Genomic DNA, 144,179 nt, shown 5'->3' on the forward strand with positions numbered 1-144,179 from the left:
GTGAAACATGGTCGCTTACTCTGAGGAAAGAACATAGACTGAAAGTATTTGAGAACAGGATCCTGAGAAGAATATTCGGACCTAAGAGGAACGAGAATGGGGGATGGCGGAAGCTTCATAACGAGGAACTACATAGTTTATACGGTTTACCCAACATTGTTAGGGTCGTCAAGTCTAGGAGGCTTATGTGGGCAGGTCATGTAGCTAGAATGGAAGAAAGTAGAAACGCTTTCAAAGTCCTGACTGGTAGACCCATAGGAAAACGACCATTAGGAAGACCTAGGCGCAGATGGGAGGATAATATTAAGATGGATCTGCCAGAGATAGGAATACAAAGTAGAAACTGGATGCAATTAGCTAAGGATAGAAGTCAGTGGAGAGCTTTTGTGAACGCGGCACTGAACCTCCGGGTTCCATAGGCCATAGAGTTAGTTAGTTTTAATTCATTTCGAAATTCATTAAAATCACATTTGATGAAATCCCAGCGACTGGTCTCTGGCACTTACGACTTGTACGGTTTTATGTAACAACTTAGCCAAGTCCAACAATATCGATACTTTTTATTGCATATGTCACTTGTTTATTTTCTGATTTATTCTTTTACTTGTATTTTTTTTAGTTTTTTTTTTTTTTTTTTTGTTCCTTTTGATGTGTAATGTTTAATATTGTATTCTTTTGACACAATATCTCTTATTAGCAAATGGCCCTGCGTACACGCACTGTTCAGAAGGCTGAACTTGAGCGCGAGTCCAAATTTAACTCAATCGCGATTTAGATTGTCAGAGGTATATCGGTTTAGGTTGAATATACCATCACTTTATCAACTAAGTCGTCTTAAATTTTTCTCCAATCCCAAAAAGCGGGTGGTTTTTCGTGATTAAGATATGTTTAAGCGGGGGATGAATATACAACCTGAAAATCGGGTTGTACCCGCTAAAATCGAAGAGAAAAAAGAAAAGAAAATCTAGATCGCAATAGAGAATTTTACTATTGATTTCTTGCCACTCCGGTAAATGTGAATGTTGTGGTTTTGCGTGTGTTGACTGGTTTCTCATCGCAAATCTCAGACACCTGCAATAGTTTATACGTGAAGGAAACACCGATCATGTTTTATTCTGTATCTTTTTACTTCGCAATAACGATAGCTGTGCCTCTTTGAGAGAAATTGCAACTTTCTTTTTCTTTTCTATTCTGCCAATTGTAAAAGTATACTCAACAAGAATTTCCCCATACTTTAAGACATTTAAAAAAATATATCTTCTTTCCCCTCTGCAAATTTTAAACATTTTTTCCTACACCGAGGGAATTTTCCCCCATCTGGCAACTGTGAGCCGTGTTGTCTGGTCGTTACTTGATATGAGTGCTGTCGAATTTTTGTGACTTTTGCAGTTTTCGGTTTCTGAGAAAACCGAAACCGCAAAAGCTGTTTTCAAAACCGACATTTCGGTTTTATAAAATTTCACTTTTTCAAAAACCGGTTTCCGGTTTTTTCAAAAACCGATTTTGACAGTACTAAATGGTACTATCTACCCAACTCCCAGTAATAATTATAATATCAGTCATTTTGATTTATTACATAATCTAGTTCATCGAGCTTTGTCAATAGGGACCTGACAATGGTATGAGCTATTGCATTTACGTGATGAAAATTTTGTCTTTTATTTTTCGATACCCGTAATCACCATGGCTGCTGTAATCACCTGTAACATTTTTTGCGTTGCGTAGCGAACCTCTAATTTTACGATGACCTACATGTAATGACGCCCATAGTACCGTAAAGATTTTATAGGCCCAGTTCGGGAAAAAGTTTGGTATCCCAAGCTGGCAACAATGCTAGAGTTTCTGGGCAAGAGGTCTAAAACAAGGACTTTTAGGAGGTTCGACAGTGGCCGTTACGGCGAGTGCCTCGTGTGTTGTGGAGCTCAGTGAGTACGAGAGTGGAGTGGGATTTCCTATACATCTACACAACACTTACATCTTCTTTTACATTTAAACGTACATACATCCCCTTCTTATTTATACTCTTTCTTTCTTCATTTTACACTTTCCTCTAACTTTTTGCCCTGTTCAACTTGACTTTCAGCCCTCTTTCACTGTCTGAACTTCTTTCCCGATTTTGACCTTTTCCTGACTTTAACCTTTTTCTCGATTGTGTCCTTTCTTCCCAATTATGTCCTGTACTTTATTCAATTTTCTTCCTGAATCACAAATCCTCCGTGTGAAGTACATATAAGACAATTTGGCATTTTAGCACACACGACTTTAATGCTGGTGCATCTACCTATTTTACCGATTATGGTCTCAAGACAAGACTTTCTGTGAGAGATATTTACCCTTGCACTTGTGAAAATATTTTGTAAGATCGAGAAATATTTGTAATTTATTATAAACATTAATTAGGATAAAATGAGCGATTCTGCTAGTAGTAATAATGCGTTAGATATTTTAGAATTTCTTGAACTAGTAGGGAAGCTGAAGGTAAGCATTTATTATGAAAGTACATAGGCCTATATAATGAAATACCAGTATTCAGAAAAAATTACGTATTGTACATATTACGTGCAAGTTTAATTTGCGAATAGAATTAGATGCCTTGCAACAATCTTATACAGCAAGCGAAATCCAAAGCTCGCCAGTTTTTATACATAGGAAAGCATGGATTAAGTTGTCAGTTCGGTTAGTTCTGCTTCGGAAGTATGACAAAAACTATAGTGTAAAAAACAGTAACCTGTGCTATGTGGCCACTAAAAAGCACGAATGCTATGTAACAGTGAGGGACAAGGGAAAGATGAGAACCCGCGTGATAGCGCAAGGATGCGTCAGAAGGGAGCAGGCGCGCCAGCGAGGGTATGTATGCGCGTGAACTAGGGTAGTAAAAACTGGTGATTTTGGCAATGGTACGAATTTCAATACCACTTATTATGGTTTCAAACTAGAACTCTTGGTAACTCTTTACCTTGGGCAAGACAGTGATATCTTGTTACTGTTAGTATTATTTACAGATTCCTTGCTGTTCCTTTTTCACATTGATATTTTCTTACTAATGTCGTTGCTGTTCCTGATTTGCATGCCGAGCGACTGTTATTGAGTGAAGGCGGGTTAGAGCCCCACAGGGCACGTTGTTTTCTGTCCTTCGTTCTTGGGAGCTGTAACTAACTGCGGAAACCGGTTCAGATGAATCGGTTATTGTCACTGCCTATCTAAAGTAAAGACTTGTCGAACTCTTCACTTGTAAACAGTACACTGTTTCTTTCATACAATTTAAACAACTGACGATCTCGACATAAACGCCATTTTCACATTGCCTTTCCCGTCACTAAATCGTAGGAAGTGTATCTCTCTACCAAATAATCCCTTCCGCTTCCACATACAGCGCCGCGTACAACATGAAAAACACATTTTCTTAACATCAACTATTCTCCTCACCTGACTTTCACCCACTCTTCCTCACAAACCAAATTGCTCCCGCCAAGTGAACTTTGTGGTGGACAAACACTGTGTGCGTGGGTTTTCTCGGGGTTCTTCCGTTTCCTCCCACTTTCTTCATTACACCATTTCGTTCATCTCCCATCATCACCGTCTCCTGTAGCCTAGCCGGTATAGTCGTGAGACGTAAAAAAAATTCTCTAATTCACCCAGTAAATCTCCAAAAATTGGTCCGGCGATACAACACTTAACCCCTGGCGTTTATTTATTCTGGTGCTCAAATAGCTGTAGGTGTTACGGAAAGGGGTCAGAATCAAAAGAACCGAACCAAATTTACTTATTCCTTAACACACCTATACTCGCGTGGATGAAAATTTGACATTATATACAGGTGGCCCGCTTCTAAAACATTATTCATAGATTAAAAGTGTTAAATCGTTAGAATACCGCGATTTTTAAGGCATTTGATTTCTGACGAGAAATGTGCAATAGTAGTTGTGCACTCATAAAGTAAACGTATAAGTAGATAGAATAAAAGTTATTTGCTACAAATAATTTGAAGTCAGTAAATTTCAAACAGCGATACAGTGTGCTTTGTTAAGGATCGAACGGATATCTAGTTTTATTATGCTAGTCATTAACCGTACGCAAACCGTAATAGTCCATATATGCTGACCTGCTACACGCATTTTCACATTAGATCGTTCTAAGCATTCATACAACATGAGTAAACCAATGTCTTTTTACTGAGTGACTGTGATGGTTGAATAGAGGAAATTGTGTGCCTCGCAAGGTAAAGGCTGCGTAACATAGTGATTAGCACAGTTGCACAATAAGCCAGAGTCTCAGCATAGTTACATGTTACCACTCTTTAAACTGCATTAAATTTGCACTTATAGATTAGTATTAGAAATTAAATTTCTGGGCTTTTGGCAGTTATGTCTATGTTAGTCCCTCTCATATGAGGAATGACGAGGTTAAGTTCCAAAGTTGGTCGTCCGTTTGTAGCAAAAGTTTGAAAATTTACCAGGGAAAAACGAATAAACTTCTAGTTTGTGTGCTTCATAATGGGAGCGAAAGTTATGTTTATTTTTCTTTATAAACGGTTATGAACATGGAACCGTTCGGCAAGCGAAGGGGACTATGTCGCGCAAGGTTACCGTGTGGTTGGATTGTGGGAAAGTGACGAGTATTTGTATTGTGAACATAGCTGCAGGTGTACAGAGACGCTCCAGTTGGTATCCTTACGCAGCGACGAGAAATTACACTCTATTAGTTCTAACAAAACAGGTCCGAACTTCCCTAACCCTAAGTAAGCCAGAAGCTACAATGCCCTACTCTATTATACTTTGTTAAAGCGATTCTAAAAATAGACGACTTTTTAAATTTTCTTCGGAAGAAATGCCGGAATGACGTTCCTGGATGATCATGCTGCCCAAAGGAATTAGGGAGGAAGAAAGGAAGCGGCCTAGGACCATTGTGTTAGTTACTATCTAGCATTTGCTTGGTGTGAATGAGGAATACCTTACATGGGATGGCTGGCCTTGAAAGAGCTCTTACACTCTTCCGACTGAATGTCCCCACCGGGAATCGAACCCTAGACCACTCGCACTTATAGGGAATATTTTTTTATTGTCTGCTTTGTCCATTTTTCGTATAATTAAAAGATGATTTCTTTTATGTTTCTCCTTCATTTGAAAGAAAATCTTTAAAGCGTACAGTTGCCAAATTTGTCCCTACAACTTGCCAGACCTCATCGTAACCTCTATTTCCGTACAGTTCCAGTTTGGATAAACATACTCCATTTGTGATATATTTACTTCTTTTATGAGAAATCTCACTTTTACTACCATAGAAAGTTTTTCTCAAGGAAGAAGTTGTATTACTGGGTGCAGATTCACTTTAGGAAAACTTTCCAGGTATGATATAAATACATTGTGGTGACTTATGCCACAAAAACTACAGTGCAAAAACACTAACTAACTTGTGCTAAAACTAACTAAAACACTAACTGAAAAATGACAGCAGACCTAGTCAGAACAGAAGCGGAGCAGGAGGGATAGCACGGTGATACGTCATTAGGGAACAAGCCCGTTAGCGACAGTGGATACACGTGCGAGGATATTGGAATAATGCTTCACATGGCATAAAAGTACATGCCTTGCGTGTGCCACAGCTTTGCAACACCTCGTACATTGCATTTACGAAGCAATTCACATCATAATGTCTTTATTATGGAGTATTATATGGTAAAGAACACACTTTCCATTTCGTATTTATCTCTCAGTATATATGTGAGATGTAAGTTCCCGATATATTTCGATTATCTTCCAGAACAGTACTCTTCCAAATTAACATAACGCATTTCTTTTCATAGATTTCACTAATGTGTGTTTACCTAAACTGGGGCAGTACCTGTACTTCTTTGTAGTAATTATTCTTAAACCAAAAGCTTTATTTTTGACAACCTTATTTGTAGAAAGTTACACTACCGAACTAGAGTGCTACGTACATTTCTGGATATGTCTTCTCGTTGTAGACAGTGGTCAGGTTTCGATTTCTCGGTTCCAGGTAACAAAACGAAAACGAAGTTCGAAGAAAGAAAGATGGATAGAAAATAAGACTTTATAACCAATGTTAAACAACATTTGTACGTAAAATATTCTAAATCTTCAATGATTTTAAAATTCGTTACAAATGTATGTTTTCCAAAAGTCAATGTTAGTATGCCTATGGTTACCAAAGTATGGAATGTAAAATGGAGTTCTGCTATTAGACATTGAAGTTTCGAAAAATATATTTATCTGGACGTCAGGACTTTAAAAGAGCAGTTTTTGGTGAGTGAAATGTGTAATCACTTGACATTCAAGTTTAACATAAAATCTGTAAAATTTTCTTTCTCTATATTCTGAAAATATATTGTTACGCAATAAATATCAAAATAAGTGTTACTCCGTTAATCAGTTTTTGTTAACTTATGTAAGCGGGAATTTTTCTTGGACTTTTTGAACTATATCTGTTTCATACTGCTTTTTCTTTTGTGCGAGAAAGGAAAAACTTCATAGTTATAGGTGAGATTGAGAATCAGTGATTAGTCAAACTCTAAGGAGTTGATGTTTAGAAAAACGATCAATAAAACAGTAAATATCAACCATAAGGGGGCTGGCTTTTTAAATAATTTCGTTCCATTTGTTATTATCCAAGGATCTTTTCTGTGTTAAGTTCTGGTTGTTTGAGAAGAATGAACATTAGAAAACAACCATTTTTTATTTATTTATTTTTTTTTTTTAACTTTTACTTTACTTGGCGCACTATTCTTGCGATCAATTTCCATTGTGTATTTGTCATATCATTTACATCTCTTATAAGTTGTTCAAGGCTTTTACAAATCTGGGGATTCTGTGATCCAAATACGCAAAAGGACTTCAAACTACCATTGACACTCTTGCTATGCAGTTGGATTATAAGTTTTTATTATTATTTTTTACATGCAGATGAAAATTTAGAGAAAGGTTTAAATCCCGTATGTTTATTAAGAGATGCTTAGTTTGTAGACATCTATAGTAGAAAAATGATTCTTATAACTTAAATTTCGACTTTATTGTGAAAATAAGCACCCCGGACAAAATGTTATAAAGTGGGCATTCTAGGTGCCTTGTGAAAAGTAACCTGGCATAGCAATGTGCTTGTAGATGACGCGAATGTGAGTATTGTCTTCTTTGTGACAGTTTGCGGCTAGTAAGACGTGCGTGCTGATGCGGTATAATTTCATTACAGGTTGCACGATGAGCCGAAGAAGGGCTGTAACCAAGTGACAAAAGAGAGGGAGCCATTATCTACGGGGCGTGAACATGGGCATACCCTGTGGGAGGTGACGCAGTTCATTGAAGTGTTCGAATTCACGGTCAGTACTAGTACTGTCCATGCAGAGTGAAGGACGTCTGGCAGAAACCAATCCTCTGGTAACAACAGTGGCAGAAAACTCATAATTTCCGAACGCGACCGTAGATCTGCGGAGATTAGCGACCTCTAAATGATTATAAGCCTTGCAGGACTCAGTCGTCAAGTCTTTGAGCGAACCCTGCGCCGAGAACTGCATGATGCAGGCATATTGAGTTGTGAAGGCAGGGTATGTTCCAGGCTGACTGTCATACAGAAGGAAAATCGCCTGTCGTAGGTGGGGGAAACCACCACTCAATTGGAGACCAGTGGCGACGTATCCTGTGATCAGAAGAATCCTGGTTCTGCCTCTATTCCAATAACGACCGTTCCAGGGTGATGCGGTGGGCCGGAGAAGCCTACAAATCTGAGTGTGTGCAAAGAGCTGTACAGAAGGGGAGTGGTAGTGTCATATTGTATTGCGCAGTTCGAGTGCTGGTGTGGGTCCCTTGATTGAGGTGTCCAACCAAATGAAGGTTGTGGATTACGTGTCCGTTCTGGATAATAAGGTATTGTCATTTGCCCAGTTTCTGCTAGATGGTCACATCCCAGAGTCTCAATATCAAGACGACAAATGCACCAAGCCAACATTGTCGGGAATTGTTTGCTGAACATGAGGTGGACATCCCGCATCGCACCTAGCCCGCGAATTCGCGTGATAACTTATCGAGAAAATTTGGAACATGGAACGGGCCTTGGAAAAGAGACATCAGCATTCCCACACGTCGACCGCTCTGCGAGGGCAGTTGTTCCAGGAATTGGCCAAACTGGAATTAAACGTCATCTTCTCTCGCATTGACAGCATGCCATTAACGCCTTATTGATCAATAAAGTATGCACTTCGTAATTTTTCGTCCGGGGTGCTTAATTTCTGATTTATTTTAGTATACATACATCATACATCATCTAGATACTACCCATATTATCATCATTAATTCCCGGTTTCAATATCCTGTTTGATTTGGGTGTGTACGAGGCCTCTCTAACGATTCTTTCACTTCATTCTTCATCCTGGAAATTTCTGATCTTATTCCCTTTCGTCGCACATCATTTTCCACTTTGCGTCACGTCCATATGTAGAAATCACACAGGTAACCGCTCTTCTTTCATTGTTCGTACTTTCTGCTGTTTTTCGAGCTTTCTATTGATTGAGCGAATTTCTGATTACTCCATTCTTATTCAATTTCGTCTCTCTTGGAAGTCGCCACTCTGTTTTCGTTATCTCTTTGCGCAGCGAACGCTTTGAAGTGCATGTCATATGATAACAATCTTCTTCAACTCGTATCGTTTGTGGATTCAAAATGTAGATTTGTGTTTGCCCTTTTTAACCACCACTAATAATACAAGCATCAACATTTTAAATTTTTATTATGGGTCGTATATACAAAAAGAAAGTACGAAGTTAAATAGCAGTTTGTATCTGTTGTTTGTGTTCTTGTAACAGTTATGCAAATATTACTTCAGAATAGATAAATCTAAAAATCAAGGAAAAATATAGATTTTTGTGTAGAAAATAATAATAATAATAATAAACTTTTCCATTTGGCTCATTTGTTGAAGTAAACTGGCAATTCAAATGTGAGAGTTCAATGAAACAAACTGACGACAAAATATGCTCCAGTGTGCCGTAACATACACACACTGTTCTTAGCATTTTCTTTCAGGAATCCTTTTCCCGGATCGAAGTATTAACACATGGTGAAATTAGGATAGTAACTTTTGATATTAGGTAACATATGTTTTATTAGTGACAGACCCTGATAGCATTCTACCACAGATTCAGAGGAGCAACTTTTTATTTTGCATTTTCAGGTACTAACTTATATTCATCTAAAATTTCTAAGAAAATTATATTTAACCCTGCATGATGCATACCGGACTTAAACCCCGAATAGGCAACATGATTATCGCCCGTTAAGAATAATCCTAATAAAACAGGAGATGTATATTGTTTGTAAAATAGAATTTTCTTCAAGTAACATAGGAGTGCAGGCTGTCAAAAGTTATTCTATCTGTAGCGGCCGCGGTGGCTCAGTGGTAGAGCGTTCACCTCTGGTGCTTGGGGTCCCGGGTTCGATCCCAGCCCCCGCCAAGTGAAGACAAACACCGTGTGCGTGGATTTTCTCGGGGTTCTCCCGTTTTCTCCCACTTTCTACATTCCACCATTTTATTCATTACTCATCATCACCGTTTCCTTTAGCCTAATCGGCATAACCGTGGGACGTAAAACGCAAAGATTTTTTTTATTTTATTTTATTTTTTTTTTTTTAAATTTTATCTGTATAGGTGTATCACATGTACCTAAGTTTCAGACGTGTTTTGAGAAGTAGAACCTTGTATCTGATCTTTTTAAATCAAGTGATACTCAAGTCAAACTGTAGTGGTGCTGGCATTCAGCATTATGCTCTGTTTACAGCGTTATTTTTATATTATCATCATTATTCCGTCGATATGTATTAACTTGATGTTGTTTTATAAAATTTATTCAGTAGCAATTTTGTGATTAGTTTACATGTTTGGTTATACAGTGTTATTAACCAAGTCTCTATTTAAAATCTACAGTCATTCTTCATTAGAGTACTATCTTATTATAGTACTCGCGCCGAGTCGTGAAGCTTGAGCTCTAAACCAATCATTGCTTGAGCTCTGATACATCAGAAAACTTCCGTATAATTCGTGGAGCCGCTTCCCGAGCGCACACTTGAGGAAGCATCAAACAGCTGAAATTCGCCAACAATGTTGCCAAACTTTGAAGACGGTGTAAAGGAGTATTTAAAAAAATACCAACAATAACAGTGCACAACAATAACCATAGTAACAATTATTCTAAAACGGTAACAAATATACGAATTGTAACAATAAGAATATAATGCAGCAAAAAACAATTAACAAAAGGGGAACTTGGCGCCAATCCGACAACACTGTACTCTCGGGAGATGTTTTCCGTGTAGCGCGAGAGACGACACTGACAAAATGTGATGGGTGGGGGTTGACGATCGGAACACACGCTTGCGTTCTATTGGGTGGTGAAATCGGTAGATCTAGGTCAAGCATCACGACTCGGCGCGAATACTATAGATTCCCCGGGTCAGTGAAAATGTTGGTCTGGCACTTGGAAGTAAAGGAGAAAGATAAACATTATTTTTCTAGATTATTGTACTTGTAACAGAAGAGATTATGGAATACTATGATTCCGTAATCTTGTACAGAAAAGAATTGAGATATATTATGTTCTATCGATGAATTGACGGTTGAATACTTTTCATGTTAGCGTTCTACACACAACAATAAATTCTTATAAATTTATAGAAAGCCAACGTGCAGATTTGTGTGTTCTTCTAATGATGTAAATAATTAAATGTATTAACTCTATCATTCGGAAAAAAAAGAAAAGAAAGAGAAGAACATAGTTATAAAGAAAAGTTATAAAGAAAAACGGATATGAAAAAGGGTAATCGGTGGCACAGAAAAATTATATCAGCACATGGAAAATCATCTCATGATTTGCATGAAAGGTGGATTTTATTTCCGATATGGGTAGACAAAAAATCAAAGAAATGTCTTGGGAAATTTCAGTAAATTCAATAAATTTATTCAGACAGCTTAAAGAGCAGGTTGTGGTGGCAAAATAGGTCAAGTTTCCACTCACGTACCTAGTGCATAGTACTGAATAACACCAACACAAGCACTAGCAGCAGTTGTAACAAAGGTGACTGCCTCTCATTGGTCTTGAGTGCTCTCGCTGTGTTTTGGTGAATCAAAGTCCGCAACAATTGTGCAACGGTATTTTTATACCGAGTATGAGAAAGATTCTCCCAAGAGGCCTGCCATTTATGAGTAGGATAAGTGTTTTATTGAAACCTATAGGTATTGAGGAAGACAAGAAGTACTCAGGGCGTCTCCGTGTGTTTTACGATGCAGAAAAAGTGAAGCGAAGCTTTGTTACCAGTCTTACAAAATTAACTCTGCATTTTTCTAGGGGGGTAAAAATCTTGATCTATTTTGCTAGGAAATAAGACCATAAACAGCACTGTAAGTAGTCTGAATAACTTCAGACACTTTAATAACACACTCAGGAATTCTAATTATCATTCTATTCACAGGTTTATGCAATTCCTGAATATCACTTATGCTTCCGAGCGTTCGTCTCTCCCCTGTAGTCTTGGTCATAGAATACAACAGGAGAAGGAAAATTAAAAGGAACATATTACCAGAGTAGAGCAGTGCAGGAGACAATTTCTCAAAACCAAAAATCACGCGTCAGTGCGGCTTGCAACATGGCGAGCTTCATTTGCTAATTTGGTTAGGTGTTCTCATCATTTGGCGCGTGATTTTTGGTTTCGACAAAGTGTTACCTGCACTGCTCTACCCTAATAAGTCCGTTCCTTTTATCTTTCCTGATATTTTTATTTATTCTTCTCCTGTTGTCCTCCGTGAACAGGAAAAGTAGAGCTTGGAAATACAAGTGGTATTTAGGAATTGTATAAGCTTGTAGTAAAACGACAGTGAATAAATTTAAACAAATTTATAAAGTTGTAAAGTCGTTTTTGAAGCACTTTTTACAAGTTATGCTAGGTCTTAAAATCGCTATAAATACAGAAAAGTACTTACAGATTACAGAACTACTTCGTAAATGAATATTTGAAATTCAGTAATGTATAAAATAAAGTGAGTGCGACAATTCTGATCTTAGTACGACAAAGAGAAATATAAGATTTAAAATTCCTCTTTGTGATCACCTGAATTGTTGAAGATTTCAATTAAGGAAACATTTGAAAGTTGAAACGAATTAGATCTCACATCATATACTAATGAACCCACTAGAGTGTGCATTGTTTTCCACTATTTCTTTTAATACTTCATAACTACCTTTACACACGTAGCTTCCGACACTTGACAGGAATAGTCAAGCACTTAAGAAAGGTGAGAAATACGCTGTGGACTGCACCAGGCTTTAGTTCCCACTATCTCTTAGAGAATTCAGCTATGGCAGATACCAGTCCTACTGCTACTAGGTAGTTCCTTGTCTTTGTGTAGAATACACTTATCCTTTTGTCAAATACGGTTTCTAGGTGATGTAAAGAAGTGTTTGGTTTCGTCCTAATATCCTTGCTAACAATGGAACAAAAGCACTATGCATATTGCAATGTTCTGTAGATAGAGTCAAAATAATGTACGCGGGAATTTAACTCTACCTTTTTACTATAAAATAAGTCTCATATAAATTATTGTACCAAGTATTTAAGAGTTTTACTCTCAGTTTTTGGTCACTAAAAATGCTCTCAGATCAAGATCGTGCTTATGTTGGTTTTTCGTCGGTTTCTTAATGATTTGCACCCGCTGGACACAAGTATGGCAGTTATTTTATCGTAATGTCAAAATTTGTAATGATATAAGCATATAAGATTTTACTGCCACAGTAACATATTATACAATTGTACCTTATAGAACATTGAACTACAAACATAACACATACATTTTGGACGTCAACTTTCTGGACAACAAAAATCTGTTAACAATACATAAATACCAAAATATGTGAATGTTACATTTGTTATAAAAATATACAAAAGTACTTGAGATTGGAGGAAAGTGTTCATCAAGTACTGGAATTCCGTAATCAAAAGTGAAGGGTAGTGGTTCTTTTTCTTTTGTGGAAAACGTTCACTTCGTCACGGACTAACCCACAAATATAATCGCCCATCATTGCTAAGTCCCACCTTCCTTGGCATGCTTTCCAATACCTCAATGTCCTTATGGAAACGTTCCCCGTGCTCTTCTTTAACATCTTCTAAATTCCCCCTAAAGAAGTCCAAGTGTGAATGAAGCATATGTAATTTTAAAAACATTCTACATCCCAATGTTCGATATTGATCAAAGAGTGTCTTAACGTGGTGATCCAACGATTCGCTTCGGTTATGCACAAGAAATCCCATCACCAACGTATGAAAGGCCTCCCAAGCGTTTCTTTCCAACACGCCATTTTTTGTTTAAGTGTAGCACTATTAAGCATGACACGAATCTGAGGCTCTGTGATAATGCAAGCCAGAACTTTTTCCTCTGAAAAAGCTGTAAACATTTGTTTGATACATGGGAGGGCAGGTGATTTGCGATTCAGAGCTTTCACAAATTGTTCTGTTAATCCCAGCTTAATATGTAATGTTGGCATGAGAATCTTCTCCCTAGGCACTAATGCTTCATTTATCACATTATGTGTTCCTGGGATAAGCTCCGTTCTTTTGGGCCAAACGGTTTGATCATAGTTCTGGTTAGTTGCCCAACTGTCCCACAGACGTAGAAAGGAGGTATATTTAGTATATCAACTTTGCAACCCAAGAAGAAAAACAATAATTTTGAAATCCCCACACACGTCGCATTGATGTTCCTCATATTTAATTTTCTCCAACATCAGCTTCACACTTGAATAACTTTTTCATGTGGATGGAATGTGCAACAGGGATTGAAGGATACTGGTTTCCGTCGTGCAAAATAATAGCCTTCAGAATAGTACTCGAACTGTCCATGAACAGTCGCAATTCGTTTGGTTCATATTGAAAGCCCTAAAAATGACCACCGATATATGTACAGTAGTACAATGAATTCTCAATAGCAAAATAAACGGAAAAACGTTGGTGTCTGCTTCTGTACTTAGATATTTTGCAGGAAGGAAGTAGAAACTTTCACTCTTTGAGTCGTGATGCTAGCAATTCGGACTGTTTTTTTCGATAAATGTAGATCTCTAATCAGATCATAGTTCTTTTTGGTTCAGTAAATGAGGTTTCTCACTATCTTCCAAAACAAACGAACTATCTGAACTGTCGGAATGAGGTGCTTCTTCACTGAAAACCGTTTCGGGCGGAGGTGAGGGAATAGAAGATTCACTATGCGGAACAGGTGATCGGGAGGATAGTATGTTTGGGTATTCTAGCTGACGTCTGTTCTTGCCTTTCTTGTAGTGCGTCAAGTCAATCATGCAAAAATAACAATCATCATGATGGTTGGTAGGTTCTCTCCACACTCGCGGAATGGCATGGCAAACGGCATGCTTTTTCTATTCCCACGCAGCCAATGTTCCAACGTCGACCTGAAATTACCACAAGACACATGTGGGGTCCATTACTTGTCAAGATCTCGAACCGCCATTCCGAAGTAAGCTTTATATTCTGCACAAAATTTTGTTCTAGGCACTATCCCATGTTAAACCTGTTTCGGACCAATATAGTATCCACACACATAACAAAAGGAATCCACACGTAGTTTGCACTTCCGACCCAACGACATGTTGCTTAAATACATTAACTATACACTGACATTTAACTACATGCACGTACTCTCAGATAGACTTATACGATAATATAAAATAACTGTGGAAAATGTGCAAGCAGCACTTTGCGACCATTTCATTACTACCAGAATTGGCTACAGCTTAATTACTGCTTAGACTCTATTTAATCAATTTACAATCCTGCTATGAATCTTTAGAATCTATATTCTCTGTTTGCTACTCCGAACAATTTATCTTTAATAACAAATGCACAACCACCTAGCGAGCATCGAAATAAATGCACGAAAATTGCTCTGCATAAACCAGTATGGTTGAAAAATAAAACATGCTTATATCACTGAAAATATTGACACTACATAAAAATAAGTGCCGGATTCGCGTTCAGGAGGTCAAAATACATAAAAATTCATCAAGAAATAATAATAAGCAAAATTTTGTTTACCAGTGTTATGAACGATTCCCTCCGACATACAATGTTGCCTTCAGGTAAAAAGGATGTTTATCTCTGCCCACTGTGGCCTCAGACGGGATAAGTTATACTCCGTAGCTCATAGCAACCTCGGGAGTAGGTATTAAAGGACATCTCTGTAACCCATGGCGGCTTCGGGAGAAGGGTTTTGTATGTGAATGATCAGCATTGGCACTGGTAACTTCTTGACTCCGTCGTTCGTTTTTATAGCCGTCCTTTTGGAGGGAGAATCTTCGTAGCGCTTGTCTAATTTCTTTGTGGTTTTCCGTATCCTCTTCGTTTCTTTCTGAAAAGTGCATTTTTCTTCTGTCGTCTGCCATTGTTTGATTATAATCATAAAAACACATATTTGTAGTAAAAACATCTGGCTTATTGTACGGTGGGTGTGCGAATCCTTGCAATATTTAATACACTACTTAAAACAGTTATTCCCAATTGGCCCATTGATGACGTAGGAGCACGCATTTACATTCGGAGAAATAACAGAAGGAAGAGGTGGAGCAAAGAGGGAGACGAGATGGGGGACTAGGAATAAATAAGTGTTGGCAGTGTACGAATAGTCATGGATCCACGAATAGCATATCTGCAAAATTGATGATTTTATTTGCCTGTCACCACTGTCTCCTATCAACGCCACCTGTTCCTGTCTGCTCCTTTTTCCCTGCATCCGCTTTGCTGAGAATGAGAGCTGCAAATAGTGACACCAAAGAGTATCCAATTGTGAATGACTGAGCTAAATCATTAACAGTAAAATGAGTTTTTGAAAAGCTAAATATTGTTGGAGATAATTAGTTGATGTACGTAGAAAGTGTTGTTGGAAACAGGACATACTGTTTGTAGGAAGTTTCATTCTGTGACAGTTTTTTTTTTTTGGGGGGGGGGGAGGTTGGAAGAATTGAATAATGTAGGATTGGAGAAAGGTGTACCCACATTATGTTTCCTATGGATCTTAGTTGTCAGAGATTGATGTGACTTGAGTGTTTTGGATCTAGTTGTACCATTGTGGTCAGAGGTTCTGAGGTGAGAAGCGTAAATAATAATATGATCAAAAATTTCATTGTTGTCCTTGAGCATACAGTGTTTTGTGGTAAGGATTACTTTTCTATACTATAGTCATTGGTTAACCCAAACTTGTAGAAGGAAGATTATCTTTTTTTTTTATTATTATTATTAGTTTTCAACATTAATAAATTAAAGAAAGCTTTTAAAGAAGTAACCTAAACTTTAGTGTCGTTGTCTCAGCCCCTCTTCCAAAAAAGAAGAGCCTCCATTGTATAGTGTTTATAAAGTAAATAAGGGGTGCAAAGAGTCGTATACTTTAATGACTAAAATTTGCGTTTCTAAATTTATGGGTTACAAGCATCGGCCCTTTCAAAACACTTTAAGATTTAATACTTCAAATTCGTACGGTTAAGGTTATTAAAAATAAGAATTCTAAAATTGATAGTTAGGTATTCGAGTTGGTATCTATTAATCCCGTAAAAGCACAAAATATTTTGGATCAGGATTCAAACATAATGAACGAAATACAACTTCCATTTCTCCATAACTTCAGTACTTAAAATGAAGAAATAAATCGTCGTACGGGAGTGTCATAAAGTGATTCTTTAAATTTTAGAAAAAGAACTGAACGGGAAAAAATAATTAAAACATTTTAACCAGTTAAGAACTAAAACTTACATGAAAATAGTAAAACTTATACGAGAAAATTATATTTTAACCAGCTGCATCTGGATTGGGGGAGGATAATGGAGATTAAATCCATTAAGTTAATTTAAAAGTTTGGGAGCATGTCAGGAGAATTTGGAATTGAAGCGAATGGACGCTACATTTATCATTATGCAGCATATGATTGTTAGGTGGAAAACAATGATTTCTGAGACGCTTGATATGTGTCTGTTGTTGTATAGGATGCATCAGAAACAACTGACGGTTTTTGAAATTAAATAAAATAATGATAGAACAATATGTATATTTGCTACATGTACATATACATTTATATACTCATGAAGAAGGCATTGACAGCACATTACTTAGTTGTCACCATCCCCTTCAGTGCATTAGTGTAGTCTTGACGGGAAAGACAACAGAACTCGCTGTAACTTGTCGTTTGAAATCTCCCGAATTAATGTACGTATCCGCATTTTCAACTGGTCGGTAGTTGCTAAACGTGTTTCATACACTTGACTTTTCAGAAAACCCCACAAAAAATAATCAGGTGCCAATAAAAAGGTGAGCGGGCGGAGCAAAGCTCGAAATAACCCTTCTCGAAGATATTTCTCTAAGGACGTTCATTGACATATGTGCGGTATGCACTGTTGCGCAAGCATGGCAATCTATCTCAGGTTGCAGAAATGTTTGCAAAATGACAGTGTAATGAACAGAATCAACAATTACAGATGTTCATTTTCAAAGAAGCAGGAGCCATTAATGCAGTCGTTTGAAATTGCGTATTACACTATCACTTTGTGCTATGCAGAGGTCGTTATTGCATCTTTTACTGGTTATTGCCAGCCCACATGCGAAATTTCTGTTTCTTAACATGCTCCGACAAGTGAAAGTACTCCTTGTCGGACATGAATAGATTGTCCAGGCGGGGTGTCTATCTGTCAGGAAAGCCACGAAAGTCTCGGAATCAGAAAATGGTCATGAAAGTCAAGAAATTTAGCTTTTGTTTTTTTTATCTGTACAAATATAAGTATAGACTGAAAAATTTTGTTTTGTAAAACGTCAAAATTCATCACCAAAAATGCCTGTGGTCAGTTTTTGACGCTACCAAATTGCAAAGAAAGCACGCTTTTATCGTGTGCATGAAAATTCGGCCTAATTCGCACCCAAATTCGCTCTCGAGAATGTTACAAATTGTATGGTTTGGTAAAGAAAAGGTCACGAAATTTCATTTTGGAATTTTAATAGACACCCTGCCAGTGTGTTCTGATAAGCACTTAGCAATTCCAGGAACTCGTTACAAAACTATATAGCCTTTCTATTTTGTCTTGTGCACTAAATTGCTGGATGTTAAACGATGGGTGTTAATCTTTAAAAACTGTGCCAGACTTTTTTAAAACTGGAATGTTCAAATGTTGCGAAACTAGTAAGGTAGATGGTAGCCATAATTTCTATACGAAGTTTTCGAGTAGAAATTAAATTATAGATATACTTATTACTAGTTGTTAGCTAAAGAAAACGTTTGTTTAAAAATTTAAAACAAAAAAAAAAAAAAAAAAAAAAAAAAAACATAATAAAACTTGCTGTAGAAACTGTAGTAGTTGATCGTCGACGTAAACACTCTTAATTAATGAATTAACTATATGAGCAGGTAAGTTAAGTGAAATACGTTTAAGGTTATAACTAAATTTTGTACAGATCTGACAGAAATTATTGACGATTCGTAGCATTAAAATGAAATGATGGAAGCACAGTATACATTGACACTTGGTATTAAATGATTATTAACACTGTTAAACCAATCTCAAGCATGTAGTTTCTTGCTCAGTAAATGCTGTTTAAAATAGTTTTATAGTTCAGTTTCGTTAAGCTAAACTACTATACTCCTAAGCATATATTTCAGGTTATTTTCTTTAAAATTATATTATTTATGTAAACGATTTCTTATTATAGGGTTTGCTGTAATATCACTTTTTGTCTTGTAGCACATCAAACGAACAGGATGGGTGCTGCGAGGCGTTCAAGATCCCGAGTGCATTGCTGGTCATATGTATAGAATGGGTATTCTTGCTTTTCTACTAGACGGCGATAAGACTTTGAATAGAACCCGGTAAGAATATTATTACGTTCTTTACGGTTTCCACGCTTATATTGAGTTTGCCGTATACAGTGTAGCATTAAAAAGTAGCTCTATTCCAATCAGTATACAATATGTACAGGACATATGAGTTTTTTTCAGTGAGTGTTTAAAGTGGGCATTTACATAAGGACATATTTGTGTGCGGAGTAACATATTTCACATGATGGCTTGCAATTCCGCCTGAAAAATGCTGCGCACTTTTAGTGTGATATTGTCCTTCAATTGCCGTGAGGTACGGAGATTATTTGCATACATCTTTCTTTTCAGGTTTTCCCGAAATATCAAAATTCTATCTGGATAGGTCCGAAGATCTAGGCTGTATTTCTCAGTCCATATCATGTGCAGTACCTTTTCTACAACTTACATGAAATGTACATTTTACATACTTATCAGGCCAGGGGCTAGTTTTCATGCTGCACTCCTTAAAAAGAATAAATGGTATCTAACAGTTTTTTTTTAAATAAATATAATTTAATTCAGTGCAAGTGTATATATATATATACTAGTTGAATATACCCATGCTTCGCATGGGGACTGTATTTGAAAGTCAACGCCTGTGGGAGCATCACCATTGATCTCAGCGACCGCGAAAACTATGGATTTGATACTAATATCGGTCATTTTGGGCTATTTTTTACATGTCTCGGTATCCCCCACCCCCGCTGACTCCTGGCCCGCATAAATATGTAACTAGATTTGCAAGTCATCGCTAATGGAAGTGTCACCATTGATTTCAGTGACTGCGAAAACTATGGAATTGACACTAATATCGGTCATTTTGGATTACTTTTATGTCTCGGTATCTCAACTCCTTCCTGCCCCCCCCCCCCCCCCTGTGACCCCCGGCCCGGAGCCGAATAGTGTAAATTTGGAAGTTAATGCGATCGGAGTTTCACCATTGATTTCAACGACCGCGAAAACTATGAATTCGACACTAATATCGGTCATTTTCTACTACTTTTACATGTCCCGGTAAACGCTCCCCTGAGACCCCCCGGTTCGAATTTTGACAAAACGTTTAACTCTGGTCTGGAGCCTGGACCAAGGTATTCGTGCCTAAAATTTGGTAACTCTCGGTCAATTTGTCTGGTTCCCAAGCCGGTTCCGGTAAACGCCCCCTTGAGACCCCCTGGTTGGAAATTTGAAAAAAAGGGCTTCGTCAGGAGGGAAAATTTGAAAGAAAGGGTTGTCAAAGCAGGAGGGGACAGTGACAACATTGGACATTCAATGCTTCGGAGGGAAGGCGGAAGTGTTAGGAACCGGCAGCTCCACGTTTCTTTGTGTTCGGAATAACGGGGGATGATACGTATTTCGTCACGGTATATTTCACGTTTTCTTCACTTATAAGCGTGAAAGAAAAGATCGCACCATGTGTTTTCCTGAGTATGAGAAACCGTGTTACTGACGATCCTTAACACTTCCGACATCACGCCAAAGGATTCCGTGTTCACTGCCTACTTTGGACCAATCATAAAGTCAGAACATATCTCAAAATTTGGTTGATGTTATGTCTGGGAATTTTACCCTGCAGGGAATACTCTGTACACCCATTGAACATTAATGAAAGATGCATTTTTTCATTGCGTATGCGTGACTTCCTTTATGCTAATAAGGACAACCATCCACAGTTTCTCGAATTCGAAATAGGGCCTCTTGAAATTTGGCTTTTTCGCGATTTTGAACAGCCCTAGCTCTGAAACTATGCACTTTTCGCCATAGGTCCATATGAACTTTTCTTGATGATGTGAGAAATCACCTCTTAAAGTTTGTCGGTATAAAGGTAACCAAGAAAGTTCTGTCGCTTTTTGTAGATGCCTGTGTTCAATTGGCCCTCGCACCGTCATTTGAATGCGAATGGAGATAAGGCGAAGGTCAGTTGTTGGTGTGGTATATCCAGCATACTATCTGGTTGTGGCAGTTCAGTTACACCATGAACTTGCGTAAAAGCAGAGTGAACATGGGACTTCCAGAGAGCGTCATAAGGGCGTGTTTGTTGTACGAGTTCAAACTGGGGTCAAACGCCATTGCAGCGGGGCGGAAGATATGCCAGACCTTTCGTGAGGGTGTCGTGATTACGCAGACAGTGCAGCGGTTGTTTAACAAGTTTAAGGACGGTCACGAAACACTCGAAGACGCACCATGTGCCGGAAGATCAACGTGTACAGAATGAAGATATTCAGGCAGCAATTGAGACGAACAGTGACCAGACAGGTGAGGAACTGGCATTAAAATTCAGGTGAGTGAAGAAACCATTCGGCAGCACCTCCATCAACTTCGGAAGCACTACAAGTCTGGTCGATGGATTTGACTCCGGACCAGAAGGCAACGCAAGCAGACACCTGTGTCTCGTCTGAGGAAGGAGCCATTTCCAGACAGGGTGTTGACATGTGTTGATAAGTGGGTCCTGTACGAAGCTCCACGGCGCCTTCAGCATTGGTTAGCATCCCGTTAACCCTTTTTCAAAACAGCCGAAACCAGCACTGCACCAGAAGAAGGTCCTCCTGTGTGTTTGGTGGACTGCTCGCGGCATCGTGCATCGGGAACTGCTACCAGTTGGTCAGAGCATCAGTGCAACTGTTTACTGTCAGCAGTTAAGCCATGTTCAAGAAAAACTCAAATCTCTAGAGCCAGTACTTCTGAATCGCAAAGGGGTCCTCTTGTTACAGGACAACGCTAAGATCCACGGGATTAGGATGACCCGGGACACCATTCTACGCCTTGGATGGAAAACACTATTGCATCCGCCATACTCCCCGGGCATTCCACCGTCCGATTATTACCTGTTCCATTCCTTGGACAATCATCTTAGAGGACACCAGTTCAAATCCCTAGTAGAGGTGCAAAATGCACTTGATACCTTCACTTCACTTCCGGCCCACCAAGTTCTACAGCGATGGAATCCATGGCCTTCCAGAACGTTGGCAGAAGGTTGTCGATGCTGATGGGTACTATTTTTGATCTTCCAGGTACGTCTGAGGTAACATATCGATGTTTGAAGGTAGTGAGTAATAAAGCGACAGAACTTTCTTGGTTACCTTTATATCTATATATTTCAGTTTGTCGTAATGAGTTATTTAATCGATGTTGAAAAGTACATGAATGTTTTCCTTCTTGTGTGTTTCAATTTTCGTTGATTTAATTGTTTACCTTACACTGATTCAATCCCTTTCTTTAGATGAAAATGGTGTATTTTAAAATTTCACTTATACATAGCTAATTAAAGTTGACTTCTTTCTTTGATTTAGATCAAAATTAAATTTAAATCATTTAAAATGCAAGTAAAAATATACAGTATTTTTGATCATTTTGTGATATAAATGCATGTAAGTTGGAACAACCCCTCAAACAAAAGTCAGATAGTTGATTTCGCACATCATCCTTTTGTTTAACAATGAGAGACCTATATGTCAGACGTTCTGTCAAGTATTCTCAAAATCCTTTTCACAAACTTCTATGTTCCTAAGAAGGAGGTGGGAAAGCACATATCATCCTGTCCGCGAACCGCTTCCTGCTCTTAACTGTATGTAATATTCTTTCACACTATATTCACTATGTTCCTACATTTTTTTTACCTTTTTATTATTATTATTTTATTATTATTATTATTATTATTATTATTATTATTATTATTATTATTATTATTATTATTATTATTATTATTATTATTATAGTGTATTCTCCCTTTAATTTAGCACACTTGGTTCACTTTGCTTTAAGTGATTGAATGCTTTCGGAATAGAGGGAAACATTGTGGTTGTCGAAAAACACCGTTACGGCTTTCTTGACTCCATTATCATCAGGAAATCTTCCACGTTACAATTTTTTCATGTACCTAAACGGAAAGTAGTCACTTGAACGCAGGCCTAGACTATAAGATATGTAGTTGAGCTCTATGAAGTCACAGTTCTTGATTGTAGTCTGTGATCTGCATGAGTTGTGACTCAAATATTTATAATCAAATATTTGCGTCACAAGCAAATAATGCTTTCTTTTAGATCATTTTGTCATGTTTCATAAAATTCGAAACCAGCCGTCTTCTTTATGTATATATTCCACATAATTTTCACGGAAATATTTGTAATTCAATAAATCAGACTTTATATTCGATTATTTTATTTAGCGTTTCAAACGCACTAACTGTGTTTCACAGGTTAAAATGTTTTTGTACGATTTGTAGTGCGATTTTATTTTATTTATTTATTTTATTTTACTGTTTTAATTATGGAGACTGATTTCTCACAACTGTTAACAACGCAACTCATCGATGTAACTTAGTGTTCAGAGAGAAAATATAGTACATTGCAGTTTTACCTTTTGTCTAGCCAACATTCCAATCTTATGATTAAGGACAATTTACTTTTAGCATCAGTCAACATCGACTCAATCATATCGCAGCTTCAATCGATCGTGATATACTAATGTGAGGAACAGAAGCTACAGTGAACTAATGAAAACAGAACTCCAAGTGCTTGTGAATTTTATAAATATATGCTGTAAGTATTTTTGAGCGTATATGAAAGAACGACCGACTCTTAAGAGATACAATCTTCATTAGAATAGTAAAAGGCAACCAAGTTTTGTGTAATATACTTGGCTGCTTGGGTTTGAGTGTAGTGTCTTTTTCAATACCGAAATTATATGAGAACGATGTGCGGCTTAACATAAAATCCGAACTACGTAATCTCCCACTGGGAATTGTAGTATACTATTTTTCGTGTGTGTTTTGCGTGTTGAAATTGTTTATTAATGAAACTGTCCCAGTCTCCAATCAAAATTATTCTGCGTTACTATATGAAACAAATATATTTGCTTTCAGACAATGCAAAACACGCTTAGGAACTCTATCATTCTACTTATAGATTTCTGTAATTCCTGAATTTTCATCAAACTTCCATGCTGTCGATTCTCTACTGGAGTCGTGGCCACGAAGGTTAAAGACGGAAAGGAAAAGAATAGAAACGTCAAGGAATATAGTGAATTGATGTTTCCAACCTTGTCCTCTTGTTCTCATATTTGCGTATTTCCACTTTTGTTAATGGTATGTCGACTTCCGTGACCAAAGCTCCAGGGAAGAGTTGAAAGCTTGGAAGTTTAAAAAATTCAAAAATTACAGAAATTTATAAATAGAATGATAGTTAGAATTCCTGAGCGTGATTTTGTATTGTCTGAAGTCGGAAATCTCTAAGAAATCTGGCAACCCTACCCTTAAAGTAGGATCCGAACCACTACTCGATTTGCACCCGAGAAAAGTGATCTTCTGTTGAATTCAATTCAGTTGAATTCTGGACTTGAACGCGTGACCTCTTGATTACAAAGCCGAAGAATCTGCTAAAGAAGAATCTTCTTACAAGGCCGAACTAAGGACATCTAATAGAAACACGTTGTACTGATCTTGCAACTTGTGAATATTTTAAGAGCCACTTCAAGAAAGAAAAAAAAAACCGCACTAGAGAAATCAGTATACAGATTTATGCATGTTATTGAAATTAATTGGCAATTTCAAATGACTTAAAAAGTATAGTAAATCTGATTTAGTCCAAGTTAGTTCACTGAGTCAGAAATACGAGGACTTAGTTCAATTTGCATGTAAGAAAAGAAAATAATAAAGATACGAATCATTAGAGTTTACTCTGGCTCTCAACCACTCATATATATAGATATGTAGAAAATACTTTTGGTTTTATCAAAGCATTGACATTCATGTTTACTGAGTTTCTAATGTATGAGGAAAGATCTTCTGGATGGCTTGAATACGAGGAAATTTCACCATGAATTTCGCACGATTTATCATTTTTGCTCTTAAATGCGTTTGTTCATTTATTTTGGTTTAAACTAATTAATTTCTTTAAAAAAAATCACCTAGTTTAAACCAGGCAACTCTGATTTTATTTGTTACATTGTTATAATTTTATAGTTTAACAATCAGTTATTGTTACCAATTACAGTTTGATTCAAATTTATATAATTAACCGTTTTCTTAAATATCATTATTGTTTTCGTTTTCTTCATTTTTCTTTATGGTAATATAATATTCCAAACTTATTATTAATTTCAAACCTTCCTCTCTGTTCAATGTATTATAGCGGAATTTTATTTCTATTGCTTCTCGTAATAACGTTTTATACCTATAAGTGGATCTACGTATAACCAATTTATTTCAAACAAAATCTACATTTTTCTTCTGGTTTATATGTTCCTCACATATACTCTTAATTGTACCTACCGTTTGTCTAATGTGTGTTAGGCCACATTCACGTGAGATTAAGTAAATATCGGTTGTCGAATCATTCTTGATTTTTCACAGAGCGTAGCACTTGGCAACATTGATTATGTGATTGATTGGTTGGTTAGATTGTAGCTGAGCGTCCCTTTCATTACCGAAACTTTTAACAGGTTAAGTGCCACCTATATTGCAACAAAAACATCTATAGCCAAAATATGTTTGCTTAATTTTTGCTTTCTATGTGTCTTTCTAAATAATAACTTATTTATTTTAGGTAATTCTGTAGTATCGGTACTATGTAATATTGATTCTTTCTTGTGGTGACACGTTGGTCTCACGTGGCCCCAGATAGACCGTGGTCCGGAGTAGGCTTAGTGACCACGTGATACCAACATGTCACCACACAAATTTTAGCCGATTGTGCCCAGACGTTGAACTCGGTTTCTCGTACTACCAGGTCGACTACTATACACTGCAATAGGTTTTAATGTAAAAAGTGAAATCAGTGAGTCACAACAGGACATAAGCTAACAAGAAGTTGGGTGAGACCAACGTGGTCTCACGTGGCACTTAACGTGTTAAAAGATGTAGATCTACAGTTTAAGATGGAATGTGAACCACTGTAATGCGTACAGATTTTAAGACTAGGAATAGAACCCGGAACCTTACGTCATCTGATTTTGCAAAATTTCGTCCTTTTCATGCTGCTAAATGCGCACCACTACTTTTCTCATATTGGTTCCTAAGTTGTAAAAGATGTGTGCGTATAATATAGATAAATATATACATAACGAATAAGTATGTACTCTGTATATTTCATAACTTTCACAAAGATATCTGTAATTAAATAAGTTAATTTTTTGGTGTTCCATTCCTGTTTTATTTATTTTATTTTAACTTACGTTTCAGACACAATAACTGCGTTCATCGGGAGAATTTTATTAATGTAATTGTTATACAATTATTATAATATTACTTAATTGTTACAATTCTACATTTCAAAATAATTCAAATATTCTTATAATTCACGGTTTTATACAAATCTATAACTAGCCTTTGGCCCCCCAGACCCCTACGTTTGCTCAGCCTACGGCCTCGCACCTCTTAAGAGCCGGCGGGAGTCAAGTGACCTTGACAAATCGAAGATATCGCAGTGCAAAGTGTTTCCTTATTTTGGCAACAGATGGGGTTGTCGCTGAAATGCCGTCAAAGCAAATGCACCCGTCCTTTTCCTTCGTTTTCCCCTGCATGTGGTCAAAGTTGGACAGCGTAGGAGGGGGATGGTTACGGCTGTAAATGGGACAGAAGAGTGAAATTCTTTTCTTTTGGCTAAAAGAGAAACAGAACTGAAGAAACAAATAAATAAGAGGGACCAACATGATATCAGCCGTCAGCTCCCTGTCAGAGAGCCACTCAAATATCTACAACGGTCACAAACATACCATAGAGAACTAAAGCACTTGTCGCCTGTCTCTTTCTCAAAGGATTCTACCTATGGTAAATAACAGAATAGTGCGGGAAGAATCTGATATAAAATGAAGAACCATGCCAATATTAAAAAAAAAAAAAAAAAAAAACACGGGAGAGTCGATATTCTAATTTATTTAGAGCCTTCGTGGTTTTTTTTAAAAAAAACTTGGAATTGAAAGGCAGAAAACCCAGACAAAGATTTGAAATGTATTGACAATGTGAATCATTTTTTTAGTGGAATCCATTTCCTTATTTTCTTTTCAAAATATGACCACCAGATTTACCCTCTCTCTCGCCTTCACATTCGAATGGTCCTGGGTTCGATACCAGTTGCTGACCATCCTGAGTTTTTCCTATTATAACAGGAAAAAGCCGCAATGTTACATTCAGCCTTGGGGGCCGGCTTAGAAGAACAGGAGGGAGCACATGCCCTGCTTGATGTTGGTTTTTATTGGGGGAAATAGACCACTTCATTAACAATAGAATTAAAAGATGTGTCACTCATGTCCAAAATTATTGTCGCATGTCTATAAATATGTTATTGTAGGAATATAATTTGATAACGAATTCACCCGGTATTTCTTATAATGTTAGTATGCGTACAATCGGCAAAGACATGTATGTGGCAAATTTCATGTCAAAAGAGCAGTAAATAAGAACAATAAAACTAAAACAAAACTTTCGTGTCCATTTAGCAACATTTTATTTTACTCATTCTAATCTTCGTATTTATAATTACTGTATTTTCCTATGAAATTTACCACATATATTTCCCGATTGTACACATAGTATCAGTATTAAAAGTCTCCTGCAACATCATTATTACATGATATTTTTACAAGAAGACAGTTATAGAAATGCGACAATCATTTTGGACATGAGTGTACAAGGATGTAACAGGTGTTTGTTTCAAACATTAAATAAGTGTTCGTATAAATTGAACTTATTTACTGACGTCATAGAACTAAGAACTGTTGCAGAGCGATGTAAGTCCGGTGACAATACAATATTCCATTCTTACTTTCATACTTTGCAATATATCTATTTATTTTAAAAGCAAATTTTAATATGTTTTTATTTTCAACTTCCTTATCGTAAAATAAATACTAGCCTTTAACCAGCCCTGGTATCCCTGGTTGCATATCACTTTAGGATTTGGAAAAGGTATCCAACGAATTAAAAAAAATGATAAGACATCTTTTAAAGACATTCTTTTGTTAATAAATTCCCACTAAAAAGTTAAAAATAATTTTGTTTATGCAAGACTAAATAAAAAGAATGGAGTGCGTCATTTTAAGAATTTATAAAGTAACTGTAAGCCTATATGAGAGCGCATCCCTTTTTTTTAGTCACGCATAAACATTTTTTTTTTAAACTTTTAAGTGCGACTTGATTAATGAAAGAATATCTTTAAAATGTTTATTATTATCATTTTTTTATTATTGTTAATGTTTGCGTCCTTGGCATAGGGTGTTTATTTTGGTAAGGTACCGTATGGTACGTTTCTATACTACTAGGGTATATTAAAATTTAGTTTCCTATGCGTTACTACATACATTAAAAAACATTTTTTTAAAAGAATTACTACCGAATATTACTACCGCTCCACTAATAAGAGGGAGACAGATTGAGGATACCAAACACCCCTACCGTTGATTGAGAAATATTTAGGTGTCGACACTGATGAGCAACATCTACATATGAATTTGAATGTTTTATGGGCTTTAGACAATTGATTCAGACCGGGAAACATGGGGGACAGAATGTTGGAAGCAAGTAGTCCAGTCCCTAGTTTGAATACCTGGAATGAGTAAGGACTCTTCCCCCCTTGGTAAAACCTGCCGAAATTGGAAGCAATATCAAAGAAGCACTGCTTCGAAAAAAGAGGGAGCAAACATGCATAAATAGTCAGAGTCGGATTTAGGTTTAGTGGGGCCCCAAGCTGTTGAAGGTAATGGGGTCCTTTATGTGTCCAGATGAACATACGCACCCTACATACAGCAATGAAGAAACTAGAGATAATTTAGGAAGCAGACTGGTAGAAGGAGCCCTATTAATTACACGAACGTAGGCTACACAGCAGGAAGCACTGTTGCTACGTATATTTAAATTTTACTTTATTTTTTTAAATTTTCTTATATTTTAGAAATCCAATTTTTCTTTAGATTTTGGGGCCCCCAAGAGAGCGGGGCCCTAAGCTATAACTCGTTACGCTTACACGTAACTCCGGCACTGTAAATAGTATACATATACAGGCGCGGATTCAAGGGTGGCTATAGAGGCTATAGCCCCCCCCTGACGCTCAGATATACACTGGATAAAATGGGCTTCAATCCTGTTTACTCTGGATAAAGAGGCAAACTATGGTTTACCTCCTCCCTTGATCATATCCTGGATCCGCCACTATATATATATATATATATATATATATATATATATATATATATATATATATATATATATATATGTACATGTATGTATGTATATAAATGTGTGTGTCTAGTATGTTGTACGATGGAAGCTGATGAAAGAGCTTTATACCATATTATTCTTGATTTTTTGACAGGTAAACAAAGAATATTTCGGGAATTAATCTATCCTAAAGATCATAATAATGTATCTTATTTTTCCTCTTGCATGTATATTCTTAGCCTGCAGGAAGTTTTCATTTCTTTCTTGGAATAGATAAACGAAGACTTTGGTTCGGCTTCTCCTTCACAAATTTTTGTCGAAAGGTTGACTTTATCGCTACAAACACAAATTACTTCTTCTCACAGAAACCATCTACAAACACACTGTACTGCTGAAACAGAAACCATCAACCTAAGAGGTCATAAATTTTGCCATTCCTCGTGTTTGAAGTTCCCGTTCTTTACAATGATTTCCTTCCTCCCGCCCCTGTTAAGAAGTTCAAAGTAGATTTTCAAAAGGACTGGCTCCCGCTGAGAAGGAAAGGGGGATGAGGAATGACTATAGTGCCATCTAGCAGTTAGACGGCCAAGTACGTGAACACGAAAAAATCTGATTTCTGATTTCTGTAGATTCAATTATGAAGGATATAATTTCTCATCGATTGTGAAATGGATGTCTTTGGAAACAGCGAAAAAATAGTACAGTAGCGCACAAATACAAAGATTGTACTCCATTCTCAAAAAAGTCCGGAGTTTTTAGCTCTTTTCCTTACTGTAAAAAAACAGAAGACTTTTCCGTCTGATTTTGATCATTTTCTTATGGGAATTTTGATTATAATTATCTGTATTTATAAGAAGAAAATATCACGCACAGCGTTCAAATTGCACCTTTAAAATGAGATGCATCATATTTAGTGCGCTACTGAGACATTTTTGCGAAAGAACGAAATGAAACCGTGATTTGCCTAAAAAATGGTTGAGATCCCATGTTAAATTGAACACCAATATTCCGGCCGCTGTGACGCACTCCTTCTCCCTCTTAAATCACAATTCTACCAAATTTCAAGTTTCTTTTCTAGTTCAACTATCTAAAAGATAAGATTTTGTATCTCAAGAAAACTCGCATTTAAATAACATGTGAATTTTTCATCCCTCTTTACACCCCTTAAAGCTAAAAATATTCACTTTTGGCAATTTTCCTGTGGGTTAGTTCCAGAAGGCTACAATAATGACAAATTTCGTCATTCTAATCCTGCTGGAAGCGCCTAGACATTAAAATATTAGATTATTGGTCCGAAAGAAAGGCCCATTTAAATAACATGGGGAATTTCTTCATCACCTCTTTAGATCTCTAAAAATTAAAAATATTTACTTTTGGCAATTTCCCTGTCGGTTAGTCCTGGAAAGCTACAATCATGCCAGATTTCAACTTTCCACGTCAACCGGAAATACCCCTTTATTTTACGTCAATTCATGTAGTTTTATATATATCCGAACTATATCATTAAATTGTATTATATTCGCGCAAAGGAGCTTTCTAGTAACTGTATCTCATTTGACAATACTCCAGAAGTGCTCAATAGGTCTGAACTGGAATCTGGAATACTGAACAACCTGCACAACGTAAGGGATCTGATTATGCTCCAGAAACTGGATGATACTGTGCACATAATGTGATAATTCCTTGCCGAGTCAAAATAAAGTACGGTTTGTAACTTTTAGACTATCTAACCGTGACAATAGAACTTTCCCCAAACACTGACACCCATTCATTTCATTCTTCAGAGTTCCGTCGGTGACAAACGTAGGAGACAGTTTCCCATCCTGTGCCATAACATTTCAGACAGTCGTCTTTTTGGAAATGTAGATTTCGGTTTTATCATTGTTTCTATAGGAGTTTCTACGCCTGATAAAATGGAAACATATTCATTGGCATTCATCTCTGAGGCATCCCATTCAACCTTTGTTTTACAATCAATGATGAAGAAAAAGTTATCTCTCGACGGTATGACTTGTTTATACATTTTTCTACAAATCATCTTCGCCTTCTCAATGTCCTCTTTCCGTATCCTCGCATTCTTTTGTCTTTTACGAGACTGGTTTACGGCTGTTTTCAAGTTTCCCATCACAGAAGCATGCGAAATTTTCAGTTTTCGCATTGACAAGATTGATTGTTTCACAAATATCTTGTTTTCTTTCCGCTTACATGCTATGGGCCTTGGCCTTAATTGGTGTTGTATTGGACATCACTGGTTTCCTGAACATGGTTAAAGGCTCGATAGATCCCTCTCTTGACCTTGCTTTTTGAAGTGAGACACTATCACTGCACGTTATAATTGTGGACCTGGAAAAACTGGCAATCGCACTTCTGTATCTTTCGCTTTTGGCATGTTGCTCACATGCGCCACACTTCGGTAGACAAACGATGATTGTCTACTGCACCCTAAGATAACAGGGGATATGCACTTCTAGCTCCCGTACCGTACCCAGTGGTGCCAAATCCAAGTTTATGAGAATAAACCTGAATCCTGTCTTATAGAAGAGACATGTTCTAGATATGTTCCAGCTTAGTCTGAAGTAAGTCAAAATCATTCGTGGAAACACGTGACATAGTGAAAGCTCTTTCATGGCTATATGGTTAGCGTACGCATGTTTGGCGCTAAAGAACCGGGTTTGATTCCCGGTGGGAGCTCGTGTGGTCTGGATCTCAAGTTAAACTATATTCAGTCTCATATACCCTCGGCGCTGAGTGGAACGCTAAACTTCAAATCAATCAACTAACTTCACAAATCGACAAGAAGTTTTAGAAGTATTAGAACTAAAAATCTTAAGTTAAATATGAATAGAGGCAATCTTGATAAGAATTGGGATTTCGTGTCGTAAATAGTTCCACTCATAAGCTTAGGTTCTATTCAGGCCGGTAGTTACGGGGGCCTAGGGCGGGCTCAGCCCCCCTAAATTTTTTGCAGCCCCCCTTACTAAAATCATAGTTCGAATTAACGGGGAATGCCGGGGAAATTCCCCTTCGGTAAAAATTTATGTCCGGCTCGTATCACAGAAGTAACATAAATTTTCGCCTTCTACATTTACAGCAACAATACATAAGCATCCCCCTCTCGTTCGAAAGTTTAATTCGAACACTGACTGAAATGTTGGAAGAAATTGTATTTCCAAATGTATTCAAATTTACTTTTATTATCCTCATTTAAAGTATTGACCTATTTATGCGCTACGCTTCTTTGAATTGCGAATATTTATTTGAGGGTGAGTCTGTTTATATATAGGCCCTATATATATATATATATATATATATATATATATATATATATATATATATATATATATATTATATATATATATAATGCTCCATGTGCAAACGACCTTCGCTGCAGGAGAAAAATAATTTATGGTTATTCTATCGGCAAACATGTATTTGTATTCAGAAACAACATACTTTTACCTTAATCTGCGGACGAAGAGTTTACTTCTTCCTGTTCTTTTTGGGATTTGCAACTGAAAACATCCTTTTGCTGTGAGTCATTGGCTTTCGGTAAATATGCGAGAGATTGAAAAGACAGCATCCCTCAACAGGGGGTCGCAACTGCTTCGCTCTAATAATCACACAGGTGTATGGGTTTGTTTTATGTATATTGGACATGGAGAGAGAGAGGAGTGGGGGATTTTGACTACGTTTTATGTCACGTGATAACGGAGTAAGAAAAGTTTCCTTTTCTGAATTGTATTTACTCTTGTTGTGTTGTGAGTTGAACATGGTTGTAATTGAAAGTTGGTCGATGCTGGTTTCTGAAGATGCACCGAAGTTCACTTGAAGAATGAGAATTGTAGTGTAGCAGCAACTTGACTATTTGTTAAATAACTTAGAATAATATATCTTTAAACTAAAGATAAGTTCGATTCACTTAATCTTTATCGGGGGTAAATAATCAGATACTTATATTAAAATAATTTAATAATTGTTGCCAATTTTTGGTGCCAGAATCAAATGTTCAAGCAGATCATTAGACGTAAGCCTAATCATGCAAAGTTACTATTTTGTAAATGAATACCTTGCAATCTTCTGGTATGTAAACAAAAATGCAGCGGACTAAACGGAGGTAGTAGTTGCACTTATAGGAAAAACAGAATGTTCAATTAAAAATTGAACCTTATTAGATGATCATATGTATAATGCTTTATAAATTTGAAATTTCACCTTTGACTTAAAACAGGGTGCGTTGGGGAGTTTAGCGTCTCTCTTCAGCAGGGAGGCTATAAAGAAACGGGACCTATAGCTTAAAGTAACATCCAAATCACTATCGGTTTGAATCCGAGGACTCCCAGTACGGTTTGAACCCGAAACCAGACGTGCCGAAGGCGAGCGCTGTACCCATGAGGCTACGGGGTAGCCCACAAAAGTAACAATTTGTTAATGTAGTTTCATTTTGAAGAAGAGATATCTTCAATAGAAATAAGTAAATAGCTCTTTAAATAATTAGTTTTTAACTTAAACATTTTAGTACCTACGGGAGCAACTGATCTCGAATTCTTATTCTTACAATGTAAAGAAGAATTTCATGTATACTTTGATATGAATTGTACTATACAAAGAAAATTTAATGAACTGTTACTTCTCTTATCAATTTCGTTTCGAGAAAGAAGGTAACTGCGCTAGAACAGGGAACTTTTTTGGAGTTATTTCTTATTTGAATGCTCGAGTACCAGATCATAACAGATTATTTTTACTTAAACATGACTTTAGTAGCAATCATCCTAAATGATTGTTGATAGTATGTTCCAAAGAGTCTAGAACAGTGGTTCTCAAACTGGAGTCCGCGGACCACAGGGGTCCGCGTGACCTGGCTACGGGGTCCACGACGTCTAAAAATTGAAATGTGTTGTGATAAAATGGAACTCACAGCTGTTATGCAAAAAGTATTTTTTCAGTTACTAAAAAGAAAGCAATTAGAAATTATACGTTTGTAAATTTGAATATTTTCTTTACTAAATTTCTGCCCTGAAGCCGGTCAACCTTTATATAGAACTACTTCAGGTGAGAGGAATTCCTTCTTTGTTAGGGCATTTTTTCAAAAGGAGCTGTACATTAACTGCACCGTGCCGATCTTGTTTTGCTGAGTTACAAGGACATCACCAGAAACCTCGATCTGGACACAATTGTTTTAAGATTGGCAGCATCCAAAACAAGGAGACTTATACTGTGATAGTGTTGTTAGTGATTGTTCAAATGTACAACTTGTTTCTATTATAGTGTGCCAACATGAGGAATGTATATATGCGTGTTGTGTTTGTGTTTCCTAATCTTATGAAATTTATAAATTTGTAGATAGCAAGAACCCATAAACATATCATTATTTCTTTCGAACATCACCATAAAAAAAGATCAAAAAATGTATAGAAGTACAAGTGTAAAATAAAGCGCGTGATATTTAAAGAAATATAAAGTTTCATATCTAAGGAGATGTAAATAATAATACAGGTAAAATGTTAATTTCACTTTTCCAATTTGCATATATTTGTTTAGGCCACATGTATTTCAAAATATTGATTTAAGATTCTGAGACCCTTCTCTGTAGAATCTCTTTGAAGATAGTATTAAATCTCATTACTCTCTAGATGTTTTCAAGTTTCACAAATATTTTTTCAGTCATCAAAAATTAAAAAACGTATTTCCTGTACTAATTCTTTGAAAATTTTAATGATTGGTTCGTTCGGCCAACTATTTTTTTTTTTTTGACATTTTTTTTTTTTTTTTTTTTTTTTTTTATTTCCTTGAAGATGAGAAAACTGAAGAAATATTTTGTTGCCATAACAAATAAAATAAAAAGGAGACACACAGTATTCTAGCTTTCAGGTACAGTTGTACTAACGCTATAGGGGAAAATTTTAATAATAGTTCCTTCACGCTGTACTTTTAGTTTTAAGAGCATAAGAAATTATTCATCATCACACACAGAGACAGACATTTTATAAAATATTTGTATAATGTCTGTGTCTCTCTCTGTGTGTGCCCACCCTAATTTACATTTAGCCCCCCCTAAATTTGGAGGGTGGCTACGGGCCTGGTTCTATTAATGTTAATCCTACCTAACATTCCTTTTTTATGTTTAAAGGTGCTACATAGGAATAATCTGTTCTTAGCATGTGGGAATTAGCAGTATTTATGAAGACTTTGTAACATTTGTTCTTTGTAATATTAACCCATTTGGGACCAAATTATTATTTTTGTGATTTCTTTCACTTTAAGAAGTCAATTTAGTTTATTATTGCGTAAGTATCACAAAAATATAACATTTTGATTTTTCCTGCGCATCAGATGTGACTTCTAATAAATAGGACGCTGGTCCTTTCTGATATACTAGAGAGGACATATATTTAACTAATTGCATTCTATTGTTTTAGTGAAGTAATTCAAATTTTTATCGCTAAGTGCCTCAAGGCATAGAGTGATAACAGCCGGTCTATCAAAGCATGAAGTTTTCCTTCCTATATATATATATATATATATATAATATGTGTGTGTGTGTGGGGTGTGTGTGTGTGTGTGTGTGTGTGTGTGTGTGTGTGTGTGTGTGTGTGTGTGTGTGTGTGTGCGTGCGTTTTCAATTAACGTTTATTTACGGAAATTACACAAAATACGATATATGGTACATAACTAAACAGAACATACAAATACCAGTATTTAGAACACCCAACTGTTATGTTTGAAGTACAGATAATTGCTATTTTGTAATTTCGTTCTACCTGTGCTAGTTTGTTGCACATGTTTAACTTTGATTCAAGGTTTATTTTTCTTTGCCTTCCTTGTATTTCACGAAACACTTTCAAACACAATGTGACATTACACTTTTCAAAGTGCGATGATGGTTTTGAAGTGCATTCATTATCATGGCATCTTGACGTCTTCCTTTCCATAATGAAGTAATCCCTTAGAGCGAAGCGTATATCATTGAATACATTTGAACAGGTGACTACCAAGTTTGATATATTTGACAGAAATGTTGCTCCTAAATGTCAGAAGATCCACATTGGATTGAGTTGGTTTCGTAAACGTAATCATGAATGTACGATCATTACGTTAATAATTCGTGTAAATATCACCCGATACCACTTCTTGCCTCTTATATCAATTCTAATTTTTTGATCCAGCAAATCGATATGGTCGACACCTCCCGTGTAGTTATTGTAGGATATTATAACGTGAGGATGCTCAATTCTAATATGTTCATCATGTATTCGGCTCCATCTCTTCGTTCGCGAAACAGGATGTACGCTTTTAAAATTTGAGCCAATTACAACACGTCGATTGTCATGCCATTTGGCAATGAGAACTTACCTCCTAGTCGAATCTGTATTCATGTGAACTTCATATATATTTACTCAACTCTTTTGAATCAGTGAATGGATGTTCTGAGACACACGATTGCTTTGCAGAATACGGGTTGTTCTGAATTCCAATTCACGAAGATGAATTAGCAGATCTCTACTTGCGAAGAAATTCTCAAATATAGAACAAGACTTTTCGGATCATCTGGTATATTGAGAACCACTCTGGAGTCTAAAGAAAAATATTCTCTATCATTATGTATATTGTCTCTAGCACTCTCCTTTATCTTCATATCATTTCCATAGCAGAGATCAAACTTCTATAACAAGTTTTATAATCACACATAAGAAAATGATTCTTTATCTCCGCACCATATCGACCTGTTTGTCTCCATTGTGTCACTGTTGAAAATACAATAGAATATCTCTGTAGGTGATTTGTTTACAACATTTCTCTTTCAGTTCGCTCAAGTTTCTGTCAGTTTGTACACCAACTTGAGTAAGCTTTGTATATGATGCGTCCATTTCTCTCCAAATTTGAACATTATTATAGAGCAATTTTCTTTCTCTTCCACTTACTTCTCTACTGTAACTATACTAAAGCTTAGATATAAATTGCATTCAATTGGAAAAAGCAAAAAATTGATGTTGTCAAGCGTTGAACAATGAATGATAAGCGTAAGAACTCGAAAAAATCAAGGGCGTTGGTCTATCTGTACATTCCCTTTTATTACTTGGTAATATATTGCTTTGGACCAGCGTCCTATTTATATGACACTAATGTTTCAACATCTATAGCACTGAAAGTTATAATAAAACTAAAATAATTTTCCTATAGTAGTCTGATTGGCGTATACCTATTGCTACCTAATACATATAAACCAAATGCATTGTTTCCATTAAAAACAAAAAAATTACGTTACTCAAATCATACCCAAATAAAGTAACTTACAGGGGTAAATTTAAGCGGGTTTTTTTTTTTTTTTTTTTTTTTTTTTTTTTTTTTTTTTTTTTTTTTTTTAAGGGAAAGGAAAGTATATCAAAAAATTACAGTGCATTAGGACAGATCTCCAATTGCTCCCTGTAATAAGCAAAACTCGAAAACCTTATTCTTCTTTGTTATAAAAAATAAAATATCAAGTGTCCTAAAAAATAGGACGCTGGCTCCAAATGAGTTAAGTTAGTTTGGTTATATTGTGCGAAATGCTTTAAAAATATGTTAGCGTAATGTTGCATTTTGTGTTTTAACAATTGTATGTTTGTATGAGTAGTTCGCCATGACCATAGTACTGCAAATTATAAATACTTTAAAATATAAAGTAATACTTTCGAGAAAGTGGATATTTTCGAATATCTTGGATCAAGATTAACTGACCGAAACCATATCCACGAACAAATTAAATGTCAACTAAAAGCAGGTGTTCATGTTATTATTCAGTCCAAGCTCTTCTGTCTTCGCGAATTCTATCGAAGAATGTAAAGGTTAAAGTATATAAAACGATAGTTATGTCTGTTGTGCACTATGATTGTGAACCTGCTTACTTTAAGAGAAAAACGCAGATAGAAAATATTGGAGAATAAAGTCCTGAGGCGATTATTCGGACGCAAGAGGGATGGGAATGGGAATAGCGGAAACTTCATAATTTATGCCTTTTAGCAAACATTGTTAGCGTCGTCAAGTCCAAGAGGCTCAAGTGGATAGATCGTGTATCCAAAATGGAAGAAAGTAGGAATGCTTTCAAAAGTTTAACTGGAAACCCAATCAGAAAAAGATCATTAGAAAGATCTAGGTGCAGATGGGAGGGTAATATTACGGTGGATTTCGCAGAATAGGAATACAAAGTAAAACCTGGATCTAGTTGGCTAAGTGCAGAAGTTAATGGAGAGTTTTTGTGAATGCGGCATTGATCCTCCGAGTTCTATAGGTTATAGAGTTGCTTACTGTGAGTAGTAAAAATAGGTTTAGCTAGCCCGCTAGTTTTCAATAGAATGACTTACGTTACTGTAGTGTTAGACAAGGACGAGTTAAAATGTGAGTTCTTCCATATCTGCGTTTACCTTAAATATTATGACTGGCAAGAGAAGTAAAGTCCTGAATTTTAAGTTTTCCAGTAGTTTACGGCTTTGGAGTAGTCAGTCCATTCCCCAAACCTACTCCAATGAATCTTTACCTCTTCGTAAGGCTTCCATAATTCTAATTATATAATAGGTCAACACTTGCCAGAAGTGAGTCACAGAAAGTAGATTAATCCTCTCAGTTGAGTATCGATGACGAATGACAGCAGGATTTTTTATTTTTATTTATTTATTTATTTTAATATCACACGAATGATATTGTTTTTGAGGGAAACCGAACATATGGAATCTTAAACAATTCCTGGGGAACATATTATGTAAATACAAGACGTCATGGATCTTTGGGGACATAAATCTAGATTTTGGTGTGTGGTGAGATTAGACATCCGAAATAATGTATCATCGCAGTAGATAATTGATGCAGAATTTTGCAGAAATACGAAATGATAGATAAAGGATGACGCTGACACTTCAACTGAGTAGTCTTTAAGCCGATTTCTTTAAAAGTGAATAGCTCGAAAGAATCAAGTTCATTGTATCTCGCAGAGAATTAAGAAAAGAGTTGTTTTGACTTCGTAACTTTCAAACCAAAAACAAGCATAACGTTAAAGGGTGAGAATTGTTTCTGTGAAAGTGACATGTTACTGTTAATACTCAAAATAGTACTGTTTGTATAAAACCAGACTATTTTGGATAATGAGTATCTGTCCTCACTTTTAAATTAAGCAGTGGCCGTTGTTACAGTAATGTAATCAGTGTGCAAATTGAATATTTTTCCTAGGGGATGAATTTCATAGAGTAAGTGTATGTATAAGATGTTTCAGCTAGGCTAGTAGCCAGAAATTAAACTACGTGACGTGAGAGTACAAGGTAAAAGGTAGTTCGAATACAGCGCATCTAGGGAGAAGAGTGACCTTGAAATGATTGCTGTAACTTTTCCACCTCCACTCCCCTTAGAGCCTGTTTAGCTTTTTCCTGGCAAAAAGAAACTGTTTTCCACATAAATAGGTAAATAATTCAATAAACAAAAGTGTGTGATTCTTTACTACTACTACTGCTACTGCTACTACTACTACTACTACTACTACTACTATAATAATAATAATAATAATAATAATAATAATAATAATAATAATAATAATAATAATAACACTACCACCACCACCAAAAAATAAGACGTACTTCTTGTGTCTGTCTCCATGACTATTCAAAAACATTCTATAGGGGAAATCACACTAAGACAATATGTGTGCTATCATGGTAGATATTTGTTGTATCGTTTTTTGATTGTACTAAAAACTGAAATTATTAGTTTAGTGTTTCATGATTATGTCCCGTGGACTAACGGGGACAAACGATAAATGCAAATAAATGATTACGTGAGAATTTTGTGGAATGAGAATGCGGCAGTACCCGAGAAACTCACGGACACTATGTTGTCCAACTTAAGCTCACTTGACCGGGTAACGAATCAGTACCCCTTGCACCAGAGGTGAGCGTTCTGCCACTGAACCACCGTGCTTCCTTGATTGTTCGAGAATCTATCATATTTCTATATTTACTGCAGTCATTCTTAATTTTGTAATTCTGGAGTGGCTTCCTAAATATGTATACATAATTATCCAAAGTTATGATTAAAATGAAAAAAGAAATTCATAATGTGAGGGTAAAAATGCTCCGACAATGACGTCCATGACGTGGGAGATAAATACTTTATTCTCTTGGTCCAATACGTTACATATTTTTGTAACCGTTTATCATTATTACGAACCTTCCATTCGTTAGTTAGTTAATTCTCGATATCATTTAACCGAACACATTCTCAATATCACTTAACCAAACATGGATGAATTTCCACTCCACTTTCAGTCGAGTCTTTCCCGTTGTCCCTTGCAACCAAGGTGACGTTACAGCCACGACAGCACTCAAAGCCACATGCGCATGAAACCACCTTGTAGTTTTTTCACTATGCCCGGAGTTATGTAATTAGCCCCTTTGTGCTATACCTACGATCGAGCTCAATTTGAATCAACAGTATTTTTTACAGTACTACTTTTCACACATATGTATTGAAAGTATCTCCAGGGGAAATCTGGAATCACTACTGACCCCAATAACCGAGATCCAGCGAGTTTATCTGTATAAAGTGCCTTTGTCTTTCAAGACAAGTGTTCACATTTGCAGAGTTCCTACAAATTGCAAAATCAGGGAAAATTAATATAGTAAGGGGGTCACAAGAACAAGTCAAAATATTTCTGCAAAGCAAAGTTCCTGAGACGAGATCAGTAGAAACTCTGAAGAATCCAGCAAGTTATTTTTATTATAATATAAAAATTGAGTTTCTGCATAAATGATAGTTGTTGAATAACCAGCTCTTCCAGCAAAGATTTCAAACACGAAGACCAGGGTATCATGCTAAAATTTGTTACAAGACCTCGTGATTCGATGTATAAAATCACACGTAGAAAAGATCAGACGTAAAATCAGACGATGTAGAAAATCTGAGTGTTAATATGACGAAGCGGAAAAATTTCATTGCTAGCAGAAATTCTTAAGATGAATTTGCAGCCAGACATTTTCTAGAGGAAAAAGCACAAGTCATCTGGAGTACAAAACTGTAAGAGGTCTGTCTTCATTATATCTTCATGTGAGATAGTATGTATCCTTATAAGACTCAAAAGAATTTTGTTTGGCGTAGACAGGCCTCATACTTGTCACAACACTGGTGGTAAATTTGTTGATAACTTGAACTGTGTTTCTTCAGTCTAGACACTGTAAAATTTCAGGCGTATGGCTAAGTAAAATTACAGCAAGTTTCTTCGCAGGAAGATTTTAAACGTTAATGTAAGCTAGTAATTTTGTTGGGTTATTCTTGCGGTAAAATTCAACAGTTGAAGTTAAAATATACCACCTGAAAAGACAGGTACTGCAGAAAGATATATTCATAATGAAGTGAAAAAAGATGGAGGTATTGAAAATGTGAAGATCAAGTTTTATGTGAAATATTGCAGGAAAGACTACTAAGAGTGCAACAACAGAAAGTACAAAGCAATCAGCTCGTCAAGAAATAGAGGAAAGGCGAAAGGTTGAGACATAATTGAAAGAGCTTCTACACCGAGAGCAACATAGAATACAACTGAAAATGGAAAATGATGATAAAAGAGGTTGCCATTAATATAGAAGTTATCAAGAGCAAATCATGATGTGTACAAATAATGATTTGATGAGAAGCTGATGAGGAAACAGAAAGACAACTGAATTCTGGGGTTAATGAACAGCAGAATATAAACTTCCGGTAAGAACTAGCACTGGCGGATCCACGTGGGGGGTGGAGGGGGCGACCGCCCCCCCCCCCCAAAGGTGTTTTTTTTAATTTCAGCATTTACTGTTGAGAAATACAAAGATGGTCTTTTCCCGACCGATCCAATCTGTGTGACAAGCCTAGCAGAGTCTAATCAAAATGTGTGGTACTTAATAGTACTTAATATAGACATATTTGAATTGTGAATACTTCTGTCCCTAGTTCCTTGAAGCGGTCACCATTAACCCCAAAGTAGCGAGAATATAATTCATTCGACGGAAGAACAGCTGTAGGGAGGAGAGTAAGACAGCTAACTCTTTGAACTAAAAATGTATATTTTAAAATTGTGTTTTAGAAAAAGAAATGAAAATGGAATTCGGGTTCCGAAACTTCAATTACCTTTATCTTGAATAAACAGAATCAGAGTCTTCAGCGCTCCTTACCGAAAAGCTCTTTGAGTCTGAAACTTTTTAGTTGGTTAATTGATTGATATGTATTTTTGTCGTTTGTCAAAAACGATGCTTTAGAGAACTAAAACCAGAGTCTGAACTCGAATCTGAACCATTGTAGTGCGTTTGATGCATACTTACCGGGAATCAAACCACAGAACCACATGCATGAAAGATCAAAGGTAGCTTTGCTAGCTACTAGATCAACAAAGAGAGCAGTGTCTCTTGGAGTTCAACACAGAAACTTTAGGAAGGCATCAGGGATTCATTGTGACTTTTAATGGCATTTCATCTTTTCTTGGGAAATAACACAAGCTGTTATTGTAATTCATATATAAAAGACGAAGTCCTGAGTGAATAACTAATCTTCGCACAGGCCAAACCGCTTGAGCAAGAAACTTGAAATTCGGACAGTAGAAAAGATTTGTGACGTAGGGTATCACTAAGAAAGGATTTTTTTTTTTTTTTTTTTTTTTTTTTTTTGGAAATTCGAAGAAAGGAAGGGGCGATGGGGTGGAAATTATTTTAATAAGGTGGCCATCTCTCCGAATCCCTTAAGGTTAGAGACTTGAAATTTGATATTTGGATTTCTCATTTAAAATTATTTGACACGTGTTTCAACGTTTTTTGATAATTTATTAAAATGAGGGAAAAAGAGGTGGAAAGAAAAGAGACGGGAATTACAATTATTATAATATGATATCAATATCTAAGAATCTTTGAAGGTTAGAAACATGGAATTTGCCAGGAACAAGAAAGGACGTAGATTTGATTTTGTGCTGTACTTTTTACAGAGATGGACTGCAAGGTGACTAAGACCGTTCTGTGGGTTTCCGCTCGTCATGGTTTTTGAGCATAATCATTTTCAACTCGTGGGTACTCCCCGAAAGTCATGAGTTTGAGTCTACAGTTGAACTCCTTGGATTTATCTGAATCGTAAACAAAATCAAGAAAGGTGAACGAACTCAAAAAAAGGTTTTAAATTTGCTTTTCTAAATTTTTAAATGAAACAAAAGGGCACAACTACAATCGTAAACAAATGTGTATGTTGTGCCAAGACGGGTAAAGGAGACGTGGATCTACTGATTATAATGGAATCAGAACCACATTTTTTCGTTTAACTGTAATCCCACCGAGAATCGAATCCAGGACCACGCGCACCAAAGGTAAGCATGTTAGCCATTAGGCCAAAAGGGGTTCATATTATATCTGAGATGAAAGAAGACCAAGTTATACGTACTTTATTCTCCACTGTAATTTCGTTTAACGGTGAAATTTTTCAATATTAAATTTTAATTTGCATTTTTGAAATATCTGATATTGTCAAATAATATCACCAGTCGGTATGTAAAAGAAGCATGGTTTGTGCGCAGTAATGAAAGGAAATATCATTTTGGATTTACATTTCTGATCTTTCGTTCATTTTATTGTAGGCTTTGCTAATCTTCCAGAGGATTTCATTTTTATTTATTTATTTTATTTTATTTTTATTTTTTTTATTTTTATTTTTTATTTATTTTTATTTTTATTTTTTTTTTTTTACTATTTATGCATTATAATGGCTTATATTGTGATTCCATTTAATTTTAATTCATGTAAAATGTATACACATTTCGTACTAGATTGACAAAATTTCTGTTGAGTTTTTTTAAGAGAACACTTAGTATTGATATTTTTGTTATTACAATATTTGGAGTATTTTATTGAATAAATTATGCACTTTCCTTCGTAGTAACTAGTAATTTATATGGTTAAGGACTACTGTAATATATTTATATAGGATTTATATTCACAATTCATTTCTTTATATGTTACTGCTGTAGTTTGACTTCAAACCATCGCTCTGGGTTCCTGTTAGTGGTTCAATAATAAAAAAATGAAATTAAATTTTTGAGTTTTACGTCCCACGGTTATGTCTGTTAGGCTAAAGGAAACTGTGATGATGAGAAATGAATGAAATGGTGGAATGAAGAAAGTGGGAGGAAACGGGAGAACCCCGAGAAAACCCACGCTCACGGTGTTTGTCCACTACAAAGTTCACTTGGCGGGAGCAGGGTTTGAACCCGAGACCCCTAGCACCAAAGGTGAACGCTCTACCACTGAGCCACCGCGGCCCCAGTAGTTCAATAGTGTTAAAATGCAGTGATGATTAGTATTATGCATTAGAAAGTGTATCCATTTCATCCTCCTGTACTTGATCTGTGCTCTTGAGTGAGCAGGCTAGTTCTTTAAAGGGAGAAACCATAACATTTTAATTTCGGAGAAAAAATACGAAAATCATGTTCGGGCAATCGCCAAGGGGAATATTCACGGTGCCACTAATACATCCTTGGAGTTCAGTTTGAATATTATATTTTTTTCTTTTAAATTTTCAATCTGCTGAATTATATCCTGATATAAATAGAAATGAATACAATATGTAAAAATTGCTTCCCTATTTTTTGGCCCACTTGGAACACTGTGTACTATATACTACTGATCATCACTTTGTAATTAATTATTGTATTATTTTTAAGCTACCAAGAAATGCATAGAAATATCATAAAGTCTTTTGTAATTTGTTAACATTTTGTATTATTCTTTGTGCATGTATACCGTTAGCTATTTTTGCGTAGACCGGTCCTTTTTTTTTTCAACTATTGTCCCGTAATTGTTATTCAAAATATAAATTATTAGAGCAAATTTGTACACTCTTTCGTTAAAATGAATGCCATCGTTAATATTGTATTTTGTTTTGTACAAGTACTGTGCAAGACAGCGCATCTGATATATGGCGGAGACTATCTGTGAAGTGAATCATGACACCGCCACGCCTCCAAAACGGAAGTGCATATTTAATTTAAATCTACGGAAAGAATACACTTTCATTTTTAAAATATTGCAAATTCGGATCCCAAATGAAATCTGGGAATCAGGTTAACTCCCCCCCCCCCCTTCAGCCCCGGATTCATTAGCGTCCCATTCTTGCAAACTAAAATTATGGTCACCTTGATTCTACACTCATCTTCCAGGAAGCGAACCGCTCCCTCCAAACGATCCTTCTGGATCCGCTAGTGAGAACTAGAAATGAGTGAAGCTATTATAATTTCAAAAAACATAAATTAAAAAGACAACGAAATAAAAGTAAAAGACAAATCATTGAAATTAGCTAAAATTTTAAAGTACTTGTATTAAGAATTGACGACGAATAGTTGAATGGAAGAAAAAGAAAAAATACTAGGTGAAAAACTTCGCCAAGGTGTGAAATATATAATATAATATGTTTCACACGTGTCACATTACTAATAATTTTGTCATCGGTTGATATGATCGGAGCATACTTACGAAAGGCTGGAATATAATAGTACTCATAGTAATCTACGCTGCAGAATCCTGGATAATGAAGGTAGATAATAGAGCAGAAAGTAAACACGGAAAACTCTTAAAGCATTCCCAGAAAAACAATTTCACACACGGAACGAATCACCACAAATACCTCAACCGAAAAAGTAATTAAAATTATTAACTAAATAAATAAAAATAAAATAAAATGCTGGTATAAACATGTAAAAAGAATGATTACCAAAGAATTCTGTGCATAAAATTTACAGAGAAACAACCATAAGGAAAACCAGAAAACAGGTAGCAAAATAAAGCACGGGAGGATGTGATAAAAGAGGAATAAGATGCAAGAATGTCCAGGATGAAGAATAATGAAGCGAAAGAAGCTGTTGGAGAAGCTTCGTACACCGAAAGCTGACAGGATTCTAGAATTAGGAATAGATTATGGTGGTAATGAACGAAACGAAGAAGGCGGCAGCTTCCTTGCCATTTATGATACAAAGGCTAAACTTCTACGTCAATTAAAATCTTTAGCATAAAAATATGACCTCCGTCAGTTAAGGAGTTCCTGTTGTTCATTTGTAAGAGAAAGGTTTTCTTGCTTTTACATTTTTATCTTGTAGGAACAATACACACAAAAATGTTTAGGATAATTGCCAATGTACACTTTCTTTTTACGATATGTTTGAAGTAACTCCCTTGTGACTATATTGTTAGTGTACATGTTTTTTAGCGCTGAAGAAGTGCGTTTGATTCCTGGTGGGAGCTTATGGGGTTCTGATCCCACATTAAGCTGTTAAGTCCACGTCTTATATAACCTCAATTCTGAGTGGGGCGCTAAACCACAAATTAATCAACCAATACGTTTGAAAATAAGAAGAAAAAGTTAAGGATATATATGTATATATTTTTAATCTGTTGTAAAAGTTACTAAATTGGTAAAATAAGATTAGCTATAGGGGAAGAGAAAGACGTTTTCTTAAGAATTTTCTGTAGTTCTGGAACTTCTGCGAAGAATATTGGAATTTTTTTTGGTCAAAATCTGTGAGGAAACCTAAAATAAAAACAGTCTCTTTTCTATCCCTTTATTCACTAGACCATACTCTATCTGAGTTTCACCTCTTTGTGCTAAGTTATTTTCAAAAGGCTAACACTTCCTAGTTGATAATATGTTAATTACTGAGGCAGTGATAACTCTGTTTGCAACTTATGATGTGTACACTACTGCATAGAAGTGTGTACTGCTGGATGATAATTATGCGGAGGAGACGTAATAACTGTGCTAACTTGCAGATGTCAGAAGAAATCTCTATTGAACATCCCTCTTAGTATTAACATAATGTAGGGTAAAACTCTATAGTTAATGTTTTGTAAGGTCGCGTACTTTTCTGGTACACATGTGAAAGTTTTTTTTTTTTCCTTCTTTTTATTTAATAAAGACGTTACAAACATAATCTGTGGTACAAGTACACATTTAAAAAATTGGATTTCCCTTTACTGCCTTACAACTAGCCAAAATATTTTTTAATTACAGAGAACCTTACTAAAATCGCTACATTTATTTTGAAGTTATTTTACGAGTTCAAATAATTAACATGATTCTCCCATTTATACCGAAATAACATCAGATATTAGATAAATCGGAAGTAGCCAACACTTGAAAGCCAGCAAATAACACGTTAAGAACATTAAGAAACGACTGTTTCTGAGTTAACATTTAAATTAAATAAAGATTCTGCAAGCCGTAAAATAACTAGCTGTTGCTTCGTAGTTGTGTGTAATTTTGTTGTTTCTGTATCATATATAAAAGAATATTAGCATTACATTTATAGATACAATAGGGATGTATAGTGTAATATAAACTTCTGTGGGCTCTTTTAATGTATGCTTTAATGTAGTCATAAGAAATTTAAAAGAAAATTTTGTGTAAAAAGGAAACTTTGCTTGTAATTGAGTCAGTGTTCTCTTTCAATATTATATTGCGCGATTAATTTCACCTATAAATCTACAGTTTTGTAATAACACATGAGCATGCTGCTAATACCCGATACTGAGGTTTGGTTGGACTTAGTATTTGTATTAAGATCTTCATTGATAGCATTTTATATAATATCTAACACATCTGAAGCCCCCCCCCCCTCCACTCCCCCCCCCCCGCAAAAAAAGTTATACAGAAATCGACGCCACTTATACAATACCGAGTAAGCATGTTGATAACATTTCAGATAAAACATTAATAATTACTGAACTGCTATGTAAAATAGGCAGAGCTGCCATAATTTTCCTTCACAGAAATAATTCTCACGTTAAATAAAGCAAATTCCCATACGCATATTAAGATGGTGCAAAGGTGTAAAGAGCACCAACATACTGGAAATAAAATTTCTTCTCTCGGGTATTTATATGACACTAGTTACTATATGAAATCAATTCGTGTGGCACTAGTATTTACATATTTTTGGAACACCCTGTATTTCTTACCGAACTAATTTATGTGATTTTATATAACTTAACATTGATAAAAATTATGGAAGTTGGTTGTTAATTAAAGTAGGAATAGTTTTGTTGCAGATGTATGCAGTTAGCTCTTGTTCATGACCTGCCTGAATGCTTAGTTGGTGACCTAACTCCACATTGTGGGATTAGTGTTGACGAAAAGCATAGAAGAGAGGACGAAGCAATGAGCAAGTTAGCAAAATTAGCTGGATCTACGGGATCAGAACTTTATCAGCTCTATAAGGTAAATTATAGTTTAGAGTTCTCTTACCGATAAGTTTCACACATGCACTTTTTTTGTATATTAATTAAATCTATCGAAATACATATAACAAAACAGTTCTATAATCCTCTATCTGGAACTTACAAGAACTTTCTGTTCGGATGATTCCGCAATATAACTAGAGATATCTAGATATGTTGTAGTTCGTTCTTGTTCCTAATTAAATAAACTTTTTCTTTATCTCGCATATATTCTCGAGTCAGTTTCTTTCTGTGGCAGCAAGAGATCAAACCAAAAGTTGCAACGGAAACAAAAAAAAAAATAAAATAAAATAAAAAGTTGTATTCTATTGTACACTTTCAAAACATAGCAACTGAAATCCCCTTTCACACACCTCAAATACTTGTTTATAGGCTCAAAAGTATTCATGTAATCGAAAACAAATTAAACTTCCAGCTTAAAAGTAATGCAAATTACACCTACATAAAATCTCACTGATAAAAGAACTTCGTCTCATAATTGGTTGAAACAGGAAATATAAATAATAGAAATGAAATATCATAGCTATAAAAATGAATTTGTTTAAATTAATCTATATTTCCTTACAAATGTAGGTATTCCGATTTCTAGTTTGATTAGATAATGTAATAAATTCTTATTAACTGTTTACCTGCCGACTTAAGAAGGAAGTAAATATCTGCCAAAAGTTTTCTTGTTGTCTTTTAAATTAAAGTTACTTTAGAGTTTCATGTGCTTTTATTTACAAAAATCGTTTTGCATGTATGAATTACGTTGTGTTCCCACTTGGGAATATTGGCGCTTTGTGTTTTTAAAATGTTATACATACATATTATTACATGAGTTTACTAGTTAATTATGTGAGTGTAAAATTATAATGCAATTTGAGTATATATACATATTTATTGTGAAAAAGAATGTGATATGGTTTTGAATGCAGTGCAATACAACGTACACAATATATAGTGTGAATATAATGAACTGGAAACTCAATACAATTTTATTATCTCTACATAAATACAATGGCCATTTTACATTGAACCAATGCCATGATATTTAGGTAAGCAGTGGATGTGAATTCTTTTCTTTCATTTGAAACACTTCAAACGGGCATTTTTTCCACGTAGGATACGTCTTCGATTACATTGCATTATGGAATGTCCATTAATTGTCGTTCGTGATGCAGAAATTCATGTTCTTGGTCCTGGTCTTGATGTGGTTCTCATCTTTTGGCTCATAAGAGTCATCGCCACTTCTCTTCTGAACTCAAGGTGCTCACTTTCATCACTGTCATGTAGTTCCAGTGCATAAGCCAGATAACTATCGCAGCAATATTCAAGTTATTAGAAAATAGGTTCCACCACCATTTTTTGCAGCGAAGTTTAGGGCGGAAATAGACAATAATTATATTTTTTTTTAAAAAAAGTGAAAACATTATATGTAACCAAACTGCAATTCAATTTGTACACAGATTTCTATAGGGGTTACTTCCTCCAACATGATATCATTTGTCTTTTCTATGAGGCAACTATCTTCATCTGGAGAAATTTGATATAAATCTACGTCGTCTTCGGATACATCCTGTGCTTCAGACTCACAAAATGGCATCTTGTAGGTTGCGGAAAGCTTTGTGAGATAATTGTATACTACATTTGTTCACAATTACGAATTTTGGCTGAAGGAAAGAGTAGCTTTGTAAATGCACTAGCCCCTACACGAGTCACTGACCGAATGATTCTATTTTTCAAAAAGTATATAGTAAATCAAAAATAAATTTCTTTTCTAAAAGATGTCTCTGTTCTTACTGGTGTTGGCACTAAAAGCAATATATAACGTCGACAAGCAAACACTACCAGTGCCGTGAAGTGGAAAATCAGCACCCGGGGCGAGAGTATACGACGGTGCCCCCCTTCCCCCACGTACACTCATGTCCAAAATTATTGTCGCATGTCTGGAAATGTGTTGTTGTAGGAATATAATTTGATAACGAATTCGCCGGATATTTCTTATAACGTTAGTATGTGTATAATCGGCAAAGAATGTATGTGGCAAATTTCATCTCAAGAGCCGTAAATAAGAACAATAAAACGAAAATAAAACTTTCTTGTCCATTTAGCAACAATTTGTTTTACTCATTCTAATTTTCGTATTTATAATTCTTTTCCTATGAAATTTACCACAAATATACATTTCCCGGTAATACACATAGTATCAGTATTAAAAGTACCCTGCAAAATCATTATCAAATTATATTCTTACAAGGAGACAGTTGTAGGATATTCATTCACTCATGAGTGTACATATAAGTGAGGTCGGCAGACCAGCCGCGAAGCGCCACCATGGTTGACGCGAAGCGTAAGAAAATTTTAAAAAATAAACCCTGCTTTTTCTTGATTTTGAGCTCTTTTTATTACTTTTCTTTCCATTTTATATATGTATCTTTTTTCTTCCCGAATTTTGCGCCCCTTACTTCGGCGCCCGGGGTCGTCACGCCGTTCGCCCCCTTCACGGTGCGGTACTGAACGCTACTACATTTAGTAATGAAGGTACATTGTTGAAGATCAAAGTAGTTATATCAACTTTTTGAGGTGAAAATTCAAAGCTCCTTCGTCGCCTCTGCCTCCGTAATGTAAACCGCAACTGCCAATGTTCCCATTTGGGAACATGGAAGAATAAATGTATATTACTTCCCTTCTTTTATATTTATACAAACACAATGGCATTTATTATACACATTGATGTTTCTCAGTTAATATTTCAGAAATTTTCAAGAAAAATAGTAATTTGACACGAATTAGAAATCTTTTACTAGAAGTATGGCGAAGAGTGCCTAAATAGTAAAATTCATTTTCTTTCAAAAAGTCTTAAAAACTACTATAAGAATCTGATATAAACTGCATATAGTATGTAAACATATTTGAGTTCCGCATGGTTCAAGCTTGGAGCCCCCTCTTGTTTTTACTATAATGAAGTGAAATAAGCAATACAATACAATTACGTTAGTTATTATATGCACATGATTTTAAAATTTATGAATCAAATTTTCTGAAAGAGACATAGCTGATTACTAAACGATACTAATGAACTTCGTAATTATACAAAACCAAATAATTGCTGCCTGATTGCTAAAACGCCCAGTGTCACATCATACACAAGAAAAACAAATTACGTACATTCTCATAAAATACTCCAATGAAGAGAGTTAATCACATTATTAACTTCGCTGCAACAATCAAATCAAAACTTTCGTTTGATCTTCATATAAATGTATCATATAAAAGAAGCTTACAAAAACTTATGACTTGTAACGAAACTGGAAAATTATTTCAGGAATATTGATATCTTGAAATGCTGTACTCTGCTTAGGAGCGTCCTAAATTGGAAAGCACCAACAATTTGGGATTTCCTTACCAAAATCAACATATTCAAAATTAAATCAATCATTAATTTTAAACATCAAAATTTATACGTTTTACGATAATAAAAAGAATCAACTTATTTTCCAAGATACAGAAAATACGTAGATCCTTAAAACTGTTCATTGTACTCCGTTGAATCCATGAGAGCTAATTTTCTCTTATTTTCAACATAAATTAATATACGATTACGTCGATTCACGACAACTATTAACAGAAATCTTAATCTATGCCAAATAACGGAACCCTAGTAACCTTTTATAAATGAAACAATGCAAAATGGATATATCGTCTATTACATGAATGCTTATATAACAATGTACTGGAAACAACTGCAGCAGTAACCATATTTAATGTACATAGCGTATGTAATACATGTAAATAATATGTAGAGAAATGATTTAGCAATAGTAATTGCAACTAAAATTGTATGTTGATAAAGCAATCTATCCACCATCTATGTACCCTAGTTGTATTTATTCCGAATAATTTCGAAAGCCTCTGATGATTTTATCTTCAACCAGTTTAATAATGATGAACACTAGGGTGCAGCGTTTTACCACTTTTTTTTCGGAACGAAATGTAATACCTGGCAAAAGTGGCCCACCCACATGGACATTACAGGTATAGATTTTTTTTTCAAATCGGATAATATCTTCTGTGAGAACTATTGCCTCAAAGTTTCAAAATTTCACTGAAAATTAGAAAAATACCAAAGTCCATGAATTCTAGTTATGTTAAAGTAAACATTTTTTTTTATTAAATACATGTTAGCTGCTTAGAAAAGTGACATTCAAGTATAAAAATGCCAGTTATGTGCCCTTGGGGAGGATAGGGATGCCTCCTCTGGGGCTAGAAAAGGGGGCAAATTCAGTACATTTAAGCGGTTGTGCAGGTTCTCGCTCACCTGGTCGTATAGCCTGTCCAAGCGTCCCAGAGTCTGCTACGTGGAGGTGGCTGCACATAGGGCTCCTGCGCCAGCCCTACCCAACCATCCAACCATATGTAGGGACGGATGAACTAATCCAAATCGTCACTGTTAGGAAAAATTGTCACAAATTGGGACTTTGATTGCAATTTAGACACAGCTTGCCTAGAAAGTAAGGTTGACCTAATTATCCCGTCCCTAGCATCACTGCCGTATACTCGAGAGGCTGCTTTAGTGGCAAATTTCACTATCCGTTCTACTGCCATCGTGTGGCATGGATAGACGGTGGAGGACTATTCTGGCACAGTGTTGTCAGAAAGTGAAAGTTTGTTCATGAGCTATTTATTTGGTACCGTCCTTAGAACTGGTGGTACAGTTATTGAAACATCAGTGCTTTCCCAAAAGATCATTTCAGTGTAATCTTTCGCTTCAAAATTCAGTCTGGGAATGATGTTATATCTAATAGTGTTATGAAGATTCTCTGCTTCGTGTTTTCGAGCACTAAGAATCTTATGTAATGCATCTTGTCGGACAGCAAGTAGACCATCAGTCATCATGGTGAAAAGAACATTCTCTGGGAGTGCAAGAAATGCATTCATCTGAATGGATGAACGGATTACAGCCTGGTATTCATTTGGTAAGTATCTAGACCTATGAATGGTCTCAAAGACGTGACGAGGACCATTAGCAATGGAAGACTTGAGACAAGTATCTCAGGTCTTTACTGAGTTTTCTGAGCTCTTCTGACTATGATGACGTAAGTCACATTTTAGTGGTTTGAATGACACCACTGGAAGCATTTCACAGTCAAATAGTTTTGAACCTATGGAACCTGTGTAAGAATAGGGGCTTGAATTAGCGCCAATATGCGTGAAGAGAGCTCGGAAAGGCAGTTCATTAAAATGCAAGAGACAAATAGCCTGTTAGTTACTTTAATTTTCGACGAATACCTCCCTTCCAACCAGTGTTAGTGTTTGTTCCATCACACTCAAAAACCTCTATTTCATCAAAGCCACCTTCGATTTGGTTCATGATGTACTCGAAAATAGCCATGGTCTTGTCATGGCCAGAGCCAGAGGATGGTGTCACGTCACCAACGTATTGAGAGTTAGGTTCAGCCACAAGTAATAAGTGCTTTTCTCTAACGATGCCTGCGTGTGTTTTAGTGTCTTCCCTTTGACCATCAAAGTATAGGCTTTTAATGGGATCATCATTTCTAGAACTTACTTTTAAATTCCGAGCAAATTTAAATTTCACACGCCTTATTTTGCTCCTGTCCACAATTAAAGCAGAGTTATGTTGCTAGATTGTTGAGAGGTTATAATTCCAGCCTTTAAAGCTGCCTGAAGCACAGTTGATGTTATATGTGCCACAGCCCTTTTGCTTACATTGTATCTCTGAGCAATCATAACAGTTTCAGTCAAATCTAGCTTCAGTTTAGATGTTCTGTCTCTAGGTTTGGTCTCTACCTCAGAAGAGCTTTCCTCTGCTTTCTCTTCAAGGTCTGCTTCATTGTCACTGAAGTCATTTTTGTGATATAATAAATAATATTGACTTTTTAAAAAAAGAAATACAGAATTTTCTGTGAAAATAGTGCTTAGCAAACTATTATCTGTAACGGCCAATTCATATAAGCTGAAGGCAACAGTAATCAAATATAGCGCTTGGGAAATGGCGCCCAATTTGAAGCGTATCCGGCTTGTTCCTGATAGTGACGCTGAGTTACGCAGATCGGGACAGGAGAAGGGAGTTGCAGTATTATTAGGTGGAGGGGTGGGTGTGTCATGGTGAAAAATAACAATGCTCTGCTTCCACTATGAGCCACCAGTAGAAGGAAAAGGCAAGGACGAAAATAGCTGTAGAAACGCTTAATTGTACTGAATTTGCCCCTTTTGCCGGCCCCAGAGTAGGCACCGCTATCCCTCCGCAGGGGCATATAACTGGCATTTTGAGACTTGAATGTCAGTTTTCATAGCAACTGGCATGTATAAATCCAAAAATATGTTTACTTTAACATAACTAAAAATAATGAACAATTTTGGTATTTTTTGTAATTTTCAGTGGAATTTTGAAACTTTGAAGCAATAGTTCTCACAGAAGATATTATCTGATTTAAAAAAAAAAATCTATACCTGTAGTGTCCATGTGGGTGGGCCACTTTTGCCAGGTATTACATTTCGTTCCGAAAAAAAAGTGGCAAAACGACCCACCCTAATGAACACCGGTGTCGAGGTCCATATTCAGTGTAGAGGCAGGTAGAATATTAAACTGTGAGTAGCCCTCTCTTTCCGTTATCAGTTACATAAAATTTATTAAATACTGTAGATATGTTGACAATACTGTTGTGATTCATGAAATAGATAACTAATTAAAGGGTTTCTTCAGAAACTTAACCTGATTTGCCTAAAAATCAAATTCACTATTGATTACGAAAAGAGTAATAGTTTGTATTTTGTAAATTTGACGATCAGTAGACATAACAATAAGTTTATCTCATAACCAACTGAAATCTCTTGTGACTAATACATACACTTAATATACTCAGTCACATAAAATCAAGGCTAACTTTTTGGTTAAATTTCTTTTTTAATAGTTTATAAATTGGTATCTATGAAGGAAGAGGTGAAAACCAAATAAAAACTTTTTTTCGAATAAGGAGAAAAAAATGGGTATTCAAGGAATACTTTGGACAAATTAAGCAAATAGCTATTTGACCTATATCATTCATTACCTAACAATGTCCGTATTATTCTTAAGTATAAAAACAGTTGGTTTTCCTTTCCGTTTTAATCAAAATCGTCATTCAATTTGAATGAAGGGACAAAAAGGGATATGCTTCAAGTAGCTATAAATATCTCCTATACATATTGAAAAACACTTCACAGATTATAAAACAAATATTTCGATAACAAATCTGTCCATGCTGGATTCTTATAAAGCTATCTGTCGTTGCGATGGTTCACGCAGTCTATGACGAAGATAAATTTAGGGCCTAGAATAAAGAAACAAAATGTGGCAAGGATCAAGATTATGTGATTTCTAACTTATCCAAACATCTTAAGTATGTCTAAACATAATACATTAAGGAAGTCAAAATCATTTATAAAACTACATTGCACCAAAAATTTAAATGTGAAAAATACAGAGTTCTCGTACACTGCTCTCTTCTATCGACGAGAAAAAGAATTGAGATCTGAAACGGTGCCAAGTTTTGTTTAAATCCGAAAATCAAAAATGAAATTCCCAACTTTAGCTGTGAGAACAGTTTGACTAGGCAAACGCCTCTCAAGCCGATACTGTATAAAACTTGTTCTCAGCAGTAAAGTTGCAAATTTCTTTCTTTATGACATTTACAGATTTAGTTTGAAATTCTTCGTAGTTCAAATCTTTATATATATATATATATATATATATATATATATATATATATATATATAGATAGATAGATAGATAGATAGATAGATAGATAGATAGATAGATAGATAGATAAAAAGATATAAACTGAAAGCTTTTGTGTAAGTATTCTGACGTGATAAATGTGAGAACTTAGCTCCATTTTTCACATTTTCGGTAAGATATCACTACATTTTGGAAAGCATTTACAATGATCTACCTAGTGTTTAAAGCGACAGATAGACCATTAATTTGCTCGTGTATTAAATGATGATGATTATTATTATTCAAACCTTATTTTCCCTGCGGCCCTATTATTCGCCATAAGCTGCCAAAGTTTACATTTTTTAAACTTCTATCTTTACTTATACCAAATACCCACATTTTTGTGGAGTTTCAAATTTCTTTTGATACAGGACATATCCTACTGTATCTGTTTGAAATAGTATTTATGAATGACACAGATCTGAAAGGTTCCATGTTTACAGGAAGGACGCTATAAGTTTCTAGTCTTTTTCACAACTTACTTCTTAGTATGTGATTTTGACCTTGCTCCTAACCCCCCTCCCTCTTTTTTAACTTGCAGTTTATGTCTTTCATTTGTCTTAAATTTCAAGTTTTCCATGTTTACGGAAATGATCCTACGGGTTTTGAGTTGTTTTCATAAGTAACGTAATACAACATATTTTTTGAATTTTCTCCCTGAGGCCATTTTGGAGACTGTTCCCCATTCCCCTTGACTCAGTTGCCATTTGAAATTTTCAAATATTCCCCGGATCCTCTTCAAGGGGCCCTTGGGGATCATCATAACAACACCACTCTATCTGCCCTATGTCATTTGCCTTTTTTGTTCCACTTATTTATTTACAATGGTGTTCCTATTATGAACGATGCAAGTTTATCTAAAACAGGACCCATTTTTGGCAACCATTTTGGAAATGGTTTCCCGTATCAACATACCCTCCCTACCAAAAGTTGTTTCGTGTCCAAGATGCATCGAAAGAGGTATCACTCAACCCTTGTTACCATTTGAAATTTTGAGCTCCTTCGTGGCTAAGCGGTTAGCGTACATGCCTTTGGCGTAGGAGATCCGGGTTCAATTCCCAGTGGGAGCTCATGTGGTCCGGATTCCACGTTAATCAGTAGGTCCACGTCTCATAGCCTCGCTGCCGGCGGGACGTTAAACTCCAGATCAACTTATTTGAAATTTTCAAGTTGATCCGAGGGACACTTGTTTTTTACAGACTTTTATCTATATCTCTGCACTAGTCATTTTCGGTCCTTATCACTTTGCTTCCGCGATGCATACTTGATGGGGAATTGGTTTGTAATACTCAATTTGACTTGTCCTGTATCCTGTATCTGTATAGAATGTGTAACAAAAGTCTGGGAACTCTTTAAAAGTACATAGTATTCAAACGGGTACCATTACAAATTAACGAAGTACAGCATTTTAAAGAGTAAACTTATAATTTTTTTCAACTCCACACAAACTCTGTGGGAACATGTGTCACCATACAAATGTCACGCGATAATCGAACTCTGGTCACACACGGCCAAACATTTCCTCCAGAACTGTGGCTGCTACTTCTTTAATTCTCCTTTTGAGTTCCACAACATCACATGAAAAGGAAGGAAGGTATACAAGATCCTTTAGATAACCGTATAAAAATCACAAGGGTGATATCCTGGTACCTAGGAGGCGATTGTAGCATACATTGGTCAGTTGTTCCACTACAATCAATCTAACGATTGGGTAGCTCTTCGTTCATATATGCCCTAACATTACGGTGAAAATGTGGAGGAAGGGAGTCCGTCTAACTGAAGAACAAAGTTGTCTAATTCAGTGTGCGACAATGACATTTACGAGTTCTGCATCTGAGGGAAGGACTCGCAGTAACAGTTTGTTCTTCGAAGAAGAAAGTCCCATAAAGTTTCGTATGAAACATTGTACAAAAAACATTAACGAGAATCTCGCTTGTGTTCAACAATGTTATGCGGGTTTTCTGTTCTCCAAATTAAATAATTGTGCCTGTTTACTTTCTCATTTGTATGAAATGTTGCCTCGTCCTAAAACGTTATCAAAATCGCAAAAGCATATTCTTTGACCTGCAATACACAGCAAAACTGAAATCGCAGGTCTTTGTCTTTAGGATATAAATTTTGTACTAACTTGCGGTCTGTACGGTTATATATATATATATATATATATATATATATATATATATACGAAAAACATGCCACACAGTCATTATTGATGTTTCCAACTCACGTGTAGCTCTGCGTATAGAGTTTCTCGGACTTTTGTGAACACTGTTTCTTTCAGAAACAATGTTCCGGGGGGACACATTTAGTATTCCGAGGGGCACTGCTGATACTATTCTATTTATTATTATGTTATAGACGCATTATTTTGGTTTCCTCTGGGGGCAGTGCCCCCCCCCCCAAAAAAAAAAAAAACAGGTCTGGGAGAAACTCTGCTTGTGAAAGCTTCTCTCATTTGTTCAATGTCATTTGCGCTCACACTGGCTGACCACTTCTCTTCTTGACACAAATACATAATTTCAACAAGCTTTAAATGGCAATTGTAGATTCCGTTCGTGGTTGGTGCTGCTTTCCGATACTTCATCCAAAAGTTCTGTTGAACATTCGTTGCACTCTTTATTTTGTAAAATTCTAGCACACAGAAAGCCTTCTCAGCTCCAGAAATCTATCTTGATTATGACACCGCCCAGCGACGGTATATGGGACTGCACGTAACACTTGTTCCCGGACTTTTGTTACGCGGTGTATATATATAAAACGTATGCGGTTAACATTACCATTTTTACTGTTCGAATGTTTCGGTGAGGGGGGCAGACGTAATTAATAATTGTATAATATACATCTTATTAGTTCGTTAAGTACAGCAAATGATGTTTAATAAAAATTATCATGAGGTATTGTTTGATACAGTAATGAACTGGTAGAGAAGTGGCACAACCAACTAAAAGCGATGTAGATACTTATCAATTTAATGAAAACACATGAAAAGGTGCAACTCATCAAATTCATGTGGCATTCGATCACATTTCGCTCTCAGAACAGGTCGAAAACAGATCACAGATGTTCAGTTATGTTGAGGTCCAGACGAGTTGTTATGCTTTGTCCCAATATTCCTCAAACCACATCGCAATAGCTTCAGCTGTGTGAATCGGCACATTATCATCCTGGAATGTAGTTTCAACATTTGACCATAGGATGCTTATGGATCCCGGAAACGGCGATATACGTGTTATCACGGATAGTGAGACAGTAACGTGACTGGTAAGCGTTAGCACAAGACCCACTGAAAATCAAGATATTAAGGCCCACAACATTACAGTCACTGCCATATTCCACGATTGGGCGGAAACACTGTGGATCGTCTTCTTTAGGCGTTCACCACACATAAACACGATCCCTAATTTGAAATCAGATGAACAATAATTCGTCTGACTCTGTCACAGATTTTCAGTTATCCAACGATTCATGTTATATTTTCCCGGCACCATTGGCGTCGTGCTAAAGTGTTATAGTCCCTTATCAGAAGTTCCACTTGTGCATCCCGACTCCGTATGTATATGTCATGTAAGTCGTGGCCAACTGTGATTGTTGACCCAGGTAATTCTTCCGTCATTTGTCCCGCAGACGCACCACGTTCTGAGTGACAGTCCACTTCAGTGCTCGGCAAAACCTGTCTCTCACTGAGGGTCTTCTTCCGACCACTGTTCCTTTCCGCCAATGTGATTTGGTCATGGGTTTTGTAGGCCCACATCACCTCGGACCACTGTCCCTCGCAACACTGTTCCTATCCCTCGCGAATACTTGCCACTTTCGTCATGCTTGCGAACGCCAACAATTTGCCCTTTTTGGAAGTCAGAGAGGTCGCGCATCTAATTTCCAAAGAGGGTTCGAGAGGTCGACCAGGGTTCGAACACTTTAATATCATTTTACCAATGAGCCACCACAATCCCTGGAAGAAAATAAAGATGTATGGACTAATTTCACGTGCAGTTCAAAGATTTTTTATCACTGTTATTAATATAGAGCTTCCCCGTGGCTAAGCAATTTATTTATTTATTTTGCCTGTTTTGGCTTACAATATGGAGAGTATCTCCTATAAATTCTGCAGTTGTCATATGTATATAAATGTAAATTATAATTACAACTTATTACACCATTTGTAGTACAAAATTACAAACAAACAGCAATGTTAAATTTGTTACATCATTACATCATATTCATACATCGTTATCAGTTGCAAATTCCTGAACTGAATAATATGCTTTAGAAAGTGACAGAGTACGAATTTTGTTTTGGTATTAAAATTTACCTCTTTATAATGTGATGGTAACATATTATAAAGTCTCGTACAATTTAAATAGATTTTTTTTTTTATTTGGAGTAATTTTGTTGTACTACGTAAATGTCGTTTTATTGCCGCGTGTTGTATGCATGAATATCTCTTGTTTGTATAAACATCTGTTTGTTTTGTTTCACGAAGTGTATAGATTTATATATGTATAGGCTTGGAAGCGTTAATTTTTTTTTTTTTATCTAAATATTTGTTTACAGGATGTTCTTTCATTTAGTCTAAATGTTATTCGTAACATTTTCTTTTGTATCCGAAATGTTTCCTGACTGCAGACGGCTGATACCCCAAAAATAATTCCAAAACTGAGGAGTGATTGAACTTTTGCATAGTATAACGTCAATAAACTATTTCGTGAAACTGTATCGCGTAACTTAAAGAATGCAAAACATAAATTAGTCAATTTTTTTATTTAGTGTTTTAACATGGGTTTGCGAAGACAAATCATCATCGATATAAACAGCAAGTAATTTTGTAGCATTAGAATACTCAATTTGTTTTCCATTAATGTTTAGCGAAGGAAGGATGGATTATTTCCTGGAAATCGAAAGTTTATTGCGACTGTTTTATCTGTATTTAGGAGAAGGTTATTTGCATTCAACCAAGTAACTATTTTGCTTATAACCTTTTCCGTCTTTATCAATACTAAATTTGGGTCTTACGCCTCTTTGGCGTGGGGGACCTGGATTCGATTCCCGGCGGGAGCAGATGTGGTTCGGATCCCACGTTAAGCTGTATGTCCACGTCTTATATAGCCTTGCTCTTAAAAGGGACACTAAACTGATAGTCAACTGAAATGAAATTATTATTAATATGACTTTATGTATCAAACATGTAAATGTTAAGGTACTTGGTGATGAATATATCTTATTCCATTGTCAACAGGCGCCTTATAACCAATAATAGAAAACAGATTGGAGGGATAATGAATAACAAGCAAGAAACACATTTACAGAAATATGAGTTGAATTTTCTTAAATGAAATTATTCAGTACTTCCAGAAAGATTTCCCGTTTTATTTTCTAGGTAGTCGAATAAAAAGAAAGTTTTCGAAAAGGTTTAATGGAAAATACCATCATCATAGTAGATACCTAATTGTGTAATATGACTACCTGATTGCATTTTAAATACTATTTAATTGATGTTTATTTATTTATATATATATATTTATTTTATTTTCTTCATTCAAGGAATATGAAGAACAGAAAACTCCTGAAGCTAAGTTGGTGAAGGAACTGGATAGATTTGACATGATTCTTCAGGCATTTGAATACGAGAAATGTGAAGGTCAACCACAAAAACTACAAGAATTCTTTGATAGTGTGGATGGAAAAATAACTCACCCTTTTGTATCATCATTAGTATCTCAGTTGCATCAAAAGCGGAAAGAATTTGAAGATGCAAGTGGAAAGGGTGATGTCTGATGTGTTGTGTTGTTTTTGAACTGTCATTTTCGTTGTTCAGCAGTGTATCAGTATTACTTTTGGCGTACTACAAAGTTGCTATATATAATTTGCTTCTTGTTGTTGGATGAGAATTGAAGTAATACTCTGTATCAGATTGTAGTTTGGCAGAAGATGGGCAGAAGAAATTATTTCCACAAACATAGTACATAATATTAATTGTTATGTTTAAAGTCTGTTTTATTTCTTTTTTATTAATAAAAAAATCAGAAATTTAATGTCTTTGTAGTTAATATAGGTAATGTGAATTATGAGTTTTGTGTAAGCAGTGTAAAATTTCTTGTGTGATAAAATCTGACCCTTTTAATTCTTAATCTGAGCTAGTTAATTCTTTCTCAAATGCAGGAAAAGTTCCTCATAGTTACCAATCAGTTTTTATCACATAAACATAGCGAGGTGGTACTTCAGTCTGTAAACGATACTAAAAATAAGCTGCCTGGTTTTATATGGCCAACCAGACAGTTTTAAGTTTTACAATTTGTGATTTACACATCAGCTTTCACTGCCCTTTACTGTACAACTGTTTGCAAAAATTGCAACGCCAGGAAGGACACATGTGATTGAAATGAAATTTATACGACAGAGTAGCTACATGACAATATATAAAGATTAGAATTACAGGTCTTTACGCTGTCAGACATTGAGAATTCACTATGGTGTGAAATTCTCACGTGCTCTACACATCATGGCATGAAATTGACCAACCATATTCCAGAATTTTCAGTGACGAAATATTAGGCGAATGTGCAGGCTAGGGAAGCAGTAGTACCAGTTTTCTAAAGATGACTTGCATATTCCTCGCCACATGTGGCCGGAATATGTCATGCCGGAATATGTCATTATACTGTTAAAATATGACATGCAGATTTGCCTAAATGAAATGCAGTAATTTAAGTTCTAAAACCTCTCTGAATACTGATTGCTTTCAAAGTGTCCGCAATACGCCTATGTGTTGTATGCAGTCTACGCAGTCGAGATCGCATGTTGTAGGCAGTGGTGTCCCAAACCATCATACTTGATATTTGTCCTCCTTGCTGTGCAACTATTGTAGGCTGGCAGATTTATCTCATCATGGTAGCATCTAACATATATGCGACCATCACTGTAGAGCAGGTTGAAGTGGGACTCATCCGAAAACACATATTCTGCCTCAGTATGTTAGCAACAACGCTCACGTATCCATTAGTCTGAGTTGTTTGTGGTTTCTGGTGAATGGCAGGCAACGCAATGTCATGCGGTCACCATTCTTTCTGGGTATTTCAGTTTTCACAAACAATGGTGTAATAAACAAATAAAATAGTAATAATAACTTTTATAAAGAAATATTGAAATTGATACACACTTCTCCTATTGAACTAAATTCTTCGTAGAATTTTGCGATGGCTTTGAATGTTTGAGGTACATAGTATACTAGATAAGCTAACGCACAGCAGCCGGAAAAACGTCGCTTTATACTTGAAGATGTTAATAGTTACGAAATAAATGGCGAAAATGAATATTGGTTTGTTGTTGAAATAAAAATAAAATCTGACCAAAACAAAACACTTATTAGTATTAGTTTGTGTTACAGTTTAGGGCAATATATCTTGCGTTCGTCATTTAATGTGACTGATGGTATATATGAAATGATATATTGCGTAAACTGTAATACAAATTAATAAATGTTTCCTTTGGCCAAATTTAAGTTTTTAGTAAAGTTATACGTAGTTTCAAAACTAGAATGAGTAGCATTCGAGTTTTTCTGTATGTTACTTAGAAATACAGGGTGATTCTTTATAGGGCTTACAACTTCAGTTATAATTCTTTATTGGAACCAAACACATACTTGGTTTATATGTCATTATACTGCAAAACACTTCAAGTTTGACTCACGTAGTGAGAATTTCCGGGTGACCACATGCGGCGCCACCGGTCAGTCGTTGAAAATAAAGACTTTCATTGGTACGGAAAGAACTAAGTGCGGGTTTTGGTTTGAAGAAACGAAGTCAGCAACGAAAATGAAAAAAATGAAATGAAATCATTGAGTTTTACGTCCCACGGTTATGCCGGTGAGGCTAAAGGAGACGGTGATGATGAGTAATGAATGAAATGGTGGAATGAAGAAAGTGGGAGGAAACGGGAGAACCCCGAGAGAACCCACGCACACGGTGTTTGTCCATCACAAAGTTCACTTGTTGGGGGCTGGGATCGAACCCGGGAGCAACGAGTGTGCAGCATAAGTTTCGCACGCAATATGGCAAGGAACCACCCAGCAGACCAACAGTGTACAAATGGCACCAGACATTTGTTGAAACAGGTTATTCTGTGCGACACACAAAGGCTCCAGGGCGCTCACCCGTGACTGACGATGTTGTGGAAGCAGTTAGGGAGGCTTTTATCGTCAGTCCTCGAAAATCTACACGACATGCATCACAAGAAACTAGTATCCCTCAGACCACTGTTTTGCGTGTATTGCGTAGACGTTTGTCCATGAGTGGACAAACACCGTGTGCGTGGGTTTTCTCGGGGTTCTCCCGTTTCCTCCCACTTTCTTCATTCCACCATTTCATTCATTACTCATCTTCACCGTCTCCTTTAGCCTAACCGGCATAATCGTGGGACGTAAAACTCTTTTGTCCATGAATCTATACAGACTGTCCTTGGTTCAAGCACTGAGTGAAGCGGATAAACATACTCGACATGAATTCTGTGTTATCGTGTTGGATTGCATTAGTGGTGATGAGTCTTTCTTGAACAATGTGATATTCAGTGACGAATCAACTTTTCACCTTTCCGGTCGAGTCAACACACACAATTGTATTTGGTGCACGGAAAATCCGCATGCGCACGTGGAGCTGGTTCGTGATGTTTTGCGCTGTTTCCAGAGCAAAGGTGTATAAACCATTCTTCTTTGCTGAGAGCACCATCACCGGGATCGCCTATCCTGATACAGTGCTGGAAATTGGTATAAAGGCAGAGGGACATTTCATAATAGGAGGAGGCAAGAATGCCGAGGATGGATAAAGATGATATATTTACAAAGTAATATTGTAGACTGTACAAAATCAAAATCATATCGTTTGCTAATATGTCACTGGCATGCATAGTTTACACAAAAAGCGAAATGAGACGATGTTCGGGTGGAAATTGGTATAAAGGCACCCACCGTTACTTGTTGTTTGGCGCCCTCTACACGTTCAGTATTACTCCTGATGCTACTTTGAGAATCAGCTGACACAGTGCGATAAGAGATGTGCGGGTGAGAACGTCTGTGAGCTTGTGTGGGCCATGCCTCGTGGAAAGTTGTTGTCCAGTGAGGAACAAGCACGTGTCTGTGCGTACAAGGACATGGGCCTGTGAAATCGGAAAATTGCAAAACAGCTAAATCTTTCAAGTTGTGTAATTGATAATTACGTTCGATTGTGTGCACAATACGGAAAGAACGGGAAGTATGGTAGAACATGAAAACTTTCGGAGGCTGCGAAACGATTAATTGTGCGCAAGGCAAGGGCCGGAAATATTCCATCTTCCCAAATTGTTGCTGCTTGCAACCTACCTGTCACATCCAGAAGAGTGCGTCAAATTTTGAATCAAGATCCACGTCTTATATTCAAGAAACGGAAGTGTACACCCCCCTTTAGTGCGAAGCACAAACAGGCGCTACTCCAGTTTGCGGAAACACATATGTCGTGGACGTCCGAATGGAATCATGTTGTGTTTAGTGATAAGAAGAAGTTCAATTTAGATTGTCCGGATGGTTTTCAATACTATTGGCATGACCTTAGGAAAGAGGAGCAAGTGCAAATGAGCAGACATTTTGGCGGAAGGAAGTGTTATGATTTGGGCAGCGTTTTGTGTTAAAGGTACATCCAACATTGCATGGCTCAACACCAAAATGAATTCATCTACGTACATAGAGATGTTAGAAATAGAATTGGTGCGGATGTATGAGGAGTTAGACGATCGGAACCTGATTTTCCAGCAGGACAACGCTGCTATCCACAGGGCAGCAGCAACCCGACTGTGGTTTGAAGGTAAAGGCTTCAAGGTTATGGAGTGGCCAGCAAGAAGCCCGGATCTTAACCCGATAGAACACTTGCGCGCAATGTTTATCGCAATGGTCGGCAATTTGGGACGGTTGCTGAGTTGAGAAAAGCGATACAAGAAGAGTGGTAAGCTATTCCACTGCAACAACTAACATATCTCATAAACACAAGCTGAAGCGTAAATTCCAACTCATTCAGAAGCAAGGAGGGCCAATCAAGTACTGAACATCTATTTTCCATTCTGTACCGTACACTGTATTTTTATTTTTTTGCCAAAGACAATGGGTGCCTTTATACTAATTTCCACCCGAAAATGGTCTAATTTATATTTTTGTATAAACTACGCGTGGCAGTGACGTATTAACAAACGATATGCCTTTGATTTTGTGCAGTCTACAATTTTACTTTTTAAATATATCATCTTTATCCATCCTCGGCATTCTTGCCTTCTTTTATTTTCAAATATCCCTCTGCCTTTATACCAATTTCCAGCACTGTATGCTCCGGAACTTCCTTGTTCCACAGTTAGATGAAGATGACCACGATATACGCGTATGGTGGCAACAAGATGGCGCCTCGCCGCACTACCTGATAGACGTAAGGGAATTTCTTGGTCAGCGTTTCCCAGATAAGTGCATATACGTCTGTTATAAAAATTAGACATCGGAAAATGAATATAAGAATCACTATTAAGTTTGTCATAAAACCATGAAAACGAATGAAAAAGTGTAGTATATAAGCTAGTCAAACTCATTTATTAGTGAGAAATTAGAAACTTAGAATATTTAATAATTTTAAGACCGTTTCCTTATTAATGGCACGACTTCAAGAAAATTTAGGAAAATCTGTAAAGTGATTCAGTGTGTGAACGGAACAAACAAATTTTTTTCCATCATCTGGTTGTTTTTAGCATAGAAGAGACGGAAATACCCTCTCGTACCAATCGACGCAGACGGACAGATTGGCAGTCAGGGACTCGGTCACCTACAAGATACCTGATTCTCTGGCTGGTTTAGCTCGGTACAAACTTCAACACATTAGGTGTTCTTCGATGTAAATAAATAAATAAATAAATAGACAAGTGAGTGTTTAAGAAAAAGTATTAAAACAACTCAGCCCTATGTAATTGTTTTTAATAAGATGATTGGAGCCTGCCTCTGCACCAAATTGCAATCAAACAAACGCCTCCCACATTTTTCTTGGTAAAAATTTTTTCAATGTTTTTTATTATATAAATTTTCTTGATAAATTTACTGAATTCGCTCAATAAACACTTTCATTAGTTAAGGAATAGGGAAATATTTATTCCTATTTCGGTCATATCCACTCATTACCTTATAACTTTTAAAAGTATGTTAATACAATGATATTTAAATAAATCACTATGATATGTGAGTATCATACCTTTGAATCTTTTAATATTGTCTTATATTTAGTTTTAAACTTAACCCGGCAGAATGTAAGGAATGCATGTCTTATTTCAACCTTTCACCTATCAAATTTCATACAATTTACGAATATCCAACACTTGATGGATTTTGCTTTTTTTTAGGAGCATGGAAACTATTATACGAATTATATACTGCCTTTTGAGTGTACTGTTCTTGTCTAATTCGATTCCCATAAATTCACTATAATCTTCTTGATCTTACAAAATCTTTTATTTACAATGCGAATTTTGTATATCAGTTTGTTTACTACTATAATCATCTATCAACTACTGTTACGATTCTTCAGTTTCATTCTTTGTTTTCGCTTCATACTCTTCTAAAAAAGAACTGATTTAATATTTTCATTCTGCCATTTACCGAAGTACATGAAAAACTAAAAAAAACAGCAAGAATCGTATAGTCTTTTATCCAAAGAGGGTACAATCATACCTCTCTACTTGACATACTGGTCAACAGTTTTGGAACAAATGGGGAATTGATCATTTTCGTTTGGACACAGAGAATATACAGGACGATTCTTTATAGGGTTTACAACTTTAATCAGTTATAATTCTTTATTGGAACCACATACAGACTTAGTTTATATCTCATTATACTGCAAAACACTTCAAGTTTTTTTTTTTTTTTTTTTTTTCATTATGGCTCAATATGTGCACCTGCGGTCATCCTGAACACATTCCAATGAAAGTCGATTTCCTGCCAAACAGTAGCCAGCATTTCTTGGGTAACGTCCGCGATGGCTGTTGTAATGCGATTTTTCAGTTCATTAACATCAGGTAGGGGAGGGGTGTACACCTTATCTTTCAGTAATCCTCACAGAAAGAAATCAAGTGTCGTGTAATCTGGAAACCCTTGCGGCCAGGCAATTGATCCACCACGACCTCTCCACGTATTGTTCGAATCGTACAATTATTCAGTTAAGTATGAATAGTCGACAGATTTAATATGAATGCATGTGTAATCGATTCTTTTTGTCCATACAAATAATAGGTTTGCTTTCGTTGGTTTTGAAACTTCATTTAAATCGAATCTATTATCTGCATTAATTCATTTATTCAGCTCCTATTGTGCACTGTGTGTTTCCAACTTAAATTTGATTGCTAAAAATGTTCGAAAAATCAATTTTCATGCGTGCTAGTGATAATTATCGCGAGTAGTGAAAGCTGTGGAAAATAAATACATGTGGAGTTTTTTTGTTTTTTTTTTTTGTATGTTTGCAAGAAAATTTAATAAAGTAATAAAATCATCTTCCCTTCTTAATAGTGCTTGCAAATATTCCTTAATAAAAGACACGTAGGTGCTTTCACCATGTTATAATCTTTTTAAAGGAAGATTTATGAGTATGAGATTTCCATCAATAAGTGGCATGATTGTCGTACAGCATGAACTTTTAGATTTACAAATTAATTGTTTTTTCTCCATTTTTTTTGCAAATAATTCATTAGCTTTTTTTTATTTTTTTACACTGATTCATATCATTTTGTAGAGCTCAATACCATATATGAATTAGTATTTTATCTTTCAGGGGAGATCCGTTAAACGCTAACAATATTATAGAGCTACCGTCAGTGGCGGAACCAAGGGGGGCCAGGCCCCCTTGCTCAAATTCTTGGCCCCCCACACAGATGATGCTATTATAGGTCGACAAACGGTGATTTGCCAGTGGCTACAAGGGAAACTATTTCCAAAACATCTCTCGACAACAAAGTTACGAACTGCAGAATACCGTTGCGTTCCGAATAAAATAGCTCCACTCGTTTTAGTTTGTAGTACGGGAAAATCTAATACACGGAAATCTGTGGGATGTTTGCATTGACCTCGCCACCTGGACATTCATTTTAATCTCTGTCCATTATCTAGTTATCTCCTTTGTTTTTGACAAACAACCAGAAAAACAGAAAATCAGTCGGCATTCTCATTCGCTTCAATGTTGAAAGTCATACTAAAATATGATATGCATACTTACAAATAACATGCACTGCAGTAAAACATTACACTTGTGTTGGACGAAAAAAGTCTTCATACACTAAGTAATTGATTTCCATTGATTATGGCGACATAGAACAAATGCATAGCATCCATTAAATAATTTGGTATTATTATTATTATTATTATTATTATGAGTTTATCTACCAAGCAACTATTTATTGATTAATAAAAATGATTAATCAATTATATTTAGTTACGTATGGTAGATGACTTCAGATTATATTATTTACTGACCGACAGTATCCCACGCTGTCGTATCTGTGCATAAGAGGTAAGTTCTAATCTTTTCTTTGTAGAAGTTAAGTAAAAGAACCTGTTTTACCTCGAAATGCTTAATTACAATTTTATTTACACAAAGGCAATTCTAACATACAAGATGATATTAACGATGCTATTTGCATATACGAGTTACTTGTCACAAAAACTAATTACGCTAGGAAACTAAAACTATGCTCAGACTGTCTTTCTTAGCTAACTTACAAGTGGTAGCAATTGAAACTCACATGAGTATATGGTAACCTCTCACCCGAAGTCCAAAATTAATCTCTTTGCACATGGCTAAAAAAAAAAAGAAAAAAGTATCTGTTGCCTTCGTTTTCACTCTCCTCCTCTGCCAGCCTGAATCCCCATTATATTACCAAATGTTATAAATCTTTAATTTCAAATTAAGTGCTTTATGTTGTTCTTTTTTCTCAATTATAAAGTCTTATTAGTTTCTATCACCGTTGTCCCTTAGGACAAGTTATTATAACAAAGGAATAACATATTAATGGTTCCTCTTGATTACTTTTCAAGGCTTTTTCTTATAATTCACTTAAGCACTATCACTTTTTTTTTTTTTTTTTTTACAAATTATCATATCCATTTATTCCTTTTTTTTTCATAAAATCTGTTTTCAACACATTATATTATCATGCGGTATTAAAACAAATCTGGAACTTCTGATATTTATTTACCTCCATCATTCCATCCGGAAAATTAGTGTGATCTGTACACGAGGGAATGTTTTCGGGCTGCTAAAATTAAGATTACTGGTGCCATGCTATAACTTTGAGTTTCGCCTTATCTCAAGTAGATGCAGTCATGTCACAAGGTTTGATCCTTGTAGATACACTAGTTCAAACGCTGTCCAAGATGTCTGGTAAATATGACTCTCAACGAACAATATTCGAACAGATTTATCAAGAATGTTTGGAGATGTGCAAAGAAAATGGTCTCGAATTCCAGAGCCGGAAACAAATAGAATATAGGGGTTTCTCGTGGAAACGAACTAGACATCCGCCATCGAAATATCACAAATTCATTTTGGATGAATCTTTTCCTTCATTGGATGCAGAAAACTAATTTTCTAAAGATAATATATCTATCAAGAGACATTTTTCTCCCTACTATTGATAGACAATCACTGATATAGGAAACCGCTTTGTATCATGTTGCAAAATCATCAGGTCAATCACCACTCTACATCCAAAAAGTAAAAACTTTTTTAAATTACAACATTGTCGAGCCTAAAACCCAGCATTATGGAGTGATCTGCAAACATTAAAGTGAGAACTCAAAATCCTCCCAAACACAATTAATAGAGCAACCCAAAAGCATATAAAGCATAACAGCAATTTACACATATGGTTGGTACCTTGAACATGATTGTTATTGTCTAAGGGTCCAGAAGAAACTAGTTTTAAAAGCATAATTTTAGAAAATAAAGCATAATTTAAAATATATATCACAATTCTTGGAAAATTCTCTTTAACTGAAAGTTTAACGTACTGTGTTAATATTTTTTAAAACCAATATTTACAATGCAAAATCATTGTGAACATAACAATGCAACAATGAATAGCTTACTTTCATTTCTGTAAACTTTTCGGTGTAATCCTTTGATGTGGAGAAAAGAAAAAAGTAAAAGAAGAAATTTTTCCGTCAACAATGAATAGTATGCAAGAACTCCATACTATATTGTTATGTTTACTTTTTGAACTTAAGCACTTTCTGTACTTTTTGGTGACATCTTTTACTTTCCCTTTCTGTATATACATATGTACCTGTAAGGCGCACACAAATGATAGAAAAAATTTATTCGAGCAAAGCACATCTCTTTACAATGAATTAAGTAGAAAGTTCATTAAATATGAGAGAAACTAGTTGCAAAAAATATCAATAAATAGATCAAGATATTTAGAATATTTAATGTATAATAAATATTATACATTATACACGATTAATGTAAAATAATCATTGAAATTAACAATAAAGCATAATTTAAAAAAAAAAGCATAATTAAACAAGAAATAAAGCATAATGTGGGTTGCTCTAACAATTAAGTTGTATGAAGACGAGAAGAAAACCAAAGCTGATTCCTTAACGAATTTCGTTGATCATCTTTGTGTCTACAAAAACGCATTCCTAGAAACCTACAAGCTAGGTATCATCTCTGTGATTATATCAGTTTCTAGTGCTACATGTGGAAGGTCATTCTCTTCTTTGAAAAGATTAAAGACTTGCATACGCAATTCAATGACTCATGATAGTTTAAAAATCTTAGTGTTACTTTATATTGAGAAGAAAATTGCTAAATCGTTAGGTCTTTAACGAGTTGTGGATATGTTTGCTGCTGCCCACACAAATAGAAAATGAACCTATAGGTTATTTTCTTTACCTGTAAAAGTGTGTTTGCTTTCACTTAAGTCAACCAGCTACACATATTTTAAACGCCATGATTAAATAACTATTTACTTATATTAGAAATAAATTGCATTAATGAATCCTAGTTGTTTGAGGTACTAAATTCTTATATTTTTACTGTTTTCCAAAGAGTAAAACCATGAACAACAAAGATGGAAACATTTATATTGGAGATGGCCCCCTCAAAATCCTCTTGGGCCCTTCATTGGCCCCCCTGAAAAAAACTCTAGCTACGCTACTGCCCCATAAGAAATTGTCCGCCGCACATCGTCGGGCCGATCGCTACTATGGCGGTATATAAGCGGATTTCGAGCGGGAACGAGGCGAGACATCGAGTCGGTTGAGTAACTGCAACCACTGGCGGACCGATGACGGTTTTGTCAGGGTACCCGCGAACGCGGTACTGTGACGGATGTAGCTTTCGGACCATACGCTGATCGCAGTGCCGGTCTGGAGCAATCACGGGCCCTCGGCTAAAGTTGGTTGTGAGCCCCTGATCGAGAAATTTTTCACAGCGCATCTTCGGTACTTACAACAATGATTAAAGGTTTGTTTATGAAAAAAAAAGTTTCTAAAGTATTTTAAATCTATCTATGTTACAATAAATGACAAGGTAAAACATACTTAAGTAATATAACGTAGATATAAATCATGATATACGTTTCGGCGTCAGTTCAGCATCGTACTATATGATGTAATGAGGCTATGAGTGAAATAAAGAGAAATGTGTTGATATGGCAAAATTATGCGAAACCCATATAGTTATAAACATTTTTTTTTTATTCTATGAGAACTAATGACAAATATTTAACGTGTATTGCAACATTTATATGACCACATAACTGTAAAAAGACGAAAATATTGGTATGCACTAACAAAGTGAGGCTTATTCTAGATTTATATTAATACAAACAGGCAAATTATTGATTACTACTAATAAATGATTACAATATCATAAAGCACATAATTGTAACATTGAAAAAGGCTCAGACACACACAGGAATTACAAAGTATCAGGAACATATCAATACATTAGTTTTCTTTCCAAAACTTCGCTTGTCACTGCAATTTCATCAATGACTTTATTTTTGTCCAAATTTATAAACAAGTCTCTCTCAACATTCATCAACATTAAAGGAGATAATAAGTTCTCGCTTAAAGAATATCTGAGTCTGTTTTTTACAATTTTCAACCTCGAAAAAACTCGTTCACAAGTCACCTGAGTGGATGGAATGGTCATTATATATTTAAACACAGTATATAAATTACTAAATAATCCAGACTGTGACGATAGTTCATAGAGAATGGGAAATACACATGAGAGACATCTGAAACATTTCCTTTTAGTACCACATTGAGTTTCAGACTTTTTGTTTTTATCTTCAGATTCTTCTTCAGATGTCACACTTCCATCTGAATCACCATCACCATCATTACTTGTAATTCTCACAAATTTACACACTTCTTTCTCTTCTGGTTCTTCAGACTTATTACTAAAATCTGCACTCAAATTACGATACTGGCTTGCAAACTGTTTCAGTTCTAACAACAACTCACTTCTATTCACATTTGCTAATTGAGAAACAGTTTGCAAGCAATCGTCTGGAAAATCTACCTCCATTGCAACTATATCCTTGTACCTTTTTGGGTCTGACCAAGAACAATGAAGCAGTAGAGTCTTGTTGGGTACAGATCGTTCTTCTATACTTTTACTCGCACAATCGAGAATGTTAAAGTATAGTGATTTGTATTTCTGGTCATGTGACAAATTTCTAGCCTCGTCAGAAACTTGTTCACAAGGCATTTTCTTCACCTTGGGAATTCTTTTTCCTGGCAAATCACCTTCTATATCAATTTCCCCATTCCTAAAATAAGCTTTGATGTCTTTAACCAGGGATTTACATTTGTCATGCAATCTTTAAAAAAATGTTGTCACTTCTTTTTCTTCTAATTTCGTCTAATAATGCATCTACCGACTGTTAGGCCTTTGCATAGTCTAAAGACTTGCTTTGGAGAAAGATGGACACAGGAGAAATAACTGAAAATATGTCTAGCATGATTACATCTAGAAACAAATTTTCGAATTTGCACCACTGTCCTAGAAGGGAACGCACTGTAAATTTTGTTTTGCAATCGAAATTGCATGTTGACATACTTATCTAACAATACTGACAAAAATGTAACGAATTTAGAAGATTCAACATTATCATAATGTAAATCTATTATGGATGATAGAGCTTTGTGTTTCCTCGATCACCTAGTAGCACCTGTTTGTTTGTTTGTTTGTTTTTTTAATCGATGTAGCTTTGCCCACCCAGAATGATGTTTCTTTGTAGATTTCTCCCACACGATCATTCTCTTGTATGAATTGCTTAAAAAGCAAGCGGATTCTTCCCAAGCAAGCTCGAATAAATGTTCTGCTTGGAGGCACTTTACACTAGAATATGCTATAACTAAATTGAGAACATGTCCCATGCAATGAGTGTACGTATATGATATCTGGGTTTACCTTCTTCAAATGTGCTTGAAGACCATTGTAGCACCCTTTCATATTACTGGCTCCATCAAAAGAGCATGCAACCATATTTGAAAGAGGTATATTTAACTTTTCAAGTGACGATTGTAATTGTTTAAATAGTGCTTCGCGAGAGGTATCTTCTGCTATAGTTAAATCAAGAAGTCTTTCATAGATTTTACCCTGTACAACATAACGAACACAAACGGCTACTTGGTCCATCACTGCTATATCTTGAGTAGTATCTATCATGACACTATATATTACGCTGTCTTTTAAATCTTTAATAATCATATTTTGCCCCAGGAATCCTATTACTCTTATCATCTTATTTATAAAAGCTTTAGACAGGAAAGTAATTAGAGATTCTCTTCCAACTTGTGTCAATCTCTTTCTCCCATTTTTTTTTCTTTTCAAATCAGCAGCTCTTTTTTCCTTACTATTCTCAATACACTGATTTACATGGGTTCGCAATATGACATCGTATTCCGCAATAAGTAAGACTAATTCGAGAAAATTGCCATGATTTCCCTCGTTTTCGAGAGATAATGCTTCTTCATTGCCCCTGTAAGCAAGCCCTTGTCTACGAATAAAAAGTGTAATATCTATAAGACGTTGTATAAAAAAAAATATGTTTAGTAAACTATTTCACTCGTTTCTGTCGGGAATCAATACAACGTTAATGTTAGAGAATTTTAGGAAAACCTGTGAAAAATACTAAAAGAAAAAAACAATAAATCTATGAAAACTGCCACAAAGGAAAGTGCGGCAACTATGAAGTCCGAAAGGAAATAGTATAACAGATAAATAGTTTTCGGTACTGTATCTAGGTAATGTTATTAGAGAAGATATAGTATGAACTGTGAAATGAAAATTAAAGTTAGATAGGAAAAAATGTCATTATATCCAACTTACTTTTTTTAATATTTATGGGGCTCCTACAAGAGTGGCGCCTTAAGCTATAGCTTGTTATGTGTAAATCTGGTACTGGCTGATTTTAAAATGGTTTTCAAGCATTACATTAAACTATCTTGTTGTGTTTTAAAATTACCAGTAGTTAATTCTGTTTTTGTATTCTAAACATCTGATAATTAAGTTATTTTTTAAGTTTTAAATATTTATTTTCCTATGCGTCCGGGCCCTCCCAAAGGCTCTCGGGTCCTCGGCGAACGCCGAGCAGCCGACCTAGCCAGACCGGCATTGGCTGATCGTGGCGATTGTCCCTGCTTGCTTACGGTCGTGTGGCGGGCACGGATTGGCTTTGCATTACCCACAATTCTTCACTCTTCGTGTGGTGAACGTCATTTGTTCTGGTTTTCATATGAACAGAAAAGAACTTGGTAACGTCTGCTGACCTAGGATATAAGAGCAATAGGTAGCAGCACTATACTCATGTAACTATTGTCAGACAGTTCGTTGGCTTACAAAACTATTTTCTTGACCGGTTACAGCAGAACATGTTACATTATTTGTTACTTGGCAAAATATCAAATATACTGCCTAACGCTTTGCTTATTGCAAACAATGAACTCAATAATTACAATTCTCACGGACAATTACGAGATAGTAGTTCAGATATGCTTGGAAGGTATTGCCTTCTACCATCTCAACTCAGAAGTCAGAATCGATCTTCGATTCATAGGTCTGAGAAGAATTACTAACGCTCTGAGAGCTACTAATATTACTTTGTTCACTCAGGGAGGATTGTTCTGCTACAGACAATCGACATCCCCTTGAAGTCCGTATTGTTGACTCAAGTGGGAGCCCGTGGCCATCATCATCTATTCTCTTCATCATTTATTTTGTGGACGGCCAGTGTTCGCACTGACCGACATCTCTGCGAGGACGTACTGCTGCCTCAAGTGAGAGCCACAGTGGGCTTCCCCTAGCACCTCATCTCATTGCATTTCCTATCATCTTCATTGTCAGAGTCGTCTAACATCTCAAGGGATGGCATCAGGTGGCCATCCGGGACTACCGCCGTTACCTCCGGGTCCGTCTATCGAACCTACCTCGGTGGGTAAGGGGGCCGACCGCAGACAGCAAACTACATCTCAAGGCAAGAATACTGGTAGATCCCGCTCTCGTACTCCGGATAAAGCCAACAGCACTTCTCATCAACCACCGACTAAACGCCATCATACTGTAAGTGATTCTGAACAATCTGTCAGTTCAATGAATTTAGACGACGACAAAGAATTTCCATCTCTCCAGGATACCACCAAACCGTGTCTGTACTCATTTCTCCTCACCAATTTTGACACAAAGTTTGAAAATACAAAACTAGCTTTCCAACAGCTTCTAAAATATCTGCCACGCGCATCTGTAGCACAGATAGTTCGCACTCGCAACGGAATCATTTTCAAATCTTACGATTCTAACTTCTTAACTACTGTGCGCAATAAGTGCAGTTTTGAAATCTTTGGAAAGCACGCAAATATGAAGCGACTCGAACCTAAGGCATTTCGACAAGCACCGCCACCACGCAAAACACCGGCGCTCTCGGTTGTCATTAGAGGGGTTGACCCTTCTCTCACAGAAGACGAAGTCATGGAAGAGCTCACTCTTGAGGGACACTCTATTCTAAAGTGCCTTCGTATTAAAAATGACCAAGGAGCTACCTACATGGTACGAGTATTGACAAATTCACAAACCACTATTGACGATCTCCTCACTCATGGTGCCCTCATCTACAAAAAGAAACATCGAGTTGAGCCATCAAAGTCGCCGCCACCTTTACCATTGAGGTGTGAGCGCTGCCAAGCATACAACTCACATCCAACATCGCAATGCACCCAGCCGAGCAAGTGTGGGTACTGCAGTGGAAACCACGAAACGAAAGCTTGCACTAACCTAACGAAGCCACCTCAATGCTCTACGTGCCCGGAACAACACCCCACATATAGTTATCGTTGCAAAGCAAGGCCAACGGCCGAACCTTTGAATCCGGAGCTCACTGTTCCGTTGCGACCCGTCTTACCAGAAGTTCAACAACATGTAGCACCACAACCTCTTGGTGAAGCAATTTCCGTACAGCAACTCCTTTCATTCTTTACCATCGCTCTGCAAAACATTCACCCGTTTCTACGTCAGCATATTCTCCAGGTGGTCAATCATGCAGCCCGCATTATCTTTAAATATTCTTTTCAAGCTACTTACTCTGGACCTCATGTTTATTTTCACGCCACCCCTCTTGAGGATTTACATGTCTCCTCCGCCACTTCCAACACTACTGCTGCACCTTAATCATGGGTATTTCTTTACTATTTCTTAATATTCGATCACTTACTTCCCAGTATACTCTCTTCGAACAGCTACTTCTCGAAGAAACTATTCAGGCCTTCCTTCTGAACGAAACTCTTCTTACCCCGTCTATGACGTTCAGGATACCTCGATACACCCTACTCCGTTCTGATTCTACCATCGCAGCACGCCGAGCAAATGGGGGAGTAGCCATTGGCTTCCATCCTTCGATAAGTCACCGCCAATATCATCCTGCATTGACTAATGTTCCAGAGTATCTTATTACTACGCTGTACTTCCACTCCCTTTACGTTACCGTAGTTACCATATATGTACGCCCTGGACACCCCATCCCACACTCATTCTTTCTCTACATCTCCAATCACTTTAAATACTATATCATCATGGCCGACATCAATATTCACAGCCGTCCGGATAATCAGAAACAAAGCTTCCTTGACTTCATTACTACTCATACCACCGGTCATATTTTTGATATACCTAAAGCAACCAGACCCATCACAAATACCACACCTGACGTAGTTATTTCTTCTAGCAATCTCTTCCAGCGCTGCACTCTCGAAGTTCTCGATTCTATAGGTAGTGATCACCTTCCCATAAAACTTCATATCGATCAACCACAGGCTCCTACTCTTCGTTTGCTACCTGAACCTCGTCGCGTTCCACGATTTGATCAAGCAAAGTGGGATGATTATCGCACTACTATTGCTGAAGATTTGGTTACCATCGAGCCTCCTACTACCGAAGATGATCTCTACGCACGGGTCTCTGAAATCACTCACTCCATTCATCACGCTTCTGACCTTCATATACCCACAACTGAAATCTCCAGGTACCAACCACGTTTACCGCCAAACTACCTACCTCTCGTCCATCGTTCTCGCGAATTCTTTCGTGAATATCAGCGCACTGGTAACCTCGAAGCTCTTCGTCATCATCGCCAACTCCAGCGCACTGTGCGTAACTACGTCAAGGCACATAAGCTTCGCAACTGGGTAAAGACGTGTAACAACTTAGCCGAAACTTCACACCCCACTAAGTATTGGAAGCGATTTCATATGTTGACTGGGAAGCTTACTCGCACACCATATCCGCTGTTAGTTAATAACCAACCATTACACACAGATGAGGAGAAAGCAAACGCCTTTGCAGACCACCTGCAGACTACCTTCACCCCGTTTTCACCTGATTTTGTTCAAAGACATCCTACTGATCGCCTGAATTTATCATCTCCATATCTACAACCCAGTGCAGCACACATTCTTCCAGACGACAATCCTCTCACAGTTCCGATTTCTACATCTGATATCGCCACCGTCGTAAATCGCAAGCGCAACACAGCTCCTGGCATCGACCGGATAACCTATCGTCATATCAAAGAGGCTCCTTATTGTCTTCTTCTGCTTCTTTCATATATCTACTCTTTTATTCTTCGGACCGGCTACATCCCTTGTGACTGGAAGACTTCTTCCACTCTCATGTTTCTTAAGCCCAACAAACCTCCAGATTCTGTTGCTTCTTACCGTCCAATACAGTTAACCTCCGTATTTAGCAAAATTCTTGAGCGCATCATTGTCATCAGACTACATCACCATCTTTCTCAACATAATCTCTTGCCTGTACACCAAGCTGGTTTCCGACCTAATTTCAGCATCAATGATCAATTGCTCAGACTTCTCAACCTAATCACGAATCATTACAACACTGCTCGGCCTTCATGCCTCATTCTTTTTGACCTAGAGAAGGCTTTTGATAAAGTGTGGCATTTAGCCCTCATGTTTAAACTTCACCGTTTCAGGCTTCCACTCTGCTACCTCCGTTTCATATTCCATTTTCTTTCTAACCGCCTATCTTATGTTACCATCAATAGTTCCTCATCACATCCGATCTTTATCCATTCTGGTGTACCTCAAGGTTCCGCTCTCTCGCCTCTTCTATACCTTCTGTTTGTAGCTGATATGCCAACCCTTCCTCCCAATGTTCATACTTTTCAATATGCAGATGACACTGCCTTTCTTTGCACGGCCAGAACTATTCAACAAATCAATTCTGCACTCCGCCTAGCAATAGACTCTTTTCTTCGATGGTGTGCTAAGTGGCGCCTTCATATTAACTCGACTAAGACTCAAGCTATCGTCTTCATACCACCTCGAAAACGTTCTCGAGTTCAGAAAAACCCCAATCTACTCAATCTTGAGGTTCACGGCACACCAATATCACCTACAAAACAGGTCACCTATCTTGGTATCATCATCGATCATCACTTAACCTGGCGGCCACATCTTCAAGCAATCATTCGCAAGGCGTATGCTCGGCTTAATTTACTAAAACGTCTAGTTGGTACCACATGGGGATTGCAACCCACTACAATCCTTAATACGTATAAGGTATTCTTACGCCCAGTTCTCACATATGGTCATCCCGCTTGGATTGCTGCACTACCTTTTTTCTATCAGAAATTACAAATACTTGAAAGACATGCATTTCGTCTGGCTTATAGGATCAAGCTTCCCAGTCCGACGCAGGAGCTTTACGACCGCATCACTTTTCCTACCATTCTCCGTCACCTTGAACAGTTACGAGTAAAGTTCATCACAAACCGGTTTCAGCAACGTCATCCATTACTTCTGGATACTATGGATGCCGACCGCCACTATGTTTTAAGATATAACTTTTCTACTTGCCCTCTATCCCTACTCTTCTCTTTATATCTCAAAACCATTCCACCAGACCATCCAGATCATTTTGTCGCTTCAGCTTATTCTTCTGATCACCTTCCATTTCATATATCACCTACATATGCTGCACCGTAACCTATTGTGCTAACAGGGCTCCACTTGTCTACATTACTGTCCAGAGCAGCCCCTGGACAAGAAGATAATCTGCATTCGTCTCACTAACATATCCTTGTGTTGTCCTGTGATATGCACTTCATTGTCATCTTCATTTTTTTTTCCTGTCCTCATGATTATGAACAAAGTTCATAATGTCCAATGAAATTGAATAAAATGCAATAAAAGCAATAAACTGAAATTATGATCTAAATAAAATAAATGATTCTTTCCGCTTACTCTTACTTCCCATAGACCACCTACAATATCCTTCCTTCCCCAGTCTCTGCACTCCTCACCCCGGATAGAGGGCGTAACCCTCGCAAGGGAGCTAGCCTTCGGCTAGCAAAAAAAAAAAGCCTTCTACCCCATCTCCACAATAAGTTCTGGCGTACTTTACCCAGACATATAAATCCAGCTATAGCTAATATCGGCACCGAATGCGCACTGAGGAACGTCCATCGAACACCACGCATTTAAAATCCCTCCAGAACTGGTAAAGAAGTCATAATCAACTACTCTGCGACAGTTGCAGATGTAGTCTCCCATACATAACAAAACAATAGTAACACCCAACAAACCACCAGCACATCTTAATATATATTTTATAATATATTACTCATGGAGTCAGGGGCTCCGGCCCGATACTCTATACATAACCACAAAATTACCGTGACCGTGACCGTGACCTTCTACCCATACTGAATTAAGAGGCCTAACTTCTCTTGTGTGAGTTAATGTGCGAGCGAGGATCAAGTGTTGCAAAACGCATTTGTGAGCAAAGCACACGTACTGCACTTAGAAGGTTGACGAAAGTTTTCACTTTCGGAGGGCAGCTTGCTTTTTGAACCTCATCTTATCATACTTTCTTTCACCTTCATTCTCATTTGGGCTTCGGCCCTTGGCTACACTCTTACGATGACTGACTCTGGCAAAACCACTGGACAAATGAATCTTGGAAGACATTCGGGCTTACCATCTGTATCACCTTCAATACCCAGCACTTCAATAGCACAACCATCCACTCGCACTCGGTATTTTTCTTGGGGCCATGAACCGATCACTGTATCTCGAGATAGACACCCATCAAGCGAATCTACGCAATCCACGAAACGCATCCGGTCTCGCTCACCTATAACATCAATGGATATCGAGGTTGAACGACAAAATACTGGTGTACCTTCTGCAGTATATCCAACTATTTCATCAAATCATACGCCTCTATTTCATTTCATCCTTACTGATTTTGACGCTAAGTATAGGAACCCAAAAATGATTTTTCCGCAAATTGCTAAGTATGTTCCTCGGGTACGAGACACCTTAGTTCAAATCGTCAAAACCAAAAATGGCTATATATTAAAATCTAACGATCCAAATTTTGGTATCACAGTTCGTAATAAAGCTTCTTACGAAATTTTTGGTAAGAACACTAAACTCACGAAGCTCACGGACAAGCGAATGAAACAACAGCCACCTCCTCGAAAACCACCGTTTCTGTCGGTTGTTATTAGGGGTGTCTCCCCCGATCTAACTGACAGAAATTCAGGAGGAATTAGCACAAGAAGGGATTTCAGTGGATAAATGCATTCGCATTCGCAATAATAATGGCCCAACATATACGGTACGCATTTTGTTGCAGCGGCAAGATACCATTGACTATCTTCTCAAATTTGACGCAGCCATCTATAAGAAAATCCATCGCGTCGAACCATCTAAAACGCAGGGTCCGCTTCCAATTCGTTGCGAAAAGTGTCAGTTGTACAACGTCCATACTACGGCCAGTTGTCGTAATCAACCCAAATGTGGTTACTGCTCCGGACTTCATGATACCAAAACATGCCCGAACTTAAAGGGACCCCCAAAATGCAATTCATGTGGCAGTGGGCTTCACCCTACTTCTAGCTATTGTTGTAAGGCTAAACCGCCACCTACGCCTGAACATCCGGAACTAACTGTTCCATTAAAAACAGCAGACAAAACTACACCACCTACGCAATCACTATTACCTCCGTTAACAATCGAAGATCTTATACGCTATGTTAGTCTGGTGTTACAAAACATTTTTTAGTTGTTGATTTTAACGTCCCGTTCAGCAGCGAGGCTATATGAGACGTGGACCTACTGACTAATGTGGAATCCGAACCACATGAGCTCCCGCCGGGAATCGAACCCAGGTCCCCCACGCCAAAGGCGCGTACGCTAACCGCTTAGCCACGGAGGAGCTCAAAACATTTTTCCTTTTCAGAGAGCTCACATCATTCAACATATCATTTCAGCCGCCAAATCTATTTTTAATATTACTCTTCATGCAACTTATTCTAATAATTATGCGCATTTTCACATTGGAACCCTGGAAACCGCTGTATAAAACAATCTACACCGTCTTATTCATAATGGGGATTAACTTTCTTTTTGTCAATATTCGATCCTTTTCTCAACATAGACTATTACTTGAATCTTTATTAATGGAAGAACATAATTGTGTTTTTGCTTTAAATGAAACCGCCTTAAAACCGAGTATGCTTGCTCGTATTCCTGGATACCAACTGCAACGATGCGACTTTCAAGATCAAGCCCAACGGGCCCAAGGGGGAGTAGCAATAGGATATTTCCCGAAGTATCCAGTCCGAGCCTATACTCCACAAGCTTTAGGTAATCTCCCGGAGTACCTATTATTCACTATATACTTTCCATCGATCATTATCAACTTCAGTACAATCTATATTAGACCACGTCAGCGTATCCCATTCGAATATTTTCGATACATAGCTACCAACTTTCGAAATATTATCATAATGGCGGACATTAATATTCATACTCGTACTAACCGCGAAAAACCTGACTTTCATGAATACATAAGTAACAATCTTCAGCTCCATCTTCATGTTCTTCCTGCACACACCAGACCTATCAGTCAAACTACACCGGATGTCGTCATCACCTCTATGAATCTCCTTAATGACTGTCAGCTTTCAATACTAGACTCTATTGGCAGCGATCATCATCCAATAAAATTAACGTTCATTCGGGGACAACCCCCACGCCCTGTACTGGCACCTCGTCGAGTTCCGAGGTTTGATAAGGCGAATTGGCCTCATTTCCGGGAAGACCTAGAGAACTCTCTTTCTACCATAACACTTCCAACTTCTGAAACTGAACTTGCTTCCTGTCTTACTGCTATCACTACGGCAATTCAAACCAGTGCCCAGCAGCATATTCCGATGCAGCAAGTACATCCCCACAAGCCGGCCCTACCACCGACATACCTTCCACTCATACAGAAAGCCCGACAACATCTTCGGGAATATCATCGAACTGGGAATGACGCATGTCTTCGTCAGCATCGCCAATGGCAACGAGCTGTTCATGGCTATCTTGTTGCATATAAACGCCGCAATTGGATTAAAACTTGCAACACCTTATCCGAGGAAGCACATCCATCTCGTTACTGGAAGCGATTTCATCAACTCACTGGCAAGAATACCACAATAACCTACCCGCTAGTTGTAGATGGTATTCCTCTGTTTTCCGATGACGAAAAAGCAAATGCCTTTGCTACACAGCTCCAGACCGTTTTTACACCAACAGCGGCTTCTAAACGCTCTGAACGGAAAGACCTGTCTTGCATTCCTGCTTTACAACCTTCAACAAATCATGTCATTGATCCTGAGCATCCACTTTCTGCACCCATTACTACCGATGAAATCCATTCTACACTAAAACGGAAGAAAAATACAGCACCTGGGTTTGACATTTGTTATCGACATATAAAAAAAGCTCCATACTCATTCCTGCTAACTCTGGCAACAATATATAATTTCATACTTCAAACTGGTTTCTATCCTCCTGATTGGAAAGTCTCAAAAATTGATATGTTTCATAAACCAAACAAACCTGTCCATTCTGTTTGTTCATACAGACCAATCCAACTTACATCTGTTCTCAGCAAAATCCTGAAAAAAATCCTTGTCTGTCGCCTTCATAAATACCTTGAAAATACTGGTCTATTACCTATTCATCAAGCAGGTTTTCGGCCTAGATTCTCCATCCATGACCAACTGCTTCGTCTCAGTACCATAATTATAAATCAATTTAACAAAGGCTTTCCATATTGTCTCATTCTAATGGATTTAGTAAAGACCTTTGATAAAGTTTGGCACTATGGACTAATTCAAAAACTGCAGTCATTCAAACTTCCCGTTTGCTATCTAAGGGTTATCTACTCCTTCATTACAAATCGCATTGCGTATGTTGCAGTCGGTAACACACTCTCTTGGCCCATTTTTCCACTTACTGAAGTTCCCCAGGGCTCTGCTCTCAGCCCATTATTATATATTCTTTACGCTTCAGACATTCCTTCAGTGCCGCGAAATGTTTTCACATTCCAATATGCTGACGATACAGCCTTTCTTGCACTTGGCAACACTGTCCAGCAAATTAGTCTTGCTCTACAAACAACTCTCGACAATTTCATCAAGTGGTGCCAGAGATGGCATCTGACTATTAACAATGACAAAACGCAAGCGCTGGTTTTCCTACCACCTAACAGGCGTTCTAGGGTTTACAGAAACCCCACACTCTTACGAGTAACTGTTGATGGGTACATTGTACGCCCTACCAACACTGCTACCTACTTGGGCGTCGTCTTCGATTCCAAACTCACTTGGAATGCCCATTTGCAAGAACTAAGGCTACTATTCGTTTAAATCTTTTACGTCGTCTCACAGGCACCACTTGGAGCCTCCAACCCGATGTTCTACTCCATACTTACAAGATGTTTCTTCGCCCTATACTCACTTTTGGACATACTGCCTGGTGTCATGCCGCTGCTTCGTTCTACGAAAAATTTTGCATATGCTATTCGACTAGCTCACAGACTGAAACTGCCATATCCTACGTGGCTCACGTATGAGTACATCAACTTGCCAAAGCTCACAGAACATCTTGCACAACTCCGTATTCGGTACACCACTTCTCGCATTGAAACAGGCAATCCGCTATTCCTGAATATTCTTCAGTCTGATGCTGTCACTGATTCCGCATACCGCTACAAGCATTCTCCTTTAAATTACTCATTTCCTTGTATGTCCAACATGCAAATCTCCCAGAGGATGAACGTAACATCTATGCCATTTATATCATTCATGATCATATTCCTCACGTTTTTCCATCTTAGCACAGATATCCTCATAACTAACAAGGGCTTCCCCCTGTGATCATTAGTCCCTAGTCGCCCGAGCACAGCACACATACAACACTTAGAGGGTTGACGGAAGTACTCACTTTCGGAGGGCAAACTTGCTTTTTGAATCTCATTTATCATCTTTTCTTTCATTTTCACATTCATTTGGGCTTCGGCCCTAGGATACTTCATTGCGATGGCGGACTCTGGCAATACTAACGGACAATCAGTTCTCGGTCCACATGCAGGATTACCAGCTTTTCTTTCTACCAATTCAAACACTTCGCGTGTTCAAACTACATCCACTGGAACTACCAGTCGCACTCGACACTTTTCCTGGGGAACTCAATCAGTAGCGAGCACATCTAAAAGAGACATCCATCCACTGAGTCAGTCCAGTCTGCAAAGAGATTTCGAGGTGGATCACAATCCCTAAACGTCCAACCAATGGACACTGGATCGCCACCTTCAGAATCATTATCCGAACCTCTCAAAGTGACTCCAGATCCCGTTTACAATTTTCTATTAACTGACTTTGACCCGAAGTACACACATCCAAAGATGATCTTTCTCCAGATCATTAAATACGTTTTACGTGCGATTGTAGAACAAATAGTCCACACTAGAAATGGGTACATTATAAAATCAAAAGATCCAAATTTTGGAACCTATTTACGTAACAAGGCATCTTATGACATCTTCGGGTAAAACGCAAAATTAGCAAAAAAGTCTGATTCTAGGCCTAAACAACCACCACCACCCAAGAAATTGCCGATGTTGTCTGTTGTCATTCGTGGTGTTCTTCCAGAGTTTACGGACGACGAAGTGCGCGAAGAGCTTATTCAAGAGGGCATTAACATTGACAAATGAATACGCATTAAAAACAATAATGGGCCAACATATATGATTCGTGTTTTGTCCCAAAACCAGCAGGCTATCGATCATCTTCTGGCACACGGTGCACCTATTTATAAGAAAATTCATAGGGTAGAGCCTTCTAAAACTCCTGGGCCAGTGCCACTTCGGTGCGAGAGATGTCAGACCTACAACTCTCATTTCACAAACAGCTGTCCAAATCAACCGCGATGCGGATATTGTGGGAACCAACATGAAACCAGGTTGTGCCAAAATCAACAACAACCTCCAAAATGTTCCACATGTGGTGAAATGCACCCCACATACAGCTACCGCTGCAAGGCAAAGCCGCCGGCAGAACCCACTCGTCCGGAGTTTACTGCACCCATTCGAAGTTCTGATAAAACTACACCTCCAGCTCAATCTATTCTGCATCCACTCAGTATCGAAGATTTTCTTCGTTACTTCACTATAGTGCTTCAGAACGTGCTGACATTTCAACGCGATCATATACTTCGCACCATAACTGCCACTACAAAATCTTTTTTAACATCAATATGCATGGAACATATTCAAGACAGTATGCTCACTTTCAAATCGCGCCTCTTGAAACCGTCGTTTAAAGCCATGTCCCTCCTGATCCTAATTATGAATTTGTTGTTTATTAATATTCGATCTTTCCAGCAACACAAACTTCTCTTAGAACAACTCTTACTGGAAAAACAAATTGATATTTTTGCTCTCAATGAAACTGCACTCAAACCTAATGTCACAGCTCGCATCAAGGGTTATCACCTTCACCGACATGATTACATGACACCAGCCGCCAGAGCTCAAGGTGGAGTTGCAGTAGGTTTTTCACCAAAATTACTGTTCTGACAATATCATCCACAGGCTTTTGGCAATCATCCAGAACATCTTCTGTTGTCCGTTTAATATCCATCCATTGTTATCAACGTTGCTACAATCTATATCCGGCCGAGACACCAAATACCATTTGATTTTTTCAATTACATTGCCCAGAATTTTCGGAATATCATCATTATGGTTGATATCAATATTCACAGTCGCAACGACCGAGAAAAGCAGCAATTTATCGACTACGTAACCCAACAACTACATTTATATTTCCATGACTTACCTAGTCATACCATACCAAGCAGTCAAACAACGCCTGATGTTGTAATTACGTCACTTAATCTGGTCGGCGATTGTAATATCCAGGTACTTGACACAATAGGCAGTGACCACTGCGCAGTAAAACTAACGATCAATAAAGGCCGTTACTGCAACAACACTCCGGTGTTCCGTACCGTCAAACGTTACGATAAAGCAGATTGGAATACATATAGGACAACCATTGAAAAAGATATTACTGATCTTACAGCACCAACTACTGAATCTGAATTGTATAACACTATCTCACGACTCTCAGATACCTTAACCTCTAATGCTGAAGCATCTATTCCTACGAACAAAATCTGTCCCTCTAAACCCTCACTATTTGGCCATTGTAAAACGTGCACGGCAGCACATTCGAGAATACTATCATACTGGAAACGAGGCACATCTTCATTGTTATAGACAATGGCAACGAGCAGTGAAAAACGGTTTATATCTTATTGCATATAAACGGAGACATTGGATTAGTGCTTGCAACAAGTTGAGAGACGAAGCACATCCTACCCGCCACTGGAAGAAATTTCATCAATTAACGGGAAAGAATACTGTTACAACATATCCGCTTCATCTCAATAGTGTTCCACTACTTTCAGACACAGACAAAGCAAATGCTTTTGCAGATCAACTACAAGCAGTATTCACTCCAACTGAGTCTCCATGCCAGAGCGAACGTGTTGATATTTCCAGTATAACTTACTCTACAACCCTCTGTAACACATCAAATCGACTTAAATCATCCTCTTACCAGACCAATTACTGCTCCCGAATTACATTGCGCTCTCCGACGAAAACGAAACACAGCTCCAGGTATAGATGGCATCTCTTATAGGATGCTGAAAGAATTCCCGCCTCTCTTTATTTCTTTATTAATTTCTATTTATAATTTCATTCTCAGCACTGGATATTATCCGTTACATTGGAAAGTCTCAATGGTCTGCATGTTTCATAAACCTCACAAGCCCATTCATGATGTTAGTTCTTACAGGCCCATTCAATTAACTTCTGTCTTCAGTAAGCTATTTGAAAAGATTCTCCTCAACAGACTACATATTCATCTTAAAGAACACGATCTGTTACCAACACATCAAGCAGGTTTTAGGCCTGCCTTTTCTATTAGCGATCAACTGCTACGTCTCACAACTGTTCTCACCAATCAATACAATAAAGCCTTTCCATCATGTTTAGTCATTATGGACTTAGAAAAAGCTTCTGATAAAGTATGGCACTATGGCTTGCTGCACTTCAGGGATCTGCACTTAGTCCATTATTATATATCTTATATGCCTCAGATATGCCTCGACCACCGCCTAATGTCTACATTTTCCAATATGCTGACGACACAGCATTTTTATCGCTTGGGAAAACTATATATCAGATCAGTAGAAGCCTACAACTGACACTCGATAATTTTCTCATCTGGTGCAGGAAGTGGAAATTAACTGTCAATTCAGAGAAAACGCAAGCTCTTGTGTTTCTTCCTCCTAAGCGTAGAACTAAAGTACGCCGAAATCCTGCTAATCTTACTATATCAGTTGACGGGCATTTTCTTCGACCAAGCGCCTCTGCTACGTATCTAGGTGTGGTATTCGATACCAAACTCACCTGGAAACCTCATTTTCAAAAACTGGCGCAAAAAGCATCTACTAGATTAAATCTTCTACGCCGCCTTACAGGCACAACTTGGGGACTAAGTGCGGATGTCTTACTAAAGACATACAAAGTGTTTCTCCGACCTCTTCTTACTTTTGGTCACATTGCCTGGTGTCACGCTTCAACTAAACTCTACGAGAAGTTAGCAGTTATGGAACGCCATGTTATTCGCCTGGCATATCGGATTCGTTTGCCATATTCAAATTACAAGACCTACGAACACATCGACTTTCCAGCCATTTTCGATCATCTTGCTACACTCCGGACAAGACACTCTTATGGATGCTCCATATCGATACCAGCACTCACCGCTCAACATACTCACCACACTATATGTTAAGACAACAAATTTTGACGCCGCAGAGAGAGCAATATTTGATATTTACGTCATCAGAGATCATATACCTAATATTTTTTCATTTTAGCACATGTTTCTCACTCATCACTAACATTGGGCTATCATCACGTCTTACATCAGTCTCGAGTCGCCCCGAGACAGAAGATCTAACGCTCATGTGTTTCAACTAATGTTTCCCAATGTGTTTGTGACGTCAATGCACTTCATATCATTATAATACCTGCTTATATATATCATATACTTAGTTACATTTATCCTTTAACTATATTATATTTGTATATTTGCACCATTAGTATGATATCTTGCACTACATTATATTGTTTTGTTTTTCAAGACTAATTTCACGTCGTTTTTTTTCTTTTCTCGATCTGTTGTTATTTTGCATTGCACTTAGACCATCTATTATGCCTGTACTAGCACCATCAACATGTATGGAAATCTATGCCAAAGAGAGGGCGTAACCCTCTAATGGCTGGGGTTAGTTTGTTTGATATGAAACCAGTATACTGAAATAAACAAAATAGATGATTAAAGAAATTTCCTAAACCTAATCCCTTACTTTAAAAAAATGCCTTCTACAGCCCACCTATCTCCGGATGGGAATGGAATTCTTTTTTTAAAAAATGGTGTTAAAACTTTGTATTTTAGCCATGTATTGGTAGAAAGGTTTCAGCGCTTAAGTGCCAATACGTTTCGAAAATTGAAAGTAGATGGTTAAAGGCGGCATGAAGAGAAATTTTTGAGGGGCAATCCGCCGTGGTTTGCGGTAGATCTGATTACGCCTTGCACTTAAGGGATATACGTGGGGGAATTTCAGCGGCTGGGTATCGGCTAAAGGCGGGGGGACAGCGGGATTATGGCGGATACCCCGCCGGCGGGACGAAGGCGTAATTAGTGTAATCGAGCAGGTGGCCCGGTGGCGGCGTCCGCCAGCGGCCCGCCGTTCGCACGTCGATGGGCCTACGGCGGCCCGCTGGCGGAATGCTTATGGGGTGGCTACCGTCTTCTCGAACCTGTATAAGATGCCTTTATTTTTAATTCCAAATTCAGAAAAAATATATTTACGTGTTATCAGCCACGATTAGCCTAAAATTAAATCTGAAGCTCTGTTGCCGTTTCCTTCAGTATATGCCATATGTTTCAGACTTAAACATTGCTACTAATTCTTTTGCTTCATATCCTTCGTTAAAATTGCCAACACAAACAATTAGTAATTTCCACTTATTGTGTAGCACGTAAAGCTAACCAACAACAATGGCAACTTATGGTTCAAGTCAGGGGTGAAAGTGGATCTGAAAAGATAGGGGGACGGTAGGTAGTGGCAGGAAGTCACGCCGTTCCCCGGCCTATCTTTGCTCATTGTATTTTTTTAGGAACGGGGACGCCGCACATATTTTCGGGAGGTGGGAGGACGGCGTTTCCCTTCGCTTTTACCACTGATTCAAGCGCATTTGTAGTACGGTGCTACCGGATGTACGTATTTCTTATCATTTGCGACTATAAGATGCATCCTTAATTTTTATGATATTTTGAGGAAATAAATGTTGCTTATTCTACAGTACACAATAACAAATAGCAGTGCCGCGTGTGCTCCACGTGAAAGAGTTTGGTTTATGTGGTGTGATATTTGCTTAATTTATATTGAAACCAAAGCGGTAGTAGATTTTTACTACTCCTGGTTTTAGTAGAAAGATTAGAGTGGAGATTAAATACGAGGACAGGTCAAAAATTATCTACACTTTTTATTCTATACGTTTTCTCCCACTTTTTTCATTCCACCATTTCATTCATTTCTCATTATCAACGTCTTCTTTAGCCTAACCGGCATACCCGTGCGACGTAAAACTTAAAGATTTCATTTCATTTTTTCATTCTACAGTTTATTTACATGAAGCTAGGGTTATGCTATGCACATCATTTTTCTAGGTAATCTTCCACCTTATCAATGCACTTGGCCCAATGGTCAACGAACTTACGTATTCCTTCCAAATAACAGGTTTTCGGGTGGTTGTGAAGCCACTTTTGCACGTCTAAATCTGAGGCAAATCGGCGACCACGCAAAGCATCCTTGAGTGGCCCAAACAAGTGAAAGTCAGATGGGACAAAGTCTGGGCTGTAGGGAGGGTGTTCCAATAAATCAAATTTCAGCTTGTTGATGGTTTCAATAGTGTGATGAGCCGTGTGTGTCCGTGCATTGTCATGCAACAACAAAACTTTATTCGACAACAAACCTCGGTGTTTGTTGCGAATTGCCGGCTTCAGGTTCTTTTTCAACATTTCACTATAATTCGCACTGTTGATCGTCTTTCCCTTTTACATGAACTTTGCTATTATGAGCCCCTGTGAGTCCCAAAACACAGTTAACAGAACCTTTCCTGCAGATTGCTCAGTCTCGATTTTTTTTTCTTCGTCGGAGATCCAGGGTATTTCCACTGTATACTCATAGTGATGAACCCATGTTTCTTCGCCGGTGACTCTTCTGCTTAAAAATGCATCACATTCGTTGTTGAAGCGAGTGAGTAAGCGTTGAGAGACCCTAACACGAGTGAGCTTGTGTTCTACAGTAAGCTTTCTTGGTACCCACCGTGCACAGCCTTTATGAAAACCGAGCTCGTCGTGGATGATTTGATGGGCAGAGCCATAACTGATGTTCAAAGCAGCTGCTCTCTCATCGATAGTGATTCGCCAGAACCATCTCTCGAGCTTGCTGAACGTTGTCATCTATAGTGGAGGTTGATGGCCATCCTGCTTCCTCTTCATGCGTTACACTTGTTCGACCACTTTTAAACTTTTCGAGCCACAAAAACACAGTTTTACGCGATAGTGCACTTCTCCCATATTGCGATGATGGCCTGCGATGAATGTCTAACCCTCTGTCACCCTCCGACCAGAGGAATCAGATCACTGCTTGTTGTTCCTCTTTGGTGCAAACTTTAGTGGAGCAGCCATGATATATCTGCAACAGAAGGAAGAAAAATGGAGGAATTAAGATCACACTTTCACAGCATTACCACAACAGTATAACAAAATATGCGAGGACAGAAGAAGTGCGCAATGTAAGAAAAATTATGACAAAAGTGTAGATAATTTTTGACTTGCCTCGTATATTCTTGAGACGTTTAATTGATTACAGAAAAACCTGTTCTCGTTTATTACCGTTCTGTTACCGTTTTTACTCTACAGCCATCAACATTAAAACCGGAAGTATTTGTTCGTCACTTCCGATATCGATTCCCCCTTTTTTTTAAAAAAAAAAAAAAACTCGTCATCTCTTATGTTTTTGCTCTCTGTAGATCAATATTGAAATCGGAACTTGTAGAGGATTTCTAGGCTTCCAGATTTAATAGAGAGTTGAGAATAGGGATTGAATATATTCTTAGGATGCTTAATCGATTGCAGGAACCCACTTCTCGCTAACTGTTAGCGTTTGTGCTCTATAGTAATCAACGTTAAAACTGGAAATGACTGATTTCTACTACTACTGGTTTGGATTTCATATCCATCAATGAACTCGATTCCTAATTTTTGACCTCTACGTTCTGGTCAAAGTTGATGGTCATCCATTAAGAAGTTCTTAAAATGTTTAGTCTCCTGGACGGACGGACAGACAGGGTAAATACAACGATAAATCATAAGTCTTGCGTTATTCTGGTACACAACACACCTGTATCTGTTGCAGTACAATTAAAGCAGGTTAACATTCAAAGTATAGCGCTTCGTGTTGAACTACCTGCGTCCGTCCATCTTCCTTACGGTTCCTAGATACCAGGTTTTGTCCGTAGAAGCGAAGTAATTAGTTACTGCGCTGTTCCCACCTCCTGTTGATTGCGTGATTCCAAAAAGTACGCCATGGACCGAAATATATATAGTAATTCGAAGAAAAGGTCAGGACTATATGCAGTTCAATACCATCAAGACCTGAATTTTTGTTGCGCTTTTCGAGCCGAGTGTGGTTTTGCGTTCTCCTGTTACAGCAGGGTACGCTTTGGTTCAGCCATGCATGATACCTTCGGCACAGTGCAGCATACATCTGCTTCAACTGTTCGAAATAAAAATTGAACCGTTGGAATAAACTGGGAGTGAATTACTCCTTGTAGTTCCATCCACAAACAAAGTATGATTTTATGCTCGAAACGGACGTGTTTGACGATTAAATTTGGAAGTTAGTCCTTGCTCAACCGTTTTTGCACACTCGGATTTACGAAAACCCGCACTTTTTGTTACATGTGACAATCGGTTTCCGAAAATCTTGGATTTTTGCAGCAGTTATCAACACTCATCGACTCGTCCGGGTTTGAGCTGGGGTCAACTATGTGGCACAGTGCGACATCTCCTCATGGTTTTCTCGAGTTCATGAAGGTGATGTACTACAATGGACTGGACTATACCTAGTTGGTTTGGTAATAGTCGGATTTTCCATAGCGTGTCATATGACCTCAAGAATCTGTTATCTTGGGGCTGCCGAATCTTTGCTAATCTTTGATATTTTAACTACCTGCACGAAATTTCTGGAACCAATGAGTTCCTGTACTGTAGTTCACTGAACCTTTCTCTTTCGCATGTTTTGAACTCTTTTCCAGCGTTATGCCCAAGTTCGAATTTGTACAATAACAGTTAACTATGTTGAGCACTCGTAGTCATTGGTACACACCTGTTCACAAAAAGGTGGAAACTCGTTCAGAAACTTAGTCCGAAAAAGTTAGCTTAGATCCGTCAGAATTCCAGTAAATCTATACACAGGGAATTGCATGTTCCCGCCATTCTTTATATAGACACTAGCTGCAAACCGTACTGTCATCCGAGCAATGTGAAAATGTAAAAACAAAATCAAACTACTTATTTCTGAGATTAATATTGATTACACACCTCATGCACAGTTCCAATATGCAAAATCAACCATTATCTTAAGTGGAAATTGCTGAAAACGACAGAAAATGGATATTTAATCCTCCAAGTAGGAACCTGTGCTAACACAATCTCTTGTAAGTTGCGTCTATGATCAAGCGGGTTTAGTACGGCTACTGACATTTCTGAAACGAAGGGCGACGGTTCGAGTCTCCGTGCGGAAAACTAAGGTTTTTCTTCCTTTTCTTAAATATATGAGAACTTTTTTATAAACATAAATTTCTACTGTGAAGTGATTGGAAACACATTATCCGACGAACTGTCACTTTTCAAATCACATTTACTAGCCCGCCATGTCCATAATTCATATACGAAAACGCTAAAAATGAGAATTGTGAACACAGTTGAATACCTAAAACCACACGTCCAACATGAAAATTATTCATATATATAATAACTTCATTTTTGGAAATGTGAACATTTCTACAAGATATTTCATTCGCTTTACAATATTTTATTTGAGTTGAGTTGAGTTGAGTTGATTTTAGTTTAGCGTCCCTTTCAGCAGCGAGGCTATATGAGACGTGGACCTACTGATTAACGTGGAATCCGAACCACATGAGCTCCCGCCGGGAATCGAACCCGGGTCTCCCACGCCAAAGGCGCGTACGCTAACCGCTTAGCCACGAGGGAGCTCAATATTTTATTTGAATAAACATAAAATTTCGGGGGGTGGACTCAAGCCCGGAAGTCCCCTAAAATGCACCTATATACATATATAAGTAGATGTACCCCACTTGGGACGGGCGTGGGAAAATTTTTTTCCTAGAATTCGATATCATTTCCTGGAATTGTGAGGCAAGTTTCGACAAGCCTTTAGTTGCTATGGTCATAGCCTTTTACGGCTACCAGAGAAGTGCGTGGGAAAATTTTGGTTTATCTGAACGTGTATGAGAACAGTTTGTTGTTGTTATGGTGATAGTCTTGGATGGCTTTATCGTCTTGGGTGGTCATACTCTTGGAGGTATCATAGTCCTATCATGATCGAAGCTTCATGATTGATTGATTGATTTTTGCTTTTCGTTATGTATTGAATAGCTAGATGCTCTTGGCCTTCATAGTCTTGGATGCTCATACTGTTGGGCGGATCATAGTCCTATTAGTTATCATGATCGAAGCTTCCCAATGGATTGATTGATTGATTTTTGCTTTTCGTTATGTATTGAATAGCTAGATGCTCACAAAAAATTATCTTGTTTTCCTAGAAATCGATATCATTTCCTGGAATTGGGAGGCAAGTTTCGACAAGCCTTTAGTTGCTATGTTCATAGCCTTTTACGGGTAGTACAGAAGCGCGTGGGAAAATTTTGGTTTATTTGAATCCCCGTTACCCCCTACTCCTCTTTAGTTGCTATGTTCATAGCCTTTTACGGTTACCACAGAACCCCATGGGAAAATGCTGGTTTGCTGTTGCTATGCTCATAGTCTTGGACACCTGCTAGATGTAGAAACAAGATAAAACATGAATTTTCGTGTTCTTGTCGTTTATTGGCTAATAATTTGAATCCCCAAACCCCTCACCCCTCCTGCGAAGAGCGTAAGCGGAACGTATGTGCTTGTGTAGATCATTCTGTTAGCAGCTGTTGCAAAGGAAGAAACGTCAAAAATTTTAAAGATGTCATCGTCAATGAGTTTATTAGATAAACTTAATAAGCCATCAATGGTACCCTTTACAAAAATGCGAGATTTGGAGATTGGAGTACCATTTCGTATTGTAAACTGTGAGATAATTACAACGGTATATGGTAGGAAGGCCTGTGTGACATTTGAAGGAGGTGAAAAAGTGATTTTACCTGGACGTTGTACTGAAAAATTGGAAGCAGATAATGGTGCATTATTAACGTATTTACAAAGTGGAAATGTCTGTTTAATATATAAAGGAATGAAGATTAATGTATCTGGACGTAACATGCACGATCTTGAATTTACTGAACTGGTTTACTCATCGTAAGTGTATGGTGACATGTACAAACAAGATGAAACATGAATTTTCCTCTTCGCCCCCCTCCTCTTCATGCATGCGCAGTCATCTGTATGCATAGTGTCGTTATTCTGTACTGACCAGCGACTGGAGTAACATGTCTTTGAGTGCTTGTGCGTCAACTATGGATACCAAGAAAGAGTACTTGTTAAATGTTGAATATGGACTTAATTCAATGAAAACCAAATTAATTTGCATTGGACTGGATAGTGATACATTTGAACCAGTGATTCGTGTTGGCAAAGGACTTGTGTTTGGAGTGGAGTTAAATTTGGCAGAGTGGGAGAAACTTGTACATTTAACCCCATTTGTTACGGACTATTTAAATTCTCAAGTGGAAATTACATTTATAAAATCTCTTGGTCGAAAAAACGAACTGGTGGTACGAAAACTAATGGGTGAAAAATTAGTGATGTTAGAGAAGAAAGGAACACTTCATGCTCCTCGAAACACTGTGTACTTATCTTCAAGTGATTGGCTTTATTTCTTGGAAATATTACCGTGTATTGAACATGCTGTGAAAAACAGTAAAGTTTGTAGTTTTGTGCTACGTGAATATTTTGACTTGTGTACAGATACTATTCGTAATCATGTACAATCGCAGTGTCTTACATGCAGAGGACTTGCCGGAATCCATACCTGTGTAGATGAACAGAGTATTATTAATGGTATGAACATTAGTTTTCCAAGTGTCTCTCTTGATAAGAACAGTGATGTGAACATTGATGGTGAACGATTAAAATTGGAAATGAAAGTATTTTGCAAACAAAAACTTATAGATTCAATAATGGCTGATTTATTTGATAGTGTATCGACACAGCCATGGTGGGGGGAAACCGAAACTCAACCTTCGGAGGGTATCAATGAAGTGAACGACTCTTCATAAAGAAGGAGAAATTGATTTGTTTTTTTTCATGTATGCTAAAGAACGTAATATTAAATGTAATAAAAATATATATATAGTGGAAAGTGAAATGTTTTATTTGTGTGTGTGTTTTGTGTTCGTTTCATACACCTCAATATGTTAGGATTTTAAAATTTTTTATAAGAAAAAAAATCCTAACATATTTTTTCCTCGTATATTATAAGTGATACGTATAATAATAATAATAATAATCATAATGAATTCAAATTCTTGAAATGAATGTTAAAATAAAAATTAGTATTTGAAATTATTATTATTATACAACTTTGTCTTAAGTATAATAAGACTTTTTTTTAATTTTTAAAAAAGGAACTCAAATAATTAATATTAAAATTTTAAAAACAAAAGTCCTATCATAATAATAATAATAATATTGAATTCACATACTTGATTTAATTTACGAAAGAATAACTGATTAAGTATTTGAATTCATTAATATTATTATGTAGTTATATGATTACATCATTGAATTAAAAATCAGTTTTAGAATCTTTTTTTTTAAATCACTATGAAATTCTTTAATTCAATGACTTAAAAATATGTTTTATGATATGTGTATTTAATTACATAACTGATCATAAAACATATTTATTTATTAGGAAACGGAGAAAATAAGAAATAAAACATTTGTTTTCAAAGAGAAAAAATAATACAAATTGTTTATTGCTGATGAAACTATTTACACAATTAAAACGCCGGTAAGTATAGTACATTTTAAAAAGAACGTTAGATTTTGTTTCCATTGTCCATGTGTTGATAACTTTACAACTGCCATATACTGTTCACTGATGATACTACTGCTGTTGATGTTGGTGATGAAACGTAGATACAAGTCAATCTGAACATTGAAGATGATGTCCATACACACGATGACGATCTTTTACTCTCTGAAATGAAAAAAAATTGAAAAACAAACTTAAAATTTATTTTATCTATAATCACGAACAAATAATAATACATACAAACACATTATAATAAAGAAGAAGAAGAAATGGCTACCTGCAATAATATGAAAAGAAAGTAATCAAAACAAACGAAGAAGAAGAATGAAGACATGATTACCTGTAGAAGTAAATACAGCAAACGACGATCATTTTTTTCTGGAGTTGATGAGAAAGTGTAATGAAACTCATTTAAGGACTTTCCTTTAGCTTTGAAGCATAGGAAAAGATATGAATAATGCCCACATAGGGATGATTTCACACTTTGAATTTGTTTATTATTAAATGTATAAGAAGTGGAATTTCTACGTAGAAATTGAATATGATGCATTACATATGGAGGAAATCCAAATGTATCGAAGTAGTGGGCACGGCCATCAGTATGAATATATACGGAAATCCAGTGTGTGCCAAGTTTGTTCGAGGGATCTGTATTTATGATGATAGCTGCAGGTAGTGGAACATGTGTTGGTAATTCATTAGCTGCATATACGCCAACGAAATAAATGTGAAATAAAGAATTTGTTTGCAAAGCATTCAATAAATCTAGTGTAGAGGACATCATGTATAAAAATGCAGACATGTACATATATGATATGATATTTAAATAACGTACCTTTAAAAATCCATGATGATGTTCCTCTGATGATCCACTTCTAAGAGAGATTGGAATTCTCCATACACAATGCAGGAGATAGGTGCTGGTAGAGGCTTCGTAAAATGAACTTCCAGACGAACACACCCATGACGTATAAGATTCCAATGCTGCACAGCGCTGGCTTCTCCATCTTGAGTAATGTCGAAAACAAAGATAGTGTATCCTTGAGGAAAGTCAAGGCGAGGAATATTGTTGCCATGATTGGAAAAGTGAATGCCTGATCCACAGAATAAGGTATGATATGAGGAAACATAGAGGTTGTTTTCGAAAATTGGTTGTAATGGTTTTGAAGGTACAGGTTTTCCATCAATGTATAGAGAGAAGAAATTGATGTCAAAATGTTTGAAATGAAATGGATTTGAAGTTATTGTTCCTGTATAGGCATCATTTTGTGTAAACGCCACAATCACTCGAGTTGGTAATACTCCCATAAATAAATTATCTATTGTTTTTGATTGAAGATCCTTTGGAATGACGAACGACTTCATTTGCACTCTTGTGAGAGGATATTTGGCTGTTGTTGATTGTAGAAGCTTGTAATGTGCTAGTTTTATTGTAGGACTAACATTAATCTTTTTAATATGTAAAGCAGCGTCTAAAATGTTCACTTTAGCCTCAACAGACGCATCACTAGCGATGAGACAAAAGTTTGGCTTTGCAGGAATTAACTTGAGACGTAATTCTACTCCTTGGATTAAAAATTTATCTTGATTAAAAATATCACAATGAAGATGTCCAAGCATGTCGAATTTTGCACTTTTTTTTTGTTAATTCATAACGTTGTTGAAATCCTTTATTACCACTAGATGTTGCATCCATATGTCCAGCAGTATCTTGAAACCAGAATGCACATTGAAGATGAGTATTTTTAGCAGAATCATCATAATTTAACAGTTTTTCAATGTATGATCGATATGGATGATTATGAGATGGAAATGAAATCAGTTTGTTATTTAAATACACTTCCACTTCACTGAACATAGAATTTAAAAAGTCATTAATAGGAGCCACAGCTTTATCACTTTCACCAAATGCTGATCCATCAGGCTTAACGATTTGAGCTTCGATGTAAAGAAGAGTATGTGGTAGATCTATGTATTCATCACTTGTTCCTGGGATGACAAATTCTATAGGAGCATACCCTTTGTAAAGAAATCAACTATATTGCGGTTCACTTCACACATTTGATCATCAATAATAATAAGGTGTGGTCCAGTTTCAGGTAAAAAGTCTTTTGTTCGAGGTAATCCTTCAATAAATTGTACTTTTGTCGAAATTTCTCTGTATGCGTTTTGCCATTCTGCATAGTACCAATAAATATGACGAAACGATGTATTAACCATACGTGGTAAATTGGACAGGAAACGTATTACAAAGGAAGTTTTTCCACATCCACTTGGTCCGGCAACAATACATGAAAAGGGATGTTTCCACGTCGTGTCCATGTTAAAGAGTATGATCATTCTTTCTTCATACGTATATATTTATAAACAGCCTTATTACATTTCTCTTCTTCTTTTGTTGGAAGTAGTGTAGCCATATGGAAGAGTATCATATGAATTTGGAATTCTACGTCGTTTAATATAATTTATCTTATAAATTTTTGTTTCGGGCATGCTGACGATAGTATGGTCTTTCCTGCGGCAAATTTTTTTCTCATTGGTAATTTTTACTTCCGTGGGACGAGATTCTTCTTCTTCTTCTTCTGCATCCTCTTCATTATCTACTATCATTTTCTTCATTACATCAAAATTTAGGTGTTTTGAAGATTCATAGTTTAATGAAAAGCCCCGTATCTTGCACACTTGAAACTCCTTCTTCGTGCTGGGATCAAAAATACGTAAGCTGTAATTCTTCGGGCCCGCCGATACATATTCTGAAATATAGGCTTCTTTACCATATTCGAGGACTTCATTTGTTAAATCGCCTAAAAAGTCACCAGTTGTAATTGTACTTTCACCAGGTTTTTGCGTATAAATGACGGAATCAGTATCAAAATATAATACTCTTTCTTGTAGTTGATCTAAATATTTGTACAATTCTAATCTTGCTTGTGCTGTTGTGTATGCGGCTATGACAACATTTACTGTTGGTAGTGAAACAGGAACGTCATCGGTGTATTGCCAATATACATATAGCATGTCATCATTTACTGGAAATATTTGGTGAACATCTATATCATGAGATGTTAACTTTTCATATAATTCCTTGGGTTCATTAATAATGCTGACATGACCCATGTTCTCACGTTGACCAAATTTTCCCCAAAATGAATTTAGCATTAATTTAGCTAAACTTCTAAGTGCTGGATTATGTTTAATTTTGTTCTCATCTAGACGTATTCCTTCCTTTTCATAAAATTGCTGAATGTACTTCTTCTTTAATTCATCTGTTTCACACCATGCTGGCCATCCACTTGCTTCTGTTTTTGCTTTCAGGAAGGTGTTTATGTATTCTGCAAATAAGCCACCACTTTTTGTTTTTTCATCATATTGAACAACGTCATATGCCCATATTTCATGAATATCTATTATTTTGTATCCTTTTTCTAATGCCTTTCTTACTTCATCTGCTACCCATGTTCCATGTAGCACTCGGTCTTCATCGTTGTGATTACAAGGTGCTTGGTTTAATTCATCACAACATGTACGGCAGAGTGGAAACATCAATCTATCATTTGATTTATAAGGGAGTACAGGATGAAACAGTTGTTTTGGAGGCAAAATACTGAGCTTAACTAATCCTTCTACTTCTTCAATGGTGGGAATATTTGAATCTCCAGGCAGGTAGATAGTAGGATGACGAATTGGAAACTTCTTAGTCTTAGAGATAAATGGGTACAATGAAATAACATCTTTGTATTTTATGGTCTCTCCTTCAGATTCTTGTGCTTTATGATACAAACGTATGGCATTCACACGTCCTCCATAAAAAGCGTCACGAGGTTTTAATGGTGTTTTCTTTGTATACGGATGATTACTAACATACTTCTTCATCTCTTCATTTCCTACCAATTGTTTTTTAAATTCACAACCCCATATTTCATGCACTTCACAGCCAAAATCTTTTAATTTTTGGATTTTCTTCTTTGTTGCTTCATATCGAAATTCCATGGTATCTGTAGTATTGTTATAGATGGGTTTATCTCTGTCGTTAGGGTAGCAGTAGATACAACCATGTGTGAAATCGCCTTCATACTCCCAGACGTGTATTTTTCCTGTATTGGGATCTGTCCATACACCATCTACTTTCATTGATGCTATTCGTTTTTCCTTACTACGTGCAGCATTGGTAATTTGGATGTTTCTGGTTTTTTCTTCCCAAGCTATCCATTGTACTGCTTCAACTGATTGTACATCTCTCCATTGATATCCGTTCTTTGGTATGATACCAATTGTATTTTCCTTTAAGAAATTTCTACGATATACCAAATTACATGCACTGGCAATTGTAATACATTCAAGTAAGGGATTGACATTAGTTTCAGATTCAAATGTATTCATAAATGAAATACAGGCTTGACGTAATACCTCGACATCCTGTACACAATACTTGATGAGTTCTTCTTTCATTTTAAAGGTGTCGTTTTGATGTTCGGTATACCATTGGAGAAACTTGCGTCTTTCGTCTACTTTCATAGTATCTGCTCCATAATATTTAATGTCTGGAAGCGGCCCTTCATAGGTTTGGTTCTCACGTCGATTAAAGAAGTGTGGGAAATATCCTTTGCACGATTGAAGCCCAAATGCACCACTTAATTTACTTAAGGGCATAGGAAGAAAGCTTAGTGAATCGATGAAGGTTACGTTTCCTATTTTAAGAGAGAGAATTTTTGCTCCATTCATGATTACTTCTGGAGTCCAATTCATCTTCTCAACCATGGTCTTAATGATGAAATGTGCGTCATATCCCTTTGAGTTATGGGCAACACAGATTACTGATTTAATGTTTGGTCGACGTTGTTGAAGATGTTTTAGAAAATCTTCTATTACATTTTCTCCGTCAAAAATATTTTCTCGCTTTCCACAAATGACACAATCATTCTTGATGTTGTTATCTTCATAACACTGGTAACATACATGTTGACTAACCAAAACATTAGGTATGTGTTCATATATGTTTGCGTCCTCATCTTCTATTTTCGTATCTTGTGTGCATTCAATATCATAAAACAGAATCATAGCTTTCTTCTCCACGATGATTTTTTCATTGGCTTTTTTCGATTTTCTTCTTTCATTCACTTTCATGTAACATTCATGATTGGGTGGTACTATATCATAGCAAATGTTGCAATAAGTTTCTCCACATACGTGAGAACCTTTCTCTTTCACTACATAAATTTTCAAACACTGGGTACAGCATTTCACAGTTGAACATAAAGGCTTTCCATTTTGATACGGCGCTGACTTGTGATAGTCATAGCATGATTGGCCATAAAATTCTCGATTACAATCATTGCAAGTAATATGGGTATCTTTAAAATCACATGGAGGCTTCTGATGACAACGAAAACATACAGCTGTACAATGTTTCAAATGTTCATGCTTCTTTTCATATTTCTTATGACAGCTTTCGCAATAAAACTTACAGCTAAAACATGATGTCAAGCTTTCAATGACGTTGTAGTGGTTATTTATGAACAGTAAATTTAAAGCAGTTCTCTCGTTATCACTTGGTTGTGCTTCAAACATAACATCACTTCCTGAAAAGCCCCTATACACTGTGATTTTATAATCCTTTAAATATTCCTGAAATTTACGAATTTCAGGAATTCCACCACCATGACTGAGATCTACATCGGCAGCTTCACACAGATCTTCTACTTCTTGCTGAATTAAATATTTATTTTGATGTTTAACGTATCTATTATATTCAATTTGATTTCTTCCCTTGTATTTTTTCAGTCCTATGGCAACGACGATTGCATGCGCTAAACATCTTGTACCTGTGTTCTTAATTGTGATAATACCACGTTTTGCCTTTACATAATCGTCGGTATTCATAATATGTTGTTTCAAACGACCTTGGCCTCTCGGCATGCGCACATGATGAAAATTCACGATGCAATCTTCATTTATAAGAAAAGCCGCATTACTTTGCAGTACTTTCTCATAACTTATCCATAGAACTTCTGCTGAGAGATTTCTTGCTTCTCTGAATGACAACCAAAATGGACGGTGTCCTTCTCTCTCATTTGTGATTGTTATTCCTACGTAATCATGCTGGTCCACATTACGTAGTAAATAATCTATTAGTGCCCGTAGACTTGCTTCAATTGCCGTAAAAGGGTTTTCATCTGCACGCACGGGGGCTAGACGGAATCGTAGCATTCTACCCTCCATATTGTATCTTCTGTATTGTCTTCTTCGTTCTTCTATTATATGAAATCTATTGTGTCCATCATTACGGTTGTTATTTCCGAATCCTACTTGTATATTTGAATTTCGTTGTGCTTGAAATACGGCTAGCAATTCGTCCATTCTTTTTTCTATGTCGTCTAAATCGACTTCCATTTCTTCGTGTTCTGCACTAGCCTCTGCTAATATTTCCATAATTGAGGGATATATTACTTCTTCTTCTTCTTCTTTTCTGGGGTCGGGAAACAAATTGTTAATCCAATTTTCTAGTTCATTCGTGTAAAACTTATCATCTTCTTCTTCTATCTTCATCTCTTCCTTATTGTAATCCTCTCCTATTATTTGGGAAAACGTGAAATTTAGCAGCTCTTCTTCTTCATTTCTCCTTTCTTCGACGTCTTCTTCTTCTGTTCCTTCTTGTAACCACTTTATAATTTCTTTAATATGGCCTGATGCTTCTTCTGTTATCGTTCTATTGCTAGCACTGTTCAATATTTGTAATAGTTCTTCTTCATCATATTCTTCTTTTTCTACTGGAATTTGAATTTCAATAGTTTCTCTTTCTTCTTCTTCTTCTTCTGTTGCTGCTTCTTCTATTCTTTCTTCTTCTTCGTCTTCTTCTTCTTGCATTTTTTCATGATGATCTATTTCCATTTCTTCTTTTGCGTCTTCTTCTTCTTCTTCTTCTTGCATTTCTTCTTCTTCTTCTTCTTCTATCCCGATTATGGCATTTATTTCACTTAAAAGAACTTGCGTTTCGTTATTTACGCCCAATACCTCTTCTTCTTCTTCTTCTTCAATGTCATTAATGAAGACCGTAATCTCCTTCAGTAAATCTTGCGTACTCTCTTTTGCCATTTTTCTTCCTCAGATGTATATATACGTAATGCAATATGTGTAAACGGTATATGAATATGATATATAATAGGATATATAAATCTTATTTAAATGGAATATATATATATGTATATAAATATTTTGAAAGGGTATATAAGTGTTTAAAAGAATATACGAATAAGTAAATGTGATATATATAAGTAATTAAAAAGGAATAATAATAATAATATCAACGGGAATAGGGAAAAGGATTACACTTATCTTTATTTGTATGCAACCTAAAATAAAAAAGAAATGAATTTTGTTACTTATAAATCAATATATATTAGATATATAAATATATACTATATAAGACAGAACTTTATAATGTCAATGAAATAATCTCTCATCATACCTTTTAAATATTTTAACTTTTCTTCCTATTCCATGGGATGAAGAGTGAAACAAATGTATGCTCACAATCTCTTTCAAATGTATTGACTAATGAAGATATGTAGATTACACGGCCTTTTATACTTATTCTGTTTTAGAATTTTATCGTTAATTTTAGTGAACGCGAAATCCGTATTTCCTCCTCCTCCTCCTCTCTACACGTCTTTCTTTTATACTGTCATTAATTTTAGCGACCACAAATTCAATGCTATCTTCTTTACAACTTAACGAAAAGATGCTATTGACTTTCCCCGGAAAACCGTTCCTACATGTGTCTTATTCATATGCTCCCCTTAACGTGTGAATGAGGGATGGAAGACATTTTAAACTAAAAGATTTCATCTCTTTTTCTTACGTGATACAGCGTTCATCTTTAGTGCACGGGAAGTCACAGATTGGAATCCTGTCACGATATGGAATCAACACTAGGAAAACTATGGAATCCATACTAATATTGTTTATTTTATATTATTTTTTACGTGTAAGAATACCACCCCCCCCGTGAGCCCACAACTTTTTACCCCTTAGATGTCATGTTACTGATTTCAAAGTGACTTTATTGAATACAACACCTTCGAAAACTATAGAATCGATACTAATGTTGTTTATTTTACGTGTATGAATATCACCCCGGGAGCTCAACACTTTTTACCCCTTAGATGTCACGTTACTGATTTCAAAGTGTCTTTATTGAATACAACATCTTCGAAAACTATGGAATCGAAACTAATACTGTTTATTTTAAATTATTTTTACGTGTATGAATATCATCCCCCGTGAGCTCACCACTTTTTTACCCCTTAGATGTCATGTTACTATTTTCAAAGTGTCTTTATTGAATACAACACCTTCGAAAACTATGGAATCGGTACTAATATTGTTTATTTTAAAATATTTTATGTGTATGAATATTACCCCCTAGGGAGACCCCGTGAGCTCACCACTTTTTTACCCCTTAGATGTCATGTTACTATTTTCAAAGTGTCTTTATTGAATACAGCACCTTCGAAAACTATGGAATCGGTACTAATATTGTTTATTTTAAAATATTTTACGTGTATGAATATTACCCCACAGGGAGCCCCCTCGACAACTGAACTTTATGTTAGATAATATTATTACATGAGTACTGTACTTTGATCTAAGGGGACTCGGTGAATCAATGGTAAAGTGTTCACTTGTGATGCGATAGGGGACCTTGGTGATTTAGTGTTCACGTCTCATATAGCCTCGCTGCTGAAAGGGACGCTATGACAATATAGATGAAAGTATTTTTACAAGTACTAGGGGACTCTGTGAATCTATGGTAAAGCGTTCACTTGTGATGCGATAGGGGACCTTGGTGATTTAGTGTCCACGTCTCATATAGCCTCGCTGCTGAAAGGGACGCTATGACAATATAGATGACAGTATTTTACAAGTACTTATTGTCTTTTCGAGTGCAAAATAATACGCGTTCAATACTACACAGAGGCTTGTAGTGTTTGAGCCCCGTCGCCCAAAGCTTGGACCTCTCCCAACAAAAAATTTCTTAATGCACGCCTGTGTACATAGCTAGTATACGAATTCTATGACGGGATTCTGAGCATTTTAGAAGAAATTCATGATAATAATAGGGAATATTTTAACTACTTTCGTCCTTTTAAAGTAATATCACATACAGCTTAGACTATAATATGGAGAAAACTGTATAAAGTTCAACTTCCTAGATCAACTTAAAGAAATGGGGAAATGTTCTCTTATTTGAGAATAGACAATTGTTTTAACTTGAAGATTTGTACCCCATGTTGAAATCGTGGGGTTCTGTGGATCAGTGGTAAAGCGTTCACCTCCGGTGATTGGGGTCTCTGGTTCAATCCTAACTTTCGTCGTGTGAACTTTGTGATGCATATCATCAACATCAACAGCAGTAGTATCATCAGTGAACAGTATATGGCAGTTGTAAAGTTATCATCACATGGACAGTGGAAACAAAATCTAACGTTCTTTTAAAATGTACTATACTTACCGTTGTTTTAATTGTGTAACTATTCCATGGGATGAAGAGTGAAACAAATGTATGCTCACAATCTCTTTCAAATGTATTAACTAATGAAGATATGTAGATTACACGGCCTTTTATACTTATTCTGTTTTAGAATTTTATCGTTAATTTTAGTGAACGCGAAATCCATATTTCCTCCTCCTCCTCCTCTCTACATGTCTTTCTTTTATACTGTCATTAATTTTAGCGACCACAAATTCAATGCTATCTTCTTTACAACTTAACGAAAAGATGCTATTGACTTTCCCCGGAAAACCGTTTCTACATGTGTCTTATTCATATGCTCCCCTTTTTACGTGTAAGAATACCAACCCCTGGGAACCCACAACTTTTTACCCCTTAGATGTTATGTTACTGATTTCAAAGTGACTTTATTGAATACAACACCTTCGAAAACTATAGAATCGATACTAATGTTGTTTATTTACGTGTATGAATATCACCCCCGGGAACTCAACACTTTTTTACCCATTAGATGTCACGTTACTGATTTCAAAGTGTCTTTATTGAATACAACACCTTCGAAAACTATGGAATCGTTACTAATACTGTTTATTTTAAATTATTTTTACGTGTATGAATATCACCCCCCCCCCGTGAGCTCATCACTTTTTACCCCTTAGATGTCATGTTACTATTTTCAAAGTGTCTTTATTGAATACAACACCTTCGAAAACTATGGAATCGGTACTAATATTGTTTATTTTAAAATATTTTATGTGTATGAATATTACCCCCTAGGGAGACCCCGTGAGCTCACCACTTTTTTACCCCTTAGATGTCATGTTACTATTTTCAAAGTGTCTTTATTGAATACAGCACCTTCGAAAACTATGGAATCGGTACTAATATTGTTTATTTTAAAATATTTTACGTGTATGAATATTACCCCACAGGGAGCCCCTCGACAACTGAACTTTATGTTAGATAATATTATTACATGAGTACTGTACTTTGATCTAAGGGGACTCGGTGAATCAATGGTAAAGCGTTCACTTGTGATGTGATAGGGGACCTTGGTGATTTAGTGTTCACGTCTCATATAGCCTCGCTGCTGAAAGGGACGCTATGACAATATAGATGAAAGTATTTTTACAAGTACTAGGGGACTCTGTGAATCTATGGTAAAGCGTTCACTTGTGATGCGATAGGGGACCTTGGTGATTTAGTGTCCACGTCTCATATAGCCTCGCTGCTGAAAGGGACGCTATGACAATATAGATGACAGTATTTTACAAGTACTTATTGTCTTTTCGAGTGCAAAATAATACGCGTTCAATACTACACAGAGGCTTGTAGTGTTTGAGTCCCGTCGCCCAAATCTTGGACCTCTCCCAACAAAAAATTTCTTAATGCACGCCTGTGTACATAGTTAGTATACGAATTCTATGACGGGATTCTGAGCATTTTACAAGAAATTGATGATAATAATAGGGAATATTTTAACTACTTTCGTCCTTTTAAAGTAATATCACATACAGCTTAGACTATAATATGGAGAAAACTGTATAAAGTTCAACTTCCTAGATCAACTTAAAGAAATGGAGAAATGTTCTCTTATTTGAGAATAGACAATTGTTTTAACTTGAAGATTTGTGCCACATGTTGAAATCGTGGGGGTGCTGTGGATCAGTGGTAAAGCGTTCACCTTCTGTGATTGGGGTCCCTGGTTCAATCCTAACTCTCGCCGTGTGAACTTTGTGGTGCATATAGCCTCGCTGCTGAACGGAACGTTAAACTCAAAAATCAATCAACATCATGTGTACATAGGTAACGTCATCCGAGATGAATAAGCAACACTAGTTTTGTCAAGTTTTAGATCTCAAACACTCTTTTAATATTACCTAAAACACATACACACATACATATCTTCGCTTCGTGTTGTCTGAAACCATGACCTAAGATAATGTTACGCGACAGCTGGAGAACAACATTGAAATACAAAACATGTTCTGTTATCTTATTTTTCTGCTCTTTGCAAGTAGACATTGCAGATACAGAAACTCTCTCAGTTCGTTGACTTATGTATGTGTATTTAACGTTAGATTTCACTCTTATTAACATTAGAAAATTATGAAATTAACTTCAGTGCCTCAGTGGTAGAGTGTTCACCTCTGGTGCATGAGGTCCCGTGTTCAAATCACGTCTTTTTTTTTCTATATACTTGTCATTAATTTTAGCGACCACAAATTCCCTGCTTCCTTTACAACTTAACGAAAAGATGCTATTGATTGTCCCCGGAAAACCGTCCTTATCATTTCATTTTTACGTTCCAGAGGGCACGATGGCTCAGTGGTAGAGCGTTCACCTCAAGTGCTTGGGTCCCTGATTCGATCCCAGTTCGTGCCCTATGAACATTGTGGTGAACAAACATCATATGCGTGGATTTCCCTTCGGAGTTCATCAGTTTCCTTCCACTTTCTTCATTACATCATTTCATTCATTTTTTCATTATCACCTCACCTTCATTAGCCTAGTAGACGTAACCGTAGGACGTAAAACTCGATGGACAAACACCGTGTACGTGAATTTAATGCATCATTTCATTCATTCATTTCTCATTACCATCGTCCCGGCTGGAGCTCATGTGATTCGGATTCCACGTTAATCAGTAGGTCCACGTCTCATATAGCCTCGCTGCTGAAAGGGACGCTAAACTAAAATCAACTCAACTCATCAACTCATCATCACCGCCTGCATTAGCATAGCCAACATAACTGTAAGACGTAAAACTTAGTGGTTCAGATTCCACGATAATCAGTAGGTCCACGTCTCATATAGCCTTGCTGTTGAAAGGGACGCTGAACTAAAATCAACTCAACTCATCACCATCGCCTCCATTAGCATAACCGACATAGAAAGACAGACAGACCTTGATGGCTTTATTGTTGGACGTAAATCTCTTCATTGTTTAAAAGATTTCATTTACAAACAGAAAGACAGACGTATACATCATATTATCAAAATTAAAATACCAAGCCTACAGACACTTCTTGCGACAATTGCAATGCGAACCAGAAAACATTCAAGAATTCCATCTTATCATTTTTCTTAGAAGCATCATAGAAGTTCGCTTATGTGTTTTTAACTAGGGCAGTCTTGTTATCTCGTTGTAGTACGTATCATCAAAACATTTGACAATGGCATCTTATCTGTTGCTTTTGAAACTAAACCGTTTTAAGATGAAGTTCAATGTACTAGCAAAACAGAGGAAGAAAGAGACTAACAAAACAGACATTCACATATGTGTCTGTGTGTTTTTTTTTTAAATGTTAGAACATGAACGGAACTTTGAATAAATACACTTGTTCTTTCAACTGCCTTTATAACTAAATGAAGAAAGAACATATATATTTTACTTACCTATTTTAATAAGAACGAGCGGTATCACAAAACACACATACACTTCAGTTTTAGGTTGAAAACACAATCAATTGATAGGATTTAATCCTAAGAACTTAAAGCACAAAACACTCACTACAGTTTAAGCTGAAAACACAATCAATTGGTAGGTTTCAATCGTGGTAACTGAAAGGACTCTGATGAAGATCCGGTAGACGTTCAAGAGTCTTTGCGGGAGGGGGGCGGGGCTTGGGAATTCAAATTAGCTAACCAATACAAGGCGACTAGAAAAGGCGTGTTTTTTCATGAACCTATAGCTGATGGTAACCCTAAAAGGCATGTTTCATCTTGTTTCTAGCAACATGATGTTCTCAAAGGCTATGAACATAACAACTAAACAGGAAGTGATATCGATTTACTTAGCATAGCAGATATCATCCTGTGAATATTCATATAACACACTTCACACCCTACGTTTTAAACAATATGATATGCTATGAGAAGTTTCCATTATTAGAATTTGCTCAATCAATGGAATCCATTCGCAGTAGGTGTGGGGGAAAGGAGTGTATAGGTATGTGTTTCGTTATGAGACTTATATCTGGTTTCATGTCTCACGTCTTTAAAAAAATTGTGAAATACAATATTTACCTTAGCAACTAAGCCAATTTCGTGAGAGGCTTTGATCATTTGACTATCACGTCTTCTACAGACACTTTGTGGGAATAGGGCCAAGGGGCTAATCAACATGATTTTGCATGAGTATGTGTTTCGTTATGAGACTCATATAGTGTGTCTCATCTCACGCTTTTAAAAAAAATCATGACATATAATCTTTACCTTAGCAACTAAGACCAATTTCATACAATCTCCTGAGAAGCTTCGATCATTTGAATATCATGCTTTCAGTTCATATTCTCCAGACATCTCGTGGGAATAGGACCAAGGGGCTAAATCGCTTATGCTCTTTGAAGACAAAAATCAATCAATCAATCAATTGGGAAGCTTCGATCATGATAACTTCTGTGCTAGCCGTAAAAGGCTATAAACATAGCAACTAAAGGCTTGTCGAAACTTGCCTCCCAATTCCAGGGGCTATGAACATAGCAACTAAAGAGGAGTAGGGGGTAACGGGGATTCAAATAAACCAAAATTTTCCCACGCGCTTCTGTACTACCCGTAAAAGGCTATGAACATAGCAACTAAAGGCTTGTCGAAACTTGCCTCCCAATTCCAGGAAATGATATCGATTTCTAGGAAAACAAGATAATTTTTTGTGAGCATCTAGCTATTCAATACATAACGAAAAGCAAAAATCAATCAATCAATCCATTGGGAAGCTTCGATCATGATAACTAATAGGACTATGATCCGCCCAACAGTATGAGCATCCAAGACTATGAAGGCCAAGAGCATCTAGCTATTCAATACATAACGAAAAGCAAAAATCAATCAATCAATCATGAAGCTTCGATCATGATAGGACTATGATACCTCCAAGAGTATGACCACCCAAGACGATAAAGCCATCCAAGACTATCACCATAACAACAACAAACTGTTCTCATACACGTTCAGATAAACCAAAATTTTCCCACGCACTTCTCTGGTAGCCGTAAAAGGCTATGACCATAGCAACTAAAGGCTTGTCGAAACTTGCCTCACAATTCCAGGAAATGATATCGAATTCTAGGAAAAAAATTTTCCCACGCCCGTCCCAAGTGGGGTACATCTACTATATATGCTTGTTTTTTTTTTTTTTTTTTTTTTTTGCATTACAAAAACCTAGGGTACCTCATAATCTGGATCCTTATAAAGCTATTTGAACAATTATTTAGAAAATATGTACCAGTAATATCCTACATTTGTATTTATTTACATTGAATGTGTACTTGTTTTATACTGTATAGCATGAATGTTAGCTGCTACATAAGAAACAATTATCTATAATTGAATTTAAGTAAGAAATCGATATAGCTATTATAAGAAGAAGCTTGTGAAAATGAAGTGTATAATAATGGTTGTATCTGAAATAGATGTTGCGTAACGGTGTAATTGGTTACCCCGCCAGCTTTGGAATACTGGGCTCTTCAAACTGCCCATCCTTAGGTATGCGCAGAGTCGAGTCGAGACAGAATTTTCCTGACAAAATTCGAGTCGAGACACAGCTCCTCCAATAGAAAAATATACATTTGTCGAGTCGAGACATCACTTTTACAGTATATTGCCGAGACGAGACGGCCTCAAATCTTACCCGCATCTCTACTCATCCTACCTAGATAAAATCAATTTTGGGTGCGAATATTCAATTTCTTTTAACGATAATTGTAAGCTATGATACAGATTGAAGTAAGATATTGGCTTGAACTGCTTTATTACCCACTTAACCTTCGTATACTGCAATTATATCTAATTGTGGCATAAATATTTATTATTATTAGAATGTAAACACTGAAGAATATATATTAACACAATGAGGAAGAACTCAATGCTCGTAGTAACTAACAAATTGGTTGCAAGTTTATTTAAAATTAACTCTCTTGAAATCTAAATCATCATTATTAGAAAGAAAGCAAGAGAACCGTTTTGTTAATTTGGACATATAAGAGATTGAGGAATGTGTATTTAATCGAACAGAATATATGAAACTAAATGGAATGGCATGTGGAACCGAACTTGAAAGAGGATAGGATGTGTAAATGAAAAATGAAAGAAAGCAATGGTTAACAGCAGTAGCCACTACTTACAGCAGATGAGTGAAATCTATCCCCCCCCCCCCAAAAAAAAAGTTCAACAATTCTGAAACATAAGGGTGTCACATTTTCTTCGTTTCCTGACAAAATTGAAAAATGGATTTTGCATGTTGTTCGTCTATACCCCTTCATTATAGTTAGCTAACAAATCAAGTACGGTCGACTGACTCGACGTCAAGTGAGTGAAATTTATATAGGAATTTTCGATACAGCGTTCACCGAATTGGCGCAGACGTGGTGTTGAAGCTTCTGGTAGGTCCTATTTCGTAATGGATTTTAGGTCAGTGAGATTTCTTTATACGTATCAGAAAGCTCTTTAACTCCATACTAAAGGCGTGTGGTATGATTTATTCAAATCGTCAGGTATTCGGACAACCATGAGCCCAATTCGTTTTGCTTCACTGCTCACAAGTTTAACTTGAAATAAATTCAAATTGTTTTAATGCTCATTTTATTATGGGTGAAATGTATAATTTTGCAAGTAATAAAAAATTAAATGTCCATCTCCGAAATTCGATACCTCGTCCTTTGGCTCAGCAGTTCGACACGTAGACAACTAGACTAAATGTCGTTGTGTAACAGCTTGCAGGAAAATCTGTTTGAACTGCACGAAAGAAATTGAGGGCATTTGATCATAGCTGGATTGAGACAACTACCATGTGCTCCCATGTATACATGTTTTCGAAATACTTTATCCTTAAGTATTACAATGATGAATTCTTTCTACAGTATAGTTAATAACGGATCAACATATCTTATTACACTTAAAAGAGGAAAATACAGATTTACAGAATGTTTTCGATTGCGAACGTTGGATTGTGGGTTCGAACCTATCATCTTTGGTTTACTGTTTCCCGAAGATACTCGAAGTTGAACTTAGGAAATGTTTGCCTCAAAAGACCAATATTACACAGTCCAAGTTCAAAAACTAGTTCTTATAGTAACTATAGTGATTCCCCAATTAAATTTAATTCAGAGTTACGCCGTGCCGTAAGCGTCGGTGAATCATCGATGGGTAACTAGCGAATTCTCGCCAAAAATTGATGGCCCCACTGCAACGATCCGCGGGTAATCCGCGCGGGTGATCACTTCCGTTTTGAAAATTATACCACCAGTGGGCCACCGGTGACAGAGACTCGACGAAATGCCAATGAATTACAAAATTACTCCACCAAAATATGTTAAATAGCCTATATGCATGATTCATTTACATTGAGGTGAGTCTAAAAAGCACTTACAATATATATATAAAGTTCTCCCGGAATGGCGCGAAACAGCAACCTTGTAATGTAGAAGCATGGGTTACTCTTGACCCCGGAGCTCACTTTAGGAACATTCGTCAGGAAAAACAAATATATAATAATAAACGCATGCACATGACTGGCGATAAGTCGTTTTGGTCCCTTCGCCGATTCTCCGCGACGAATCGAAGACGGACCGAAAAGAAGTCATCGCCGCTACGTGGTGGTAACTGCAACACCCCTACTCTAGATGTCTGTTTCGACTCGACGAAACCCTGCCGCCAGGGACACACTAGCGGCAATCTTTCGATGCGTCGCTATATCGACGATCGACATTTACCGGCAAGTGGGCCACTAGATATTGGCGACGTTAACGGCATGGGGTCAAGTTTCATCTCACAAATGTGAGATATTCTATTTTTGGCATAAATTTTAACTCCTCTCCTCTGTTAGGATACGCATCTTAATAAAAATGGCGTGACAACAAGCCAGTCCGCGCATGGCACCCTAAAATGTTCTAGGAGGGGCTATCTTCATGGTTGCTATATATTATGTTTGGTATTTCTGTTTGTATACATTTCGTGAGTCAGAGGGCGGCCCACCCCTGCCCCCTTCGGGTGCCCATGAGTCAGAGGTAGGTGAAAGTGTTACCTAATAAAAATAATTTCAAACGGTTAAGCCATTTTTTGTTCTGATAGACGACGTCTTTTTCATTTATAACCTATGTAGATAGATAGAGATTAATAGCATTATTACTGTCTTATTATTTATTTCATTTTTACCATATACTTTTCTCAACGTTTAAGTCCTTTAGGCTAAAGAATACGGATGATTTATGCAAATTAATTCTAGTTCAAGTAAAATTTTAATGCACCCTTAACGGGAATTGAACCCGCGACTATAAGACCCAACAACGAACGCGCTAGGCATTAGATGTTAAAACAAAACTGACTTACCGAACGTTCCTCAGTAACTGATATTTTTTTTACTTGTAATTGTTTTACTCGGTTTTATAGTTTTAACAGTACCCCTTTAACAACAGGGGCACGAACACAGGATTATCACAGATAGGTAAAAACACAAGCCTCTCCCAGCGAGAATAGAACCCGGTACCCCGTACACCAAAGGCACACATGCTAACCACTGGACTATCTGTGTAGGGTAAACAAAGGAGCAGAAATAAATATATATTTCACATTCTGACGAAACGCAAACGTCCCAATAAAAGCAATATTAAAGGAAAAATGGAAAAACTTAGTGAGCTCTTGAAAGAGCTCGAAGGTCACCTGGGTATGAAGACAAATCTTTATTCAGGTATTAATATCTCGTATAATCGCCATTAGCTTCGATGATGTATCTTAATCTTCTTGGTAATGAGTTAACCAAACTAGCGACATATTGATGTCCCTGTGCTATTCCTTCCCACTCGTGAGAAACTAGCTCCTTAAGTGCGTCAGCTGTCCTTGGGTGGGGGATCAGGCCAATTTTCGTGTAGAGTTCTTGTAACTTCCACCCATAGATTTTCCATTGGGTTCAAGTGAGATCCTCTTGGAACCCAGTCGACTAGCTCAACATTGGGTTCCTCTTGAAACCAGGCTTCTTGTTGAACTTCTACAATGCCGTCTTCAAATATATTTCTCGCAGCGGGGAGCAAGCCATATTGCACAATATCCAGATACTTCTGGCTGTTCAATCGGCCTTCTATACGGTGTAGTTCACCAATTGTATCCTTACACAACCATCCCCAGCAGTGAATAGTAACATGCCCCATTCGATGCGTTCTATTCGATTCCCGGCGGGAGCTCATGTAGTTCGGATTCAACGTTCAGTAGGTCCACGTCTCATATAGCCTCGCTGCTGAACGGGACGTTAAACCCAAAATCAATCCAACTCGATGTGTTCTGTGCATGTACTGTGGATCGTAACGTTTTCCTATGGGTCTATACACAAGTCGAGGACCATCATTTGCTGAAGAGAATATCTTTTCGTCTGTGAAGATTACATGATCCCAGTTACGACCAATATTTGCCTCAGCAAATGTTAGTCGATCAACTTTATGACTATCCGTCAATTGCTCCTTACACGCGGCTCGATATGCCTGAAGCCTTGCATCTTTAAGGCGTCGCCGAGCTGTGAGGAAGGAGCCAGGAAAACGAGACGCTATCACTAACTGCCGGGATGACATGAAAGGATTGCGACGGCTTACATCAACTAGGGCACGATCTTGTTGTGGGGTTGAAATCCTTTGAAGGCCAGGGACAGGTTTTCTAGACACGTTACCTGTTTCTGAGTATTTCTTTCACCAAGTACGTATATGCTGTAGAACAGGAAACACCAAGACGTTCGCTAGCTTGTCTCACACTCATACCACCGTATTCAACAAGATTAGTAAGCTGCTCGCGAACATTTTGACCACGATGAGCCATGACTAATGAATGAATTGCAGCTGTTTAGCTGTAGGTGATTTCGTTACTCGTAGGCTTAAGTAGAGAAACTCGTCTGCTGCGACAACGCATACGTCATGTTTTCGTAGTTCAGCATTTTCACGAAAAAAAAAGTGCTACAGAGTTTATATATATATCATTTATATATCAGGAACACGAATAATTTACATTTTTGACGTCTATGTTAACGTTTTCATACATAATTTCTGGAAAAGGTGGGCTAGTAAATGTAACAGAGATTTGAAAAGTGACAGTTCATCTGATTGTTTTTCCAAGAACTTCAAAGTAGAAATTTATATTTATAATTCAATGTTCCCATATACTTTTTAAAAAGGAAGAAATAGAAACGAACTCTCCGCACGGAGGCTAGAACCGTCGCCCTTAGCTTCAGAAATTTCAATCAGCATTCCTAAACCCGCTTGGCTACGGAAGCGATTAGAAGGAAATGTGTTATAATATTGATAATTGTATCCCTCCAAGCGCAGGTTGACACTTGAAGTTTTAAATAGTCATTTTCGGTCTTTTTCAGTAATTTCTACTTAAGATATTGATTGTTTTTGCATATTGGAACTGTGCATGAAGTGTGCAATCAATATTAATCTCAGAAATAAGTAGTTTGATTTTATTTTTACATTTTCACATCGCTCGGATGACAGTACGGTTTCAGCTAGTGTCTATATAAAGAACGGAGGGAAAATGCAATTCCCTGTGTATAGATCTGCGGGAATTGTGACGAATCTAGGCTCACTTTTTCGGACTTATTTTCTGAACGAGTTTCCAGGTTTTTGTGAACAGGTGTGTAAAAAGAACTGACTGAAGATACAGAGGTTGTTCAGCCTACGTTTGGCCGATTTCGTTCCTTCCCCCTCCCGGGTAGAATGGACTCACCCGACCTGCCTCGTGGCATCCTGCAGTGTTGAGCAGTGGCTTCCTAGGAACGGAGTTGTTTTTCCGCGCGGACGACAATAATATACAAAACAGGACTATTGTTGTGAGTGTTGTGTTAAATTTGTTTCCAAGTGTGTGGGTTTCCGCTTTGTGACCAAAACTAAGCCGGTTTTAGAAAGGATATGTTGCGGCTCTTTATGCGCCCACTTTAGTGTTTCTGTCATTAGAAAACAGTGCAAGAAGAATGGTAGCAACATCAGTTTAAGTGGAATAAAAAATGTTATTAAAAAGTACAAGGGCAACGAAGCTCCACCTTTTAGATCACCAACGAAGTCGCCTAGGAAGCGGGAATGCACCAAGGCCACCTCCACCATGCAGAAGAAACTTCGCAAAATGGCAATGCAAGAAAATCTGCCAACAAAAAGGTGTATGGCTAACCGTCTTGACGTGTCTTTGGAGACTGTGAGCCGGACGTTATGCCATCAACTCAAGCTGGAAAAAGTCATGAAAGCTCGCGGCCATCTTCTCACGGATGCCCACCAAAAGGAACGAAAATGTAACACTCGGAAGCTGTACGAACGGCATCTGGCAAAACAAAGGTGGATGTACGTCGTAACGCTCGATGAAGCATGTATTTACCTTTCCGACTGCGGCAAACCGAGAGCCATCACGTACCGAGAGAAAGGCACCAAGAACTTCAGAAGATGAGTCCGTGTCTGTAAAGAATCCTTCCCAAGAGGGTTCATTGTCGTTACTGGCTACTGTTACCGAAGTAAACTGAAGATTCGTAGGGTGGCGAAGAACTGCAAAATAAATTCGCAGTATTTTCAGGAGCAGATCATGCGGCCGATCTATGAGCATGAGATTCCAACAATGTACGGAAATGACGTCAATCTGGTGTGCATTCACATGGACAAGGCCTCATCACATACCTCACGATCGTCCCTCGCATTCTACAGGGAGATGGAGGAGGCAAGTGGTATACAGGTGATACCTTTCAATGAGTAACCTCTTAAATCTCCAGATGCAAGTCCTATGGACTATTGTGGATTTGGATTGCTGAAGCGGGCTTTGGGAAAACGGCGTGTTACAACTGTGAAAGGACTTTGGAAAGCTGTGCAAAGGGAATGGGACAAGATTCCCCTCCCAGTTCTTCAGAGAAGCCTATTACAGTAGAAATTACGCTGTCTGGCTATTGTTAGGAACCAAGGGAAACACATCGAGCACTTACGGTACTGGAGCCATGGATTTTTCTAAATTTTTAGGTAAGTCGAAATTGGCCAAATGTAGACTGAACAACCTCTGTATTGGTGGAATGCAGGCTCTGTGTTAAATAGTCCACTTCCCACGCTTCCTCTTGGACCAGTTTGATCTTTACTTAGGTCGATCACAGCGTATACATAAGTCACTCACGATTAAGTAGTTAGCGTACGCGCCGTTGGCGTGGAATACCCGGGTTCGATTCCCGGCAGGAGCTCATGTGGTTCGGATCCCAAGTTAAACTGTAGGTTCACGTCTCAAATAGCCTCGCTGCTGAAAGGGACGTTGAAATCAAATCAAATTAAAAGTCAAAACGGCGTATGCATGCACCTGCTTTTTGGGTTGTTGAAATGTTCAAGACTTGTTATTCACATTCCCTATATAAAAGAGTTTTAGTGACCATCAGTCTGCGTTCTTCCCTTAAAGTAACCGACCATGTTTCGTTATCATATAGCAATAAAGGCATAATTATTGTGTCATATATTTTAAGCTTCAAATTCACCGAGAGAATTCGCAAAAGCAAAAGAGATTGGATTGAATAATAACACGAATACCCTGTTTTCAGTCAACATTTTTTTCTTCGTGGATATGGTTTTAATCTATTAATGATGATCCTTCAATAGATATTTGAAAGTTTCTACTTTCTCCAAAGAATTACTTCATACCAAGAATGTTATAAGGGTAACCAAGAAAGTTCTGTCGCTTTTTGCGAAGGTATGTGTTCAATTGGCCTTCACACCGTGAGTTGAATGCGAATGGAGATAAGGTGGAGGTCAGTTGTTGGTGTGGGTATATCAACATACTACTGGTTGTGGCAGTTCAGTTACACTGTGAACTTGCGTAAGGACAGAGTGAACATGTGACCTCCATCCAGCGTCATAAGGGCATGTATGCGGTACAAGTTCAAATGAGATCAAACGCTGCTGCAGCGGAACGGAAGATATGCCAGGCCTTTTGGTGAGGCTGTCGTGACCACGTAAAGAGTGCATCTGTGGTTTAACAAGTTTAAGGACGGTGACGAAACACTCGAAAATGCACCACGTGCCGGAAGACCAACACACGTACAAAATTAAAGTCTACAGCCAGCAATGGCCAGATATGTGCGGAATTGGGACTACAGTGTGAGTGGAAAAACCATTCGGCAGCACCTCCATCAACTTAGTAAGCACTAGAATTTGGGTAGATGGGTCCCACATGATTTGACTCCGGGGCAGAAGGCAACGCGAGCAGACACATGACTTTCTTTGCTGTCTCGTCTGAGGAAGAAGGCATTTCTGCACAGAGTATTGACATGTGATGAGAAGTGGGTCCTGTACGAAGCTCCACGGTGACGTCACCATTGGTTAACATCCTATGAACCGGTTCCAAAACAGCTGAAACCAGCACTGCGCCAGAAAAAGGTATTCGTGTGTGTTTATTGGACTGCTCGCGGCATGATTTATTGGGAACTGCTACCAGCTGGTCAGAGCATCAATGCAACTGTATACTGTCAGCAGTTGAACCAGTTCTTGAACCGTGTTCAAGAAAAACTCAAAACTCTGGAGCCAGCACCTCTGAATCACAGAGAGGTTATTATAAGACAACGCTAAGCCCGACGTAGATAGAATGACCCGGCACGCCATTCTACACCTTTGATGGAATGCACTAGTGCATCCACCATACTTCCCGGACATTGCACCATTCGACTATCACCTAGAGGACGCCAGTTCAAATCCCTAGTAGAGGTGCAAAATGCACTTGATACCTTCTTCACTTCATGGCTACCAAGTTCTATCGTCATGGAATCCATGACCTTCCAGAACGTTGGCAGAAGGTCGTCGATGCTGATGAGGTCCATTTTTGATCTTCCAGGTACGTCTTAGGTTACATATCGATGTTCGAAGGTGGTGGATGAAAAAACGACAGAACTTTCTTGGTTACCTTTATGTAATACAGGACCTGCCCATAGCTATCTTTCTCTCTGTGACTCAAGAAGCCGAAAAGCAAGCGGGTCTTTCTAAATCTGATTGACTCCTCTCTCTTCCGGCATTAATATTGGCTCAAAGCTTTAAGTTCTCCGTATGTGAATGTGTAGTCTTTATTGCATTTGTTTTTATTTAAATTTGGATTTAGCTTGCAAAATGGTTACATGATTTAAAATGGGCACGTACTTACTTGGGCCCAGGTCACTAATCTCAATTGAACTCGTGCTTACTCGCACTTAGCCTCATTTCTCTAGCTTAGCTCGATCTCCAGCTCACTGCCGTTATTGGAATTTCACTCATTTTACTTCGGTTCAGTTCAGGTACCTTTAGTGGACTCGTGCCCTCTTTTTTCCTTGAGGCTCATGCTTATCCAGACTTACATCCTTAAATGAGGCTCGGATTTATTAGCCCCCTTGTAGTTCGCGCTCACTAATTTCTTTCCTGCACGCTCTTACGTGGAATCAAGCTCAGCAATCTCAATTGCAGTTGTGCGCACTCATGCTCAGGTTTATTTCCCTCAACTGTACTGGGCTCGACCTTACTACCATGAGTGAGGCACAAGCTCACTGTCATCAGTGAAACTTGCACTCACTTGGACTTATGTTCATTACCTTCAGTGGGGCCGACACTCACTATTGTCTTTGAGGCTCGCGCTTATTCGGATTCGGGCTCATATCCTTCAATGAGGCTCACATTCATTAGTTTCCTTGAAGCTTGCGATCACAAATTTCTTACTGACACGCACTCACTTGAGTTTGTGCTCACTACACTCAGTAGAGCTTGGGCTCAGTAGTCTAAATTGGACTCCTGATATTCGCGCTTGGGCTCACTTCCGTCAACTAGAGTCTGGCTCACTGCCATAAACGGGACTCAAACTCACGACCTTCGATGGATTTGTATTCATTCGAGCCTGGGTTCATTACCTTCAGCGGGTACGCGCTCACTATTCTGTTGAGGCTCCCGCTTACTCTGGCTCACATTCATAAATGAGATTGGTACTCATTAGCTTTCTTGGAGTTCGCTCTTATTACCTCGTTCGGGTTCGGACTTACTACTCTCAGTGGGGCAGGCGCTCTCTCGGACTCAATAATCTCAACTGCGTTCGCGATTGGGCTCACTGCCCTAAGTGGAACTCACAAGGGAATGAAGGGAGAATTGATATCGAGTTGGAACATTGTGCATACATCAATCGAAAGCACTAATGATGCTGATTAAGAATCTGTAATAAAAAGTTTCCACATAAATGTATTGAAGGAGTTATGTCGATTTGTCACTTTTCACAGTTTTCGCACTTTTTCACGTTATTTCAATTCCAATCGCTACCAAACTCATACAAACGACTAATTCACGCACTAGAAATCGTTTGGAAATGTTTTCGTTACTCATATTTGAGGAAACATAACGTTTGGAGCATAACAGAATCAAATGTATTAGTTGACATAAGGTGTGCAGTAATGATATTTCAGCACATACTAAGGTTTATCAACAAGAAAATGATTCAAGCAAAAAATGTCTTTGCACCAAGAGCAACGGATTCTCGCAAGTTTCTCACAATGCTTACAGTTGGCGACACCAAACCTGAAACTAAATTTGCTTGGCGAATCAAAAGCAGGATATTCACCAGTCTTATAACCAGCTTTAATAAATGTATATTAATACAACCCAATGTATCTAGGCGAACTGATCTGATTGTGTAGAATCGACGCAAATATAATCCGCTGGTCTCGTTGAAATATTTTACACCCGTCACGTTCGACTTTCACATAGTGTTCAAGTTTCTTCAAATAATGTTTCCAAACACTGAATCCATAAACGTCTAACGGCTGACAGAATCGCGTGCAGTTTTTCGGGATATTCTCAACCTTCACCGTTGCGCCATTTGGCAAACACGCGGCATTTCGCGTGTGGTCTGTGAACGGACCCCAGTGGTCAAGTAGAACGATATTTTCTTCGTTCGGTGAAATCGCTGCAGACAGCAAGTCTTTAACAAACTTGTCGCGGCCGTCACTTGTCATGATGCCACTTTTCGATGCATCAAACACTAGGTTTTCGGGTTTGATCATTGTTTCCCACATCCTTGACCCAAATTTTCCTGTAGACTCTTGGAGTGTTACCATCATTTTGTCATGAACAACTCCGCTCATCGCAACTATTGGCAACATAGTGAAAGAGTGGGTTGTAGCATTTGTTGTCTGCACAACTTTTTCAACTCTATCTTGTCCTTTGAACGCCAGAGTGCGATTTCCTGTAATATCATATTGAACACCACTCTGATCGGCGTTCAAAACATTTGCGGCAGCGATGCGTTTTTCATTGGTTTTGTTGCTGATGCGGGTCGCAAATTTGTCTGCTTCCGTTTTCAAAAGCTCCTGATCTTCGAAGCAGGGTTTCGTCACGCGACTCGTGATTTGGCGGCTGGTAATTCCACGGGCTCTTTTTAAACTGCTGTACCCACCAAGACGAAGCCTCGAACGAATGAGCGAAATTAAGTTTGGCTGCATTTTTCATCACCCAGATTCGTATGTCGTCGTCGTGAATTGGATAACCCGCCGCAGCAGTTGCGTTGAAATCGGCAAATGTGTCGTCGCTTATTTACTTCAGCTTCAATTCTCTATTGCCACCAGATGCGAATTGCCTTTTTCACGCACGAATGACAGGCCAGTCTGGTGCCCAAGAGTGTTTCTTACGAGAGGACTACAATCCTCTTATAAATCATCACTTTTCAGCTCTGCTTCAGTCATCCGATAACCCAGAAGATAAGGCCAGACTTCTAGCTACATCATCTCCAGAAGCAGGCGCTTGGCTCCATGCTATCCCGTCACCTTCTTTAGGATTACATCTTCCCAATGACAGTTTTCGAATTGCCAGTGCACTGCGTTTGGGAGCAGATGTTTGCGAGCAACACAGATGTCCTGCCTGTAGAAGTGTCTTAGACAAGAAGGGCCTTCATGGACTCTCCTGTGCCAATAGTGCGGGCAGACATTCACGCCACTCCAGCGTCAACGACATTATCATGAGGGCACTAATTTCAGCAGGAGTTCCTTCTATATGTGAACCGTTGGGATGCAGTCGTGCAGACGGCAAGAGGCCAGATGGTATGACTCTAATACCGTGGAAGAAAGGAAAAGCACTTCTATGGGATTTTACTTGTTCCGACACCTTCGCCCCTTCAAATATACATTCTTCCTCAGCACAAGCTGGCAACGTGGCTGCTCGCCGGGAAACAGAAAAGCGCAGGAAATATAGCAATTTACTCGACAAATATCATTTTGTCGCTATAGCTGTCGAATCGGGTGGTTCATGGGGTCCCGAAGGCCTTAACTTTATAAAAGAAGTTGGTCATCGCATTCGTTTATCGTCAGGAGATGCTAGAGCAACTTCGTTTCTACTGCAACGCATCAGCATGGCAGTACAAAGAGGGAACGTTGCATCAGTTTTGGGAACGCTACCCTCTGGTAAGGAACTGGAGGAGATCTTTTGTTTGTAATCTCGGCGAAGGTTTGAGGATGCTGTTGTGAGGCTTATCACAATAACGTGTATTAGTGAATAATTATATTTTAATAATCTGTAAAATGTAAATTGTGCACTGTTCAAGGAATGTAATATTTTGTAGTTTTGCCAGCGGACTTAATGCAAAGTGGGATCTTATACAAATTTGAATGAGGCCGTCGGTTTTAACAATATTTCATTGTTAAATTTTAATGTAAATAATTAGGCAAAAATTGCTTTGTTGTTACAATACATATATATAATTTGATAGTGTTGATTAAGATAATATTTACAAACTTAATTTCAAATCTTCCTCTTTGTTTAATGTGCTACCACGTAATTTTATTTCCATTTCTTCTCAATAACGTTTTATATCCATGAGTAGACCAGCATATAACCGATGCATTTTCAAACATAATTTTATGCTGTTCTTCCAGTGCATGTTGAACTAATGCTGACTTTTCTGGTTGATTTAATCGTTTACATCTTGTGTGCTCATTACATCTGTTTTTATTGTACGTCCTGTTTTGTTCAATGCATGTTAGGCCATATTCACATGGAATTGAATAAATAATAATAATAATACAAAATATATACGTAACAATAAAAGTAAAAGTGTATTTTTAGAGAAAATATAAATTTTATGTTGTTTTATATATTTTAAAATTCAAATAAATCTTAATATATATATATAGACTAATTAGAATTACCACTGATAAGAAAAAGATCAAAAAATAATTTATTCTAAAGATACATAATTGTTTCGTAGTGAACGAATTTTCAATTGAAAATACAGTAACTTTCAAGACTGAGAATCATGCTCTCTTTTTTTTCTTTCTTTCTTTCTTTCTTTCTTTCTTTTTTTTTTTTAACGGAAATCTACTTGATAAACAATGTTCCCGAATATGCGGTCACTAATGTGAGGAATGAAATCCTTGTGTTTTTCCATAATTGCATTGAAATCTGGAATAAGTTTTGCCACCATCAATCAGATCCGATTCCCCATTAAGACGATTTCACTTTAAGGAATTAATACTACAAAGAGCAGAAAAGGTTTGTTCACATAAGTAAGTGGTAGGAAAAGGCATCAAATGTTGCAATGCCTTCTTAGACAACTCTTCCTATGATACTTCATACTCACAACGCACACGCAACCAAAAGCAAAGTTCATTTTCATTGAAAACATTTTTCCATGAAGTATCATAGGATAGTTCCAATAGCTGTTCTTGGTCTGGGTTAGAGAGATTCATATCTTGTATGTCATAGATTTCTACATTAGTGAAAGGATTTTCAATTCAGCTATTACGAGGTTGTGGGACAGGAAAACTTGCAGCTAATGCTCTCAAGTGTCCTATAAGTATTTTGTGCATTTCAGCACAGAGCTTTTCACCTGAAGAATCAATGAAATCCTTGAACACTGGAAATGATAAATAGTTATTGTTTGTACTCGTACTGCTCACAGCTGCAGTTTCTTAATCTTAAAAGTACTTCTTGCACAACAGCTGTGGGTTCCATTTTATTACATCACATTTCAAATTTTAGGCGTTGCTGACCACCTGGCTAGGTCCTGCGGACCCCACTTTGAGAACCACTGCTCTATTGTAATAGAGGGACAGTGGGAGATGTTAAGTAGCAAAGTTCTACACTTTCGGTCATAGCAGACAAGCGCAGGGGAAGATAGAATCTTTCCTTAAGACGGTGAATCGATTGAAAAAAAAAAAGTTTGTCTAAATTTATTGTAGCTTTTGCTCTGAGGAATAAAAATTGAGGTTGAAAATGGATTATTTTTACCACTGCCGGTTTGAATAGAGAATTAAGGGAGAAGATGGGACTTGCACTTCAGGCTCTGAATCTATTCCGAAAAACCTATTCTCAATATCTACTAAGGTTTCTGTTCTATGAATATCAATGTTGAAATTTGAAGTATCATTAAATTTCTACCACCTCCGGTTTATGCAGAATGTTAAGAAGGAGAATGGTGTATTTTCTCGAGACTCTGAAATGCTTCAAATAAAAACATTTGACGCTACGCATTACCGTTTCAATTGCATGATGATCAATGTTGAGACCGGAATTAGTTTATTTCTGCTACTTCTTGTTTGAATAGAGAGTTAATAGAGAAAAGGAAATCTATTCTTCGGACGTTGAATCGATTCTAGAAACCACTTTTCGTTATCTGTGACTGTTTTTGCTCTATGAAAATTAATATTGAAATTGGAAGTACCAGCAAATTTCTACCACTTCCGTTCTGAGTTTAATGTTATGTTCTCTAGAAAGGATATGTTCTCTTAAGACACCGAACCCAATTCCAATTCCAATCCCAATCTGTTACCGTTCTTGTGTATGGCGATCGACATTGAAACAGGAAGTACTAGTAAGCTATTATCATTTCCGGCTATTATCACTTCCACAGAAAAACAGGTGGTGATATATATTCTTAGGGCTCTGAATCAATTCCAAAAAACATTTTTTCGATATATCTTAACCGTTTTCTTGTATAGTGATTCAGAGGATGACCGACAGTTGGGGAATACCGACACTTCTAAGCTTAAAGCGCTGTCAATTTTACCTGGAAGAGAAGGAGTTGGCGTAATCAGTATTAAGTGAAACTGTGGGGTGTATGGAATGTATATCTGTAAAAGTTTAAAAATGAGTAGAATAATTTGACGATAAAGTTCAAAGTTTATGAGGTATAGGTGTGAGAGATATATGAGAAGTGAAGGGTCACTGTAAAATTTGATTTTTTTTTTTAAGCTCTTGTTTAGAAGTAAAAGTTGTATTGTTCAGTACTCATGGTGAACAACATACAGCTGAAAGTTGTGCAATCACAGGTAGTTGGATTATCAATGTGCAGTGTTTCTAGCATGCAAAAAATATAGTTAAGTACAACATATACATTCGGGGTACTTTCGACACTCACATTTGGGCACTTTCGACAGATGCTTTTCTCTCCCTTTCGTTGTGAATTTTAATAACTATATATCAAAAATACTACATTAGTATTAACATATAGAAAATAAAATGACTGAATCCCTTTTCCATTGCATGAGATGCTCCTGAAATTTGAACAAAATGTCAGTAGCCATAGAGGCCGTAAAGAATGTAATTCTACTTGCTACTGCTTCAAGAGCTTTTCAAGTCCCTTGGATACATTGCCCGACATATTATTGAAAGTTAAGTGCAAGAAATATTTTGGTGAACATACAATATTTACTGAAGAAAATGGCCAAAACCTCGCGGGACAAAATCTCGCTAGGCCGAAATCTCGCGTGGCCAAAACCTCGTCGACCGAAACCTCGCAGGCTAAAATCTCGCCGGGCCAAAACCTCGCGTCTAGAAAACCTCGCCGCCCAAAACCTCGCGTGACCAAATCCTCGCCGCCCAAAACCCCGTGAGCCAACATTTCGCCTGGTCAAAACCTCGCGGACCAAAATCTCGCTTGGCCAAAAATTTGCGAAATTAAACCTTTCCTTAAAATTTACCCAATGAGTTTCTTAATATATAATTCCATATTACAAATAATAATAATAATAATAATAATAATAATAATAATAATAATAATAATAATAATAATAATAATAATAATAATAATATACAAAACATCGTGTGTGGGGGCTTTCTTGGTTATTCTCGTTTTTTTCCACTTTCTTCATTCCATCATTTCCTTCATCCTGATGTCGCCGCGAGATTCTGGCCGCGAGGTTTTGTACCCAAACCGTGGTCTGTAAAGCGAAAGACAATAGTGCCAAACTCTTTACATCTGTATAGAAAAATAGTAAGATAGAAAAATCAAAACGTAGTGACACATAAAAGAATATACAGACATAAAAGTGTTGCAAAACACAGTAACAAAAATGAGAAAACTCAAAAAGAAAATTATTGTGCTGTTTGCCGAGGTTAGTTTACGGCAAAAACAATTCCGTTGGTTGAGTTCAATGTACAAAATATTTTCATCAGTTTAACGAGGACTGTATTCTTCATCCAGACGATCTCTTCTTTGGGTGTCAAGAATGTGAAATCTCAGACAAATATGACTACAATGTTTGTTCTTTCCTGTATATGAAGCTAACACTAATATTTTAATCTATAACCACATTTTTGGTAACATATGATTAACATAAATTAACAAATACTTTATCATTAAGTACAGAATTTTTCTGCTCTCTGCACTAGCTCACATTTAGCACATTACTTTTTAAAAGAATTTTTTGTTTGATATATTTCTTGTAACTGAACAAATTTTGTGATTATTCTTTCCCTCATTTGTAACTCAGTGACATTTTAAAAATATTTTCCGGAGCTGTAAATAAAGGTATTCTACATTCCTAAACTTATAAATTTGTTTGTTTAAAGTACATGGACTACTTTACGAACAATAATATGCGTGGTGCAATTATTAGTGACACTATCATAGTACTTAAGGTTTTAATGTTGATATCGGTATTACCCCAACAACCTGTTAGGGAAGACCGACACATTTTCATCGTTCATTTCAATTGTGCCTCCACAGCCACACATTGCTTTTGTGTAGCATGTGTTGTATCTGTCAACTAGCTGAAATAATATACTTAATCATGGGCTATAATTTTTTTCTTTAATAATTCATTACAATCTTGTAGTAACGTTAATGTCCTTTGCGTGTCGGTATTGCCCCAAATGACCCTATGGAGCTCAATATTCAAACCGGAAATATTAGTGTAACCGGCCAGTTATAAACTTTTTATTTGTGTTGTACTTTGGTTCTAAATTCAACTCTTAAAGATGAACAAAACAGGAAAAGATTCCTTTATCTAAATACAGATTAAAACTCTATAATAAAATGTTAAGAATTATGTAATTTGTCTGCGAATTCGTTTTATGTGCTGAAGACAGTTTGACTTACATAATGAACTTCCTCATTATGTAAATCTTGCGTTGACAGATTTCTTCGTCTGAACCAAATTCCGACTTGTACATGAACCCGAGTTTCTGGGTCATGCCATGGATCTACGTCACTTTGGGTAACAACCTCAGCAAAAGAAATAGTATATAACCTCACGATATTTCCGGGATAAAAGAAGAGCGACCAGAGATTACATCGTCGATAGTCTCAATGTAACTAAGTTATTTGAAACAATTTTGTCTTGAGACTTCGAACATTAAATTCTACATCAGATAAACTTTGGAAAGTCACTGTTGTGTCAATAAGGACTTGGGCTGAGATTGGACCTGGAGTGACTGTCGTGGGACAATAATCTTCAACAAGAAAATCAGGTATGTGCTTAAGAAATCTGTCAACTGCCAAAATGTCTCTACACATAAACCAATTCACAAACACCTCATGACTTCACTAAAATTAAAATCAATCACACATTTGAGGCTTGTATCTTTTATTCACGCCTAGAATTTCCTAGTTTATTTAATGTTACGTAACACTTCTATCGGGAGTATAGGACGGAGTCGGTTATGTTTAAGAAAGAAAACCTCTCGCAATGTACCCCATTAGGATAAACCTTAACCCTGGGATTCCCAAACGGGTCCATTGGACCCATATGACTTTTCGTTTATTAATCACAGAGTAAGTTTTCGCGAATGGTCGCTAATATTCCGTGACTTTTTCTTTATAGTGCTCCTCTCTCATGTTATGTCAGAAATACTTTGTTCCTTTAAGTCAGGTGGTATATATAAAAATTATAGCATCGTGTACCAGGTGGGTCCAGTGGACCCACTGTATACTTTATATAGTAATACTGGTTCAACTCAGGTTTTGATTTACTTGTGGATCATAGATAGCAGAATTAACGTCAGCGTGTTCTTTATTCTTTGTTATCAGTATTATGTTTAAAAATATTTTATTTATAAAGGAGTTTAATGTAGTTTTAGTAAGTTTTCCTAATAATTCCTCTTTTACGTAATGTCTACTGGTTTATGGTGTTTTCTCCCTCACACCACTTCTCAGAGGCATTTTATAAATTTCTACCTGTAATATATTCTAAACCAGTCACTTCACGTTTTACTTTAGTCATTGGATTTATTGTGTGAGGATAATGGCACGTGGCGGACTTTCCGATAACGATATACGCCAATGTATGTTGGCAGGAGGATTTTTCTGGTGATTCGACAGATAATGGAGAAATGGACTGTGAATAATTAGAGTTATCTGCAAGTGAGAGTGATTTTTCTGATGTCAGTGACAGCAACGTGCAAGATGAAGCAATATTCCTCTCTAGAAGTGGCTTAGAACATTGGAATTTAGTACCCTTCACTACCAGTCACGGGTGTGCTGATGCTGCCAATGTAACTAGAAAGGACCGTGGTCCTACAGGGTATTCTAACAGGGAAGTTGATAATGAGAAATCCGCTTTTTGTCTTTTTTCGTAGGAACATTCTGGAAATAGTTTGCAAGTAGACTAACAAGAAAGGTAGGATAAAACTTCCTCCTGAGTGGAAACCTGTTAGTGTTGAAGAACTTCATAAATATATCGGCGTGCTAACACTTATTGTGGTATAAAACTCAAAGAATGAAGAAACTAGGCAGCTCTGTAGTAAGAAAAAGAATCGACCTATCTTCAATTCCATTATGAGCAGGAATCGTTTTCAACAAATCAATTCCACTCTACGGTTTGATGATGCAGAGCTCAGGCGCCAGAGAGAGAATAAACTATCTACAATTCGTGCAGTGTTTGAATACTGGGCTAACCTCTACAGGACGCTTGTATTCCCGGAGATAACATGACGGTGGACGAACAGCTTCTGACTTTTCCTGGACGTTGTCCCTTTCGGCAATACATGCAAAGTAAACCGGGTAATATGGAATAAAGTTCTGGGTTATTTGTGATAGCACCGCAAGCTATGTGTGGAAGATGTAAACATATAGCGGAAAAAGTCCAGAACAGGGAAGAGAAGTCAATCAAGGGGAAAAGAGTCGTTCTTCAACTAACGGAAGAAATTGCTGGAAGTGGTAGAAACATTATTGGGGATAACTGTCCAAAGCACAAAACTGTTACTCTTCTGAGTACAATGCATAACCAGCCTGAAGTTGACACTTGTACAGCAGAGAAAAAGCCAGAAGTAATCCTTTACTATAACAAAACAAAGTCTGGCGTGGGTACTATGGACAAGATGACCCGCTGTTACAGCACAAAGCGAATGACAAGGAGATGGACTCTGGTAATATTCTTCAACATGATTGATATAAGCGCACTCAACGCTTATATTATATTCTTTTCACTACAGAAGAAAGACAAGAAGCAGAGATTGAAAACCGTAACCTCCTGATTTCCCTCTGCAAACAAATGGCTCAAATTGAAGAAGACTTTCCACAGAAGAGAAGCCACACAGATACAGATCAGCTCACGGAAAAAGAGTCATCCAAAAAGAAAGCTCGATGCGGGATCTGCCCATCAAAACGGGATCGCAAGGCAAAAACCTTCTGTACCAAATGCAAGACAAATGCGTGCTCTGAGCACATCAGAGTCGCTTGTGAAAAATGTTTCGTACACTAACCTTAACAAATGCAAAAGAAAAGGCAAAGGGATCGTAGTTTTCAGTTTTTGGAAACAAATATTTGCTACTTGTAATGTAATGTTGTTATTACCTGTATATAAAAGGTTGACTATTTCATTATGCCTAAAAATTAGAACTACTTGAGCTCATATAAAGAAATAGTAATACTGCTAAGTTACCATATTTCTAGTGTACGGTATAACTACGATAACTACGAAGTGTATTTTATTAACTCGTCAAAAATACATTGCAAAAATGACATTGTTTAGTATTTCGTTCATTTTATCCCCAAAAATTAATTATATGGCTAGAGGGTCTCAATATATTACTGTGGGTCCATTGGACCCGACTGGTACACAAAGGTATAAAAATACGTCTGGAGTTCCAGGGTTAAGCATAACCACATTAGTAAATTTCTATGACTTCAAATTCGACTAGAGTGTTACGGCTGGAGACAGTATCCTTTGTTAACACATTGAATGGATTCCAAAAAGAGCTTCTAGATATTTCTTACCGTATTTGTTGCACGGTGCTATTGGAACTACTAGTAAATTTTACCGCTTCCGGTTTTAGTAGAGTAATACGAGTGGAGTGGAGGGTAATGATAATGTCTCCATTGCAAGAAACCGCTTGTCGTTATATTATAATTTTTGTTCTATGGCTATCACTGTTGTGATCGGAAATGATTGATTTCTACCACTTTTGGTTTGAATATCGGATTAATAGAGGGAATAGAGTCTATTCTTGAGACGCTGAATTGATTATTTTAAAAAAACACTTCCCCTGTATAAAGTATCTTTTCATTTTTGCTCTGATACCTATTGAAGAACATGACCATTCTTTAAGAATTCCGACAGTTATGCATAACATAGTTTGCACGTCTAATAATTGTTCGTATATGACTGAATGTTGAACCCGGAAGATTACTAGTTTTAGTCCTTCCGGTTTAAATAAAAGAAGAGGTGTGATCCTAAATCCATATCAGAAAATAATTTGTCACATCCTATAAACGTTTTTACCCTATGGAGATCTATATTGGAACTGGAGGTGGTTGCAGATTTCTATCACCTTGAGTTGCAATAGAGAAATAAAGTAGTTGATGGAGCCTTTTCTTGTGATACCGCTTTCCGTTGTTATCATTTTTTTCACTAGATGTTGGAAGTAGGACCTTTTGGAGGGACATTGAATCGATTCCTGAAACCTGATTCTTGCTTTATCTCATCATTTTCGCTCTGATACCCGTAGATTTCTACCACTTCTTGTTTTCTTTAAATGTTGAAAGCGTAAATTACTACCACTTTGTTTTCGCTACATGTTGAAAGCATAGATTTCTACCACTTCCTGTTTTCGCTACATATTGAAAGCGTAATTTCTATCACTTCCTGTTTGAATAGAGAGAGAGTCGAGGTGAAACTTATTCTTGAAATGGTGAATCCATATCAAAAAGTCATTTCTTGCTATTTCCTATCATTTTTGCTGTCAAGTGATTAATACTGAAATCGGAAATGGTTTATTTCTACCACTTCCTGTTGGAATAGATGATTAAAGAAGAACCTTTTGGGGGACATTGAATCAATTCCTGAAACCTGATTCTTGCTTTATCTCATCGTTTTTGCTCTGTTATCCGTCGACACCGATGGATAGACAGACTTAAACATAACACAGTTTTGAAGTCTAGAAGAGCGGAAAAAAGGTGGAAGCAAGTGCCAGCTATAAGTAAAGTTATAGGCAGCTTGTTGAAATAAGAAAAAGAAGACGACTTCAACAACCTCCAAACTTGTGAGAGATCTCGTATTTATTCTTCCGAGATTCAAAGAATTCTTGTATCAAAGAATGAATCTTTATCCCTCTACTACACATGTAGCCAAAGCTAAAAATGTCATTTATCAAAATCGACGTCAGGATGTTAAAATGGGCTAATTTTCTATGATTTCTCTCCCTTCCGTACCAGCATGACGTTGCAAATGGATGACTTTTCAATCATTTCATAGCACAATTCTTGTCTTTTCGTCTGCCCAGCTTTTTTTCCCCCTGGGAAAGACTAATCTTTGGGTGAGATAGAGAAGCCAATACCCGGAATAGAAACCGAAAGGCAGACTTCCGGAAGAAAGATTGATCCTCAATTGTGATGAAGTTAGGAAATATATAGAAATGATGATATCACACAGTTAACATTACTATCCTCTAATGTAAATGAAATAAAAACTCGTTTTGTCATTTTTGTGAATGTTGTATTTCGCAGATTCCCTTCTCTTCTGGTGAGGTAAGGTCTTTGTATAGTTGTCATAAATCATGTTTCCTTCTCGAAAATTGAGACTCTTGGGAATCATCCAGTGTAGAACTTCTGTCTTCGCAACAGTCAAATCAGTTAAAATCTCATACCACCATTTATTTCTACAGCAAGTGATTTTTATAATCAATCCTCACAACAAGTTGGTCCAAAGTTACAATTGTATCAAAAGACAACTTGTAATAACAGTAGCAGATTCAAGAGGTTTTTTTTTTTTTTTGTTCTTGTTTGTTTGTTTGTTTTTCTTTTCTTTCTTTATCTGCTTGATCAGTTTTGTCACAGATGCGTTGATACCTTTCAGTAAATTTCTCGTAGTATCATAGTCTATGTATAGAGTCACCATATGTCAGACTTTAAAGAAAGGGCATTTTTACATTTCACGAAAATTCTATATTACTGCAGAAGCATGTTAATGATATGGCGGTAAATGTAATTTATACAACTAAATTTTTACAATACCGATTACGGAAATATTAAGTCCCTTTCCTTCGCACTTAAAGCTGGAAGATACTGGCTATAGATAACAAATTGAAGTTGAAGTAGTTGTCTGTATTGCCTCCAAAGAAAGAAGACATGTCCGGGTATTTATAGTAACTTTAAATATCAAATAGAGAAAAATCATGAACTCAATCTTAGTCACGATTAAAAGTAATTTTATTTTTAAAATACTATTCAACATGGCATTAATACAAGGCAAATTTCATCAAAATAAGAACAGTTATCATTGTTGGTTGACAAAGATTTTGGTACCACGGATCATATTTTATTTATAAAAGTAACCAAGAAAGTTCTGTCGCTTTTGTGGAGGTCTATATTCAATTGGCCCTCACACCGTGAGTTGAATGAGAAGTGGAGATATCCAACATACAGAGTGATTCTTTTAAAACTCACGGATTTCATTTGGGTCTAGAATTTCTAACTGAGGTCCGATTTTCATGCATTATCAAATGATAAAGTAAGGATGGGAGATTTATTGGACTATGTTTACTGGTTTAAATTCATTCGGAGTAATATCGGCCACGCCTCAAGAAAAACAGCAAATATTCGCCAGTGTACCTTGCAATTGGAATAAGGTTTTGGATTTTTGAAGCGAAATTGCAGAATACAAATTAAGTGTTAGTGAGAATACAAATTAAGTGTTGGCGCTAATACCCAAAAATCCCATGTTGAATAGCTACAGCCGATTTCTTGCGACAAACAACGGAGAGATTTCTTGGGCGAACTAAGAGCAGCCCGCAGGGTCCGATGCTTCTCTGTCTCAGAAGCGATCCTGTTTCTTCCAATTTATTCACTGGAGACCATAGGTATATTATGTTACTATCTGGGGCAGAACGTGAGACAAATTTGTTTCTAAATTACCTTCGCGAAGCAACAACAGATTCCGTTTACCAAAAACTTTTAACGATAAACTCATGTTGCTCCAAAGAGTACTTATTCTCGCTGTGTACTAATTATACTCACACAGTAGCACAAAATTGCACAGCGCAATTCCCAATACAACGGCCCAGTTTCCTATTTCTTATTCTTATTGAGGTTGGCGAGGTTTCCATGTACGAAGAAAATTCAAATTAGGGATGGTCAAACATTTTCGGATCCGGATATCCCGGACCCAATGAGATCCGGATCTTGCCGGATCCGAACCTAGATCCGGATCTCGGATCTGGATCCGAAATTCAGATCTCGGATTTGGGTCTGGATCTCGAATCTCATATCTTGATTCGTATCCAAACCATCTGAAATTGTGATGATAAAATTGAATATCTAAAATTAGTCAAAACTTTTTTCGCATTCACTAATATAGTAGGTCCTGTACTTTTAAATGTTTCCACAACACGTTTGTGCTACCTTTGTTCTTTATTTTATTTTAACCTTGCAGTATTTACATGTTGCACTTTCTGTCGAAGTATCTTTAGTAAAATGTTTCCAAATTTGACTTCTTCCCATTTCAGAGTACAGTGAATTGTCTGAAAACTGATGTAAATGGTAACAATTTTTTCTGTTTAGCTCCTCTTCAAAACTTAAGAATCCTAAGAATCCTAACAACTAGCCTAAGCTCGCTCCGTATTATTATTATTATTATTATTATTTAGCTAATAATTAAAGTAATGTTCTAAAATTACTGCAAATTAAACCCTACTTTCTTTATTGCTGATGTTATAGTTAAGAAGCCTACATGAGACATTAGTCCCCCATTAAATGGGTCTTGCTCAAGAAAGAATACTAGTACTGGGATTCAGGAAGCGGGGGTGAAGAGATTAATGAGGATGAGGAAACTATGTACGATGCAAAAACTGAGTAATTATGACTTCATGACAGATATATTCACTTACATACGTCATTAATATTTCTCTGATACAGGGCACTCTTACTTTCTATAGTGGCAGGAAAATGGCCCGCTTTTGTAAACGACCACACTAAGCACGTGCTTATAGGCGCAATGTCCATGCAAAGAAAGATAGGTAAAACTAGAAAGAATTAGGGAAAATGATAAAACTCTCTTCAACTAAAAAAAAAAAAAAAAAAAAAAAAAAAAAGCTAAAAATAAACAACGTAGAGCACGAAAGACGCAAGACGAATTTTATTGAAAAAATGTTTTTTCCTTAGTGCTTACTTGTGCTAACTATGAATATGAATTAAAAAGAAAACAGGTAGCTAGCTCTGAGTTTCGCAAACCAGTTGAAAAGAAATTATTGGATAAAATTTAATAATAAAGAAAGCATTTATGATAATTAAATCAAGCTAAACTCTTGGCACGACAGTCATTTGGTTCCTATCAGCGGGCTTATGTTCAAAGTGGGGATGTGTAGTTAACGCATCGACACCCGAAGTCTCTAATGCCGGATTTCTAGACTGGAGTCCGCTACCTCTTACTTCAGATAACTCCCCAATTATCCTCACGATGCTGGATCAACATCGAAATTGTTGAGTGCCTCTCCGGAAATTGAATCCATCACAACGGGCGCCGAAGGCACACGCTAACCACTGTTTATATATATATATATATATATATATATATATATATATATATATATATATATATATATATATATATATATATAGATAGATAGATAGATAGATATCTCCAACCGGTCTCAATGTAACGAAAACGTTACATAGAGACCTGTCAGGAAATCTAGTCTGGGGTCGAGCGGTCTCTTTGTAACGAAAGAGGTCTCATTGTAACGGAAGAGGGGTCTCTTTGTAACATCGATAATAAAAACCAGATTCTGTGCACGATGAATGGTCTCTTCGTAACATACAGTGCTACCACCTCACCTAAAATCATAATTTGTAATTCCGCATTTAAAAGTCAAGTTGGCTTACTTTTGACGGTGTACTGATATGCACTTATGATATGGTGTCCGTTAAGTTTATTTCCTTCTCTTCAGCTTTCTTCGTTGAAAATATTTCTCAGTAAACTTCTTTATCTCATTCTTTATATTTCTTTGTCGTCTCTGTATAAAAACAACCTATAATATTCCCTCGAACTATCACATGGTCGAATTGCAAACGCTTCTCATACAGGTCGGTCTGTATGGGGAAGATAACATGCTAGCGGATGTTTCCTCTCGTAGCCGGCTAGTAGTTAAACGAGGACATTAGTGAGATCAGATCAATCATGGGATGTCCGAACTGTTTTATACGAGTCTGTATACTGTACGAGTTTCAACTGGAAGCAAAACGGAAAAAATCTAAATATATCTTATATTCCCCAAAATACAAGTATTTTTTTTCATACTTACGTGCAACACTACTCTATACAAACCAAAAGTACAACTATAAATACTAAATCACAAAAGAAGACATATCGTTCTGTTTCCATTGTTGCACTAACATGAGAAGCAATGCCGCAAAATCACTTATCGTTTTTCGATATTTATTACCAAGGAGTTGATATTTTTATACTTATGTAGGAGAAAGTAGAATAGAAATGGCACTTAACGTTTGTTGGCTTATCAAAGCCAAAATTGTTTAGGAAATTGACTCAAATTCGAGTCGAGTTGGAGGAAATTTTTTGAGTCGAGTTCTTGAGTCGAGCTCAAAGATAGATGTTTCGAGTAGAGTCGAGTTTCAATAAAAACTCGCTCGAACTCACTCGTGCCCGTCCCTAGAGTTTTAGTTGTCTAGTAGCCTTAAAAATTAAATTAACATTCAAATTCAAATTTATAATCGTATTTTTTAGCTTTCAATTATTAATATAAACCCCAAACTAATAATGTAACAAACTACTGTATGTTAATATCTTATTAATGGTTTTGATCTTCTACTGAGACCACAAAGCCTGCATTCCCATTCTAAAAGAGTCAGAGGACGGCAACTTCTAAAAAGTGCATTAGCTGAGCCTGTGCCGTCTACGCAGCGCATCACTTTAATGTGAATAGTGTTAGAAGCATCACTGAAAAATAGTTCAGGGAATACATTTACGTACAGGTTAGAGTTTTTTAGCCTGACATGTTAAATACATTTCATACATTTGAACAGACTATTACAATTACAAGAATAAATATTGTAGTTCGACCAGTAAACAAAATTATAAATTTACTCTGCACTACCTGTAATACGAAATGTAAAAATAATGAAGTATATTTGATGGGAACGAGGATCGAACCTGAGTCATCATGCCCCATATACATGTGATCTACCATATCTTTATTCAACCAGACTTTATTACCATTGAACCACTTAACACATATGTAGGTGAGAAGAGAACATAAGACTGTAAGTCGTTACACTGTTACATCCATTTAATTTCCTACATTTGTACAGACTGTTAGTCGTACACATGGAAAAGAAAGTATTCTTCAGTTGAAAAATTTTCTTTTTCCCAATAATTTGGGAACAAATTAATTAATCTGGATCTTTATAATTTGATAACTTGCCAAAATCGGTACTCTAATAAATTAATTTATTCTTGAGTTATTAGGAAATGAAATTTTGTCAACTGAAGAATACTTTATTTCGTGACTGTACAAGAATAAACATAAATTGATCATTAAACAAAATTACAAGTATGTAAACTGCCTGGCGTATGAAATCTTATATTTAAAAAAAACTGACTTGGTGAAAACATGGATCGATTTATAGACCACACTCTCCAAAGGTAAGCGCTATACAATATTTTATTTTTACTCTTAAAAAACTTATTTAAAAAACTTTCTGACCCTTTTTCCATTTTACCACTTATCAGGACTACTGGACATGACAAGCAAACGAACACAGAAACATCGAGGACAGTTAAAATCACAAAAGCTCACCCACTGGAAATCAAACCCGGTATCTCCTTCCCACATAAGGCGCACGTGCTAGTCACTACACCAGTAGGGAAGGGTATCATTTAGTCACTGAATGCATATGTGAAAAGGAAAAGAGTATAACACCTTAAGTCTATTGCACGTCTTGATACAATTCAAGGAATTCTAAATTATCTCTACCACTTTTCCTCCTTCCAAAGTAGAAGTTAGGCTGAAGAAGATTTGTAAGCTAACATCTCGTCTAATCGTACTGAAATGTTTTAAGGACTAAGCATCAACTGTCTCATGCAAAATAATAATAATAATAATAATAATAATAATAATAATAATAATAATAATAATAATAATAATAATAATAATAATAATAATAATGTCTAGTTGGTGGGAGCGGAGTTCAAACCTAAGACCCCATGCAACACAGATGAGTGCTCTACCAGTTTTCTTGTATTTAACCAGACTTCATTACCATTGAGCCACTGAATACGTATGTAGGTGAGAAGAGAATAGAATAGTGTAAATCGTTGTACTGTTAAATACATGTCATACATTTGTGAATGTCATTTATATATGGCGTCCATTGGACAACACACTACATGACTAAAGATTCGCCTTAAACTGGAGATATGGTTATCCTCCGTCAATGCAGTTCAGTGGTACAGCGTTCACCTCTGGTGCATGGGGTCCCTGGTTCGATCCCAGCTCGTTCTAGGTAGGCTTTGTGCTGGACAAATATCGTGTGCTTGGAATTTCTCGAGGTTCCCACTTGCTTCATTCCATCACTTCATTAATTTCTCGTAATCACCGTCTCTCTTAGCCTCGATACATTATCGTGGGACGTTAAACTAAATATTTCATTTCATTTCAACTTCATTAATGCAGATTCATCTTAATTAGGAGAAATTGTTATGTTCGAGCCATGAAACAAACCCCGGAGAGATATACTAACCCGATATACAAAGATTTGTTGAAATGCATAACTCGCAGGATATTTTTTTTTATTTCAGAAAACTCTTAAAAGTGGAATAGAGAAATAACAGCCCTTTTTGAAATACTTAAAGACAACCTGCAAATCTACAGAAAATATGCAATCCGAGAGCTAAAACCACGTGTCCCTAGAGCAGTGGCGTAGCATACTTTTGCGCCCACCCTCCCCAAAGTATAAAGAAGGGGCCGTAGTTGTAAAGCCGACAGAAGGTTGAAGTTCTACTTCTTTAAATCTTTATTCATCGCAAGACTTCGGGGCCCCCTATACCTCGCCCCCCCCCCTCCGCACTGCGGAGCTTGCGGGGGAAGCTGCTACGCCACTGCTCTAGAGCTTGTATTTCCCGAGATCTCACTGTTCAAAGGAATTGGAGGCAAACATATAAACCTTGAAGAGGAGACACACATGTAAGATTAGCATTTTAATATATAGATCATCTTTCAAAACTCTCGAGACGAGACCGAGACTAACGTCTTGATAGGGGTTTACAATCGAGACCGAAACGAAGATCAAGACCGAATTTTTTAGATCGAGACGAGACAAAGACCAAGACGTCCTAAAAAATGCAAGGTAAGAACTAAATTTTTGTCAGTCTATTCTCGCCTCATCCCAATACCATTCCTAATAAGAAATTTGTTCAAACAATTATCGTATCAACATTTATCATTTAAGACACTGTATCTTCCAGAAATTTTTATGTGATTGGTGTCGTACTCCTAGCGCACATCGCCTGGGGCAAAGATACCAAAATACCATACATAAATTCAATTGGGGTACAATTCAATTGGGGTACAGACCTTTATAGTGTTCCTATTGTACTAAAATATTTCGAGATACTTCTTACGTAAACAGTACTCAAAAGGCGTCCAAAGACAAAACTGTGCCTATGTCCTATACGAAGTGGTTATATTCATTCTTGGTATAACCTGACCAGGATAGCTGTGCGGTTTTGGGAGGATGGCGCTGCTGTTGTGTTTACATCAGTTTCTTGGCAAGCGCGGCGGGACAGGGGAGCGGAGAGTTTGACTCTGCAGTATATCCAACGGTTTTTAAAAGTTGCAGTTTAGATGTTATGCATAGCCTAATCTCTTTCCGCTTACTAAAGAACGCCGTGAGTTACGTGGTTGTAGTTAACCATTCCTGCAGTAATGTATATGTATTGTGAATAGATATATGAATGGAAATTACCAATTTAAGAACCACATAGCACAATTGACAATTCAGTGAGCTTCTACCGTCTATTAAGCAGATTGTATACCTGGTTACGTTTTATTCCATGTCATTATAAAACAGGAGCAGCCTGTAAAACGCTGCTCGCTAGTTTGTTCGCAAGTTAATATGGAGGGTGTGTTTTTGTTGTTGCTTAAGATGTTCTGCAAATAACTTCAATAACTTTTGTTACTGTTTGTCTTAACTTGAGCCAGAGGCGGATCCAGGCTGAATGTTTGGGGGGGGGGGGCGGTCGTTCGAAGTCAAATCAAGGTAAGAGTGTATTGAAAAAAAAAAAAGGAAAAGAAAAAGAAAACAACTTTAGAAAAGGAAGACTAGCTATTGTCTACAATATCTAGAACAGAAATGACCACCAGCGATTTCGAAGGTGGACATTTTTTTTTTTTTTTTTAAGCAAGAACGCCAATGTAAGTAGTTTCTTGTAATTTATTGCTTTATTTGACTTCTGCAACGTAAAACAAAAAAGTAAGGCCTACCTATTTTAGATTGTATTTTACATTTATAATACAAAGGTGAAAATTCTTAGGTTTTATTTTTAAAATAAAAACATATCCTATTTCGGGGGGGAGCAATCGCTCCGCCCCCTGGATCTGCCCCTGACGAGCATATGCGTGAAGTGGTTTATTACGAACTGGACAAAAAGAACTGTGATAGATTGATTACAAATAATCCAGTTAGAAACATTGCTGCTTGCATTTTAGTTCCAAAACCGGCCGCCCGCACTCGTTCGCTGGTCAGTGCTGCTGCTTATGTTTTGTGTCAGTCTGTTGTCTTACAAGCAGGATGGTGTTAGGATAGTTTTTCCCAGAGTTTTTGTTATCAGTATTTTTGTTATAATGGTTCTCTCACCTAAAATCTATGTACGTTTAGGGTTGTTTGGAGCACTGACAGTTTTGAAAGTAATTTCAGCATGGATTTTAAAATCCGTTTAGTCAAATTGCGCTTATGTCACTTTGTAGTACAGGCAGTGAATACTATTCGATGCTATCGTCTTCGTCAACACTTTTAGTGCACAGTGTGAACACTATAGTGAAGCTAAGATGTTTTGTCTAGTTTCATTTGTAATCTAAAAAACATATTTTTAGAGGAATATTGTTGAATTCCTGAGGTGCTGTCAACTTCTTCCCCTCGACAGTATTCGGCGAAATGTACCCAGAGTTTCTGCAGGAAATTTTGTGCTTTTAATTATTAATAAATTCTCAAAAGCTTATCTTTCCGTATAGCAGACTTCATCCTTAGTGAAGAATCCAATGTTCAATTTTGAGAGTGTTATTAATGTGTAGTAATTTTGATATTAGCATACATGTAAGTCGTTAAAATTAAAACAGAAATTTTCCTGAAAATTACTTCCCTCAATGAACTCACCCCCTTCCCCCTGGGTGTGGGTAAATGTTCTTAATTCATCACTACCAAAATTTCTATATAGAACTCATGAATAGTGAATGAATAGTGCTTCAAAATACACCTGAATGGCACTGAACTTATTATTTAATATTGCTATTCTTATCGACTTTAACGGTAATTGTTTTTGACAGTGTTGATAACCATTTTTCTGCCAGGTCCTACCATTTAAGAGAATTCCCAAAATTGATCGGAATCACAGCCATATTCGATACATTATTGAATGAGGCCTCTCCCTGGAG

At 37.1% G+C, this 144,179-nt stretch overlaps 1 protein-coding gene across 3 annotated transcripts; it reads left to right on the forward strand.

Annotated features, from left to right (window-relative positions):
* Nucleotides 1–1,958: 1,958 nt before the first annotated feature.
* Nucleotides 1,959–62,067, forward strand: LOC145683862 (5'-deoxynucleotidase HDDC2). 3 transcript variants are annotated; one of them, XM_081755477.1, is made up of 4 exons: nucleotides 1,959–2,478; nucleotides 18,773–18,897; nucleotides 48,091–48,259; nucleotides 61,577–62,067. In XM_081755477.1, exons 1-4 carry the CDS (start codon nucleotides 2,407–2,409, stop codon nucleotides 61,808–61,810), a joined length of 600 nt encoding a protein of 199 aa, XP_081611603.1. In that variant the 5' UTR covers nucleotides 1,959–2,406; the 3' UTR covers nucleotides 61,811–62,067. The 3 variants fall into 3 exon arrangements, with proteins under 3 accessions (XP_081611603.1, XP_081611602.1, XP_081611604.1); XM_081755476.1 differs by lacking the exon at nucleotides 1,959–2,478 and adding an exon at nucleotides 2,610–2,847; XM_081755478.1 differs by lacking the exon at nucleotides 1,959–2,478 and adding an exon at nucleotides 7,381–7,874.
* Nucleotides 62,068–144,179: the final 82,112 nt, after the last annotated feature.

Source organism: Thermobia domestica, chromosome 4, assembly GCF_964235325.1.
Source record: "Thermobia domestica chromosome 4, izTheDome1.hap1.1, whole genome shotgun sequence".
In the NCBI taxonomy this organism is placed as follows: domain Eukaryota; kingdom Metazoa; phylum Arthropoda; class Insecta; order Zygentoma; family Lepismatidae; genus Thermobia; species Thermobia domestica.

What these genes read in the sequence shown, in the direction of transcription:
- LOC145683862 (XM_081755476.1), top strand. Translation starts at nt 2,758, where the DNA reads ATGCTATGTAACAGTGAGGGACAAGGGAAAGATGAGAACCCGCGTGAT. An exon ending in AAGACTTTGAATAGAACCCG is followed by an intron (nt 18,898 to 48,090) that starts GTAAGAATATTA and finishes GTTTTGTTGCAG; the next exon opens with ATGTATGCAGTTAGCTCTTG. An exon ending in AACTTTATCAGCTCTATAAG is followed by an intron (nt 48,260 to 61,576) that starts GTAAATTATAGT and finishes TCTTCATTCAAG; the next exon opens with GAATATGAAGAACAGAAAAC.